General features: G+C 44.4%; 4 protein-coding genes and 5 long non-coding RNA genes across 11 annotated transcripts in view; 4 read left to right on the top strand and 5 right to left on the bottom strand.

Annotated features, from left to right (window-relative positions):
- ASPM (assembly factor for spindle microtubules) overlaps positions 1-18,284 on the top strand; it is a 26,929-nt gene extending 8,645 nt beyond the window's left edge. Inside the window, exons 11-29 of the mRNA XM_066324631.1 lie at positions 11-156; positions 235-320; positions 1,633-1,848; positions 2,778-2,988; positions 3,072-3,217; positions 3,318-3,446; positions 4,349-4,543; positions 5,485-10,110; positions 11,069-11,218; positions 11,512-11,678; positions 12,462-12,621; positions 13,139-13,348; positions 13,915-14,064; positions 15,287-15,478; positions 15,927-16,119; positions 16,608-16,762; positions 17,302-17,478; positions 17,709-17,881; positions 17,960-18,284. Of these exons, the coding sequence (XP_066180728.1) occupies positions 11-156; positions 235-320; positions 1,633-1,848; positions 2,778-2,988; positions 3,072-3,217; positions 3,318-3,446; positions 4,349-4,543; positions 5,485-10,110; positions 11,069-11,218; positions 11,512-11,678; positions 12,462-12,621; positions 13,139-13,348; positions 13,915-14,064; positions 15,287-15,478; positions 15,927-16,119; positions 16,608-16,762; positions 17,302-17,478; positions 17,709-17,881; positions 17,960-18,065 (7,588 nt within the window). The 3' untranslated portion in view covers positions 18,066-18,284. The remainder of the gene's footprint in view (positions 1-10; positions 157-234; positions 321-1,632; positions 1,849-2,777; positions 2,989-3,071; positions 3,218-3,317; positions 3,447-4,348; positions 4,544-5,484; positions 10,111-11,068; positions 11,219-11,511; positions 11,679-12,461; positions 12,622-13,138; positions 13,349-13,914; positions 14,065-15,286; positions 15,479-15,926; positions 16,120-16,607; positions 16,763-17,301; positions 17,479-17,708; positions 17,882-17,959) is intronic.
- Positions 18,285-19,268: 984 nt separating this feature from the next.
- LOC136364649 (complement factor H-like) lies at positions 19,269-58,075 on the top strand. Its single transcript, XM_066324616.1, is given in 26 exon segments — positions 19,269-19,547; positions 20,905-21,081; positions 21,537-21,719; positions 22,391-22,591; positions 40,449-40,649; positions 45,191-45,367; positions 45,712-45,807; positions 45,810-45,887; positions 46,720-46,896; positions 47,055-47,228; positions 47,679-47,861; positions 48,543-48,725; positions 49,235-49,417; positions 50,473-50,499; positions 50,502-50,548; positions 50,550-50,652; positions 52,150-52,356; positions 52,990-53,166; positions 53,798-53,974; positions 54,895-54,996; positions 54,999-55,070; positions 55,509-55,613; positions 55,616-55,690; positions 56,362-56,562; positions 56,842-57,036; positions 57,685-58,075. Coding segments are annotated over 26 exon segments (3,603 nt in total). The 5' UTR covers positions 19,269-19,465; the 3' UTR covers positions 57,705-58,075.
- Positions 34,888-35,548, bottom strand: LOC136365199 (uncharacterized). The gene is made up of 2 exons (XR_010744291.1): positions 35,485-35,548; positions 34,888-34,996 (listed from the first exon to the last, which is right to left on the bottom strand). It is a non-coding gene; the product is annotated as an uncharacterized lncRNA (long non-coding RNA).
- On the bottom strand, positions 35,821-37,278 carry LOC136364650 (uncharacterized). Its single transcript, XR_010744193.1, has 3 exons — positions 37,243-37,278; positions 36,699-36,881; positions 35,821-36,004 (listed from the first exon to the last, which is right to left on the bottom strand). It is a non-coding gene; the product is annotated as an uncharacterized lncRNA (long non-coding RNA).
- A 1,415-nt stretch (positions 58,076-59,490) lies between the features above and the next one.
- On the bottom strand, positions 59,491-60,151 carry LOC136364652 (uncharacterized). Its single transcript, XR_010744195.1, has 2 exons — positions 60,088-60,151; positions 59,491-59,599 (listed from the first exon to the last, which is right to left on the bottom strand). It is a non-coding gene; the product is annotated as an uncharacterized lncRNA (long non-coding RNA).
- A 232-nt stretch (positions 60,152-60,383) lies between these two features.
- Positions 60,384-61,880, bottom strand: LOC136364651 (uncharacterized). Its single transcript, XR_010744194.1, has 3 exons — positions 61,845-61,880; positions 61,301-61,483; positions 60,384-60,607 (listed from the first exon to the last, which is right to left on the bottom strand). It is a non-coding gene; the product is annotated as an uncharacterized lncRNA (long non-coding RNA).
- Positions 61,881-62,583: 703 nt separating this feature from the next.
- LOC136364654 (complement factor H-like) lies at positions 62,584-81,269 on the top strand. The gene is given in 19 exon segments (XM_066324621.1): positions 62,584-62,739; positions 65,050-65,250; positions 69,432-69,608; positions 69,952-69,984; positions 69,987-70,127; positions 70,957-71,133; positions 71,292-71,336; positions 71,339-71,464; positions 71,915-72,097; positions 72,768-72,950; positions 73,461-73,643; positions 74,703-74,882; positions 76,380-76,586; positions 77,219-77,395; positions 78,029-78,205; positions 79,128-79,304; positions 79,743-79,925; positions 80,553-80,753; positions 81,034-81,269. Coding segments are annotated over 19 exon segments (3,054 nt in total). The 5' UTR covers positions 62,584-62,657; the 3' UTR covers positions 81,255-81,269.
- A 3,014-nt stretch (positions 81,270-84,283) lies between these two features.
- LOC136364655 (uncharacterized) lies at positions 84,284-85,616 on the bottom strand. The gene is made up of 3 exons (XR_010744197.1): positions 85,559-85,616; positions 85,015-85,197; positions 84,284-84,320 (listed from the first exon to the last, which is right to left on the bottom strand). It is a non-coding gene; the product is annotated as an uncharacterized lncRNA (long non-coding RNA).
- Positions 85,617-86,300: 684 nt separating this feature from the next.
- On the top strand, positions 86,301-105,444 carry LOC136364653 (complement factor H-like). 3 transcript variants are annotated; one of them, XM_066324619.1, is made up of 18 exons: positions 86,303-86,453; positions 88,766-88,966; positions 93,108-93,284; positions 93,629-93,805; positions 94,636-94,812; positions 94,971-95,144; positions 95,591-95,773; positions 96,445-96,627; positions 97,138-97,320; positions 98,381-98,560; positions 100,059-100,265; positions 100,899-101,075; positions 101,710-101,886; positions 102,808-102,984; positions 103,423-103,605; positions 104,234-104,434; positions 104,715-104,822; positions 105,054-105,444. In XM_066324619.1, coding segments are annotated over exons 1-18 (2,949 nt in total). In that variant the 5' UTR covers positions 86,303-86,371; the 3' UTR covers positions 105,056-105,444. The 3 variants fall into 3 exon arrangements, with proteins under 3 accessions (XP_066180714.1, XP_066180716.1, XP_066180717.1); XM_066324617.1 differs by lacking the exon at positions 105,054-105,444 and having other exon boundaries at positions 86,301-86,453; positions 104,715-104,950; XM_066324620.1 differs by lacking the exon at positions 104,715-104,822.
- Positions 105,445-117,367: the final 11,923 nt, after the last annotated feature.

The raw sequence follows: 117,367 nt of genomic DNA on the forward strand, positions 1-117,367 counted from the left end.
CTTTTGTTAGGAGAACGGTGGAGCTTCTGACCAAAAACTGGAGCCTTTCAAAACAACTGAGAGTTCCTGCAATAAGTCGGCTACAGAAGATGCATAATGTTGATATTGTTCTCAGTGTCCTTAAAGAGCGAGGAGTGCACTTAAAAGATGAAACTGGTAAGGCCTAGAAATCATGGTTATTTTAAGTGCATCAGTTAACTACTGCACACTCTAATCCCTTGTTTTATTTGGTAGGTGCTTCAATTGACTCCAGGGATATTGTGGATAGACACAGGGAGCGAACCTTAGCACTGCTGTGGAAAATTGTCTTTGCCTTCCAGGTACTATTCAATTGTTTATTTTGTTTGGTTTTTACTAATCACAAAGGAGTAATAATGAAAATGACACTCTTTCAGGAATATTTGATGTTTGTGAAAGCTCTACTAATCAAATTTTAGACTGAAATTATTTGCTTTGTATATTAAAAGCTCCATGTAAACTTTACTAAACTGCTAATTGTTCCCTAACAATACAGCTTGGATAATGTTTTTATTGTGCTTTTTGTTACGTATTCATTCAAGTGTTTGGAAAAAAATAAACTTCTGCGTTTATTCTGTATAGTAGCAGAATTGATACTTTAAAGTAAAATAATGTTGATCTCAAACTGCAGGTAGACTCATAATAACTGAAAAGGGCATTTTGAGTTTACATTGATAGACAACCATAGAGTAAGCTCTGAAGCTATATAGCTCATCTACTTTTTCTTCCTTTTATCTGAAACAGTTGATGAAACATTCTTGAAATAAGAATGAAGATTTCTTAGGCATTACTGCAATTACATTTCAAAAGTTAGTAGAGGAAGTAAAAACAGTTTTCTTAGGACTGTTTTTAGAGTTAACTTGAGTCAGAGGGTATTTTAAAAATAAGTGTCCAACTGACAAATCCAGTTGGAAGGAACTTAATGTATGAAAGGCACAATAAGATAAAAGTTGAGGTGGAATTTCACCACTAAGTGGTGAGGCATGTAAGTGCAATTAAGTATATGTAAAGCAAGAGTATTAAAGACTTCAGTCACAGAACTATCGCTAAAATAAGACAATATAATAAAAATCAAATGAAATTATTTTCTTTCTTAAATATTGTTACACTATTATATAGTTAAATTCCTTCAGTTAGTTCTTCTGATGCATGTGTCACAGTTGCATTGCTTTTGATTAGAGAATAACTAGGGTGAGTAGTGGCTTTATCCAAGCCCTGTGGATATGCTGCTTGTTCTCCAACCAGCTCAAGTCCTTTTGGAATCCCTTCAAAGAGGATTAGTACATGGGATCAGTGCAACTGCAGGCAGAACTCTGAAATAGTTGTTTACTCTGAAAGCACATTGAAATTACACAGGGAATTTCTCTGTTTCTCCCAGCTATTAACTAATGCAGTAGCTCTTTTACACAGAACGTTGGGAAAGTTAGATTTAGGGGTTGTTATCTGCCATCTATGCTGGCAAGTCCAAATTATCTACTACTGATTGTGTGGCATGTATTGCTGAGACGTGAGTGTAGATTCTCTTTAAAATGCTGTGTCTAAAGCTCTGCATCCAGCAGCTGTAATACAGGACATGTTAGGCTGTTGACATTTTTTTGTTTTTCTTCCTAACAGGTGGATGTTTTTCTGAATGTGGAACACCTAAAAGAAGAAATTGAGTTTTTGAGAAACACATACAAGAGAAAAGCATTACTGGGTGCTGTCAAGACTTTTCCAGATTCTTTTAGAGTACAGGAAGACAACAATAACTTCTCATCTCTGGCTTACAGTGAAAATGTGAAACTGCTGATGGCATGGGTTAATGCTGTTTGCAGATTTTACAGTATCAAGGTAAATAGCTTTGTGTACACTTCCACAAGTGCACCTTGTGCTGTTGTAATTCTTTACAGAGCAGAGTTCTTCAAATATGTAGTAGAAGTCAGTGGTAATTATTTGTAAATATTCTTCTGGACTTTGTTTAATCTGATTTGAAATAACCATTGTTCTGTGAGTTTAGCTGCACCTCTCTTTTTAAACAAATGTGAGCAAAAAGTTTCCCCTTCCAGTTAGTGTTGTGCATAAAAATGCTTTTTAAAAATTGAACATTTTTTGCTGAACGGGAATTGTTTGTGGACTTTTACTGAGCCTCCATTTTTAAAGGTATTTGTGCCTTTTTATATATATATTCTATATTTATATAGAATTTCCAGTGTTTATAACAGCTGTTACTAATAGCCAATTAGTAATTAGTAAAAGCTGTTACTATAACTAATGTTTGGGATAAGGTCACTTCATCTCCTCAGAGATGTTTGCTTGGGAGGGATATGTTTGCTCGTTCCAAGAAGGGAAGCCCTGGTCAGAGACCTGACTCTGGTCATAATACAGTAGCAGCTGTCAATGTTTCTGAAGGTTAAAACAGCTCTGAAGACTGATGCAAATTCAGAACTTACTTCTGCACTGAAAAACTAGTGTAATGGTATCTATAGAAGTTTATTTGGGATCCTGCTCTAGATAGATTTGTTTCATAAATGTTTCCCTTGTAGATTTACTATATAATGACTCACACATCTTTTGTTTTCTGGGCTCTCACAGCTTTATGTCACTGTACAGTAAATGTTCAAAGGAAGCACTTGCTACCTAATTTTTTTTATTAAAGGTTTTTATTAAAAAAAACCTTTGCACTTGGTCACATTTAAAGGTACAAGACAAGAAATTCTATATCCAGTTTATACCAATTGACTAGTAACAAAAATTTAAGGAATTTGTATTTTATTTAACAGGTGGAAAACTTCACAGTGTGTTTCTCAGATGGCAGAGTATTATGTCATTTGATTCATCACTATCACCCCTGTTACGTGCCTTTGGAAGCTGTGTGCCAACGAACAACTCAAACTGTAGAATGTTCAAGAACTGTTACAGTGGGACTAAACTCTTCCTCCTCATCTGAGTCTGACACTTCTCTAAATCCTGTGGAAGAAATGTTTGATCAAAGTGAGTTATTTGATGTACGGAAGTTCATGTTAAATCTATTTCTTTGCACAATTTGATTTGATTAACATTTTGTCTTTACAAAGCTGTAGCTCCCTCAGTCCTGTACAAGGAACTCTTGGACAATGAAAAGCAAAACTTCCAGCTGATCAATGCTGCAGTTTCTGACCTAGGGGGGATACCAGCAATGATTAATCATGCAGACATGTCAAATACAATTCCTGATGAGAAGGTAAAGTGCCTTTAGAGTTGATATCATGTTCTGCCCTCGTGTAAACATGTTTCTGCTCTTTTGCACAGCCCTTACCCTGCTGTGTTCCGTGTTTCTGCAGGTTGTTATCACCTACCTGTCATTTCTGTGTTCACGGCTTCTCGATCTTCGCCAAGAAACTCGAGCTGCACGAGTAATTCAGGCTGCTTGGAGGAACTACAGGCTGAAAAGGGAACTGAAACTCTCTCAGGTACTCTCTTTGCTTGTGCAATAATCATAGCTGCTACATTAAGAAAAAATGTAAATTGAGTGGAAAATTCTGAAGGTTTGTTGGACTGATGTTGGCATTTAAACTAATGAGTGCCATTTCTATCATCAAAATATGTGGCCTTCTTGGTGGTGTAATCTACTAAACTCCACTTCTCTTTTAGACTTCTGAGGCAATTACAGGTATTTAGAGGCTACTGTCCTTTTTTGTGTGTCACTCTTCTCCAAATATTTAATATTTAAACTCATCTCCCAATATTTCAAATATTACATAGTTGCGCTGCTTCGTTAAAACTAAAGGAGTAGTTAATTCCTATTAATGTCTATAAGACAGGAGGAGTAATTAAACATTTGCATGGATTTACTGTTTTTGTTAAAGGAGCTAAGCTTCACCAGTCTTTTGAATTGAATTTCATGTGTTCAGATATTCTGTATCTTGATTTTCTGGTAGTTATATGCGATTTAGTGAAGGTTTTAAAACTGTGGCACCCTAAGGTTGATAAATACCACTACTGTGTCTTGCTGGGTTACATATTGATGTTGGAACAGTGTTCAAATGAAATATTCTAAGAATCTGTGGTGTAGAAAGGGACAAAGGTTCTACTTAGACTTTTTCGTCTCCAGTTTCTTTTACTGTATAAAATCTACACAACCTTAACAATGATGACAAAGCATTCCTTTTACAACTCTTGAAATAAAGATGCTGGTGGGTGAGAAGGAATCAAAACAAAACCCTTTAAATGTTACAGGCGTTATTTTTATTAATAAATCTTAGTGTGTGCAAGTGTACTGTAATTTTATGAAATTGCTGTAGATAGTTATTGAAATCAAAAATATCAGTGAAAATTCTATGGCTAATGCTCAGTGGAAATTTACTCTTTGTAGGAAAGACATAGAGCTGCTCGGATAATTCAAAAATCTGCAATGAACTTCTTGGCTCGCCGACGCATCCTGAGGAAGGAGAATGCAGCCATTTTCATCCAGAAGCACTGGAGAGGGCACTTGGCCAGGATGACTCTCTTCAATCTGAAAAAGGCCAAACTGGAAGAAGCCAGAAATAAATCTGCCACAGTCATTCAGGTAATACAATCTAAAAAGAGATAACACAGCAAGGCAAACCCCTGAAACCTCTAAGCATGAGCCTCACTAAGGGCCATTTGTGCTGCTTGCAGCGATTCATGCTTTCATGAAATGTAATACCTTTTTTATTTTTTTCCCCCTCTGCTCTTGAGAGGTTTAGTAAGTTTTTCTCTCCAGGGAATGATGGTAATGTGCTATTAAATTAACAATTATTTTTTCTTGGTAAATATTTTGGGGTACGATAAGCATTAAAACAAGGGGCCTTAAGCAGTTAATGTAAGGACTGTGAGATTATGTTGGTTTTCTTCTTTGCAGCTGCTGAACATTACTTTAAGAAGCTTTGAAAAAAATTGAAATTACTCTTCTAGTGTTATGTCACCTGCAGTGGACTCATTTGGAGTGGCAGACATAGCAATGGTAGTTTTGCAGTTAATTCAGTTTTTTAAGATATTTCACCACCATTACCCAAAGATAAATATTGCACTCCTAGGACTTTTTAGAATGCGTATTAAAGAACGGATGATTTATCAGATAGTTAAAAGGGAATCTGCTGCTGCCAGGGCAAACTGGGGCTTTTTACAGAATTTCAAATGCTTAAAAACCATTTAGCTTTTGCTTTTTTTTCTTATTTTAAATAGATTTCTGGATTTGACTTTCAATGGATTAAGATCCTGAGATGAGCTCAGTTGGTTAGAGCATGGTGTCAATAACACCGAAGTCATGAGTTTGATCCATGGGTATGGACCATGCAGTCAGGTGTAGGACTCTGTCTTTGTGGGTCCCTTTAAACTCAGAGTACTCTGTGTTCTGATAAGTACAGGAATAAAAAATCTTATGCAAGTCTGAAGATGACAGTCCGCATTCATGTTTAACATATCATGAAGAAAATACTAATTTTTTTTTCTTTTTTTTTTTTCTTTTTTTTTTTTTTTAACCTGCAGGCTTATTGGAGGAGATACTCTGCAAGGAAAAGATACTTACAGCTCAGACACTGTGTTATTTTTGTACAAGCAAGGATAAGGATGGTGAAGTCTGTTGCTGCTTATAAGCAAATTGTTTGGGCTACTGTTACAATTCAGAGACATCTGCGTGCAACTAAGTTGGCAAAAATAGATCAGCAAAAATATGAAATCCTAAAGTCTTCAGCACTTACTATTCAGCGTGCATTTAGAAGATGGAGAAAACATAAAATTCAACGGAAAATTAAAGCAGCTTTGGTGATTCAGAGTTATTTCCGAAAATGGCAATTTTCAAAACTGGCTAAGAGAAGGAGGGCTGCCCTTGTCATACAGTCTTGGTACAGGATGCACAGAGACCTGAAGCAGTATCTACATGTTAAGCAAAATGTTATCAAGATTCAGGCTTGGTACAGGTGTCAGCTGGCCAGACGTGTTTACCAGGAGCACAGGGCAAAAATTGTGACAATTCAGCAGTACTACAGAGCTTATAAACTGGGCAAGGCTGAGAGGCAGTCTTATTTGCAAAAGCATGCAGCAGTGATAGTTCTCCAAGCTGCTTTTAGAGGCATGAAGGCACGAGAACTTTACAGACAAGCAAAAGCAGCATGTGTTATTCAGTCACTGTGGAGAATGAAACGAGAGAAACAAAGATTTCTGCAGTTAAAAAAATCTGTTACTACGTTGCAGTCACACCTGAGAAAATACCAACAAGTAAAAAGATACAAAGAGATTAAAAGTGCAGTGTGTGTGATTCAAACCCGCTATCGGGCACACGTGGCCACTAAAAAAGCAGCTGCTGCTTTCCAGAGGGTGCGCCTGGCCACCATTGTTCTCCAGTCTGCCTACAGGGGGATGCAAGCCAGGAGACAGGCTCGTATCCTGAGGTCCGTGATCAAAATTCAGTCCAGTTTCCGTGCTTACGTTGCCCAGAAGAGATTTAAAAACTTGAGAGATGCCACAGTGAAGATTCAAGCTCTTGCAAAGATGAGGCAAGTCCGTAAGCATTACTGTGCACTGAGAGAAGCAACTGTTTATGTCCAGCGAAGGTATCGCTCTCAGAGACAGGCTCTTCAATTTAAAGAAGATTATAAGACATTGAAGAGAGGTTGCATAAGAATTCAGGCTCTAGTTCGAGGTTATCTTGTCAGGAAACAAATACAAAAGTGGAGAAAGGCTGCAGTATTACTTCAGGCTTGCTACAGAATGAAAAGGGAGCGTCAACGGTACTTCACCATCTACAGGGCTGCCATTGTCATTCAGCAACGTTATCGTGCCTGCAAAAAGACCCAGTATCACAGGCAGGAGTTCTTGCAAGTTAGGAAAGCAGCTGTGTGCTTACAGGCAGCCTACAGGGGTTATAAAACACGCAAAAAGCTCAAATTTGAATGCAGAGCTGCGATTAAAATTCAGACTGCTTTTAGAGCTCATGCTGCACGAGTGAAATACAAGGCAATGGTTCAGGCCTCCATTGTGATTCAGAGGTGGTACAGAAATTGTCAGGGTGGTAAGAGGCAAAGACTGAACTTCTTAATGACAAGAGCAGCAGTGCTTTCTTTACAAGCAGCTTTTCATGGCTGGAAGGTGCGAAAGCAGATTCAAAGACAGCATGTCGCTGCTACTAGGATACAGTCTACCTTCAGAAAATTCATAGCTGTGAAGAAATTCAGGCTTGTGAAGCATGCTGTGCTAACCATCCAAAGGCATTACAGAGCCAAGGTTCTAGGCCAGAGACAACGGCAAGAATATGTTCAGCTGCGAAATGCTGCAGTGCATCTTCAGGCACTATGGAGAGGGAAAGCTGTGAGAAAAGCAATTCAGAAGAAACATCATCTTGCAACGATTATTCAATCCTATTACAGAATGCATATAAATCAACTGAAATACAGGAAACTAAGACAAGCCACTTTGGTGATTCAGAAATACTACAGAGCCTACTGCCTGAAAAAAACCCAACGTGCAGTATATCTGAAAACCAAGGCAGCTGCGTTAGTCTTACAGTCTGCTTACCGTGGGATGACTGTGAGGAGACAACTGAACAAACTAAACAAAGCTGCTACAACCATACAAGCTGCCTTCAAATCTTACCTGGTCAAGAGGGAATATGAAAGACTTAGATCTGCAGCTATAGCCATTCAAAGGCGTTACCGTGCAGTTATTTGTGCCAAGTGTCAAAGACAGAGGTATTTGTCCTTAAAAAGGGTCACAGTCCAAATGCAGGCGATTTACAGAGGTGTGAGAGTGAGGCGACAGGTTCAGTGTATGCACCAAGCAGCTGTTTGCATCCAAGCCACGTTTAAGATGTATTGCATGAGAGTAAAATATCAGTCAATGAGAATGGCAGCAATAAGAATTCAAAGGCAATACAGAGCATTTTGTGTAGGTAAAGTACAACGCAAAAAGTATTTGGAACTAAGGAAGTCTGTTGTTATACTCCAGGCTGCTTGCAGAGGCATGAAAGTCCGGCAAGACTTAAGAACCATGCACCAGTCTGCAGCAGTAATCCAGTCCTATTATCGGATGCACAAGCAACAGAGGGATTTCAGAAAGGTGTTGCTTGCAACAAGGCAGATTCAGCAGTGGTTCCGTGCTTGTAAGGAGAGAGACACACAAGTTCACAACTACATGATTATGAAAAATGCTGTACTACACATCCAGGCTGCCTTCCGTGGTATGAAAACAAGAAGACTTATCAGAACCATGAATGAATCGGCTGTGATTATTCAAAGAAGGTTTAGAACTTTCCTTGAAAGAAAACGCTTTCTTTCCATCAAGTCAGCTGCTGTTGTAATTCAGAGAAAATACAGAGCAACAAAACTAGCAAATGTTCAGCGTCAGAAATATCTCTCTCTCCTTAATGCTGCTGTTATCATACAGTCTGCTTATAGAGGATTTGTGGTAAGGAAAAAAATGCAGCAAATGCATCAAGCTGCTACACGTATTCAAGCAATGTTAAGAATGCGTAAAAGTTACACTTCTTTTCAAGCACTCAGGCTGGCTTCAGTAATCATACAGCAACGTTACCGAGCTTACAGGGAAGGGAAGCGTGAGAGAGAAAAGTACTTAAAACTGTACAATTCTGTTTTAGTTCTTCAAGCTGTCTACAGAGGAATGAAAACAAGATGCTTCCTGAAGAGACAACGTGAAGCAGCTCTTATAATACAGAGAAACTACCGAATGTATAGGCAGTACTGTCATTACAGAAGAGTTCAGTGGGCAGCCCAAATAATACAGAGGAGGTACAGAGCCCACAGGCTCAGGAAAATTGCTGTAGAGCATTACACTTCATTAAAGAAAGCAGCAGCTTGTATCCAGAGGGCTTTTCGAGACATGCAGGCAAGAAAACAACAACAAAAAATGCACCGTGCTGCAACTGTGGTTCAGAAAAACTTTAAAGCCTACAGAGAACGTCGGACTTATCTCTCTCTCAGAGCAGCTACTCTTGTCTTTCAGAGAAGGTACCGAGCTTTGGCTCTGGCAAGGCAGCATGCTTTGGAGTATCACTCTCTCCGCAGAGCAGCTATTCACGTCCAGGCTGTGTACAGAGGTGTCAGGGTGAGGAGGAGTCTCAAGCACATGCATTCAGCTGCCAGTACAATACAGGCAGCCTACAGGATGCTCAGGGATAGAAGGGCCTATCAGAATATGAGAATCGCAGCTGTGATTATACAGAACTACTATCGATCCTATTTGAAAGGAAAGAACCAACGCCAGAAGTATCTGACAATGAAGAATTCTGTTCTTGTTATTCAAGCAGCATACAGAGGCATGAGGACACGGCAGGAACTGAAACTCCTGCATGTTTCAGCAGTTGTAATACAGTCCAGCTATCGCATGTATGTACAACGCAGGTGTTACAAACAGCTGTGCTGGGCGGCCACAGTCATACAGCAGAGGTTCAGAGCCAAAATGGCAACAGAAGCTGCCATGAGAAATTATGTAGAAATAAGAAAGGCTGTCATTTGCCTTCAAGCTGCTTTTCGTGGTAGGAAAGCCAGGCAGTTGTATAAAGCCAACGTTGCTGCACGGGACATTCAGTCATTCTTACGAATGTGTGTGGAGAGGAGACGCTTTCTTGCACAGAAATCAGCAGCAGTAACGATCCAGTCCGTGTTCCGAGGCCGAAGAGCACGGACTCGCTATGCACGGATCCAGAGCTCAGCAGTCACTGTTCAGAGGTGGTACAGATCGTGTCTCAGGGCTCGTTCACAGAGGGCACAGTACTTGGCTCAAAGACAAGCTATAGTGGTTATTCAGTCTGCCTTCCGAGCTATGAAAGCAAGGAAAACAGCAAGGCAACTACGAGCAGCAAGAAAGATTCAGTCTTTTCTTCAGATGGCTCTGCAGCGTAGAAAATACATCCAACTCAGAGCAGCAGCTGTCACGTTGCAATCCTATTACTTAATGCATAAATGTAAATCACAGTATATGAGCTATAAAAGAGCTGCAGTTGTCCTGCAGCGACACTACCGATCCCACCTGACTGTGAAGCACCAGAGAATGACTTACTTACAAACCCGGAGGAACATTATCCTTGTGCAGGCCACAGTCAGGGGATACATCGAAAGGAAGAGGTTTCGGCAAATGAAAGAAAGCACAATTAAAATTCAGGTACTTCTGAATGAATAGTACTGGGATTTGGGTGTTTAGTTTTTCATTTGTAGGTGTTTTAAAGATTTACTGCTCTTGCAAGCCGCAGTTTAAAGCTAAAGTAGAATCAATTTCTGAAGTGTACTACAGGGCAGATGTATAATGTGGTACTGTGCTACCACAGTACACAGAAATAAGGTTCTCTAAGACAACTGAATTTCACCTCTAAATATTAGTGGCATAATGAATGTTTTCTTTGATGGGAATATGAAAGAAAACTGTCTTGGTGTACTGTATGAGAGGGCACTGGTAGTGGGTATAAAGTGACATAAATGGCAAAAATCATGATTCCTACATTCTTAAGGACTCGTTTAGGAAGGTGTGAGTAAATCAATCATGTTAGTCCTCCTAGGTTTACTAATTGGCCCTAGACTAACTGAAGTGCCTAACATTTTGAAGAAGAATTTAAGGAGATAAATTCCCCCAAATGAAGAAAGAAAGGGAAATAAATCATATCTCATAATAATTTGTGGCCCTGAGAAGCCTGATCTGATGGGTATCCCTGCCCACGTTGGGTAGGTTGGAATTAGACCATCTTAAAAGTCCCTTCCAACCCAAACCATTCTAGGATTCTGTAAGAATTTCAGAGGTTGGTTTTACTCTCTTGTTGGAGACCATGTGCTCTACGTAACTGGTAGGAATCAGATGTGTTTTTCTCACCTCCTTGTTTTGGGGGGATTGGTAGATGCTTACTTATTTTCTGGATGTTTTAGTTATGCATCCTGAACAATATAGGGATGGCTACTTTCCTTAAAAGATAGAAATAAAGTATTATGTTTGACATTGGAAATATGTTTATTTATATTGTTGTTTTTAAGACAGACCGGTGAGTACAGCTGTACATAGAAGCAGGCAAACATTCCCAGCTGATATGATGCAAGTGGTGAAATATTCCAAGTTTATGTCTTTTTCTTTGAAGGCCTCTTTCCGTGGATTTATTCAGAGACAGAGATATCTTCTGTTCAAGTTTTCTGCTGTATTAATACAGCAGCACTACAGAGCCCATCGGATGCGAAATATTGATCAACACAGATTCCATCAAATGAGAAAAGCTGCCATTACGATTCAGGTAATCATAAAAGTGGTTTTTATTGAGTGTTTGTTTCGATTTTTAATCTCTTGCATTTGTTTCTTCACAATATAGTTATTTTTGCAATCTAATATTAAAGAATGGCATTTGTGATATTTCCTTGGATATGTTTCACTTACTTTGAAAAACATCTTCTAGTTGTGAAAAAATTAATATTTGTAGTATTTTAGAGGTAGAAATCCTAAAAAATGTTGCTGTTGACGTGATGTTTTTAATTTTGTTAATTCCATTAACAGTTCTGATTTTTTAAATTATTTTTATTTCTCTAATAGGCAGCATACAGAGGTTATAAAGCCAGGCAGTGGGTTGGCAAAGTGAGAGCAGCACAAGTCATCCAAGCCTGGTTCCGAGGTCACAAGGCACGAAAGGAATACGTGTCTGTGCTCAGAGCTACCCTTGTTATCCAGAGTCACTGCAGAGCCAGACAGCTTCGGACTCGGTAATACCCATCTGAGATACATCACTCTACTTTTCAAAGCTTTTCTTATGTAATTCTTTAGTGCTGCACTCTTTAGAACTCTTCAGGTTCTCAGGCTCTGCCCCTGCAGCATCCTTGTAACGTGTGGGAGTATAACCCTATTGGTGCAGGTGGGGTTATTCTTTTGCACAAGATTTTCATGGCATTTAATTGTTTTCCTGGAATGGAAGCTCTTTCACAAGGTTAAATTTAGGCTCTAGAAAGAATAGGCCTTGACCTTTTTTTCACTCTTCTTTTTTGCAAGAAAAATATTCTGGATATTCTTAAAATTCCCACATGTAGGTTGAAAAGCTTTTGCATTTTAATCCATGATGGAATAGTTAAAGTGGTTTATGTTTATTTTGCTATGATATCAGCCTGATAGCTCATCTCATTCTGAACTATGCCATGCCAATAGCAATAGGGGATGCTGTTCAGTGATACAAGGTCCTCCCTCAACATCCCTGCTTTTTAAACATCTCTGCCTATTCCTGTTATTATCCTTTTATGGACCTGTTGTATATCAGTCTGTCCAATGCCTTTCAAACTGCTGTGTCCTTTGGCAGTAAGTTAGGGAAATACCTCCTGTGGGAAACCAGAAAGTGTCCTCTGTTTAAAATCAGTCTTTCTGCCAGTGTTGCTGGCGATCCGCATTTTTTAGTATTCCAACATCTGGTTGAGAACAGCTCTGCTTTCTCTATATCTATCTTAGTGATTTCATAAACCATCACTGTTTTCTTACTTAAAATTGCATTTCCATGTTAGGTTTTTGAAAATGAAATCCTGTGCCCTTACCATCCAAAGAGTCTGGAGAGCGACCCGCGCTGCGCGAATGCTTCGGCAGCAGTTTCTGGCAACCAGGAGTGCTGCAGTTAAGATTCAGTTGGCATACAGGCAGTACAGGGCCAGGAGACTTCTAAGAGAGGTATGTTTTCATTGGCACTCTGATGTATCATGGTTACTTTAAAAGTTTTCAATATATTTGAGTGATTTTTGTCATCAATGTGCAGAAGCATAGAAAAGGTGGAACCACAGTGAAAATTGTTCAAGTCAAAGATATTCAAACTTCAAAAAATTAAATATCCTTTTTTGATTTAAGCAACAAGGTTTATTCTTGATTTTGAATGGTTCAAATTGTTGAATTACCCCTCTATATGCTGATACCAAAACAAAATGCCAAATTTTCTGCTGGCTTTATTGCTTGCAAAAGCTTTAAGAGCTCGTAGTTTGACCCTATTTAGGTAAGTAAAAAGATCTTCCAAACTGTGAGAGTGCATTTTATGTAAACTGGTACTGTATGAGTTTACTTGTATTTCTCATTCAGTTTTTGTTCTTCTGATGAGAAAAAAAAAAAAAACTGGAACTAAAAATAAATTTATATTGATCCTGGTATGAATGAACAAAAGTTGAATTATCAATGCATTCTTTAATATCTTTTTCAGAAGCACCAGGCTGCATGTCTCATCCAAAACGCATATAGAGGTTTCAAGGCAAGAAGGAAATTTGTTCAACAAAAAGCTGCTGCTGTAATTATCCAAAAACATCTGCGGGCTTGGCAGGAAGGCAGACTTCAATTTATGAAATACAATAAGACTAGAAGAGCTGTCATTAAACTGCAAGCATTTATCCGGGGTTATTTAGTCAGGAGAAAGGTTGGTAAAATTCAAATTAGAATTTCGCTTTGGATGCAAGGTATCTCTAGAGCTGTTTTAGCATTAATTCTGACTGGCAAGGAGAGGAAAACTTGATTTCTTGATGTTAAAACAAGTTCCTGTTGGCTGCTTTGAGGATTGGCCAGGTCAGAATAGATCAAGCACAATTTGAGCCTTTTCTTACAATCCTTTAGAACTAAAGTAGATTTTCACTGTTGGGTGTTGTTTTAGCTGCTGAGATCTTTGTGGCTTACCTGTAAGTGACAATTCCGCCTTCATAGGCTTGCAATGAAATTGTTCTCTGCTATGCATTGATGATGATCCTTACAATCACTTCTCTGTTACCATTTAGATTAGAGACCTAGTACTGCAGAGAGGTAGCTTACTTTAGTTCTGAGGTGATTTTCAGTATCTTGTTAGTATAGTATATTATATTAATATCAGTATATTAATATATAATATTAATATAATAGTATATTGCTGTGGACTATGTTTTTTGTGTGGACATCCAGCTACCTCAGAGTAGGAAAATTAATGGTGTTCTCTGTTTTGTTTTCCTTCTACAGATTTTAGAACAGAAACAAAAGAAGAGACTTCTTTATTTTACAGCAGCTGCATATCATCATATCTCTGCAATTAAAGTTCAAAGGGCCTACAGGAGACACCTCATCTTAAAGTTTGCACAAATCCAGCTCTCTTCTGTTCTTATAATACAGGTTAGTCTGATAAAGGCTGAATGATTTGTGTAACAGTCTTACTTGTTTTCTATGAGCTAATCTGTACCACTTAGACAGTGTAGTTCCTTCACATATGAAAATAAAGCTAAATTATGGAGACTATGATTTATTAAATAATGCTGCTTATACACAGCTAAGCAAGCTCTGGAGGTTTAAGGATTTTAAAGCTGAGGATGGATGGGAAAGTTTGTTTCTTTCAGACCCTCAAGCTTGCTGAAGAAATCTGAGTGCTGTCTTAGCCTATTTCTTTATATCCTACTGGAGGTAGAAAAGATTAGACACAACAGCCTGTAAGAGTTGTGAAATGCAGAGTATCTCCTTACATGAAAAATGCCTTGGGACACTGATTTATTTGGTTGGATGCTTCTGATCTGCCAGTGGTGTATCAGAGCCTTCTTAGGTTGCAACATTTTAATAAAACCAGGTTTTACTTACCTAAAAACAAGATCCAAATCAGGTCTGTATTGCAGCACTACCAATTGTAAAAATGGCTTTCAGGTCTCCATAGTTCCAGTATGGGAGCCCAGCACTGGATAAATGGAGAGGCTGAAATGGGATCTCTGAAATAGCTGTTCATTGATCAAGGATGTCCTGGCAAACTTTGCCCTACTACTTCTCCATATACAAAAATCTGGTGTTTCTCCCCCATAAGTTAGATTTTTCCTTTAAGGCAACAGAGAATGAATGGAAAAGGGGGGTTTTTGCTCTGATTTGGCACACAGTACCTTGTCTCCCTTCTTTGTTCATAGAAGGGAGGAAACAGAGCTGGGAAATGAGAAGAGTGGAGTGGTGGTTCACCTTAAAAGCCAGCCAAGAGAAAGAGAACTTTTAGGGCATAGTAATACTGGACACAGGTATAAATTGGGAGAGTTACATATTTTATCTTTTGGTCAGCCTGAAGTGGTCAGACAGTTGGGCTGGATGATTGTTGTAGATCCCTTCTAAGTGAAAACCATTCTATCTGTTCCCTTCTCTCCTCAGAGTGCTTCCCTAGTGGCTCCTAGTTAAGATTTCCGTTCTGCAGTCTTGCAGCTACCCAAGGCCAACCAGAGTCAGGGAGATTATTTGTGACTGGTGATGTTTATAATGCAGAGCTCGTGTGAAAACACTCAGTTTTGTATCACAGCTTGTTTAGGGTGGGAAAAGGGAATCTAGGGGGAAGAGTTTTAAATAAACAGACAAGTACTTTCCTTTTGAACAGAGATGGTTCCGAGCAAAAATGCAACGAAAGAGATTTTTAAGGAGTTATCAAAGACTGGTTGGGTTACAACGTGCGGTTCGAGGCTGGCTGAGCCGCAGGAATGAGGCGGCAACAGTAATCCAGAGGAACGTGCGGAGATTCCTCGCCTGCAGGCGCAGGAGGAGATTTGCAGTGGGAATAATTAAATTCCAGGTAAACACCTCTTGTAAGACAATGACAGGTTTGGGTTTGTTTGTTTTTATTATCTGCTTTTTTGTTTGTTTGTTTGTTTTCGGGGAGAGGGAAGATCTTTGCTTTGGTTGATGACTTTGTCAGTGAAATTGCAAGCCGAATCAGCTTTGGTTTAGCCACAAAACCTGGAGGCAAATGGATCATGAAGGAATGCTAAGCAGATAATGGTTGAGCTGACTTTGGTGGGAATATGTGTGCATTGAATATGCATGGATTTTTTTTGCCTTTTGTCTTGAAAGTCCAGTATTTGAAAGATAAACACTGAGTGTCAATGACGTAAAATTGAATACCCAGGGTCATTCAATACTTTGTAAGACTTGTGTGAAATTGATTTGGAATGGTGACGGAAGTTCTGTTGTCTTGTCTCTCCTTTACAACTTTTTGTCTTCGTGGAATTTCTTTTCTGTAGGCATTGTGGAGGGGATATTTGTGGAGAAGGATGACTGACACAGCAAAAACCAGAGCCTTAAGACGCAGTTTAGAAAAGGCCAATGAAAAGAGCAGAGAAGAAAACAAGCTGGGCAACAGAACTGCAGTTGCAATTGACCACCTTCTAAAATACAAACATCTCTCCTACATTCTTGCTGCACTAAAGCATCTTGGTCAGTATTTTGTTTTATTATAACCGATGAATTTTCAGAGCGATAAAAACTGGATTTTTTCAGCTGAGGAGAGTTCATAATGATATTTAGACTTCCTGCATGACCATAAAATGTGAGCGTTAGAGGGTATAATGGCGGGTTTTCCAGACTAAAATTAGATTATTGATTCAAGAACAATATTTAAATGGTTATGGAGAGAAAAGGAATCCTCTATGATTGCTCTAATTTCCTGTCAGTCCTAGTAGTGTTATATCTAATATAACTTTATAATTTTTACTATCAGTATATGTTCTTTGTGAATCATTTTGTCAGCTTAATTTTAAGTCTGGAATACTAAACCTGTTGCTTTAGAAATGCTTACTTTAATCAATAATTGCAATTTTTACTTTGCACTTTTACTTAAAAATCGAGAAAATCCTGCTTTGCAATTATTTTGCCTGAACTTCAGAGTTTTCTTTTCTCTATTTGTTTTTCTTTAATTGTTTTAGAGGTGGCTACCAGGCTGTCCCCACTGTGTTGTGAAAATATGGCCCAGAGCAGAGCAATCTTCAGTATTTTCGTTCTGATTCGAAGCTGCAACCGGAGTGTTCCATGCATGGATGTGATCAGATACTCAGTTCAGGTTCTACTCAATGTTTCAAAGGTAGCTTGAATAATTCCTTTTGCAGGTTTATAACCAGTAGGGTGCTTCATTGTAGTACTTGTTCATCCACAATATTTCTGAATAAATCTGGAACAACAGAAGTCGTAGTTTTGAATAAAAATAGGTTCTAATTTTTCACCGTTATTTTGAAACCAATTATTTATTTACCTTGTAATAGTTATAAGGAGGTTTTTGGTGAAAAAATTGTTTCATGGCCTTAAGACATTGCAAGGTATCACAAGTATTTTAAAATTTCTCTTAAATTATTCTAAATTATTTCTTTATTTTAAATATAAAATCAGATTCTATGGGTTTGCAAACAAGAGAGGAAGCACAAAAGGCACCTTTTTATAATCTTACAGTTGTGTAAATACAGAAGGGATTTTTATTGCTTGGATACCAGTTCAGCTACAAATTGATTGTAGGAGAGAATATGGGCTTTGCTTTTTCCTCTAACCTCTAAATAGTAACCTGTAAACTAAGGATATTTTAAAGATCTGTCTATCAAGAAGTTCTCTTGTCTCTTTCTTGTTTAACAGTATGAAAGAACTACTCGAGCAGTTTATGAAGCTGAAAATTCTATAGATACTTTATTAGACCTACTGCAAATGTACAGAGGCAAAGCTGGGGACAAAATTTCAGAGAAAGGAGGAAGCATTTTCACAAAGACCTGTTGTTTGTTGGCCATCCTCTCAAAGGACTCAAAAAGAGCTTTGGTAAGACCTAAATGTTTTGGGTTTTATGGTTTAACATACTTTTCTTGCATGTTTTCGTGGTGTTCATAATTTTTTCCTCTCCCATACCTGCTATGGCTGTAATATTAATTTCAACTAAACTGCTTTTAAAAAAATGCATTCCCAAGATGGTGAACACACTCATATTTTCTTGATTTAAGCTGCTTTTGAACTTGCAGTATTGACTGTGTGCTGTTTTCACTTTCCCTCAGGAAATCCGAGGCATGCCCAGGACTGTTTCATGCATCCAGAGCCTCTATAAACTCACAGTTCGGAAACACAGGATGGATGCAGAGAGAATACTTGTGAAGCACAAAACAAACACTGCCTTAGGTGGGAGCTCCTCTGTTCCCGTAACTCCTCTAAGAATAAAAACAGTTTCAAGGTAAGAGGTTAAAGATTTGCCTGCTATTTTTGCTGTGACCTTGAAATATTTTAATGCAAGCCACTAATCTTTTCACAGGATTAAACCAGACTGGGTCTTGAGGAAAGATAACATGCAAGAAGTTGTGGATCCTCTGCAAGCACTTGTGATGGTGATGGACACGCTTGATATTGCCTGCTACTGAAATGTAAATGATGTATAGGAAGTTGTATTTGTACAGTATGTATGTAGTAAATGGATAAATGATTTTGGAAACAAAGCAAATAAGTGTTTAACTACCATTGGAAATGTTTGCCATTAACATTTTGCTAACTTTTTGTATTGCATAGTTTTGAAAAGCTATTTTGTACTACTATCAACAGCAATTGTACAATAAAATCAATTCACTGGATTATACTGGAAATTTCACTGGTGCAAGTAATATATTGTCACACAACTGGGAATATTACAAATAGTGTGGGATTCTTCACTGATTAGATATTGTAGAGTTCTATTAAAAGCAGTTGTTTGTGGGGGACAGTAATGTCTGATCTAGAGAGGTATAGGAAGGGAGGCTTGGGCTGTGGATTTCAAAAACTGGCTGGTTTTGCAGACCTTGAGTCTACTTTAGTAATGTCTTGAGGGATCATGTGTGGCAGCAAGAAAAGAGTATATAATTTTTCTGTTTTTTATACATTGCAAGATAGTGATGGAGCAACAGGATGTTGTAGGGTGAATTCAGAAATTTTGACCTGACATTTTAAGAGAGGTGATCTGAGAGTTTTTTCTTCCTATCAAGTGAGCAATACATACAAGCATGAATCTCCTCTGGCTGAATGGATTTTGTTCATCCCAGCATCCCTGTTCAGTCTGATCTCTTCTGCATTCTTAGAATTGCATTTTCTTAGAGAAAGGCCAAGAAAATGCAAACTGTAAAATTATACCCTCCCATTTCCAAGTTTAAGCATTATATCTGTAATGCTGCTAAATCAACTGATAGCAATTAGTCAGGGAGGTGACAGTAAACAAGGTAGGGTTTTTTGGGGTTGTTGGTTTGGTTTGGGTTTCCAAGGTTTTTTCTCGTTTTTATTTAATTTTTGTTTTGTTTAAAACCACACATGGAAGAGGCTTACTACAACTCAGGCAGGTAGTAATAGTGGCTATGCTCTTCATGTAAGAAACTCCAAAATCATGAGCTAGGCTGGAGGATGGGGGAATTGTCTATTTTCCCTGATTTCAGCCAAGGTAAATAATCTGATAACAGAATACTCTTTAAACTTGGGACTCTGGAGGTTGTGAGGGGAGCAGTGATCAGCAAGTTGAAATTGTTCTATAAGCTCGTTGGTTGGTGTCACTGTAAAGTGATAAATTACAAGTGACAAAGTGTGTCAAATGGAATCCTGCCAGTCCAGTGCTAAGGCATTTGGAGAACTATCATAAATGAAAACAGTTTTTCCAGTAAATTAACCTGATACAAAATACAGTCGATATTAAGGTATTTGTTGAACACATTTGAAAATTCAGTTAATTATTTACAATGAAAATTCAGTTAATTATTTACAAAAGTAATACTTAGGGAGCTCTCACAGCTGGTAGACACTGTAGATGAAGACCGTAATGAAGATGAGGTTGAGAAGCTCTTTTATCTTCCTGGTTACGGTGTGTTCAGGCAAACTCTTTGCTGAAGGTAAATACACTGAATCCTATTGTAGATGGAATCTAGACTATGCAGTGTTGGTAACTTAAGTGCAATGCCTTTCCTCTCTCTACTGAGTAAACACAGCTTTTTAAATTAAATACAATTCTGTTGTGGCATGGCTGATGTTCACAATTCAGCTGTCGCGGATTCCTGTCTAAGCCTCCAAACTGTAATATTGAAAGGTTCAGACTTCAGTTCAGAAGAAATTACCTATGGAAATGTCTTTGAGCTGTTTTGGGGAGCTTACACAAACTGAATTTTGTACTATTAAAGCATTTTATATATTGAGGTGTCTTGGAGCTTGAAATATTTTCACTTTATTACGAAGCAAAGTAGTGGAGATTAAATGGGACCTGCAGGAGTTAATCTGGGATGGTCCTGCATTTTCTATCCCTATTTTCAGCACTGATTTCTTCTTTTGCTTCTTGTTTTTGGGATTGCTTGCTTATTCTGGTTTTGTTATTTTGGGGTTTCTTCAAGTAACCTAATGTCATATACAGCACTACTCTTTAAGAAGGTTTTCTCCTATTACTGGGGATTTTCATGTTTTTTGAGGCTTTATTCTCCTTGTTTTTTCTTTAATCTCCATTTCTTATTTCTTTTCCCTTGACTTCCTAAATTCCTCTTCCTAAGCAAGCCTAACTCCTCTATTTCCTCCTAGCAGCTTGACAACTGGATGTTACAGTTAGGCTTTGGTGTGTTTGTGCTTATGCTTCTGGGCAAAATGGAGTAAAATACAGGGGTCCTGCATCAGTTTTGCCCAGTTCACCTTAGGAGGTTTTATTCTACAGCTGATATTCTTGTGAACCCTAAGAGTAAAAGCTGATAAAATTGTTGTATGTCTTAGTTTCAGCAGGTCTCAAAAGGCCCTTCATGCTTGGAAGTAGTTGGAATTTTGTTCTAGATTGAACAAATCAGTCAAGTTGATATTAGATAAATGCCTACAAGGATCAATCTGGATGCTCTACAGTGTCATCTCACTGTACAGTGAATATGAACCTTTGGTCTCACAAATCACCTCAGGGTGATGCTGCCTAGGGAACTCACACAGCTCTAGGCACTGACAGATCCCAGGAGCAGAATGTGATTGTTCCTGCACTCTTTAGGATCGGCCAGGGTGTGCGATTTTTCTAGAAACTTCTGTGGACCCTGCCACCTCCTGGGAGTCCCAGCAGTGTTCTGTTGCCATTGCCACATCTCACTGCTTTCCCCATGGTGAAATCCTGTGACTCACCTGAGGCAGAAAAGCTGTACCAAAATTGGAACCAGGCTAATTCCTCTCCCTTCTGATTGTACAGATGAACATAACACCTGCAAAGGTGACCACAGCCGTGTCTTTTTTCAGATGTGACATGTGGACCTCCTCCAGAAATTGCTGGTGGTAGAATTGCTGGTACTAAAATGTCCCGGTATAACCCTGGGGAGAGTGCAAAGTATCAGTGCTGGAAAAGTTTTGAGATGACTGGAGATTCCACTGTAGTGTGCCAGAATGGGACCTGGACAGAGCTGCCAACATGCAAAGGTAATTTCTCTCTCTCTCCATCCATCCTGCTGTCAGTGAGAGCATCCTAAAGGTGCCTCATTGTCATTTGGCATCTCAGTGGCCTGACAGGGCCCAGCTGCCATGGCTCTGGCACACTCAGGACAAGGCCCTTTGCCCAGGTCTCTGTTCACATGGGCTGACTTTACCAAGCTGCGGGACCCAGGTGGCTTCACTCAAGAGGGCCAAGTGCCAGGCAGGACAAGATGAAATCCTGCAGGCAGCTGCAAGCACTGAAAGCTGTGCTCAGGTGGGGTGAGCTGGCACTTGTGAGCCTGAGCACTGGAGAAATGAGAAACTCTTGCTCCTGCCAGCTCTTGGGTGTTCTCTCTGCTTTCCTCCACTTCTCTGAGTAGGGCCAACACAGGGTGGGTGGTATTTCTGACCAGCCCTTCTCTGCAGTTGGACTTCCTCTCTGATTGGGAAATTTCTTTCAGGAAAAGCTGGAATATGTGGCAGACCTTCAGCTATTCAAAGCGGAGAGCTTCTTGTCTTCCCCTCACAAGAACATCAACATGGTGATACCCTGGAGTACCAATGCCCAGATTTCTATATCTTAGAAGGATCTGCAACAATCACCTGTCTCAATGGGCGGTGGACAGACCCTCCAGTTTGCCTGGGTAGGTCGAGGCATCTGCTGGCTGGCCAAAGGCTGTGTGACTGCTCCTCTTGTCTTCCTCTCAGGCCGTGAGGGCAGCACTGGTGCTGGAGGCACAGTGCTGGCAGGGCAGAATGGCAGTGAGTCCTCCTTTTGTCCCAAAGGAGTTTCTTCTTCAGTTCAGCTTGTGTAGTTCCCTCAGCTGCCAGCAGGTCCATAGGGAGGGGAGTTGGCTGAAGCCTCCTGTGAGGGGATCTCCATCACTTGTGCAGAGCTCCTGAGTGCTCATCCTGGGGGCACGGCTCCACCCAGCAGGCTGTGAGCCAGGAGGATGGGTCTGCAGGAGTGGCAGTGCTGGGGAAAGCCGGGGTGCCTCCGTGAGGAGACAACAAATTTAGAGAAGGACTGAGCACAAGGGAAGGAGGGATCTCAGAAAAGGTATGGGGAAATTCAGTGGTGCCTGGTGTGTTTCCCGCCTGTGTGACAGTCAGTGTGACGAGGCTTCCCCCAGGGCTTTTTTTTCGCCCTTCAGCTTGGAGGTGAATGTCTTTTCTTTTGCAAGTGACTGAGGGATAGAGCATATACTTGGAAGCCTTTTTAGATATGAGTAACTTCAGTAGGCTCTAGGGGCAAAACAGTCACATGTGCTGTGTCTGTGTGAAGTGCTGACACTCTTCTCTTGGCTTTTTAAAGCGGCCTGTACAGTGTCAGAAGAAGATATGGACAGAAACAATATTGAGCTGAAATGGGTTGTGAAAAGGAAGGTGTATATCACATCGGGTGACTACGCTGAATTTCGTTGTAAACAGGGTTATTTGGAAGACCCAAGCACTTCCAGCTTCAGAGTACAGTGTGTGGAGGGGACATTGACATACCCACGGTGCCCACTGAGAGGTAAGTCACCCCCTCCTCTGCTTTGCTGCTCTGTGTTTGCATTTTCAGTGCTGAGGGGAAGCAGAAAGCCCCTGCCTTTCCTGGCTGGGAGCCAGGGTGTGGGAGCCTCCTGGAAGCTGCAGGAATCGGGGGGCAGTGTTCCCAAGACATCAACAGAGGTTCTGTCCTTTTAAAAATGGGCCAGGAGACCTGCTCCTTTGAAAGGCCTTTATTAGTCAGCTCTTTCTAGGGGGAACTCGAGGGGTCGCCTGCGCTGTCACCGTTCCCGCTCGGGCCGCCGCTGAGGAGGAGGTGCCAGTGGAATCTGCTGCTCTCGCTGCAGAGTCGGGAGTTCCATCGTCGTTGGAATCCCCAGGAATTCCACTGGGCTCATGTGGTCTAGGGGTGTCACCTTTGCCCAGTCTTTTTGTGGTCATGGCGAGGCGGCAGAAGCAGAATCAGTCTCTAGGTAGCTGAGGGTCTTCTTGGTGTTTTAGTTTCTCTCTTTTAAGTGGATTTTGTGCTGGGTCGCGGCTTTTGGGTTCCTTTGCCAGCAACTGCACTTCTGCTTGGAGCGGAGCACCATGGGAGTCCTTGGATTTTCCTATTAGGCGGGGCCAGCATTTCGAGGAGCCGGCAGGGAACGGCGACAGCCTAACCCGACGGAAGGGGAGGGAACCCGGGGTTTTAGAGGGGCTATACAACCTGGGATAAGGTTTGGAGGGTACAAATTTTGGTACAAACAGCATAACTTTCTTAACAGACAGGGTACAACTGGCATAACATTTTAAACAGCATAATCTTCCTAATAAATGACGGACTGTGTCAAAAATGGGAGTTTCTTACATTTTATTCATTTCAGTCCCTCCTCTATTTCTTTGATCGGGCCTTTGCCCACATCAATTGGCAGGTTTTGATACATGGCAGTATATCTTTCACTTAGTTTTTCAGTTTGGGGTTCTAATTAATAGGTAAGTTTTTACCGAGGGGGTTCATATTAAATCTGCAACTCCCTCTGGATTGTCCAGCTTTTCAAAGCAAAACCATTCTCTTATAGGGAACTCTCCAGTTAGGCGCTGCTTAAATGTTGCAGCATTTCTTGCAATCCAATACTGCTTTATATCAAAACACATGGGATTCACATGAGTGTGAACTCTTATAAGGGACTGCAGATTCTCCCCGTTATAGATGGGATGGTGTGTTTGCTCATTAATGGGACTATGATTAGTCCTCCCAAGAGTCTAGTATGAACCATTGTCTTGATTTCACCTGGTCTTGCCTCTTGGGTTGGGGAAGTTATCTAGCTGGCCTTATGGAGTTCCTTTCAGTGTGTTCCCACTTCTTTTTCAGTTTTTGATCAGCCCTTCTGTGGTGTGCCCTATGAGAGATCTGTAATGATATTATTATTACAACTTTTTAAAACAGCTTAACACTTCATGATATCTTAGAACGACAACTTACAGAGAACATTTTTTATGACAACCTTTGATAACAACTTGGAAAGTTTTTAAACAATGGGTTTTCTTTCCTTCTTAATTGGGCTTTGGTTGTTTCTTGAAGGGTATTTTAAGTGTGTCTGGGTCTCTAATGGTAGTCCATTTGGAGGGAGTCCTTGCTGGGGTAACAGTCACTGGGAGGTGGCAATGGTCCTTTTACTCGGGATATGTGTGTCCAGCCCTTTCCTTGGGTCCTCACTGCAGTGTGGGTTGTGAGCAAGACCTGGAACGGGCCTTCGAATTTAGGGGTTAGTGGAGTGGTGTTCCAAGATTTAATTAGGACCCAGTCTCCTGGCTTTATTTGGTGTACATCTGCATCCAAGGCGGAGGTTTGAGGAAGATACCCTCTTCTTTTAAGATCGGCCAATGTTTTTCCAATTGTTTTTATATATTCTTGAGTGGCTGCCTCCCCTTCTAAATAATCTCCAGTGCTGTAAGGAGTTAGTAAGAAAGGGAGTCCAAACATCATCTCATATGGTGAAGCCCCTATGTCTGACCTTGGCCGAACTCGGATTCTCAAGAGTGCTAGGGGCAGACATTTTAGCCAATTCATTCCAGTTTCTGCTATTAATTTAGTTAATACATTCTTGAGGGTTTTATTCATCCTCTCAACTCTCCCTGAGCTTTGGGGATGCCAGGGTGTATGTAATCGCCACCTAATTCCCAAGGCTTTAACAACATCATGCAGGACTTGTGCTACAAAGTGAGGGCCTCTGTCTGAATCGATGTTATTTACCAGTCCATACCGGGGGATGATGTGTTCTAATAGTATCTTTATTACCACTTGTGCTGTTTCCCTTTTTGTAGAGAAGGCTTCCACCCAATGCGTTAAGTGATCAACTATAACCAAAAGATGCTTATGTCCTTGTACTGGAGGCATTTCTGTGAAGTCTATTTGTATACTCTGAAAGGGTCTTAATGCTATATGTCTTCCCCCTGGTGTGGGCTTTCTCATTACTTTTTGATTTACTTTCTGACAAATTAGGCATCCTTCAGTAATTGCTTTAGCCAGATTATAGACTCCAACACATAGGTGTTCTCTCAGGAAATGATCACACAACTCTTGGGTGCCCCAGTGAGTTAAGTTGTGTATTTCTGCCAGCATTTTTCGAGCTATTGCCTTATTTAGGAATTTCTTTTCGTCTGGGGTCAGCCATTCCTCTTGCTTCCCTTGGTGTAAACCTAACTTCTTTATTTCTTTTAATTCATTTTCATCATACATTGGTTCACTAACTTTGTCAGCCGGTATATCATTCAAGGTAAGAATTTTTATTGGTTCCCCCAGCTTTTGAGCTGCTAGTTTGGCTGCTTGATCAGCTACTTGGTTGCCCCTTCCTTCAAATGTGTCCCCTTTTTGATGTCCCTTGACATGTGCAATTGCTATTTCTTGGGGCTTCATAAGAGATTCTAATACCAGTTTAATTAATTCTTTATGTATCAGATCTTTCCGTTTTGAATTTAGGTAGCCTCTTTCTTTCCAGATCTTTCCAAATGTGTGTATGATTCCAAATGCATATCGCGAGTCTGTGTAGATTGTATCTCGGTCTTGTTCCAATAAATCTAATCCCCTCTTGAGGGCATAGACTTCACAACACTGGGTAGACCAGTTTGGGGGTAGTTTTTCTTTTTTTATAACCTTCAAATTGTCCCTTTTTGTACCTTCGACTATTGCATAGCTGGATATCCTTTTTCTCTTTGTCACCCTAGATGATCCATCAATAAATAGCACCCTCCCATATGGTAGAGGTGTATCTTCAAGATCCTCTCTTACTTTTGTTTGTAAATCTATGATTTCCGGGCAGTTGTGCTCTAAGTTTGGTGTGGGTTCCCCTGAGAGGAACTGGGCAGGATTTAGACTTTTTGATGTGGTTAGCTCCCAATCACTGGTGCCAGTTAAAATCACTTCATATTTTAAAATTCTAGAGTCAGTCAGCCATTGTTGAGCCTTTTGGCTCAACACTGTCCTGAGATCATGGGGTGTGTGTGCCATGATTTTTCTTTGCAGTGTCAGCTTTTGTGCTTCCTCCACAAGAACAGCTGCGGCTGCTACAGCCTGGAGGCAAGCCGGCCACCCTCTTGCAACTGGATCCAGAAGTTTGAAAAGATATGTGACAGGCTTTTTGTGTCCTCCCCATTCTTGGGTTAATACCCCATTAGCTATTTCCCCTTTGGTGTTAATGAATAGGTTAAACTTTTTCTTAAGGTCTGGGAGACTCAGGACAGGGGCTGAAGACAATTTTGTCTTTAGGTCTCTCAATTGTTCTTCATCTGTATCGGTCCATTTCACAGGTTCAGGTTGGACTAATTTTTCATATAAAAATTTACCACTTTGGGAATATTTCTCTATCCACAGTTTGCAATAACCAAATAGTCCTAATAATTTTCTTATATCTCTTTTTGTGGTTGGAGCTGGGATTGTGAGTATACCTGAGATTCTTTCAGGGCTTAATTTCTTACACCCTTCCCCAATGAGGTGTCCGAGGTAGGTGACTTGTGATTCTACAAACTGCAGTTTGTTCTTTGACACCTTGAGGCCCTTTTCCCTTAAGAAATTTAGGAGATCAATACTGGTTCTTTTCACTATTTTTTAAAGTTTCTTTTGATATCTGGCCAGGATTTTGTGACAAACTGCAATTTTAATAATATCTGTCCCTCTGGGCTATTTGGATACAAATTAGAATATTGCTGGAAATTCCGTCTGAGCCTGCTCAGCCAGGCTGCTGGGGTTTTATCTTTCTGTTGGGCTCTGTCAAAGGCTAATTTGGTGTTACTACTCCAGGGAACTGATTCTTTAATGACTCTTATTATCAGGTTTCTATAATCTTCCATAGTTCTCCTCCCTTCTCCTCTGTTTGGGTCCCACCCTGGGTCAGCTACTGGCAACTTCTGGTCACCGGGAGGGCCCATTCGGTTTTCTCTCTCCCAGATGTGCATCCCCGCTGTCCTGACCAGCCGAACCTCCTCTGGATTGAAGAGTATATTTAAGATGGAGTTTAGTTCCCCCCATGTATAAATATTTGGGCCTAAAAACTGGTCAATCTGGTTGGCAGTTCCCACTGGGTTTTCAACTAGATTCCCTAGCTCTTTTTTAAAATTTCTGACTTCTGACACTGTTAAAGGTGCATTGACAAATCCTATTCCTCCAACTGCCCCACCAATTGGGACCTCCCTTAGGGGAAAGAGTTTGGGTTTTCACCTGGTGTTACTGTAAGGTCCTTCTGGGTTTTTTATTGCCTGACAGGATGCACTGTTAGGTGCCAGACCCAGCTCCCAGCTGTGAGGGGGTGCAGGGATTGTGGATGGTGAAGGAGAGGAGGTTAGACCAGTGTTAGGAAACAGCAGAGGGTAAGAGGGGTTATAAGCTGGAGGGGGGCAAGCTGGGGAAGGAACAGGGATCACAGTTTGGGAAGGTGGGGTACGATTTTCAGGTGAGGTTGGAGGATTAGTAGGGATAGTTTGTGGTACTTCAGGATTAACTGGAGGAGGAGGCAAATGTTCTAAGGGGTCCCAATTATGGCTAGCTTACTCTTGGTTCTCCTTCTGCTTTTCATTCCTTTGTTTCCCTTGCTGGAGCTTACATATTTTTGCTGTCTCATTCTTGACTACTTGTGTCTGCCAACAGGCAGCATAAAGTGTTTGTTTGGTATTTGAATCTCCCTGGGCTTTAAAGTATTGAGTTAATTGTGAACACATCCAGGGGTCTCTAATTCCACACCATGGCCATTTCTCGGGTAAATTTAGGTTAGGCCAAGCCTCTATGCAATAATGGATCATCTTGACTCTGTCCAAGATTTTAGTGGCTTCATCAACCTCCCATAGTTCCAACATTTGTCCTAGTGGACTGTCTGGTGGAATATTTCTTATCTTTTTCTCTCCTTCCTCCTCAACTGGCTTGAGCTTACTCATGTACGCCCCCATTTTCACTGGGTCTCAAATAAAAACTATGGTGCTCTTACCCTAACGAAAATTTTACTTCTGGGCAACACAAAGCAAAATTATCTGACCTTGTTTTAACTAAACTTCCTTAAGGTGCCCCTACACGAACGTAAATCTAAAGACGGGCAACCCAAATTTTAAGTCTCACTCACTCTTTGAACACTTGTAAGTAGCCCCAGGGACCCTCTCTCAGGCTTTGGGCACTACCCCTGCCAGTGCTCGGAATGCCCCACAGGTAGCCTGGTGACCCGCCCTTAGGGCCTCAGCTACTACCCCTTAGCCAGCACTCCTTTTCTCTCCTGTATGTCAGGCAAATCCCCGTAAGCGGCCAGTCAACCAGGGCCCAGGGTTCCAGTCAGCACCTACTGCCAGGATTTGGATATACAGCGTGCGATGTACTCACTCACCCTACCTAAAAGTCCCTCGCACTTTGGGACTCCCCTAACTCTTACTCCTCTGCACCCGGACAGCGTCCTCCTGGGCACCCCTGACCAGTTCTACCTCTCCATACCCAGACAGCGTACCTCTCCCTTGGGTACCCCCGACCAATACGACACCCTCGAACCCGGAAAGCGTACCCAAGATACCCCTGACCAATGCAGACTCTTTTATCCCAGCACCCCGACAGCTACCCCAGCCAGTCTCCAAAGCACCCCGAAAGCAGCCTATCTTTGCTACCCCAGCCAGTACTCAGACGCCCCAGGCCGTAGCCTCAGCCAGTGCGCTCATTTTTCCCCACACCCCGGTAGTTACCCCAGTCAGTGTCCACTCACAAGCCCTGAAAGTAGCCTGGGCAACCCACCCTTAGGGTTCCAGCCGCTCCCCCAGCCAGCGCTAGTCTCCTGTGACACTCCCAGCTATAACCTCAGCCAGTGTGGTGCATGCCTCACACTGCTCGAGCCCTTTCGCACGCTTGAAATTGGCCCAAGCCTTTTCTTTGATGTGCCTCTCACTCTCTAAATTCCTCCACACGTCTGGAGGGGGCCCCTATGCCCCTGGAGACGCCTCAGTCTCTCCCAATCCACTCGCTTCCTGCTTTTCCCTGCCGGCCCCCTCGCAGGGGTGCGGAAACGCGGTACTCAGTCCAAACTCGCTTGGGGGGTCCGAGCTGCCGCCCCCCCTCTCATTCACTCCACACTCGCTCGTCTCCACTCCCGCCACCGGTTGTTCTTACCAATGCTGTTCAGTGGCGTCCCACGAGGCTGGTGAGCATCGTCCTCTGGTCTGGGATGTCCAGCTGTCCAGGAGGTCCGAGGCCGGGCTGCGCCTTCCTGTCCTGGTCCTCTTCTGGGCGTGGCTTATATCCCGGATGAGTCTGCAAATTGCTAAAAAATGGGCCAGGAGACCTGCTCCTTTGAAAAGCCTTTATTAGTCAGCTCTTTCAAGGGGGAACTCGAGGGGTCGCCTGCGCCGTTCTCGCTCCTGTCACCGTTCCCGCTCGGGCCACCACTGAAGAGGAGGTGCCAGTGGAATCTGCTGCTCTCGCCGCAGAGTCGGGAGGTCCAGCCTCTTGGGAATCCCCAGGAACTCACTGGGCTCGTGTAGTCTAGGGGTGTCATCTTTGCTCAGTCTTTTTGTGGTCATGGCGAGGCGGCAGAAGCAGAATTCAGTCCTTAGGTAGCTGAGGGTCTTCTCGGTGTTGTAGTGTCTCTCTTTTAACTGGATTTTGTGCTGGGTCGCGGCTTTTGGGTTCCTTTGCCAGCAACTGCACTTCTGCTTGGAGCGGAGCACCATGGGAGTCCTTGGATTTTCCTATTAGGCGGGGCCGGCATTTTGAGGAGCCAGCGCAAATGGCGACAGCCTAGCCCGACGGAAGGGGAGGGAACTCGGGGTTTTAGAGGGGCTATACAACTTGGGATAAGGTTTGGAGGGTACAAATTTTGGTACAAACAGCATAACTTTCTTAACGCACAGGGCACAACTGGCATAACGTTTTAAACAGCATAACCTTCCCAACAAATGATGGAATGTGCCAAAAATGGGAGTTTCTTACATTTTAGTCATTTCACTTCTTGTGCATAAGTACACAAACACTGGGTTTATTGAGAAACATCTGTGGACCCTGCCACCTCCTGGGAGTCCCAACAGTCTTCTGTTGCCATTGCCACATCTCACTGCTTTCCCCATGGTGAAATCCTGTGACTCACCTGAGGCACAAAAGCTGTACCAAAATTGGAACCAGGCTAATTCCTCTCCCTTCTGATTGTACAGATGAACATAACACCTGCAAAGGTGACCACAGCCGTGTCTCTTTTCAGATGTGACATGTGGACCTCCTCCAGAAATTGCTGGTGGTAGAATTGCTGGTACTAAAAAGTCCCGGTATAACCCTGGCGAGAGTGCAAAGTATCAGTGCTGGAAAAGTTTTGAGATGACTGGAGATTCCACTGTAGTGTGCCAGAATGGGACCTGGACAGAGCTGCCAACATGCAAAGGTAATTTCTCTCTCTCTCTCCATCCATCCTGCTGTCAGTGAGAGCATCCTAAAGGTGCCTCATTGTCATTTGGCATCTCAGTGGCCTGACAGGGCCCAGCTGCCATGGCTCTGGCACACTCAGGACAAGGCCCTTTGCCCAGGTCTCTGTTCACATGGGCTGACTTTACCAAGCTGCGGGACCCAGGTGGCTTCACTCAAGAAGGCCAAGTGCCAGGCAGGACAAGATGAAATCCTGCAGGCAGCTGCAAGCACTGAAAGCTGTGCTCAGGTGGGGTGAGCTGGCACTTGTGAGCCTGAACATTGGAGAAATGAGAAACTCTTGCTCCTGCCAGCTCTTGGGTGTTCTCTCTGCTTTCCTCCACTTCTCTGAGTAGGGCCAACACAGGGTGGGTGGTATTTCTGACCAGGCCTTCTCTGCAGTTGGACTCTCTCTCTGATTGGGAAATTTCTTTCAGGAAAAGCTGGAATATGTGGCACACCTCCGGCTATTCAAAATGGAGAGCTTCTTGTCTTCCCCTTGCCAGAATATCAACATGGTGATACCCTGGAGTACCAATGCCCAGATTTCTATACCTTAGAAGGGTCTCCAACAATCACCTGTCTGAATGGGCGGTGGACAGACCCTCCAGTTTGCCTGGGCAGGTCGAGGCATGTGCTGGCTGGCCAAAGGCTGTGTGACTGCTCCTCTTGTCTTCCTCTCAGGCCGTGAGGGCAGCACTGGTGCTGGAGGCACAGTGCTGGCAGGGCAGAATGGCAGTGAGTCCTCCTTTTGTCCCAAAGGAGTTTCTTCTTCAGTTCAGCTTGTGTAGTTCCTCAGCTGCCAGCAGGTCCATAGGGAGGGGAGTTGGCTGAAGCCTCCTGTGAGGGGATCTCCATCACTTGTGCAGAGCTCCTGAGTGCTCATCCTGGGGGCACGGCTCCACCCAGCAGGCTGTGAGCCAGGAGGATGGGTCTGCAGGAGTGGCAGTGCTGGGGAAAGCCGGGGTGCCTCCGTGAGGAGACAACAAATTTAGAGAAGGACTGAGCAAAAGGGAAGGAGGCATCTCAGAAAAGGTATGGGGAAGTTCAGTGGTGCCTAGTGTGTTTCCCCCCTGTGTGACAGTCAGTGTGACAAGGCTTCTCCCAGGGCTTTTTTTTCGCCCTTTAGCTTGGAGGTGAATGTCTTTTCTGTTGCAAGTGACTGAGGGATAGAGCATATACTTGGAAGCCTTTTTAGATATGAGTAACTTCAGTAGGCTCTAGGGGCAAAACAGTCACATGTGCTGTGTCTGTGTGAAGTGCTGACACTCTTCTCTTGGCTTTTTAAAGCGGCCTGTACAGTGTCAGAAGAAGATATGGACAGAAACAATATTGAGCTGAAATGGGTTGTGATAAGGAAGCTTTTGATCTCATCGGGTGACTACGCTGAATTTCGTTGTAAACTGGGATATTTGGTAGACCCAAGCACTTCCAACTTCAGAGTACAGTGTGTGGATGGGACATTGAAATACCCACGGTGCACACTGGGAAGTAAGTCACCCCCTCCTCTGCTTTGCTGCTCTGTGGTTGCATTTTCAGTGCTGAGGGGAAGCAGAAATCCCCTGCCTTTCCTGGCCGGGAGCCAGTATGTGGGAGCCTCCTGGAAGCTGCAGGAATGGAGGGGCAATGCCCCCAAGAAGTCATTGCCCAGCACACCTGAGCTGGGGAGACCTCTGGGGAAATGGCCCTCGGGGCACTCAGGGGGTGCCAACAGAGCCTCAGTTGTCCAGTGTGAGATCTACGGGCAAATAACAGAAGTATTTTCTTGCAGGGAGCTGTGCCCTGGATAGGATCACCATGGAAAGGAACCATATTCAGTTGCAGTCCTCCTGGCAGTTGAGCCATCACTATCACTCAGGAGAACCTGTTGTCTTTGTGTGTAAGCCTGGGTACCAACAGGTTGTCCCCAGGGATGACTTCATAGCACAGTGCCTGGATGGAGTGATTAAATATCCCAAGTGTGAAGGTAAGTGCTCGCTGCCACAGACATGAGTATTGTGGTTTGAAAACAAACCAAGTGAGAGCCTCTAAGTCAGAAAATACAATTTAATGAGAAGAAAAGCAAAATAAATAAATATAATAAATAAATAAAGTAAAATGAATAAAATAAATGCAAAAATACAAAAAGAAAATCTCCCAAAACCCCCGACAGACTCAGAATATAACCTGATCAGGGTGAGGAAAACAGTCCAGACGAGGCGGTCTTCCTGAAGCAGTGATCTCATAGAAAGATCTGGTAGCTCTGATTCCTCTGGGAATCCAGTGGATGAGGGCTGCTTCAACTGTCCCAAATCCCAGCTTATATCCTGGTGAGAATACTTGGCTCTTCCCCATGGGCGGAGTATCTCACAATGGGATGATGAGTCATGGAAGAGGGCCTTGATGGCCCATTAAAGAGAGGCATAACTACTTCCGGGAGTTATCTTTGAGTCATGCAAAAGGCATTGATGGGCCATTAACTGAAGATGGTGATGGAATACATCCTAAACTACAGCCCAGGAAACATGAGGAAGGGCTTGTAGGAGGCAGTTCTGCTGAAACTGCCTGCCCACTGCCCTGAGGAGCCCCTGGGGTCTGTCAGGATTGGTATTCATGCCTTTTGATCTTTTTTTTTCTTTACACAGATTCACCATGGTTTGGGTAAATGGAAATGGCATGAGGGAGCCCAGCTGTGGAAATAAAAGAACCATCAACCAACCTGGTGACTTGAGCTCAGCTTTTCCTGGTGTTGCCCATCTTGCTGTGCTTTGTTTGCAGCTTAACCAATGCTCTGTCTTGGAATTTGTTCTTGTTTTCACTATTGGATGGTTGTTTGCATATTATCCACATTAGATCTAGTTTTGTAAATGTATTTCCATTTTGTGCAGCCAAAGGGCTGCGCTTGCATTTTCTCCATGCTGTACTGATCTCTCACTGCTGTTTTATTGACAACTGTGTCCTGAAAGCAGGCTGGCTTTGGTGGCATACAGAGGCAAGAATTAAAGCTGACAGCTAATTTGATTATCAGCACACAAAGTGTGTTTGGCCTTGTGTATTCCTACCTTTTTCTCCATGCACTTGCTTGGAAATGAGCCTGAGCTGAGTGGCCTGAGGGCCTGAGCAGAAGGAGCAAGTAAGGGAAGTCTCGAGGCAGAGCCAGTTCTTCTGGGGGACTTGAGCCAGATCCTGCCTGCAAAGGCAAAATGTTGGCCTGCAAGTAGCTGGGATCCCTAGGTGAAGGTGAGGACTAGTTCCTGGTCCAGGTCCTGCATGGGCCAGTCTGTGCCAGCCCCAGCCCCATCTGCCCTTCACAAACAAGGAGAAAGTGCTTGTGGGAGTCACTGGTAGCCTGGCTGTGGCAGCCATGTGCTAACGCACTCCCTGATTCTGAAGGGAGAGAAAAAAGCAAGTACCAGAGTAGAAATCGTGCATCTTAGCAGAGCAGACTTCAACGATTTTAGCAAAACGGGAGATGGGATTGCTTGGGAGTCATAGGAGTCCCAAAAAGCTTATAGGTCTTGAAGCACAGAATCCTGCAAGCACAAGAGTATTCGGTTCTCATCTTCAGGAAGAAAACCACATCTCCCTGGACTGGCCTAGCTCATCAGAGACTTCACAGAGATCTCTGGAGCAGAAAAGAAATCCAGTACAGGGGATTGAGGCAAACAAGGGGCTCCAAGACGAGCTGTTCATGGCATTGATGTGCCATGTATGGATAATGTTAGAAAAGCTGAAGCTCAGAGTGGCCCTTAGGAGGGACAAAAAGGGTATTCTATTGCTACACTTGGATGAAAACAATCCGTAAGAAACTTTGATCTATCACTCAAACAGCTGGGTGGTTTAGTGGCAGCAGCCCCACGTGAAGCTTGAGTATTTGATGCCGTCTTGGCCTCAAAGTCCATCACAAAGATGCTGCCTTCATGTCTGCAATGCCCTCATCCTGTCTTGTGCTCACAGCCAGTGTTGTGTGTACATCCAGAGGGAGGGGTGAGAGGAGTGCCACTTCCAGCAGCTGTTCCAGCAAGGGCTTTTGAATCCCTTTCACTGCCAGTTTGCTCTGGAAGAGGAAGGCTATTGCTGTTATGTACACTCTGTAAAGTATTTCTATCAACTTTCTCCACCTCTTGGTTGACTGGGTTTTGACAAAATAAGCAGAGTTTGTCTTGCATTTCTTTTTCTGTTTTGTTCATTCTTGTAACTCTTGCAGATGCCTTGGTAACCCATAGAGAGCACCCTACATGCTATGATTTCTCAGATAGGTGACTTTAGACAGAAAAGACAGAAGGTACCCTTAGAGGGGCTTTTTAAATTAAAACAGACTAAAATGGATGCAAGGCAAACATTGTCTGTATTCCTGAATATCTTCGTGGCTCTAGTCACACTTGTTTTCAGACAGAACCTTAAGAGTATCAATATTTAAGTGTCACAGGAAATCATACAAAGGACTTGGATTTAATTATTTGAAAAATAGTTTTAATAATAATAATAAACTTCTCAGCAAATTTGTATACGCTTAGGTTTGAAGTAGTTTTACAGATCCCTTAAAAGCTCTTTTTTATACTGTTGTGGTTTGAAAACAGACCAAGTGCGAGGCTCTAAGTCAGAAAATACAATTTAATGAGAAGAAAAAGAAAAAAAATAAAATAAAATAAATGCAAAAATACAGAAAAGAAAAACTCCCAAAACCCCTGACAGAGTCAGAATACAACCTGATCAGGGTGATGGAAGCAGTGCAGACGAGGTGGTCTTCCTGAAGCAGTGATCTCATAGAAAGGTCTGGTGGCTCTGGTCCTCTAGGAATCCACTGGCTGAAAGCTGCATCTATTGTCCCAAACTCCAGCTTATATCCAGGTGAGAATGCTTGGCTCCTCCCCGTGGGTGGAGCATCCCACAATGGGATGATGAGTCATCCAGGAGGTCCTTGATGGCCCATTGCAGAGAGATAACACCCGGAGGGAGTTATCTATGAGCCATGCACTAGGCATTGATGGGCCATTAACTGAAGATGGTGATAGAATACATCCTAAACTACAACCCAGGACATATACTTGCTGTTTTATGTTGTTCCTCCAGCTCAGTCCTTTCCAGGCTCCTTACCTGTGAAGGGAGACATGAGTGCCGTGAAGGTGTACAGCTCCTTCCTCCAGCTTTTCCCATGTGTATGCCCATATTGCATCCCTGTGCTGCACTGCTCATCCTCATCCTGCAGAGGCCTTTCCCTTCCACACCCCTCCAGCTCAGACTCAGCACTCATTTCCCAAAGCTGAGTGCAGTCACCTGGAGAAGACGAGGCCACCCTAATTCACCTGGAAATAAGAGATGAAGAACATCTACCTACCTTTCCTCAAGTCCATACTTGCTTTCCTCTTTCAACACAGCTTGGATATGCCAGCTGTCCTCTCTTACACTGCACTTGAAATAGAGTTGTGCCAGATTCTGCTCCAAAATGGTTCTGTTTACAGTAAAAGCCAACGTAATCCCCGTGGTAAAAGTAAACCTGGTCTGCATAGAATGCTTGCAGCAGCACATTTTTTTTCTCCATTTCAGTGTTGGACAATTTACATGGCTCTAAAAAAAGAGAGACTTGATCAGTACGAATAAATTGATTCTTTTTGGAACAGAAGATTTTGGCCAGGCTACACTGAAACTATGAATTTTTTCTAATTGTCTTATTATACTGCAGGCAAACCATGGTTAAGGAAAAAAAAATACACCAGAGGAGCTTAGCTTGCCTTGATTAAAACTTTCCTATGTCACTGGAGACACTGAAATTGAGATTTAAAGGTTCTACCTGACAATACTCAACTTATACATTTGAGTATGTGATTTTAGAGACAATTGAGGTTGTTCAGCCTGGCAAAAAGAAGGATGCAGGGAGACCTCACTGCACCTTTCCAGAACCTAAGAGGGGCTTCTAAGAAAGATGAAGATAGACTTTTCAGTAGGGCCTGGAGCACAGGGCTTTATGGTTATGGTTTAAAACTCAGAGAGGGTCGATTCAGCCTAGACATAAGGAAGACATTACCACCAGGGAGAGTGGTAAAACACTGCAAGGGTTTTCCCTGTTTTCCCTTTTCCCAGAAAGGCAGTGGTTGCCCATTCCTGGGAACATCCAAGGCCAGGCTGGACAGGGCTCTGAGCAGCCCTGCTCCTTGCAGGGGCTTGGACTAGATGGCCCTTACAGGTCCCTACCAGGCTGCTCCTTGAGGCCATGAATTGTACAGAGAAACCACTGCATCTTGATCTTATTTATCACACCTACCTATACAAACTGGCGGCAAAGTCCATTGTCCTCCAGAGCAGTAGATTCTCTCAGAGCCTTGCAGAAAATGATAGTCAGAGCAAATGTACTGAACTGAGGAGCCATTCTCATACTGGGGCAGTGCTGGCAGAGTAAGAGCTCCATTTGCAACAGAGGGTGGAGAGCCACATTTTTCTGTAGCAGCTGCAATGGCCATAAAAACATTTAAGACTAAGAAAGGAACAAATTGTCAGCTTGATCATAAATTAGAGGAGCATGAAGGTTTTCTTTTTACAGCTCTCTTTCTACAGAGCTTTCAGTTTCCTGGGCTTGGAGAAGAGCTTCCCCCTCCCTTCTACAGCCTTGCCCAGCCAAGGAAGGTGCAGCACTTTTCCAAGCTTGGCCATGTTCAACAATATTGTTGCCTTGTGCATCTATATTATTGATGCTCAAGCATTGATTATTTACGACAGACTCCAGACCCACGCTAAAAGCAAAGCAAATAATTTCTAAATAGGTCTAAGACTGATTAATTTAAGATGGAACAAAAAAGTTATTGCTTTACCTTGAATAACACATTTTGGATATTTCAGTCTTCCATGGTCACACTGTGTCCTCCCAGGATATGGAATGGCAGACACTCTAGATCTTGACATGAATAGCTTTGGTTAAGCAACTTCCCTTTATTCAGAAGAAGAGCTTTTCTTAACGACTTCACTTCATTAAATTTAAGCATTATATCTCTAATGATGCTAAATCAACTAACAACTATTAGTCATAGAGGTGACTGTAAATGTGCTTAATTTATTTTTTTGGTTGTAGGGTTGTTTTATGCTTTTTTTTTTTTTGGTTTCTGGTGTTGTGGGTTTTGTTTGTTTGTTCGTTTTGTTTTTTGTTTTATTTTGTTTAAAAAAGGCTTGGAAGTGGCTTGTTGTATTCAAGACTACTCAGGCAGGTAGTAACAATGGCAATGTTGCTCATGTATGAAATCCAAAATTATGATTATCTAGAGCATGCAACTTCCTGGTTTACACAGGGGCGAGGCTGGAGGATGGGGGAATTGTCTATTTTCCCTGATTTCAGCCAAGGTAAATAATCTGATAACGGAATGCCCTTTAAACTTGGGACTCTGGAGGTTGTGAGGGGAGCAGTGATCAGCAAGCTGAAATTGTTCCATAAGCTCGTTGGTTGATTTCACTGTAAAGTGATAAATTGCAGATGACAAAGTGTGTCAAATGGAATCCTGCCAGTCCAGTGAATTAACTTGATAAAAACCACCATAGACAGACATAAGGTATTTGTTGAATACCTTTGAGAATTCAGTTAATTATTTACAAATGCAATACTTAGGGAGCTCTCACCGGTGGTAGACACTGTAGATGAAGACCGTAATGAAGATGAGGTTGAGAAGCTCTTTTATCTTCCTGGTTACGGTGTGTTCAGGCAAACTCTTTGCTGAAGGTAAATACACTGAATCCTATTGTAGATGGAATCTAGACTATGCAGTGTTGGTAACTTAAGTGCAATGCCTTTTCTCTCTCTACTGAGTAAACACAGCTTTTTAAATTAAATACAATTCTGTTGTGACATGGCTGATGTTCACAATTCAGCTGTCGCGGATTCCTGTCTAAGCCTCCAAACTTTAATATTGAAATGTTCAGACTTTAGTTCAGAAGAAATTACCTATGGAAATGTCTTTGAGCTGTTTTGGGGAGCTTACACAAACTGAATTTTGTACTTTTAAAGCATTTTATATATTGAAGTATCTTGGAGCTTAAAATATTTTCACTTTATTACAAAGCAAAGTAGTGGAAGTTAAATGGGACCTGCAGGAGTTAATCTGGGATGGTCCTGCATTTTCTATCCCTATTTTCAGCACTGATTTCTTCTTTTGCTTCTTGTTTTTGGGATTGCTTGCTTATTCTGGTTTTGTTATTTTGGGGTTTCTTCAAGTAACCTAATGTCTTATTCAGCACTACTCTTTAAGAAGGTTTTCTCCTATTACTGGGGATTTTAATGTTTTTTAAGGCTTTATTCTCCTTGTTTTTTCTTTAATCTCCATTTCTTATTTCTTTTCCCTTGACTTCCTAAATTCCTCTTTTTAAGCAAGCCTAACTCCTCTATTGCCTCCCAGCAACTTAACAACTGGATGTTACAGTTAGGCTTTGGTGTGTTTGTGCTTATGCTTCTGGGCAAAATGGAGTAAAATACAGGGGTCCTGCATCAGTTTTGCCCAGTTCACCTTAGGAGGTTTTATTCTACAGCTGATATTCTTGTGAACCCTAAGAGCAAAAGCTGATAAAATTGTAGTATGTCTTTGTTTCAGCAGGTCTCAAAAAGCCCTTCATGCTTGGAAGTAGTTGGAATTTTAGATTGATTCTAGATTGAACAAATTCATTCTAGATTGAACAAATCAGTCTAGTTGATATTAGATAAATGCCTACAAGGATCAATCTGGATGCTCTACAGTGTCATCTCACTGTACAGTGAATATGAACCTTTGGTCTCAAAAATCCCCTCAGGGTGATGCTGCCTAGGGAACTAACACAGCTCTAGGCACTGACAGACCCCAGGAGCTGTAGCATCTCAGTCTGGATTAGAGGACATGAAGAATTTAAAGTAGCCAAATCACCGATAAGTGATTGGAAGATAGCTTGTAGTATTTCCTTGTAGTATCACATCTCTAGATTTTTACTTGGCATTGTAATTTGGTGGTATGGACAGTCACAGGAATTTATCCATTTTCTAACTTGTCAGATAACAAAGCAAGGTATTCTTCATGGTTAGTGAGTTGTTTCTTGGATTAACTTCCCATAACTGCAATGATAGTTTAGCCCAGTAGGCACAGTATACAAAAATAAATATATATATTTAGCAGGTAGATTCATTATTTAACACTCTTTGATTTTTGCTCACTGAGAAAAAACCTTAAAATGTGAGAGAAGCCCTGATGAAATCAGTAAAGGAACCTTTGGATAAGATGATTTGAGCTATTTCTGAAACATTCTCCTTTAATATCTGAGTTAATGTTTTCTCTATGTCAGTTGGGCTCTAAAATTCAGTTGTCTTTCTGAGCCCACTTCACTCACTATTGAATGGTCTATCCAGTGGTGATCTGCTCTGCCCTGCCATGTAGGTTCTGGGTCAGAACGTTTTGGGAAGCACCTGAGTAAAGTTGAATGGAAGCTTCTGAGAATCTCCTTCGTCTATCCTGGACTTGTCCTGGAAAGTGTCAGTTTGTCTGTGGAAACAAGAGAAGAAAATTAAAATGCTGCAGCTTTAAAATAAAAATGAGAAGAGCCAGGAAGAGATTTTGGTGCAGGATCCTAAAGGTTATAAATGGAGGTGGAAGGAGTCATCTCAGTTTTAAGAGTTCACAGTACAGTTTCTATATCTGAACTGGATGACTGGGCTCCCTTTATGGTCAGAATAAGAAATTTAATCAAGGCCCTCTACAGTGTCATCTCACTGTGCAATGAAAACAAACCTTTGGACTCACAAATCCCCCTCAGGACTCTGCTGAGAATGCTGCCTAGATCTCGGTTGGCTGCAAATGGAATTCAGGGAAGTAACACAGCTCTGGACACTGACAGAGACCCCAGGAGCAGAATGTGATTGTTCCTGCACTCCTTAGGATCTGCCAGGGTGTGCAGTACTGGTTCTGTCCATTTCTGAAAACGCTCAGATGATGAAGCTGAAGCTGAATTGATTGTATTCTGAGCTTTCTGTCATGCATGTGTTGATATTGTTGCTCTTACATTCTCTTTCAAGGGAAACCGTGTGACTACCCAGCTATAGAAAATGGCAGGTTAACTGATTCTGAGGAGAGGAACAGAGACTCTAACTTTCCAAAACGTTTTGGACAGCGTGTATATTACACCTGCCGAGATGGCTATTTAACCCCCACTGCAGAATACTGGGCTGAAATTACTTGTTCTGAAAGGGGCTGGTTTCCAGAGCCAAAATGCCTGAGTAAGTACATTTCCACTATACTCCATTCTAGTTTAATTATGAAAGGTCTGTGCAGCAGACCTTGTTCTGATGGAATGCAAGACAAAACAATTTGTGGAAGTCAAACTGCTTTAGTTGACCTCTGGAACTGCAACCAGTCTGTCCCTTCCCATCTGCAGAGCACAACCTGTCAGCTGGGAACACTCTGAAATTATGCTATTGGATTTTGAAGATTGTTTACTTCTGAAAATATTCATTAGAGTAAGAAATGCATAGTAAGCCTTCCTCTTCTCTGGCTTCTGTGTAACATGCAAGCATATACTTTATCTGCTCCACAGCTGCACACACAGAGTTTCTACTCTATGGGAATAGATTCTCCCTTCTGTGGCTTGGGCACATTGGCACTGAAGTCTTCATCCTCTCTGAGGGGCATTGCTTGGTCCCTTTGGAAAACTTTTAGAGCTGAAAAGGTGTCACACTTTTGCACTAGGCTGAAATTGGTCATGGTAACAGCAAGAGAACCAGGTACACTGACTCAGATTTAAACTCAATTAGACTTCGAACTAATCTAAAGCAGTGAGACGAGTCCTCCCCTCACACATCCTCAGTCCCACCAAAGGTCCTACCTATTGGTAGGGCACAAAAGTGGATGACCAAAGGTTGCTCTTTTCCTTGTTGTCCTCAGTGGAGTAGTGCTCAGTGCAGGAAATGAGTGGAGCCCTGCCTGGAGGAAAGGAGCAGGCACTCAGATAACACAATAGAACATTCCTTCAGCCATCTGCCTGATGTCTGGGCTCTTGGGACAGGAGGCCTTAGAGCCTGTTGCTAAGCCGTTGCTCAAATCTCTAGAGCTGGTTTGAGAGGCTGCTACACTTCCCTAGAGTTGACAAAATCTCCTGGAGGCAAAGGCTGAGGTTCACTCTTGGCACACATCAACATTCTAGAGACATACCAGACCAAACTGCTGTGAGAAGCACTGAAGTGAGCCAAGCTGGCTTGTGCCCTGTTATGGTTTAGGTTTGCTTATCCGAGTCATGGCATCATTTATGTGATGGTTTTACATTTGCTGAATTTGTTTGCTAACTGGGAGATAGAGTTTTGGGAGAAAAGGCAAACGCAGGCTCAACTTAGAAGTAAAGCCAGATAGATTTTATTAACATGCACTAAGAGAAGAAAAGAAGAAAAAAAACCAATGCAAATTAATTTCTAAAACCAACCCTTTCTCTCACCACAAACTGTTCATTTTCTAAAAATAATGTAAAGAGGCAAAACTCAGAGCTCCAGGTCAGTATGACCTATAAAACAGTCTGTCATTCACTCTTTGAGAGAGAGAAGTCACTCCTGTTGTTTGGTAACTTTCCACAATAGAACTGTCTGCATGTGGCTTTTAACTCACAAAAAAGCAGCTCACAAAGGAGATTCTGCAGTGGTGGAACTTCCCATATCATGTCGTTTTTCCCATAACAACATCTGGGCTGTAGATTCACTGATTGGGGTGGTACCTTTTAAAAACTGAGCTGTTTTAAAAAGCAAAGGATCTTTTTCAACTCAGGGAACAGAAATGGTTGTCTCACTTCTTCACTGGATGATCGCTTCTTCTCATCTCTCTCTGTTCAACCTCTCATGGTGTCACAAAAATACTCAGTTCATCACAGATACATTTGCTCAAATCCACAAATAATCTCCCCAATTTTTGTTGTCTATGATTTAAAAGATTATCTTATTATGTTACTGTAGGAGATTTTCAGCCTACAACCAGGGCAACTCGTCATCTCTATCACTTAAAAAGTCACTCTTCCTTTACTGACTTTGAGATCTCCATATTGTCAGTTTACATATCTCCAATTCTGCCTTTTCTCTCATCTCTGAGAAGGGTTAGTTTAAGAAAGTCTCAATCTATGTCAGGAAACAGGTAAAGCCTGCCCAGGCCTGTGATGATCAGGTGATCTCTGCCACGGCACCTGCAAATGTTCCAAAGCCATGCTGGTGGGAGAGAGGATGATGGATGCCTTCTCTTCCACCCCTCGATCTGATGGCGCCAGCCACTGGCAGCTGCTCTGTAAGGCCCAGCATAGGGTGGGGGGAGATCCTTTCCTCCCCCTGGGCCAGGGGTGCTGGCAGTCAGAGGGCCTGGGACACGGTCCTGCCCCAACCGGCCCCAATCCCCACCGTGGCCCCAGACATGTGGCCGGCCCTGCCGGACTATAGCCCGACCTCCTCTGGGACAGCGGCTCCAGAGTCCTGGACACTGCCGGACTATAGCCCGGCCTCCTCTGGGACAGCGGCTCCAGAGTCCTGGACACTGCCGGACTATAGCCCGGCCTCCTCTGGGACAGCGGCTCCAGAGTCCTGGACACTGCCGGACTATAGCCCGGCCTCCTCTGGGACAGCGGCTCCAGAGTCCTGGACACTGCCGGACTATAGCCCGGCCTCCTCTGGGACAGCGGCTCCAGAGTCCTGGACACTGCCGGACTATAGCCCGGCCTCCTCTGGGACAGCGGCTCCAGAGTCCTGGACACTGCCGGACTATAGCCCGGCCTCCTCTGGGACAGCGGCTCCAGAGTCCTGGACACTGCCGGACTATAGCCCGGCCTCCTCTGGGACAGCGGCTCCAGAGTCCTGGACACTGCCGGACTATAGCCCGGCCTCCTCTGGGACAGCGGCTCCAGAGTCCTGGACACTGCCGGACTATAGCCCGGCCTCCTCTGGGACAGCGGCTCCAGAGTCCTGGACACTGCCGGACTATAGCCCGGCCTCCTCTGGGACAGCGGCTCCAGAGTCCTGGACACTGCCGGACTATAGCCCGGCCTCCTCTGGGACAGCGGCTCCAGAGTCCTGGACACTGCCGGACTATAGCCCGGCCTCCTCTGGGACAGCGGCTCCAGAGTCCTGGACACTGCCGGACTATAGCCCGGCCTCCTCTGGGACAGCGGCTCCAGAGTCCTGGACACTGCCGGACTATAGCCCGGCCTCCTCTGGGACAGCGGCTCCAGAGTCCTGGACACTGCCGGACTATAGCCCGGCCTCCTCTGGACAGCGGCTCCAGAGTCCTGGACACTGCCGGACTATAGCCCGGCCTCCTCTGGGACAGCGGCTCCAGAGTCCTGGACACTGCCGGACTATAGCCCGGCCTCCTCTGGACAGCGGCTCCAGATCCTGGACACTGCCGGCTATAAGCCCGGCCTCCTCTGGGACAGCGGCTCCAGAGTCCTGGACACTGCCGGACTATAGCCCGGCCTCCTCTGGGACAGCGGCTCCAGAGTCCTGGACACTGTGGACTGATAGCCCGGCCTCCTCTGGGACAGCGGCTCCGAGTCCTGGACCCTGCCGGACTAGCCGGCCTCCTCTGGCTACAGCGGCCCAGAGTCCTGGACACTGCCGGACTTATCCCGGCCTCCTGGGGACAGCGGCTCCAGAGTCCTGGACACTGCCGGACACTATAGCCGGCCTCTCTGGGGACAGCGGCTCCAGATCCTGGACACTGCCTGACTAGAGCCGGCTCCTCTGGGACAGCGGCTCCAGAGTCCTGGACACTGCCGGACTATAGCCCGGCCTCCTCTGGACACGCGCTCCAGAGTCTGGACACTGCCGGACTATAGCCCCGGCCTCCTCTGGTACAGCGCTCCAGAGTCCTGACACTGCCGGACTATAGCCCGGCCTCCTCGGGACATCGCTCCAGAGCTCCTGGACACTGCCGACTCTAGCCCGGCCTCCTCTGGGACAGCTGCTCCAGAGTCCTGGCACTGCCGGACTATAGCCCGCCTCCTCTGGACAGCAGGCCTCCGTCCTGGACACTGCCTGCGACTATAGCCCGGCCACCTATCCTCGGGACAGCGGCTCCAGAGTCCTGTCACACTGCCGACCTATACCCGGCCTCCTCTGGACAGCGGCTCCAGAGTCCTGGACACTGCCGACTATCGCCCGCCTCCTCTGGGACAATCTCTCCAGAGTCCTGGACACCTGCGGACTATAGCCCGGCCTCCTCTGGACAGCGGCTCCAGAGTCCTCACGACCTATAGCCCGCCTCCTCTGGGACGAGCGGCTCCAGAGTCCCGGTCAGCCTAAGCCGGCTCTCCTCAGCTGCCACGTGTTACCTGCTTGTGGATAGGAGGAAAGAGGAAGTCTCCAACTATGCTTCAGCTTTTCTATGGGAATTACCAAAAGTTGCCTTCTGTTTTCTGAGTGGTCAGAACTGCATGTCTATCCAAAACCTGGGTCCCCATACGTCCCTGTCCTTTCCAGTGAATTCTAAGGTCCTAACAGAGAGATACTGTTTCAACCCATGACATGCACACTAGGTCAGAGATTTTTTGGTTACTGGGCCACCTCATATCTATCACTTTATGTAGTGACTTCCACTTCTGTTCCTGTGGTCCATTAATCACAAGGCACTGAAACAAAGCATGCTTTCATTCAGGTTTGCACTCAAATGTCTTTTGCCATACAAGGCTATAAAAGGTGCTTGGAGGCCTGTTTGGTAGTAATGCTTCCTAAGGATTCATTTCCCTCAGTTCTTGCTGAAATTTTTTCTCTGGTTAAAAGTGTTTTCCTTCCTTCTTTAGAAAAATGTTTCTTCAATGGGCTGGAAAATGGTAATTTCATACACCACCGGTGGGAAACTTTTTACTTGCAAGGTAAAAAAGTCAGATATGTCTGCAACAAAGAATACCAAGCTGAGCATGAAGAAGTCACATGCACAGAGAATGGCTGGGCACCTCCTCCGAGATGTACCCATAAAAGTGAGTGTGTTTCTATTTTGGTGAGGTTTCTAGCTAAACGATTTGTTGTAGCAGTAATTTCTGGAAATGAAGACTGTCCTTCACAAAATGATTTAGCAGTGAAGAATTTAACATGCTACAAAAGTTTTCTCTCAGAATACAAGACTGAAGACTTCTATCCATTTAAATACCATATGAAACATTATGTATTAACAAGGTATGGAATTTAAAAAGTATTCAACTGACCATGTAAAAACCATTTTCAAAATCCTACTGCTGCCTCTGTTGTCATCCTTCTGCTGTGATTTTTATGCATGTAGTTTAGCAGTGCTTTACTTGCAAGGAATTTTGCCTCTCTCTTTCAGAATACTGCCAGAGGACCACTTTTGAGAATGGCTTTTGGAACCCGAGGAAGACAAGGTTTAATTTAAAAGAGAAGGGCTCCTATCAATGTCACCCTGGCTTGTGACTCCAGAAGGACAAGAGAGAGGGCACACACAGTGCCAAGAGAGTGGCTGGACTCCACCTCCAAAGTGCATCAGTGAGTGGCTAAAGGTTTCTGAGCTCCCTGTCATTGTCACCAGTGTATCCTGTGGACGTGGTGTCCTGTGGCCTCAGAGATTTGTTACCTGGATTTGTTGAGGTTTCTTACTGGGCAGAGAGAGACTCCGAGGGCAGATCCTCCAGAGATTAACCTTTCTCAGGCTCCAAGAAATAGAGAGAAAATGTCAAGGATCTTTTCAGCACTGAGTTAATGGTAATCACTGACCTCTTCAGTGGCTCTTACCTGATACAAGGTACATTTGCCCAAATTTACTCCCAATTTATGAGGCAACGTCTCTGAACTGAGGCATTCTGCCAAGAGCTTTATTGAAATGTGACCAATCTAGAGACAAATAGGATTCATCATTTCCAAGCTCCTTCCTCCCCTCAACTTAGTATAATAAGAGACTTAATCTTGTCTTGTTATCTATTGGGCATAATATTGACCAACTTTAGCTGCTCTTTTATCTTGTCCCTTCATTTTTTAGATTGCCTTTACCTAGGATTTTGTAGCTTTTTTCTGACTCTCAACTGACCATGGGAACATCAGTGCAAATCATTGGCTGTGACACCTAAATTAATAATAATGATGATAATATGTAGCAGAAGGAAATAATTTGATCTAGGGAAGAAATAGTTATCTGAGATATTACTTCTAGGCAAGTCTTGGAAGATCAACTCAATAGATAATACATGACTATGCTGCATATGTTACAATAATATTCTGACAATGCAGAATTATTGATGTTTCAAATGTACCTACAGGGATGATGCTTGCAAAGGGCAGTGTTTCTGGATAAGTAAATACACTGACTTTGTTTATTCTACAGAATCATGTAAAGCACCAGGGGACATTTTGATTCACCACACAAACAAAAATGTGTTCATGCCTGAAGACACAATGGAGTATTCATGTTTGGAGGGATATAAAACTACGAATAACATGCCAACTGATACCACAATGTGTGGAAAAAATGGAGAATGGAGTCCAGCACCCCAGTGTCATGGTGAATATTTTATCTGTTTGCTAATCAGCGTCACTCTCTGTGTACAGCCTGTGAACCTTTTTTCTTTAAGCCTTCCTTTGCTTTTGTTCTAACCAGGAGCATTTCCTGTACTTTCTGTAGGTTGTCTCCTCTACATTAAAATACTTTTTTCTCCATAGAAATCGAATGTGCGCTGCCATGGTTGAGCTATGGAGATTTCTCTCCCAAGGAGGGCAAATACCACAGTGGAGATGTAGTGAAATTCACCTGTGCAAAAAACTACATAAGGGTGGGACCTGCCTCTACTCAGTGCTACCACTTTGGATGGTCTCCATCACCACCAGTGTGCAAAGGTAATTCTTCTGCAGTATATATAGATAGATAGATAGATAGATAGATAGATAGATAGATAGATAGATAGATAGATATATTTTAGGACATAGGTTATTCCTTGTAGAATTCCCAATTTCCTTTTAAAATACTCAAGCTGCCATTCCTGTAGCACTTTTTTTTCTTCTCCCTTAAAACTGGGTTGATTTTATCAACCACTTTTCCCAGAGCAGGCATTGAAAGTGCATGGAAGTGGGAGACAAAAGTGAGCCTGGGTCACCTGTATCTGTGTGTGATCTCCAGCCCAGCACAAATCCAGATATTCAAAGGCATAAACCAATAACACCTTTAACCCATTCCACTGATTTTTCTTCACTTTAAATGATACATTCAGTTTGGTTTATGTTGTACTTAAGATATAACTGTGGTGAAAGTACTGAGTTCAGAGCATAGATTTGGTCTCTTGATTTCAGTGAGTGTCAGAGGCTGTGGACCTCCCCCTGAAATTACCAATGGAAGTATTGTTGATGGCTCTGTGGAACAGTACCAGCATGGGGAAAGAAAGCAATATGAATGTAACGGAGAACTGAAGTTGGTTGGATCAAAGGAAATAGAATGTATTGATGGACAGTGGTCACCTCCTCCCTCCTGCATTGGTAACCTACACAGCTCTTCCTTCCTTCTGAGAAGTCTGTCATTCCCTGCGGGCTATTACGTCCTAGATATTTTCACAATTAAAATGACATATTTGCAGATGTAACGTTGTGTTCAAAGTAATAAAATAATAAGATGAAATGGCATGACAAGCCATTGCTGACCTTGTGCTGGCACAACTGCTGCAACAGTGCCAGTCCCAAGCAGGAACTGCAGTTCCCACAGAGAGGTGATCGCTCTGCAATCCTCCCCGAGACCTTACAATGGGTTTCAGTTCTTGTAATAATTCCAACTGAAAGGGCACATTACAAATGTGCAGGTGGATGATCAATTATAATTTTGACTGATCCGAATCAGAGATTCAGGTGACTTGAATTAATTGAAGTTTTCCTTACTCAGTTATGGATTATGTACCAACCATTTGGGTGGTACAACCAGTGGATGTACCACTGAAACTACCTGTGGATGATGCCAGTGTTGGAAAAGAAGGGAAAAAACAGGAGAGCAATTTAGCCAGCTGACAAAAAGATACATACTCCAGCTGGGATGAAATTTAGTTGCTGCAAGTAGGGGGTGTAGGTTTGGTTCACCAAATGCAAATAGAGTTATTTTTGTTGAAGTTTTTTCAGTGATTGATGTGGGATTCCTGTATTATTGTGGAATATTTCTGCTCTTTTCAACAGAAGACAAAATGCCATGTGAATCACCTTCCTCTATCCCGAATGTTGTTCTGCATCAGGCAGAGCAGAGCCAGTATTCTCATGGGGATGAAGTCACTTGTGGATGTAAACCAGGCTCTGACAATACAGAGGAGATGAAAATAAAATGTCTAAATGGCGAATGGAAGCCTTCACCTCTTTGTGCTGGTAATCTGTTTCCATAAACTTTCAGATGTGAGCGTAACATAGTTGTATAGAAAATTTGAAGGACTTCAGCTATCAGAATGTAGCTAGATGTGGCAGAGTTCCATGCATCAAAAGAAAGTGGTTTTCATTGACTCCTTTTAAATGGAAGCATGTCCTGGAAAGGCTCTGCACCTACAGCTTTGAAAAGGGAAGGAAATAGACACTTGCCCAGTGGTTAAAGTCAATCATTAAAAGAATTAATTAAGTTAGTAAGGAATGGTGCCAGAATGTGTTAGGCTTATCCCACCGTAACCACTTTTAGGTGGGTTAGGCCTTCTCACAGTCACAGAATGAGTGAGGTTGGAAGGGACCAGAGTGGGTCTTCTGGTCCAACCTCCTTGCTCAAGCACCCACCCAGTAAAGTTCTTCCTCAAATTCACGTGGACCTTTCTGTACACCTGATGGCATCTTCATCAGTGCATATTGTCAGATCTAAATCTAGTTTTTAAGCTCTTTTTATTGTTTTTCAGATGCATCCCCTCAATGTGTAGTTCCACAGGATGTTGAGCTGGTACACTCTGGCCAGTCTCGCACGTCAAGGAGGAACACTGGGTTCCCTAAAGTTATACACTACACATGTACATTGACTGACAGAAATGTTAAACAGGCAACTTGTGTGTCTGGGAGATGGACACCAGAGATTGCATGCCCAGGTGTGTTTTTACTTTTGCTGCATATTTTTTGATGTAGGCAAGATAAGTGATCATTGTAAAGGATTCTTAGCATTGCTGTATCACTAGGCTGAAGTAGAAATGTTTACTTGACCATATGTAAAGGGTAGTGGTGGCCATCATTTGAGCAGTAAACTAGCTTTAGAAATGCACCACTTTAGTAAGGCATGCTCTCTGCTCTGACAATTGGAATGGTTGTCACTGGCACTTCTGATGTGAGAAAAGATGCAATGATCAGTTTGAGCTCAGTTCTTCAAAAGGGCTTTACCCTGATGCAAAACAGAGAGCACACCGCTCAAGCTCCAGTCAAAGTTCCTTTATTTCCTCTAAACCTTCATAATTTTCCTATTCTTTCTTTTCCTCCATCTTTCCAATGCTTCCTAGTGAAATGCTGAGAAAAAAGCTGAGTTGGCCAGTGAAAAAGCCCAGACCCAGAGGAGGCTGTGCAGATGTAACACACACCAGAGGTCAATGTCTTCAGGGCTGCCTTTATGCATGGCAGAGCAGGATATTGTCTGTAGAAAGTGTGGTTATAAAACAACCATTGCCTCATTCCTCGCTTTGCTTGCCTCATTCCTCGCTTTGCTTATACCGGATTTATGGAGATGGTGCTCCCCTGCAAGAGGGAGAAATATGTCACTCACTGTCCATACCTTACTTTCTGGAACCACTGAAAGCAAGAAACTATGCTCTGGAAGACTCCTCAGATCTCTGTCCTAGATCTACCTCATTCTCTCCTTTTTCTGTGTAGCTGTATGAGAAAGAAAGGAGAGACTGCAAGAAACTCCATCTTATCTTGGTGTAGAACAGCGTGACTGTCTTTTGTGTGACTCTGAAAGCATATGAGCACCTGAAGGCAGCTCTGCTGTTTCTGAAGCAGAACAAACTAATCCTAGTATTAATTATTTAGTTAATTGAAGCTTGAGATATCTATTGGAGTTATCTAGCACCAGTGTTGTCTTGGTTGTTTGTGTTGTAATCTCTGCTGAACTGCTACACTGTCTTTGTTCTATTGTAACATGAATGTGTGTCCTCAGCTGAGGAGAGCGTGTGCCCACCTCCACCCAGGTGCCTGGTGCTCAGCAGACAACAGTAGCAAGAAACTACAGGAATGGGAGGTAAAGCAGCTTTTTCATGTCCTGACGGTTTCCAGCTCGTTGGTACAAAGGAAATAATCTGTACAGAAGGGAAATGGCAATCACCACCTTACTGTGTGGGTCAGTACTGGCAGAGTTCTTTTCCAACATTTTGTTATATCTGTCCTCCTAATTTGCAGTCGTCATGAGCAGGAGGCTGCTGTTATTTATCGAAGATTACCATGAATGGGGAACGGCAGGAAAGCAGTAGAACATAAGTGGCTGAAAAGGGTGCAAACCATTGCAGTCTCTTCATTTACACAGACTTACCTGAGATTGTGTACACAACTTTTAGGTTGTTCCTCAAGAGCTGTGTGCTTATTTCTTGTTTAGTATATTGCATAAGAGAGTCTCATTTTTGACTTGGGGCCTTTAATAGTGTCCTCTATTCTGCAAATTATTTATTACCTAGTTACAGTTGCAATAGTGATTGAATGTTGTCTGTTTGGACTCCAGCAAGGCCTTTGACACTGTCTCCCACAGCACACTCCTGGAAAAGCTGGCAGCCCACAGGAATTGGACAGGAACTCTCTGCTGGGTTAGGAACTGGCTGGGCCCAGAGAGTGGTGGTGGACTGTGCTGCATCCAGCTGGGGACAGTCACCAGTGGTGTCCCTCAGGGGTCTGTGCTGGGGCCAACTCTGTTGAATATTTTCATTGATGACACGGATGAGGCTATTGAATCTTTCAGTGGTAAATTTGCAGGTGACACTAAGCTGGGAGCATGTGTTGATCGTTGAAAGGGATGATGGCTCTGCAGAGAGATCTGGAATGGTGGATGGATGGGTGGAGTCCAGTAACATGAACTCCAACAAGTCCAAGTGCCAGGTCCTGCACTTTGGCCAGAACAACCCCTGCAGTGCTACAGGCTGGGGACAGTGCCCTGGAGGAAAGGGACCTGGGGGTGCTGGTGGCAGCAGCTGGACATGAGCCAGCAGTGTGCCCTGGTGGCCACGGGCACCTGCCCTGGAATCAGGAATGGTGTGGGCAGCAGCAGCAGCAGGGAGGTCACTCTTGCCTGGGCACAAGTGAGGCCACACCTCGAGTGCTGTGTCCAGCTCTGGGCCCCTCAGTTTAGGAAGGACACTGAGACGTGTGAGGGTGTCCAGAGGAGGCAATGAGGCTGGTGGTGTTTGGAGCACAAACCCTGTGAGGAACGACTGAAGAAGCTGGGGCTGTTTAGCCTGAAGAAGAGGAGACCAAGAGGTGACCTTATCACTCTCTACAACTCCCTGAAAGGTGACTGTGGTCAGGTGGGGTTGGTCTCTTTCTCCAGACAACAACTGACAGAATGAGAGGACCCAGATTTAAAACTGAGCCAAGGGAAATATAGACTGGATATTTGGAAAAATGTTTTTTACAAAAGGATAATAAAGTGTTGGAATGGTCTACCTAGGGAGATGGTGGATTCACCACCTCTGGATGTGTTTAAGAAAAAACTAGACGTGGCACTTGGTGCCATAGTTTAGTTGAGGTTAGGTTTGGGTGGGACTTGATGATCTTGGGAATCTCCTCCAACCTAATGATTCGGTGATTCTGTCTCGCATTATTGTTTATCTGTGTTGTCTGTGTTTTGCAGAAGCGCCATGTTTGCACCCACCATCCGTAGAATGTGCTGATGCTCCCAGGCTGGAAAACCCAAACTTTAAAAGGGAAAGAGAAGGGGAAACAATTTATCTGGCTGGTGCTAGATTAAAGTATGTTTCTCATTCTGGATACATGTTAGATGGACCAACAGAGACAAGTTGCTCTATGGGAAAATGGTCTGCAGCTCCGTCATGCTTGGGTAATACCAAAAATCACTTATTTTGAAGTTCATTTAGCAATGAAATGGAAAGCATTTGAAACTGGAGATTGGTCAGTAAAAGCCAGTTTTTCCACTCCATATTTTGTTGTGGAATCCTATCTTCCATCATGGATGGTCTTCAGAGCAATCCTGATGGGATGAACAACTGACTTTCTGAATGCAGCCTAGTTTTTAAACATTCCTTCATATCCTTGCAGTCTTTGTTCAGTTCATATCTCTGCCAGGTGGGTCCCAGGCATATCCTCCTGATCCAAGGATCTCTTCTCTACAGAGTCCACTGGTGACTAAAAGCTGCCGTGGTGCCTCAGGGATGGAAATCACAGCAGTGTAGCAAGGGACAAAAGCTTTGAGTAAAACCTTCTGGCAAGCTTAGAAACAGATTTGAAGTATTTCAGTAGCTGAAGTTCTGTATTTGGGGGAATGACTTATTTAATCTTCTGCTTTTTATACAATAATTAACTAACTGTAATTATATAATTATGTAATCCACTGTCAGCAGATGACTGTGCTGATGTTAGAAATAGCTCTCCAAAGCCTCTGTTTGATGGAAAGAGTACACTTCTTCAATGTGTAACCAGCAGCACAAGCATCAGATTTCTGTTATCTTTTCAGAAATGCCGTGTGGAAGTGTTCCAAAAGTTGCCAATGCTCAATTTGAAGGCAGAAAGACGGAATCTTATGTGCCTGGTGAAACAATTAGCTACCAGTGTGATTCAGGGTTCCAGATTGTTGGTTCCCCTGAAATTGTCTGCAGAAAGGGAAACTGGACAGCCCTGCCCTGGTGTGAAGGTATAGGTTCTACTTCTAAGTAATCCATGATCCTTCTGAGCGTTTCATGTTGTGAATAAAATCATTTTTGCTTGGGCATGCCGGTAAGTCAGGCCAGTAGAGCCAACAGGTGACTTTGAATGAGCTGTTACCACATCTACTTTTCTGGCTTCTGGGAAACAAGAAGCAGGGCAGATCAGCAAAGCAATCATCTCCCTGTGGGCTGGAGCTGGTAGCTGAATCCTGGCTCTGTTGAAATCAAGCAGGCAGACACTATGGAGGAATGCACGCTGGCTGCAAAGGAGCAGATAGCTGTTGGATGATGGATCTTCTTTTCACATCCCTAAACATGTCAGTTGCTTTCAGGCACCTTCAATTAGTAAATAAAGCGTGCCACTCTCCAAAGTGATGGCACACCATGCTGTGCAGCACAGCTGGTGGTCTCTGTGACTTCTCTCTTTTTAGTAACTTCAGGCAGACAATAGTGGGTGCTGAAGTATTGCAGAATAAACCATAATGTATCAGAAGAAACCTTTCTTTTCTACCTGGAGAAAACGATGTGCATTAGTCAAGTGCTTTTGCTCCCCGGGAGCTCTGGAATGCCGTGTTGTGTGTCTCTTCTGGTGCTCACTCCACACTCCTCTCTTTGCAGATGTCAGCTGTGGAGCTGCACCTGATATCCCCAATGCACACATTGCAGACACTCCTCAGGAGAGGTATCTGCCTGGTGCCAGAGTGCACTATCAATGTGAAAGCAATTTTCAGATGACAGGTGCAAATTATGTCTTCTGTTCAAATGGTCAGTGGTCACGAAGACCAGATTGCAGAGGTAGGAATCTGTGCTTTCCCCTTGACTGTTAGCACAGAGGCAACCAGTTCTCTTCCTAAATACTCTAAAGACTTTGCCTTTTTTACTTCTTTCCTTTGGCTACTCCAAATTTGAACCTGCTATTGCTTCCTTGCACAACACTTGAATTAAATCTTTCCACCTATAGCAAAGATGTTCCTGAAGCAGCAGGGCCTGGAACAGGTTCTGCTCTGTCAGTCTCCTGTATGCTGTTGGTATTTCCCCAGCGTCCACCACTTCAGTGACTTTCAGTGGACAGAGATGTAAGGGCTTCTCTCTTGGGCTCGAAGCAGCAGTGGAAGCAGCAGTAGGACGGGGAAGCAGCTCTTCTTCTGCAGTGCTGCACTCTGACCAATGCAGACCCCAGCAGAGACCCAGATCTAAACCATGTGAGATCTGCTAGGGCCATGGAAGTGGAAAGGAACATTCAGGAGCTGTGCTCCAGAGTCCCCTGTCCCAGTCTGTGGCTGCAGGGTGAGCACAGCCCCTGTGGGGCTGGCTGTGCTCACCAAGGCCTGGGCAGCACAGGCTGACAAGCTCCTCCAGCATGACCAGCCCTCCAGAGCTCTGCACTTCAGCAGGGAATCAGGCCGGCTGCTGCCCCTGTGGTTTCCAGAATGCCAGTGTCCCTGGGGAGAGACAAGGCTGGTGTGCTTCTTGTGCATAGTACACAAACACTGGTTTATTCAAGAAACGTCTGTGGATCCTGCCACCTCCTGGGAGTCCCAACAGTGTTCCTTTGCCATTGCCACATCTCACTGCTTCCCCCCTGGTGAATTCCTGTGACTCACCTGAGGCAGAAAAGCTGTACCAAATCTGGAACCAGGCTAATTCCTCTCCCTTCTGATTGTACAGATGAACATAACACCTGCAAAGGTGACCACAGCCGTGTCTCTTTTCAGATGTGACATGTGGACCTCCTCCAGAAATTGCTGGTGGTAGAATTGCTGGTACTAAAAAGTCCCGGTATAACCCTGGAGAGAGTGCAAAGTATCATTGCTGGAAAAGTTTAAGATGACTGGAGATTCCACTGTAGTGTGCCAGAATGGGACCTGGACAGAGCTGCCAACATGCAAAGGTACTTTCTCTCTCTCTCCATCCATCCTGCTGTCAGTGAGAGCATCCTAAAGGTGCCTCATTGTCATTTGGCATCTCAGTGGCCTGACAGGGCCCAGCTGCCATGGCTCTGGCACACTCAGGACAAGGCCCCTTTGCCCAGGTCTCTGTTCACATGGGCTGACTTTACCAAGCTTCACTCAAGAGGGCCAAGTGCCAGGAGGACAAGATGAATCCTGCAGGCAGCTGCAAGCACTGAAAGCTGTGCTCAGGTGGGGTGAGCTGGCACTTGTGAGCCTGAACATTGGAGAAATGAGAAACTCTTGCTCCTGCCAGCTCCTTGGGTGTTCTCTCTGCTTTCCTCCACTTCTCTGAGTAGTGGCAACACAGGGTGGGTGGTATTTCTGACCAGCCCTTCTCTGCAGTTGGACTTCCTCTCTGATTGGGAAATTTCTTTCAGGAAAAGCTGGAATATGTGGCACACCTCCGGCTATTCAAAATGGAGAGCTTCTTGTCTTCCCCTTGCCAGAATATCAACATGGTGATACCCTGGAGTACCAATGCCCAGATTCTATACCATAGAAGGGTCTCCAACAATCACCTGTCTGAATGGGCGGTGGACAGACCCTCCAGTTTGCCTGGGTAGGTCGAGGCATGTGCTGGCTGGCCAAAGGCTGTGTGACTGCTCCTCTTGTCTTCCTCTCAGGCCCGTGAGGGCAGCACTGGTGCTGGAGGCACATGCTGGCAGGGCAGAATGGCAGTGAGTCCTCCTTTTGTCCCAAAGGAGTTTCTTCTTCAGTTCAGCTTGTGTAGTTCCCTCAGCTGCCAGCAGGTCCATAGGGAGGGGAGTTGGCTGAAGCCTCCTGTGAGGGGATCTCCATCACTTGTGCAGAGCTCCTGAGTGCTCATCCTGGGGGCACGGCTCCACCCAGCAGGCTGTGAGCCAGGAGGATGGGTCTGCAGGAGTGGCAGTGCTGGGGAAAGCCGGGGTGCCTCCATGAGGAGACAACAAATTTAGAGAAGGACTGAGCACAAGGGAAGGAGGGATCTCAGAAAAGGTATGGGGAAGTTCAGTGGTGCCTAGTGTGTTTCCCCCCTGTGTGACAGTCAGTGTGACAAGGCTTCTCCCAGGGCTTTTTTTTCGCCCTTTAGCTTGGAGGTGAATGTCTTTTCTGTTGCAAGTGACTGAGGGATAGAGCATATACTTGGAAGCCTTTTTAGATATGAGTAACTTCAGTAGGCTCTAGGGGCAAAACAGTCACATGTGCTGTGTCTGTGTGAAGTGCTGACACTCTTCTCTTGGCTTTTTAAAGCGGCCTGTACAGTGTCAGAAGAAGATATGGACAGAAACAATATTGAGCTGAAATGGATTGTGATAAGGAAGCTTTTGATCTCATCGGGTGACTACATTGAATTTCGTTGTAAACTGGGATATTTGGTAGACCCAAGCACTTCCAACTTCAGAGTACAGTGTGTGGATGGGACATTGAAATACCCACGGTGCACACTGGGAAGTAAGTCACCCCCTCCTCTGCTTTGCTGCTCTGTGGTTGCATTTTCAGTGCTGAGGGGAAGCAGAAATCCCCTGCTTTCCTGGCCGGGAGCCAGTATGTGGGAGCCTCCTGGAAGCTGCAGGAATGGAGGGGTAATGCCCCCAAGAAGTCATTGCCCAGCACACCTGAGCTGGGGAGACCTCTGGGGAAATGGCCCTCGGGGCACTCAGGGGGTGCCAACAGAGCCTCAGTTGTCCAGTGTGAGATCTACGGGCAAATAACAGAAGTATTTTCTTGCAGGGAGCTGTGCCCTGGATAGGATCACCATGGAAAGGAACCATATTCAGTTGCAGTCCTCCTGGCAGTTGAGCCATCACTATCACTCAGGAGAACCTGTTGTCTTTGTGTGTAAGCCTGGGTACCAACCGGTTGTCCCCAGGGATGACTTCATAGCACAGTGCCTGGATGGAGTGATTAAATATCCCAAGTGTGAAGGTAAGTGCTCGCTGCCACAGACATGAGTATTGTGGTTTGAAAACAAACCAAGTGAGAGGCTCTAAGTCAGAAAATACAATTTAATGAGAAGAAAAGCAAAATAAAATAAAATAAAGTAAAATGAATAAAATAAATGCAAAAATACAAAAAGAAAATCTCCCAAAACCCCCGACAGAGTCAGAATATAACCTGATCAGGGTGAGGAAAACAGTCCAGACGAGGCGGTCTTCCTGAAGCAGTGATCTCATAGAAAGATCTGGTAGCTCTGATTCCTCTGGGAATCCAGTGGATGAGGGCTGCTTCAACTGTCCCAAATCCCAGCTTATATCCTGGTGAGAATACTTGGCTCTTCCCCATGGGCGGAGTATCTCACAATGGGATGATGAGTCATGGAAGAGGGCCTTGATGGCCCATTAAAGAGAGGCATAACTACTTCCGGGAGTTATCTTTGAGTCATGCAAAAGGCATTGATGGGCCATTAACTGAAGATGGTGATGGAATACATCCTAAACTACAGCCCAGGAAACATGAGGAAGGGCTTGTAGGAGGCAGTTCTGCTGAAACTGCCTGCCCACTGCCCTGAGGAGCCCCTGGGGTCTGTCAGGATTGGTATTCATGCCTTTTGATCCTTTTTTTTTCTTTACACAGATTCACCATGGTTTGGGTAAATGGAAATGGCATGAGGGAGCCCAGCTGTGGAAATAAAAGAACCATCAACCAACCTGGTGACTTGAGCTCAGCTTTTCCTGGTGTTGCCCATCTTGCTGTGCTTTGTTTGCAGCTTAACCAATGCTCTGTCTTGGAATTTGTTCTTGTTTTCACTATTGGATGGTTGTTTGCATATTATCCACATTAGATCTAGTTTTGTAAATGTATTTCCATTTTGTGCAACCAAAGGGCTGCGCTTGCATTTTCTCCATGCTGTACTGATCTCTCACTGCTGTTTTATTGACAACTGTGTCCTGAAAGCAGGCTGGCTTTGGTGGCATACAGAGGCAAGAATTAAAGCTGACAGCTAATTTGATTATCAGCACACAAAGTGTGTTTGGCCTTGTGTATTCCTACCTTTTCTCCATGCACTTGCTTGGAAATGAGCCTGAGCTGAGTGGCCTGAGGGCCTGAGCAGAAGGAGCAAGTAAGGGAAGTCTCGAGGCAGAGCCAGTTCTTCTGGGGGACTTGAGCCAGATCCTGCCTGCAAAGGCAAAATGTTGGCCTGCAAGTAGCTGGGATCCCTAGGTGAAGGTGAGGGACTAGTTCCTGGTCCAGGTCCTGCATGGGCCAGTCTGTGCCAGCCCCAGCCCCATCTGCCCTTCACAAACAAGGAGAAAGTGCTTGTGGGAGTCACTGGTAGCCTGGCTGTGGTCAGCCATGTGCTAACGCACTCCCTGATTCTGAAGGGAGAGAAAAAAGCAAGTACCAGAGTAGAAATCGTGCACCTTAGCAGAGCAGACTTCAACGATTTTAGCAAAACGGGAGATGGGATTGCTTGGGAGTCATAGGAGTCCCAAAAAGCTTATAGGTCTTGAAGCACAGAATCCTGCAAGCACAAGAGTATTCGGTTCTCATCTTCAGGAAGAAAACCACATCTCCCTGGACTGGCCTAGCTCATCAGAGACTTCACAGAGATCTCTGGAGCAGAAAAGAAATCCAGTACAGGGGATTGAGGCAAACAAGGGGCTCCAAGACGAGCTGTTCATGGCATTGATGTGCCATGTATGGATAATGTTAGAAAAGCTGAAGCTCAGAGTGGCCCTTAGGAGGGACAAAAGGGTATTCTATTGCTACACTTGGATGAAAACAATCCGTAAGAAACTTTGATCTATCACTCAAACAGCTGGGTGATTTAGTGGCAGCAGCCCCACGTGAAGCTTGAGTATTTGATGCCGTCTTGGCCTCAAAGTCCATCAACAAGATGCTGCCTTCATGTCTGCAATGCCCTCATCCTGTCTTGTGCTCACAGCCAGTGTTGTGTGTACATCCAGAGGGAGGGGTGAGAGGAGTGCCACTTCCAGCAGCTGTTCCAGCAAGGGCTTTTGAATCCCTTTCACTGCCAGTTTGCTCTGGAAGAGGAAGGCTATTGCTGTTATGTACACTCTGTAAAGTATTTCTATCAACTTTCTCCACCTCTTGGTTGACTGGGTTTTGACAAAATAAGCAGAGTTTGTCTTGCATTTCTTTTTCTGTTTTGTTCATTCTTGTAACTCTTGCAGAAGCCTTGGTAACCCATAGAGAGCACCCTACATGCTATGATTTCACAGATAGGTGACTTTAGACAGAAAAGACAGAAGGTACCCTTAGAGGGGCTTTTTAAATTAAAACAGACTAAAATGGATGCAAGGCAAACATTGTCTGTATTCCTGAATATCTTCGTGGCTCTAGTCACACTTGTTTTCAGACAGAACCTTAAGAGTATCAATATTTAAGTGTCATAGGAAATCATACAAAGGACTTGGATTTAATTATTTGAAAAATAGTTTTAATAATAATAATAAACTTCTCAGCAAATTTGTATACGCTTAGGTTTGAAGTAGTTTTACAGATCCCTTAAAAGCTCTTTTTTATACTGTTGTGGTTTGAAAACAGACCAAGTGCGAGGCTCTAAGTCAGAAAATACAATTTAATGAGAAGAAAAAGAAAAAAAATAAAATAAAATAAATGCAAAAATACAGAAAAGAAAAACTCCCAAAACCCCTGACAGAGTCAGAATACAACCTGATCAGGGTGATGGAAGCAGTGCAGACGAGGTGGTCTTCCTGAAGCAGTGATCTCATAGAAAGGTCTGGTGGCTCTGGTCCTCTAGGAATCCACTGGCTGAAAGCTGCATCTATTGTCCCAAACTCCAGCTTATATCCAGGTGAGAATGCTTGGCTCCTCCCCATGGGCGGAGCATTTCACAATGGGATGATGAGTCATCCAGGAGGTCCTTGATGGCCCATTGCAGAGAGATAACACCTGGAGGGAGTTATCTATGAGCCATGCACTAGGCATTGATGGGCCATTAACTGAAGATGGTGATAGAATACATCCTAAACTACAACCCAGGACATATACTTGCTGTTTTATGTTGTTCCTCCAGCTCAGTCCTTTCCAGGCTCCTTACCTGTGAAGGGAGACATGAGTGCCGTGAAGGTGTACAGCTCCTTCCTCCAGCTTTTCCCATGTGTATGCCCATATTGCATCCCTGTGCTGCACTGCTCATCCTCAACCCGCAGAGGCCTTTCCCTTCCATGCCCCTCCAGCTCAGACTCAGCACTCATTTCCCAAAGCTGAGTGCAGTCACCTGGAGAAGACGAGGCCACCCTAATTCACCTGGAAATAAGAGATGAAGAACATCTACCTACCTTTCCTCAAGTCCATACTTGCTTTCCTCTTTCAACACACCTTGGATATGCCAGCTGTCCTCTCTTACACTGCACTTGAAATAGAGTTGTGCCAGATTCTGCTCCAAAATGGTTCTGTTTACAGTAAAAGCCAACGTAATCCCCGTGGTAAAAGTAAACCTGGTCTGCATAGAATGCTTGCAGCAGCACATTTTTTTTCTCCATTTCAGTGTTGGACAATTTACATGGCTCTAAAAAAGAGAGACTTGATCAGTACGAATAAATTGATTCTTTTTGGAACAGAAGATTTTGGCCAGGCTACACTGAAACTATGAATTTTTTCTAATTGTCTTATTATACTGCAGGCAAACCATGGTTAAGGAAAAAAAAATACACCAGAGGAGCTTAGCTTGCCTTGATTAAAACTTTCCTATGTCACTGGAGACACTGAAATTGAGATTTAAAGGTTCTACCTGACAATACTCAACTTATACATTTGAGTATGTGATTTTAGAGACAATTGAGGTTGTTCAGCCTGGCAAAAAGAAGGATGCAGGGAGACCTCACTGCACCTTTCCAGAACCTAAGAGGGGCTTCTAAGAAAGATGAAGATAGACTTTTCAGTAGGGCCTGGAGCACAGGGCTTTATGGTTATGGTTTAAAACTCAGAGAGGGTCGATTCAGCCTAGACATAAGGAAGACATTACCACCAGGGAGAGTGGTAAAACACTGCAAGGGTTTTCCCTGTTTTCCCTTTTCCCAGAAAGGCAGTGGTTGCCCATTCCTGGGAACATCCAAGGCCAGGCTGGACAGGGCTCTGAGCAGCCCTGCTCCTTGCAGGGGCTTGGACTAGATGGCCCTTACAGGTCCCTACCAGGCTGCTCCTTGAGGCCATGAATTGTACAGAGAAACCACTGCATCTTGATCTTATTTATCACACCTACCTATACAAACTGGCGGCAAAGTCCATTGTCCTCCAGAGCAGTAGATTCTCTCAGAGCCTTGCAGAAAATGATAGTCAGAGCAAATGTACTGAACTGAGGAGCCATTCTCATACTGGGGCAGTGCTGGCAGAGTAAGAGCTCCATTTGCAACAGAGGGTGGAGAGCCACATTTTTCTGTAGCAGCTGCAATGGCCATAAAAACATTTAAGACTAAGAAAGGAACAAATTGTCAGCTTGATCATAAATTAGAGGAGCATGAAGGTTTTCTTTTTACAGCTCTCTTTCTACAGAGCTTTCAGTTTCCTGGGCTTGGAGAAGAGCTTCCCCCTCCCTTCTACAGCCTTGCCCAGCCAAGGAAGGTGCAGCACTTTTCCAAGCTTGGCCATGTTCAACAATATTGTTGCCTTGTGCATCTATATTATTGATGCTCAAGCATTGATTATTTACGACAGACTCCAGACCCACGCTAAAAGCAAAGCAAATAATTTCTAAATAGGTCTAAGACTGATTAATTTAAGATGGAACAAAAAAGTTATTGCTTTACCTTGAATAACACATTTTGGATATTTCACTCTGCCATGGTCACACTGTGTCCTCCCAGGAGATGAAATGGCAGACACTCTAGATCTTGACATGAATAGCTTTGGTTAAGCAACTTCCCTTTATTCAGAAGAAGAGCTTTTCTTAACGACTTCACTTCATTAAATTTAAGCATTATATCTCTAATGATGCTAAATCAACTAACAACTATTAGTCATAGAGGTGACTGTAAATGTGCTTAATTTATTTTTTTGGTTGTAGGGTTGTTTTATGCTTTTTTTTTTTTTGGTTTCTGGTGTTGTGGGTTTTGTTTGTTTGTTCGTTTTGTTTTTGTTTTATTTTGTTTAAAAAAGGCTTGGAAGTGGCTTGTTGTATTCAAGACTACTCAGGCAGGTAGTAACAATGGCAATGTTGCTCATGTATGAAATCCAAAATTATGATTATCTAGAGCATGCAACTTCCTGGTTTACACAGGGGCGAGGCTGGAGGATGGGGGAATTGTCTATTTTCCCTGATTTCAGCCAAGGTAAATAATCTGATAACGGAATGCCCTTTAAACTTGGGACTCTGGAGGTTGTGAGGGGAGCAGTGATCAGCAAGCTGAAATTGTTCCATAAGCTCGTTGGTTGATTTCACTGTAAAGTGATAAATTGCAGATGACAAAGTGTGTCAAATGGAATCCTGCCAGTCCAGTGAATTAACTTGATAAAAACCACCATAGACAGACATAAGGTATTTGTTGAATACCTTTGAGAATTCAGTTAATTATTTACAAATGCAATACTTAGGGAGCTCTCACCGGTGGTAGACACTGTAGATGAAGACCGTAATGAAGATGAGGTTGAGAAGCTCTTTTATCTTCCTGGTTACGGTGTGTTCAGGCAAACTCTTTGCTGAAGGTAAATACACTGAATCCTATTGTAGATGGAATCTAGACTATGCAGTGTTGGTAACTTAAGTGCAATGCCTTTTCCTCTCTCTACTGAGTAAACACAGCTTTTTAAATTAAATACAATTCTGTTGTGACATGGCTGATGTTCACAATTCAGCTGTCGCGGATTCCTGTCTAAGCCTCCAAACTTTAATATTGAAATGTTCAGACTTTAGTTCAGAAGAAATTACCTATGGAAATGTCTTTGAGCTGTTTTGGGGAGCTTACAGAAACTGAATTTTGTACTTTTAAAGCATTTTATATATTGAAGTATCTTGGAAGCTTAAAATATTTTCACTTTATTACAAAGCAAAGTAGTGGAAGTTAAATGGGACCTGCAGGAGTTAATCTGGGATGGTCCTGCATTTTCTATCCCTATTTTCAGCACTGATTTCTTCTTTTGCTTCTTGTTTTTGGGATTGCTTGCTTATTCTGGTTTTGTTATTTTGGGGTTTCTTCAAGTAACCTAATGTCTTATTCAGCACTACTCTTTAAGAAGGTTTTCTCCTATTACTGGGGATTTTAATGTTTTTTAAGGCTTTATTCTCCTTGTTTTTTCTTTAATCTCCATTTCTTATTTCTTTTCCCTTGACTTCCTAAATTCCTCTTCCTAAGCAAGCCTAACTCCTCTATTGCCTCCCAGCAACTTAACAACTGGATGTTACAGTTAGGCTTTGGTGTGTTTGTGCTTATGCTTCTGGGCAAAATGGAGTAAAATACAGGGGTCCTGCATCAGTTTTGCCCAGTTCACCTTAGGAGGTTTTATTCTACAGCTGATATTCTTGTGAACCCTAAGAGCAAAAGCTGATAAAATTGTAGTATGTCTTTGTTTCAGCAGGTCTCAAAAAGCCCTTCATGCTTGGAAGTAGTTGGAATTTTAGATTGATTCTAGATTGAACAAATTCATTCTAGATTGAACAAATCAGTCTAGTTGATATTAGATAAATGCCTACAAGGATCAATCTGGATGCTCTACAGTGTCATCTCACTGTACAGTGAATATGAACCTTTGGTCTCAAAAATCCCTCAGGGTGATGCTGCCTAGGGAACTAACACAGCTCTAGGCACTGACAGACCCCAGGAGCTGTAGCATCTCAGTCTGGATTAGAGGACATGAAGAATTTAAAGTAGCCAAATCACCGATAAGTGATTGGAAGATAGCTTGTAGTATTTCCTTGTAGTATCACATCTCTAGATTTTTACTTGGCATTGTAATTGGTGGTATGGACAGTCACAGGAATTTATCCATTTTCTAACTTGTCAGATAACAAAGCAAGGTATTCTTCATGGTTAGTGAGTTGTTTCTTGGATTAAACTTCCCATAACTGCAATGATAGTTTAGCCCAGTAGGGACAGTATACAAAAATAAATATATATATTTAGCAGGTAGATTCATTATTTAACACTCTTTGATTTTTGCTCACTGAGAAAAAACCTTAAATGTGAGAGAAGCCCTGATGAAATCAGTAAAGGAACCTTTGGATAAGATGATTTGAGCTATTTCTGAAACATTCTCCTTTAATATCTGAGTTAATGTTTTCTCTATGTCAGTTGGGCTCTAAAATTCAGTTGTCTTTCTGAGCCCACTTCACTCACTATTGAATGGTCTATCCAGTGGGTGATCTGCTCTGCCCTGCCATGTAGGTTCTGGGTCAGAACGTTTTGGGAAGCACCTGAGTAAAGTTGAATGGAAGCTTCTGAGAATCTCCTTCGTCTATCCTGGACTTGTCCTGGAAAGTGTCAGTTTGTCTGTGGAAACAAGAGAAGAAAATTAAAATGCTGCAGCTTTAAAATAAAAATGAGAAGAGCCAGGAAGAGATTTTGGTGCAGGATCCTAAAGGTTATAAATGGAGGTGGAAGGAGTCATCTCAGTTTTAAGAGTTCACAGTACAGTTTCTATATCTGAACTGGATGACTGGCTCCCTTTATGGTCAGAATAAGAAATTTAATCAAGGCCCTCTACAGTGTCATCTCACTGTGCAATGAAAACAAACCTTTGGACTCACAAATCCCCCTCAGGACTCTGCTGAGAATGCTGCCTAGATCTCGGTTGGCTGCAAATGGAATTCAGGGAAGTAACACAGCTCTGGACACTGACAGAGACCCCAGGAGCAGAATGTGATTGTTCCTGCACTCCTTAGGATCTGCCAGGGTGTGCAGTACTGGTTCTGTCCATTTCTGAAAACGCTCAGATGATGAAGCTGAAGCTGAATTGATTGTATTCTGAGCTTTCTGTCATGCATGTGTTGATATTGTTGCTCTTACATTCTCTTTCAAGGGAAACCGTGTGACTACCCAGCTATAGAAAATGGCAGGTTAACTGATTCTGAGGAGAGGAACAGAGACTCTAACTTTCCAAAACGTTTTGGACAGCGTGTATATTACACCTGCCGAGATGGCTATTTAACCCCCACTGCAGAATACTGGGCTGAAATTACTTGTTCTGAAAGGGGCTGGTTTCCAGAGCCAAAATGCCTGAGTAAGTACATTTCCACTATACTCCATTCTAGTTTAATTATGAAAGGTCTGTGCAGCAGACCTTGTTCTGATGGAATGCAAGACAAAACAATTTGTGGAAGTCAAACTGCTTTAGTTGACCTCTGGAACTGCAACCAGTCTGTCCCTTCCCATCTGCAGAGCACAACCTGTCAGCTGGGAACACTCTGAAATTATGCTATTGGATTTTGAAGATTGTTTACTTCTGAAAATATTCATTAGAGTAAGAAATGCATAGTAAGCCTTCCTCTTCTCTGGCTTCTGTGTAACATGCAAGCATATACTTTATCTGCTCCACAGCTGCACACACAGAGTTTCTACTCTATGGGAATAGATTCTCCCTTCTGTGGCTTGGGCACATTGGCACTGAAGTCTTCATCCTCTCTGAGGGGCATTGCTTGGTCCCTTTGGAAAACTTTTAGAGCTGAAAAGGTGTCACACTTTGCACTAGGCTGAAATTGGTCATGGTAACAGCAAGAGAACCAGGTACACTGACTCAGATTTAAACTCAATTAGACTTCGAACTAATCTAAAGCAGTGAGACGAGTCCTCCCCTCACACATCCTCAGTCCCACCAAAGGTCCTACCTATTGGTAGGGCACAAAAGTGGATGACCAAAGGTTGCTCTTTTCCTTGTTGTCCTCAGTGGAGTAGTGCTCAGTGCAGGAAATGAGTGGAGCCCTGCCTGGAGGAAAGGAGCAGGCACTCAGATAACACAATAGAACATTCCTTCAGCCATCTGCCTGATGTCTGGGCTCTTGGGGACAGGAGGCCTTAGAGCCAGCATGCTAAGCCGTTGCTCAAATCTCTAGAGCTGGTTTGAGAGGCTGCTACACTTCCCTAGAGTTGACAAAATCTCCTGGAGGCAAAGGCTGAGGTTCACTCTTGGCACACATCAACATTCTAGAGACATACCAGACCAAACTGCTGTGAGAAGCACTGAAGTGAGCCAAGCTGGCTTGTGCCCTGTTATGGTTTAGGTTTGCTTATCCGAGTCATGGCATCATTTATTGATGGTTTTACATTTGCTGAATTTGTTTGCTAACTGGGAGATAGAGTTTTGGGAGAAAAGGCAAACGCAGGCTCAACTTAGAAGTAAAGCCAGATAGATTTTATTAACATGCACTAAGAGAAGAAAAGAAGAAAAAAAACCAATGCAAATTAATTTCTAAAACCAACCCTTTCTCTCACCACAACTGTTCATTTTCTAAAAATAATGTAAAGAGGCAAAACTCAGAGCTCCAGGTCAGTATGACCTATAAAACAGTCTGTCATTCACTCTTTGAGAGAGAGAAGTCACTCCTGTTGTTTGGTAACTTTCCACAATAGAACTGTCTGCATGTGGCTTTTAACTCACAAAAAAGCAGCTCACAAAGGAGATTCTGCAGTGGTGGAACTTCCCATATCATGTCGTTTTTCCCATAACAACATCTGGGCTGTAGATTCACAGATTGGGGTGGTACCTTTTAAAAACTGAGCTGTTTTAAAAAGCAAAGGATCTTTTTCAACTCAGGGAACAGAAATGGTTGTCTCACTTCTTCACTGGATGATCGCTTCTTCTCATCTCTCTCTGTTCAACCTCTCATGGTGTCACAAAAATACTCAGTTCATCACAGATACATTTGCTCAAATCCACAAATAATCTCCCAATTTTTGTTGTCTATGATTTAAAAGATTATCTTATTATGTTACTGTAGGAGATTTTCAGCCTACAACCAGGGCAACTCGTCATCTCTATCACTTAAAAAGTCACTCTTCCTTTACTGACTTTGAGATCTCCATATTGTCAGTTTACATATCTCCAATTCTGCCTTTTCTCTCATCTCTGAGAAGGGTTAGTTTAAGAAAGTCTCAATCTATGTCAGGAAAGAGGTAAAGCCTGCCCAGGCCTGTGATGATCAGGTGATCTCTGCCACGGCACCTGCAAATGTTCCAAAGCCATGCTGGTGGGAGAGAGGATGATGGATGCCTTCTCTTCCACCCCTCGATCTGATGGCGCCAGCCACTGGCAGCTGCTCTGTAAGGCCCAGCATAGGGTGGGGGGAGATCCTTTCCTCCCCCTGGGCCAGGGGTGCTGGCAGTCAGAGGGCCTGGGACACGGTCCTGCCCCAACCGGCCCCAATCCCCACCGTGGCCCCAGACATGTGGCCGGCCCTGCCGGACTATAGCCCGACCTCCTCTGGGACAGCGGCTCCAGAGTCCTGGACACTGCCGGACTATAGCCCGGCCTCCTCTGGGACAGCGGCTCCAGAGTCCTGGACACTGCCGGACTATAGCCCGGCCTCCTCTGGGACAGCAGCTCCAGAGTCCTGGACACTGCCGGACTATAGCCCGGCCTCCTCTGGGACAGCGGCTCCAGAGTCCTGGACACTGCCGGACTATAGCCCGGCCTCCTCTGGGACAGCGGCTCCAGAGTCCTGGACACTGCCGGACTATAGCCCGGCCTCCTCTGGGACAGCGGCTCCAGAGTCCTGGACACTGCCGGACTATAGCCCGGCCTCCTCTGGACAGCGGCTCCAGAGTCCTGGACACTGCCGGACTATAGCCCGGCCTCCTCTGGGACAGCGCTCCAGAGTCCTGGACACTGCCGACTATAGCCCGGCCTCCTCTGGGACAGCGGCTCCAGAGTCCTGGACACTGCCGGACTATAGCCCGGCCTCCTCTGGGACAGCGGCTCCAGAGTCCTGGACACTGCCGGACTATAGCCCGGCCTCCTCTGGGACAGCGGCTCCGAGTCCTGGACACTGCCGGACTATAGCCCGGCCTCCTCTGGGACAGCGGCTCCGAGTCCTGGACACTGCCGGACTATAGCCCGGCCTCCTCTGGGACAGCGGCTCCGGAGTCCTGGACACTGCCGGACTATAGCCCGGCCTCCTCTGGACAGCGCTCCGAGTCCTGGACACTGCCGGACTATAGCCAGGCCTCCTCTGGGACAGCGGCTCCAGAGTCCTGGACACTGCCGGACTATAGCCCGGCCTCCTCTGGGACAGCGGCTCCAGAGTCCTGGACACTGCCGGACTATAGCCCGGCTCCTCTGGGACAGCGGCTCCAGGAGTCCTGGACACTGCCGGACTATAGCCCGGCCTCCTCTGGGACAGCGGCTCCAGAGTCCTGGACACTGCCGGACTATAGCCCGGCCTCCTCTGGGACAGCGGCTCCAGAGTCCTGGACACTGCCGGACTATAGCCCGGCCTCCTCTGGGACAGCGGCTCCAGAGTCCTGGACACTGCCGGACTATAGCCCGGCCTCCTCTGGGACAGCGGCTCCAGAGTCCTGGACACTGCCGGACTATAGCCCGGCCTCCTCTGGGACAGCGGCTCCAGGAGTCCTGGACACTGCCGGACTATAGCCGGCCTCCTCTGGGACAGCGGCTCCAGAGTCCTGGACACTGCCGGACTATAGCCCGGCCTCCTCTGGGACAAGCGGCTCCAGAGTCCTGGACACTGCCGGAACTATAGCCCGCCTCCTCTGGGACAGCGGTCTCCAGAGTCCTGGACACTGCCGGACTATAGCCCGGCTCCTCTGGGACAGCGGCTCCAGAGTCCTGGACACTGCCGGACTATAGCCCGGCCTCCTCTGGGACAGCGGCTCCAGAGTCCTGGACACTGCCGGACTATAGCCCGGCCTCCTCTGGGACAGCGGCTCCAGAGTCCCGGTCAGGCCTAAGCCGGGCTCTCCTCAGCTTGCCCACGTGTTACCTGCTTGTGGATAGGAGGGAAAGAGGAAGTCTCCAACTATGCTTCAGCTTTCTATGGGAATTACCAAAAGTTGCCTTCTGTTTTCTGAGTGGTCAGAACTGCATGTCTATCCAAACCTGGGTCCCCATACGTCCCGTCCTTTCCAGTGAATTCTAAGGTCCTAACAGAGAGATACTGTTTCAACCCATGACATGCACACTAGGTCAGAGATTTTTTGGTTACTGGGCCACCTCATATCTATCACTTTATGTAGTGACTTCCACTTCTGTTCCTGTGGTCCATTAATCACAAGGCACTGAAACAAAGCATGCTTTCATTCAGGTTTGCACTCAAATGTCTTTTTGCCATACAAGGCTATAAAAGGTGCTTGGAGGCCTGTTTGGTAGTAATGCTTCCTAAGGATTCATTTCCCTCAGTTCTTGCTGAAATTTTTCTCTGGTTAAAAGTGTTTTCCTTCCTTCTTTAGAAAAATGTTTCTTCAATGGGCTGGAAAATGGTATTTTCATACACCACCGGTGGGAAACTTTTTACTTGCAAGGTAAAAAAGTCAGATATGTCTGCAACAAAGAATACCAAGCTGAGCATGAAGAAGTCACATGCACAGAGAATGGCTGGGCACCTCCTCCGAGATGTACCCATAAAAGTGAGTGTGTTTCTATTTTGGTGAGGTTTCTAGCTAAACGATTTGTTGTAGCAGTAATTTCTGGAAATGAAGACTGTCCTTCACAAAATGATTTAGCAGTGAAGAATTAACATGCTACAAAAGTTTTCTCTCAGAATACAAGACTGAAGACTTCTATCCATTTAAATACCATATGAAACATTATGTATTAACAAGGTATGGAATTTAAAAAGTATTCAACTGACCATGTAAAAACCATTTTCAAAATCCTACTGCTGCCTCTGTTGTCATCCTTCTGCTGTGATTTTTATGCATGTAGTTTAGCAGTGCTTTACTTGCAAGGAATTTTGCCTCTCTCTTTCAGAATACTGCCAGAGGACCACTTTTGAGAATGGCTTTGGAACCCGAGGAAGACAAGGTTTAATTTAAAAGAGAAGGGCTCCTATCAATGTCACCCTGGCTTTGTGACTCCAGAAGGACAAGAGAGAGGGCACACACAGTGCCAAGAGAGTGGCTGGACTCCACCTCCAAAGTGCATCAGTGAGTGGCTAAAGGTTTCTGAGCTCCCTGTCATTGTCACCAGTGTATCCTGTGGACGTGGTGTCCTGTGGCCTCAGAGATTTGTTACCTGGATTTGTTGAGGTTTCTTACTGGGCAGAGAGAGACTCCGAGGGCAGATCCTCCAGAGATTAACCTTTCTCAGGCTCCAAGAAATAGAGAGAAAATGTCAAGGATCTTTTCAGCACTGAGTTAATGGTAATCACTGACTCTTTCAGTGGTTCTTACCTGATACAAGGTACATTTGCCCAAATTTACTCCCAATTATGAGGCAACGTCTCTGAACTGAGGCATTCTGCCAAGAGCTTTATTGAAATGTGACCAATCTAGAGACAAATAGGATTCATATTTCCAAGCTCCTTCCTCCCCTCAACTTAGTACACTAAGAGACTTAATCTTGTCTTGTTATCTATTGGGCATAATATTGACCAACTTTAGCTGCTCTTTTATCTTGTCCCTTCATTTTTAGATTGCCTTTACCTAGGATTTTGTAGCTTTTTTCTGACTCTCAACTGACCATGGGAACATCAGTGCAAATCATCGGCTGTGACACCTAAATTAATAATAATGATGATAATATGTAGCAGAAGGAAATAATTTGATCTAGGGAAGAAATAGTTATGTGAGATATTACTTCTAGGCAAGTCTTGGAAGATCAACTCAATAGATAGTACATGACTATGCTGCATATGTTACAATAATATTCTGACAATGCAGAATTATTGATGTTTCAAATGTACCTACAGGGATGATGCTTGCAAAGGGCAGTGTTTCTGGATAAGTAAATACACAGACTTTGTTTATTCTACAGAATCATGTAAAGCACCAGGGGACATTTTGATTCACCACACAAACAAAAATGTGTTCATGCCTGAAGACACAATGGAGTATTCATGTTTGGAGGGATATAAAACTACGAATAACATGCCAACTGATACCACAATGTGTGGCAAAAATGGAGAATGGAGTCCAGCACCCCAGTGTCATGGTGAATATTTTATCTGTTTGCTAATCAGCGTCACTCTCTGTGTACAGCCTGTGAACCTTTTTTCTTTAAGCCTTCCTTTGCTTTTGTTCTAACCAGGAGCATTTCCTGTACTTTCTGTAGGTTGTCTCCTCTACATTAAAATACTTTTTTCTCCATAGAAATTGAATGTGCGCTGCCATGGTTGAGCTATGGAGATTTCTCTCCCAGGAGGGCAAATACCACAGTGGAGATGTAGTGAAATTCACCTGTGCAAAAAACTACATAAGGGTGGGACCTGCCTCTACTCAGTGCTACCACTTTGGATGGTCTCCATCACCACCAGTGTGCAAAGGTAATTCTTCTGCAGTATATATAGATAGATAGATAGATAGATAGATAGATAGATAGATAGATAGATAGATAGATATATTTTAGGACATAGGTTATTCCTTGTAGAATTCCCAATTTCCTTTTAAAATACTCAAGCTGCCATTCCTGTAGCACTTTTTTTTCTTCTCCCTTAAAACTGGGTTGATTTTATCAACCACTTTTCCCAGAGCAGGCATTGAAAGTGCATGGAAGTGGGAGACAAAAGTGAGCCTGGGTCACCTGTATCTGTGTGTGATCTCCAGCCCAGCACAAATCCAGATATTCAAAGGCATAAACCAATAACACCTTTAACCCATTCCACTGATTTTTCTTCACTTTAAATGATACATTCAGTTTGGTTTATGTTGTACTTAAGATATAACTGTGGTGAAAGTACTGAGTTCAGAGCATAGATTTGGTCTCTTGATTTCAGTGAGTGTCAGAGGCTGTGGACCTCCCCCTGAAATTACCAATGGAAGTATTGTTGATGGCTCTGTGGAACAGTACCAGCATGGGGAAAGAAAGCAATATGAATGTAACGGAGAACTGAAGTTGGTTGGATCAAAGGAAATAGAATGTATTGATGGACAGTGGTCACCTCCTCCCTCCTGCATTGGTAACCTACACAGCTCTTCCTTCCTTCTGAGAAGTCTGTCATTCCCTGCGGGCTATTACGTCCTAGATATTTTCACAATTAAAATGACATATTTGCAGATGTAACGTTGTGTTCAAAGTAATAAATAATAAGATGAAATGGCATGACAAGCCATTGCTGACGTTGTGCTGGCACAACTGCTGCAACAGTGCCAGTCCCAAGCAGGAACTGCATCTCCCACAGAGAGGTGATCGCTCTGCAATCCTCTCCGAGACCTTACAATGGGTTTTCAGTTCTTGTAATAATTCCAACTGAAAGGGCACATTACAAATGTGCAGGTGGATGATCAATTATAATTTGACTGATCCGAATCAGAGATTCAGGTGACTTGAATTAATTGAAGTTTTCCTTAGTCAGTTATGGATTATGTACCAACTGTTTAGGAAAATGCCGTCCACTGAAACTACCCATGGATGATGCCAGTGTTGGAAAAGAAGGGAAAAAACAGGAGAGCAATTTAGCCAGCTGACAAAAAGATACATACTCCAGCTGGGATGAAATTTAGTTGCTGCAAGTAGGGGGTGTAGGTTTGGTTCACCAAATGCAAATAGAGTTATTTTTGTTGAAGTTTTTTCAGTGATTGATGTGGGATTCCTGTATTATTGTGGAATATTTCTGCCCTTTTCAACAGAAGACAAAATGCCATGTGAATCACCTTCCTCTATCCCGAATGTTGTTCTGCATCAGGCAGAGCAGAGCCAGTATTCTCATGGGGATGAAGTCACTTGTGGATGTAAACCAGGCTCTGACAATACAGAGGAGATGAAAATAAAATGTCTAAATGGCGAATGGAAGCCTTCACCTCTTTGTGCTGGTAATCTGTTTCCATAAACTTTCAGATGTGAGCGTAACATAGTTGTATAGAAAATTTGAAGGACTTCAGCTATCAGAATGTAGCTAGATGTGGCAGAGTTCCATGCATCAAAAGAAAGTGGTTTTAATTGACTCCTTTTAAATGGAAGCATGTCCTGGAAAGGCTCTGCACCTACAGCTTTGAAAAGGGAAGGAAATAGACACTTGCCCAGTGGTTAAAGTCAATCATTAAAAAGAATTAATTAAGTTAGTAAGGAATTGTGCCAGAATGTGTTAGGCTTATCCCACCATAACCACTTTTAGGTGGGTTAGGCCTTCTCACAGTCACAGAATGAGTGAGGTTGGAAGGGACCAGAGTGGGTCATCTGGTCCAGCCTCCCTGCTCAAGCACCCACCCAGTAAAGTTCTTCCTCAAATTCACGTGGACCTTTCTGTACACCTGATGGCATCTTCATCAGTGCATATTGTCAGATCTAAATCTAGTTTTTAAGCTCTTTTTATTGTTTTTCAGATGCATCCCCTCAATGTGTAGTTCCACAGGATGTTGAGCTGGTACACTCTGGCCAGTCTCGCACGTCAAGGAGGAACACTGGGTTCCCTAAAGTTATACACTACACATGTACATTGACTGACAGAAATGTTAAACAGGCAACTTGTGTGTCTGGGAGATGGACACCAGAGATTGCATGCCCAGGTGTGTTTTTACTTTTGCTGCATATTTTTTGATGTAGGCACAATAAGTGATCATTGTAAAGGATTCTTAGCATTGCTGTATCACTAGGCTGAAGTAGAAATGTTTACTTGACCATATGTAAAGGGTAGTGGTGGCCATCATTTGAGCAGTAAACTAGGTTTAGAAATGCACCACTTTAGTAAGGCATGCTCTCTGCTCTGACAATTGGAATGGTTGTCACTGGCACTTCTGATGTGAGAAAAGATTCAATGATCAGTTTGAGCTCAGGTCTTCAAAAGGGCTTTACCCTGATGCAAAACAGAGAGCACACTGCTCAAGCTCCAGTCAAAGTTCCTTTATTTCCTCTAAACCTTCATAATTTTCCTATTCTATTCTTTTCCTCCATCTTTCCAATTGCTTCCTAGTGAAATGCTGAGAAAAAAGCTGAGTTGGCCAGTGAAAAAGCCCAGACCCAGAGGAGGCTGTCCAGATGTAACACACACCAGAGGTCAATGTCTTCAGGGCTGCCTTTATGCATGGCAGAGCAGGATATTGTCTGTAGAAAGTGTGGTTATAAAACAACCATTGCCTCATTCCTCGCTTTGCTTGCCTCATTCCTCGCTTTGCTTATACCAGATTTATGGAGATGGTGCTCCCCTGCAAGAGGGAGAAATATGTCACTCACTGTCCCTACCTTACTTTTCTGGAACCACTGAAAGCAAGAAACTATGCTCTGGAAGACTCCTCAGATCTCTGTCCTAGATCTACCTCATTCTCTCCCTTTTTCTGTGTAGCTGTATGAGAAAGAAAGGAGAGACTACAAGAAACTCCATCTTAGCTTGGTGTAGAACAGCTGTGACTGTCTTTTGTGTGACTCTGAAAGCATATGAGCACCTGAAGGCAGCTCTGCTGTTTCTGAAGCAGAACAACTAATCCTAGTATTAATTATTTAGTTAATTGAAGCTTGAGATATCTATTGGAGTTATCTAGCACCAGTGTTGTCTTGGTTGTTTGTGTTGTAATCTCTGCTGAACTGCTACACTGTCTTTGTTCTATTGTAACATGAATGTGTGTCCTCAGCTGAGGAGAGCGTGTGCCCACCTCCACCCCAGGTGCCTGGTGCTCAGCAGACAACAGTAGCAAGAAACTACAGGAATGGGAGTAAAGCAGCTTTTTCATGTCCTGACGGTTTCCAGCTCGTTGGTACAAAGGAAATAATCTGTACAGAAGGGAAATGGCAATCACCACCTTACTGTGTGGGTCAGTACTGGCAGAGTTCTTTTCCAACATTTTGTTAAATCTGTCCTCCTAATTTGCAGTCGTCATGAGCAGGAGGCTGCTGTTATTTATCGAAGATTACCATGAATGGGGAACGGCAGGAAAGCAGTAGAACATAAGTGGCTGAAAAGGCTGCAAACCATTGCAGTCTCTTCATTTACACAGACTTACCTGAGATTGTGTACACAACTTTTAGGTTGTTCCTCAAGAGCTGTGTGCTTATTTCTTGTTTAGTATATTGCATAAGAGAGTCTCATTTTTGACTTGGGGCCTTTAATAGTGTCCTCTATTCTGCAAATTATTTATTACCTAGTTACAGTTGCAATAGTGATTGAATGTTGTCTGTTTGGACTCCAGCAAGGCCTTTGATACTGTCTCCCACAGCACACTCCTGGAAAAGCTGGCAGCCCACAGGAATTGGACAGGAGCTCTCTGCTGGGTTAGGAACAGGCTGGGCCCAGAGAGTGGTGGTGGACTGTGCTGCATCCAGCTGGGGACAGTCACCAGTGGTGTCCCTCAGGGGTCTGTGCTGGGGCCAACTCTGTTGAATATTTTCATTGATGACACGGATGAGGCTATTGAATCTTTCAGTGGTAAATTTGCAGGTGACACTAAGCTGGGAGCATGTGTCGATCGTTGAAAGGGATGATGGCTCTGCAGAGAGATCTGGAATGGTTGGATGGATGGGTGGAGTCCAGTAACATGAACTCCAACAAGTCCAAGTGCCAGGTCCTGCACTTTGGCCAGAACAACCCCTGCAGTGCTACAGGCTGGGGACAGTGCCCTGGAGGAAAGGGACCTGGGGGTGCTGGTGGCAGCAGCTGGACATGAGCCAGCAGTGTGCCCTGGTGGCCACGGGCACCTGCCCTGGAATCAGGAATGGTGTGGGCAGCAGCAGCAGCAGGGAGGTCATTCTTGCCTGGGCACAAGTGAGGCCACACCTCGAGTGCTGTGTCCAGCTCTGGGCCCCTCAGTTTAGGAAGGACACTGAGACGTGTGAGGGTGTCCAGAGGAGGCAATGAGGCTGGTGGTGTTTGGAGCACAAACCCTGTGAGGAACGACTGAAGAAGCTGGGGCTGTTTAGCCTGAAGAAGAGGAGACCAAGAGGTGACCTTATCACTCTCTACAACTCCCTGAAAGGTGACTGTGGTCAGGTGGGGCTGGTCTCTTTCTCCAGACAGCAACTGACAAAATGAGAGGACCCAGATTTAAACTGAGCCAAGGGAAATATAGACTGGATATTTGGAAAATGTTTTTTACAAAAAGGATAATAGAGTGTTGGAATGGTCTACCTAGGGAGATGGTGGATTCACCACCTCTGGATGTGTTTAAGAAAAAACTAGACGTGGCACTTGGTGCCATAGTTTAGTTGAGGTTAGGTTTGGGTGGGACTTGATGATCTTGGGAATCTCCTCCAACCTAATGATTCGGTGATTCTGTCTCGCATTATTGTTTATCTGTGTTGTCTGTGTTTTGCAGAAGCGCCATGTTTGCACCCACCATCCGTAGAATGTGCTGATGCTCCCAGGCTGGAAAACCCAAACTTTAAAAGGGAAAGAGAAGGGGAAACAATTTATCTGGCTGGTGCTAGATTAAAGTATGTTTCTCATTCTGGATACATGTTAGATGGACCAACAGAGACAAGTTGCTCTATGGGAAAATGGTCTGCAGCTCCGTCATGCTTGGGTAATACCAAAAATCACTTATTTTGAAGTTCATTTAGCAATGAAATGGAAAGCATTTGAAACTGGAGATTGGTCAGTAAAAGCCAGTTTTTCCACTCCATATTTTGTTGTGGAATCCTATCTTCCATCATGGATGTCTTCAGAGCAATCCTGATGGGATGAACAACTGACTTTCTGAATGCAGCCTAGTTTTTAAACATTCCTTCATATCCTTGCAGTCTTTGTTCAGTTCATATCTCTGCCAGGTGGGTCCCAGGCATATCCTCCTGATCCAAGGATCTCTTCTCTACAGAGTCCACTGGTGACTAAAAGCTGCCGTGGTGCCTCAGGGATGGAAATCACAGCAGTGTAGCAAGGGACAAAAGCTTTGAGTAAAACCTTCTGGCAAGCTTAGAAACAGATTTGAAGTATTTCAGTAGCTGAAGTTTCTGTATTTGGGGGAATGACTTATTTAATCTTCTGCTTTTTATACAATAATTAACTAACTGTAATTATATAATTATGTAATCCACTGTCAGCAGATGACTGTGCTGATGTTAGAAATAGCTCTCCAAAGCCTCTGTTTGATGGAAAGAGTACACTTCTTCAATGTGTAACCAGCAGCACAAGCATCAGATTTCTGTTATCTTTCAGAAATGCCGTGTGGAAGTGTTCCAAAAGTTGCCAATGCTCAATTTGAAGGCAGAAAGACGGAATCTTATGTGCCTGGTGAAACAATTAGCTACCAGTGTGATTCAGGGTTCCAGATTGTTGGTTCCCCTGAAATTGTCTGCAGAAAGGGAAACTGGACAGCCCTGCCCTGGTGTGAAGGTATAGGTTCTACTTCTAAGTAATCCATGATCCTTCTGAGCGTTTCATGTTGTGAATAAAAATCATTTTTGCTTGGGCATGCCGGTAAGTCAGGCCAGTAGAGCCAACAGGTGACTTTGAATGAGCTGTTACCACATCTACTTTTCTGGCTTCTGGGAAACAAGAAGCAGGGCAGATCAGCAAAGCAATCATCTCCCTGTGGGCTGGAGCTGGTAGCTGAATCCTGGCTCTGTTGAAATCAAGCAGGCAGACACTATGGAGGAATGCACGCTGGCTGCAAAGGAGCAGATAGCTGTTGGATGATGGATCTTCTTTTCACATCCCTAAACATGTCAGTTGCTTTCAGGCACCTTCAATTAGTAAATAAAGCGTGCCACTCTCCAAAGTGATGGCACACCATGCTGTGCAGCACAGCTGGTGGTCTCTGTGACTTCTCTCTTTTAGTAACTTCAGGCAGACAATAGTGGGTGCTGAAGTATTGCAGAATAAACCATATAATGTATCAGAAGAAACCTTTCTTTTCTACCTGGAGAAAACGATGTGCATTAGTCAAGTGCTTTTGCTCCCCGGGAGCTCTGGAATGCCGTGTTGTGTGTCTCTTCTGGTGCTCACTCCACACTCCTCTCTTTGCAGATGTCAGCTGTGGAGCTGCACCTGATATCCCCAATGCACACATTGCAGACACTCCTCAGGAGAGGTATCTGCCTGGTGCCAGAGTGCACTATCAATGTGAAAGCAATTTTCAGATGACAGGTGCAAATTATGTCTTCTGTTCAAATGGTCAGTGGTCACGAAGACCAGATTGCAGAGGTAGGAATCTGTGCTTTCCCCTTGACTGTTAGCACAGAGGCAACCAGTTCTCTTCCTAAATACTCTAAAGACTTTGCCTTTTTTACTTCTTTCCTTTGGCTACTCCAAATTTGAACCTGCTATTGCTTCCTTGCACAGCACTTGAATTAAATCTTTCCACCTATAGCAAAGATGTTCCTGAAGCAGCAGGGCCTGGAACAGGTTCTGCTCTGTCAGTCTCCTGTATGCTGTTGGTATTTCCCCAGCGTCCACCACTTCAGTGACTTTCAGTGGACAGAGACGTAAGGGCTTCTCTCTTGGGCTCGAAGCAGCAGTGGAAGCAGCAGTAGGACGGGGAAGCAGCTCTTCTTCTGCAGTGCTGCACTGTGACCAATGCAGACCCCAGCAGAGACCCAGATCTAAACCATGTGAGATCTGCTAGGGCCATGGAAGTGGAAAGGAACATTCAGGAGCTGTGCTCCAGAGTCCCCTGTCCCAGTCTGTGGCTGCAGGGTGAGCACAGCCCCTGTGGGGCTGGCTGTGCTCACCAAGGCCTGGGCAGCACAGGCTGACAAGCTCCTCCAGCATGACCAGCCCTCCAGAGCTCTGCACTTCAGCAGGGAATCAGGCTGGCTGCTGCCCCTGTGGTTTCCAGAATGCCAGTGTCCCTGGGGAGAGACAAGGCTGGTGTGCTTCTTGTGCATAAGTACACAAACACTGGTTTATTCAAGAAACGTCTGTGGATCCTGCCACCGTCCTGGGAGTCCCAACAGTGTTCTGTTGCCATTGCCACATCTCACTGCTTCCCCCCTGGTGAATTCCTGTGACTCACCTGAGGCAGAAAAGCTGTACCAAAATTGGAACCAGGCTAATTCCTCTCCCTTCTGATTGTACAGATGAACATAACACCTGCAAAGGTGACCACAGCCGTGTCTCTTTTCAGATGTGACATGTGGACCTCCTCCAGAAATTGCTGGTGGTAGAATTGCTGGTACTAAAAAGTCCCGGTATAACCCTGGAGAGAGTGCAAAGTATCAGTGCTGGAAAAGTTTTAAGATGACTGGAGATTCCACTGTAGTGTGCCAGAATGGGACCTGGACAGAGCTGCCAACATGCAAAGGTAATTTCTCTCTCTCTCCATCCATCCTGCTGTCAGTGAGAGCATCCTAAAGGTGCCTCATTGTCATTTGGCATCTCAGTGGCCTGACAGGGCCCAGCTGCCATGGCTCTGGCACACTCAGGACAAGGCCCTTTGCCCAGGTCTCTGTTCACATGGGCTGACTTTACCAAGCTTCACTCAAGAGGGCCAAGTGCCAGGCAGGACAAGATGAAATCCTGCAGGCAGCTGCAAGCACTTAAAGCTGTGCTCAGGTGGGGTGAGCTGGCACTTGTGAGCCTGAGCACTGGAGAAATGAGAAACTCTTGCTCCTGCCAGCTCTTGGGTGTTCTCTCTGCTTTCCTCCACTTCTCTGAGTAGGGCCAACACAGGGTGGGTGGTATTTCTGACCAGCCCTTCTCTGCAGTTAGACTTCCTCTCTGATTGGGAAATTTCTTTCAGGAAAAGCTGGAATATGTGGCACACCTCCGGCTATTCAAAGTGGAGAGCTTCTTGTCTTCCCCTTGCCAGAATATCAACATGGTGATACCCTGGAGTACCAATGCCCAAATTTCTATACCATAAAAGGGTCTCCAACAATCACCTGTCTGAATGGGCGGTGGACAGACCCTCCAGTTTGCCTGGGTAGGTCGAGGCATGTGCTGGCTGGCCAAAGGCTGTGTGACTGCTCCTCTTGTCTTCCCCTCAGGCCCTGAGGGCAGCACTGGTGCTGGAGGCACAGTGCTGGCAGGGCAGAATGGCAGTGAGTCCTCCTTTTGTCCCAAAGGAGTTTCTTCTTCAGTTCAGCTTGTGTAGTTCCCTCAGCTGCCAGCAGGTCCATAGGGAGGGGAGTTGGCTGAAGCCTCCTGTGAGGGGATCTCCATCACTTGTGCAGAGCTCCTGAGTGCTCATCCTGGGGGCACGGCTCCACCCAGCAGGCTGTGAGCCAGGAGGATGGGTCTGCAGGAGTGGCAGTGCTGGGGAAAGCCGGGGTGCCTCCGTGAGGAGACAACAAATTTAGAGAAGGACTGAGCACAAGGGAAGGAGGGATCTCAGAAAAGGTATGGGGAAGTTCAGTGGTGCCTGGTGTGTTTCCCGCCTGTGTGACAGTCAGTGTGACAAGGCTTCTCCCAGGGCTTTTTTTTTCCCTTATTTTTTCTCCCCTTGGAAGCGTTTTTTGTTATGAGGAACTTCAGTAGGCTCTAGGGGCAAAACAGTTGCGTGTGCTGTGTCTGTGTGAAGTGCTGACACTCTTGTCTTGGCGTTTTAAAGTGGCCTGTACACCATCAGAAGAAGATATGGACAGAAACAATATTGAGCTGAAATGGAAAGCACCAAAGAAGCTGTACTCCACATCGGGTGACTACATTGAATTTCGTTGTAAACACGGATATTTGGAAGACCCAAGCACTTCCAGCTTCAGAGTACAGTGTGTGGATGGGACATTGAAATACCCACGGTGCACACTGGGAAGTAAGTCACCCCCTCCTCTGCTTTGCTGCTCTGTGGTTGCATTTTCAGTGCTGAGGGGAAGCAGAAATCCCCTGCCTTTCCTGGCCGGGAGCCAGTATGTGGGAGCCTCCTGGAAGCTGCAGGAATGGAGGGGCAGTGCCCCCAAGAAGTCATTGCCCAGCACACCTGAGCTGGGGAGACCTCTGGGGAAATGGCCCTCGGGGCACTCAGGGGGTGCCAACAGAGCCTCAGTTGTCCAGTGTGAGATCTACAGGAAAAAAACAGAAGTATTTTCTTGCAGGGAGCTGTGCCCTGGATAGGATCACCATGGAAAGGAACCATATTCAGTTGCAGTCCTCCAGGCAGTCGAGCCATCACTATCACTCAGGGGAACCTGTTGTCTTTGTGTGTAAGCCTGGGTACCAACTGGTTGTCCCCAGGGATGAATTCATAGCACAGTGCCTGGATGGAGTGATTAAATATCCCAAGTGTGAAGCTAAGTGCTCGCTGCCACAGAAATGAGGCAGGGCTTGTAGGAGGCAGTTCTGCTGAAACTGCCTGCCCACTGCCTGAGGAGCCCCTGGGGTCTGTCAGGATTGGTATTCATGCCTTTTGACCTTTTATTTTTTCCTTTACACAGGATGATCGTTGTTTGGGTAAATGGAAATGGCATGAGGGAGCCCAGCTGTGGAAATAAAAGAGCCATCAATCAACCTGGTGACTTGAGCTCAGCTTTTCCTGGTGTTGCCCATCTTGCTGTGCTTTGTTTGCAGCTTAACCTATGCTCTGTCTTGGAATTTGTTCTTGTTTTCACTATTGGATGGTTGTTTGCATATTATCCACATTAGATCTAGTTTTGTAAATGTATTTCCATTTTGTGCAGCCAAAGGGCTGCGCTTGCATTTTCTCCATGCTGTACTGATCTCTCACTGCTGTTTTATTGACAACTGTGTCCTGAAAGCAGGCTGGCTTTGGTGGCATACAGAGGCAAGAATTAAAGCTGACAGCTAATTTGATTATCAGCACACAAAGTGTGTTTGGCCTTGTGTATTCCTACCTTCTTCTCCATGCACTTGCATGGAAATGAACCTGGGCTGAGTGTCCTGAGGGCCTGAGCAGAAGGAGCAAGTAAGGGAAGTCTCAAGGCAGAGCCAGTTCTTCTGGGGACTTGAGCCAGATCCTGCCTGCAAAGGCAAAATGTTGGCCTGCAAGTAGCTGGGATCCCTAGGTGAAGGTGGGGACTAGTTCCTGGTCCAGGTCCTGCATGGGCCAGTCTGTGCCAGCCCCAGCCCCATCTGCCCTTCACAAACAAGGAGAAAGTGCTTGTGGGAGTCACTGGTAGCCTGGCTGTGGTAGCCATGTGCTAACGCACTCCCTGATTCTGAAGGGAGAGAAAAAAAGCAAGTACCAGAGTAGAAATTGTGCACCTTAGCAGAGCAGACTTCAACGATTTTAGCAAAACGGGAGATGGGATTGCTTGGGAGTCATAGGAGTCCCAAAAAGCTTATAGGTCTTGAAGCACAGAATCCTGCAAGCACAAGAGTATTCGGTTCTCATCTTCAGGAAGAAAACCACATCTCCCTGGACTGGTCTAGCTCATCAGAGACTTCACAGAAATCTCTGGAGCAGAAAAGAAATCCACATACTGGGGATTGAGGCAAACAAGGGGCTCCAAGACGAGCTGTTCATGGCATTGATGTGCCATGTATGGATAATGTTAGAAAAGCTGAAGCTCAGAGTGGCCCTTAGGAGGGACAAAAAGGCTCACAGGCAGGTATTCTATTGCTACACTTGGATGAAAACAATCCGTAAGAAACTTTGATCTATCACTCAAACAGCTGGGTGATTTAGTGGCAGCAGCCCCATGTGAAGCTTGAGTATTTGATGCCGTCTTGGCCTCAAAGTCCATCACCAAGATGCTGCCTTCATGTCTGCAATGCCTTCATCCTGTCTTGTGCTCACAGCCAGTGTTCTGTGTACATCCAGAGGGAGGGGTGGGAGGAGTGCCACTTCCAGCAGCTGTTCCAGCAAGGGCTTTTGAATCCCTTTCACTGCCAGTTTGCTCTGGAAGAGGAAGGCTATTGCTGTTATGTACACTTTGTAAAGTATTTCTATCAACCTTTCTTCTCCATCTCTTGGTTGACTGGGTTTTGACAAAATAAGCAGAGTTTGTCTTGCATTTCTTTTTCTGTTTTGTTCATTCTTGTAACTCTTGCAGAAGCCTTGGTAACCCATAGAGAGCACCCTACATGCTATGATTTCTCAGATAGGTGACTTTAGACAGAAAAGACAGAAGGTACCCTTAGAGGGGCTTTTTAAATTAAAACAGACTAAAATGGATGCAAGGCAAACATTGTCAGTATCCCTGAATATCTTCGTGGCTCTAGTCACACTTGTTTTCAGACAGAACCTTAAGAGTATCAATATTTAAGTGTCATAGGAAATCATACAAAGGACTTGGATTTAATTATTTGAAAAATAGTTTTAATAATAATAATAAACTTCTCAGCAAATTTGTATACGCTTAGGTTTGAAGTAGTTTTACAGATCCCTTAAAAGCTCTTTTTTATACTGTTGTGGTTTGAAAACAGACCAAGTGCGAGGCTCTAAGTCAGAAAATACAATTTAATGAGAAGAAAAAGAAAAAAATAAAATAAAATAAATGCAAAAATACAGAAAAGAAAAACTCCCAAAACCCCTGACAGAGTCAGAATACAACCTGATCAGGGTGATGGAAGCAGTGCAGACGAGGTGGTCTTCCTGAAGCAGTGATCTCATAGAAAGGTCTGGTGGCTCTGGTCCTCTAGGAATCCACTGGCTGAAAGCTGCATCTATTGTCCCAAACTCCAGCTTATATCCAGGTGAGAATGCTTGGCTCCTCCCCGTGGGCGGAGCATTTCACAATGGGATGATGAGTCATCCAGGAGGTCCTTGATGGCCCATTGCAGAGAGATAACACCCGGAGGGAGTTATCTATGAGCCATGCACTAGGCATTGATGGGCCATTAACTGAAGATGGTGATAGAATACATCCTAAACTACAACCCAGGACATATACTTGCTGTTTTATGTTGTTCCTCCAGCTCAGTCCTTTCCAGGCTCCTTACCTGTGAAGGGAGACATGAGTGCTGTTAAGATGTACAGCTCCTTCCTCCAGCTTTTCCCATGTGTATGCCCATATTGCATCCCTGTGCTGCACTGCTCATCCTCATCCTGCAGAGGCCTTTCCCTTCCACGCCCCTCCAGCTCAGACTCAGCACTCATTTCCCAAAGCTGAGTGCAGTCACCTGGAGAAGACGAGGCCACCCTAATTCACCTGGAAATAAGAGATGAAGAACATCTACCTACCTTTCCTAGAGGCTTTCCTCAAGTCCATACTTGCTTTCCTCTTTCAACACACCTTGGATATGCCAGCTGTCCTCTCTTACACTGCACTTGAAATAGAGTTGTGCCAGATTCTGCTCCAAAATGGTTCTGTTTACAGTAAAAGCCAACGTAATCCCCGTGGTAAAAGTAAACCTGGTCTGCATAGAATGCTTGCAGCAGCACATTTTTTCTCCATTTCAGTGTTGGACAATTTACATGGCTCTAAAAAAAGAGAGACTTGATCAGTACGAATAAATTGATTCTTTTTGGAACAGAAGATTTTGGCCAGGCTACACTGAAACTATAAATTTTTCTAATTGTCTTATTATACTGCAGGCAAACCATGGTTAAGGAAAAAAAAATTACACCAGGGGAGCTTAGCTTGCCTTGATTAAAACTTTCCTATGTCACTGGAGACACTGAAATTGAGATTTAAAGGTTCTACCTGGCAATACTCAACTTATACATTTGAGTATGTGATTTTAGAGACAATTGAGGTTGTTCAGCCTGGCAAAAAGAAGGATGCAGGGAGACCTCACTGCACCTTTCCAGAACCTAAGAGGGGCTTCTAAGAAAGATGAAGATAGACTTTTCAGTAGGGCCTGGAGCACAGGGCTTTATGGTTATGGTTTAAAACTCAGAGAGGGTCGATTCAGCCTAGACATAAGGAAGACATTACCACCAGGGAGCGTGGTAAAACACTGCAAGGGTTTTCCCTGTTTTCCCTTTTCCCAGAAAGGCAGTGGTTGCCCATTCCTGGGAACATCCAAGGCCAGGCTGGACAGGGCTCTGAGCAGCCCTGCTCCTTGCAGGGGCTTGGACTAGATGGCCCTTACAGGTCCCTGCCAGGCTGCTCCTTGAGGCCATGAATTGTACAGAGAAACCACTGCATCTTGATCTTATTTATCACACCTACCTATACAAACTGGTGGCCAAGTCCATTGTCCTCCAGAGCAGTAGATTCTCTCAGAGCCTTGCAGAAAATGATAGTCAGAGCAAATGTACTGAACTGAGGAGCCATTCTCATACTGGGGCAGTGCTGGCAGAGTAAGAGCTCCATTTGCAACAGAGGGTGGAGAGCCACATTTTTCTGTAGCAGCTGCAATGGCCATAAAAACATTTAAGACTAAGAAAGGAACAAATTGTCAGCTTGATCATAAATTAGAGGAGCATGAAGGTTTTCTTTTTACAGCTCTCTTTCTACAGAGCTTTCAGTTTCCTGGGCTTGGAGAAGAGCTTCCCCCTCCCTTCTACAGCCTTGCCCAGCCAAGGAAGGTGCAGCACTTTTCCAAGCTTGGCCATGTTCAACAATATTGTTGCCTTGTGCATCTATATTATTGATGCTCAAGCATTGATTATTTACGACAGACTCCAGACCCACGCTAAAAGCAAAGCAAATAATTTCTAAATAGGTCTAAGACTGATTAATTTAAGATGGAACAAAAAAGTTATTGCTTTACCTTGAATAACACATTTTGGATATTTCAGTCTGCCATGGTCACACTGTGTCCTCCCAGGATATGGAATGGCAGACACTCTAGATCTTGACATGAATAGCTTTGGTTAAGCAACTTCCCTTTATTCAGAAGAAGAGCTTTTCTTAACGACTTCACTTCATTAAATTTAAGCATTATATCTCTAATGATGCTAAATCAACTAACAACTATTAGTCATAGAGGTGACTGTAAATGTGCTTAATTTATTTTTTTGGTTGTAGGGTTGTTTTATGCTTTTTTTTTTTTGGTTTCTGGTGTTGTGGGTTTTGTTTGTTTGTTCGTTTTGTTTTTTGTTTTATTTTGTTTAAAAAAGGCTTGGAAGTGGCTTGTTGTATTCAAGACTACTCAGGCAGGTAGTAACAATGGCAATGTTGCTCATGTATGAAATCCAAAATTATGATTATCTAGAGCATGCAACTTCCTGGTTTACACAGGGGCGAGGCTGGAGGATGGGGGAATTGTCTATTTTCCCTGATTTCAGCCAAGGTAAATAATCTGATAACGGAATGCCCTTTAAACTTGGGACTCTGGAGGTTGTGAGGGGAGCAGTGATCAGCAAGCTGAAATTGTTCCATAAGCTCGTTGGTTGATTTCACTGTAAAGTGATAAATTGCAGATGACAAAGTGTGTCAAATGGAATCCTGCCAGTCCAGTGAATTAACTTGATAAAAACCACCATAGACAGACATAAGGTATTTGTTGAATACCTTTGAGAATTCAGTTAATTATTTACAAATGCAATACTTAGGGAGCTCTCACCGGTGGTAGACACTGTAGATGAAGACCGTAATGAAGATGAGGTTGAGAAGCTCTTTTATCTTCCTGGTTACGGTGTGTTCAGGCAAACTCTTTGCTGAAGGTAAATACACTGAATCCTATTGTAGATGGAATCTAGACTATGCAGTGTTGGTAACTTAAGTGCAATGCCTTTCCTCTCTCTACTGAGTAAACACGGCTTTTTAAATTAAATACAATTCTGTTGTGACATGGCTGATGTTCACAATTCAGCTGTCGCGGATTCCTGTCTAAGCCTCCAAACTTTAATATTGAAATGTTCAGACTTTAGTTCAGAAGAAATTACCTATGGAAATGTCTTTGAGCTGTTTTGGGGAGCTTACAGAAACTGAATTTTGTACTTTTAAAGCATTTTATATATTGAAGTATCTTGAAGCTTAAAATATTTTCACTTTATTACAAAGCAAAGTAGTGGAAGTTAAATGGGACCTGCAGGAGTTAATCTGGGATGGTCCTGCATTTTCTATCCCTATTTTCAGCACTGATTTCTTCTTTTGCTTCTTGTTTTTGGGATTGCTTGCTTATTCTGGTTTTGTTATTTTGGGGTTTCTTCAAGTAACCTAATGTCTTATTCAGCACTACTCTTTAAGAAGGTTTTCTCCTATTACTGGGGATTTTAATGTTTTTTAAGGCTTTATTCTCCTTGTTTTTTCTTTAATCTCCATTTCTTATTTCTTTTCCCTTGACTTCCTAAATTCCTCTTCCTAAGCAAGCCTAACTCCTCTATTGCCTCCCAGCAACTTAACAACTGGATGTTACAGTTAGGCTTTGGTGTGTTTGTGCTTATGCTTCTGGGCAAAATGGAGTAAAATACAGGGGTCCTGCATCAGTTTTGCCCAGTTCACCTTAGGAGGTTTTATTCTACAGCTGATATTCTTGTGAACCCTAAGAGCAAAAGCTGATAAAATTGTAGTATGTCTTTGTTTCAGCAGGTCTCAAAAAGCCCTTCATGCTTGGAAGTAGTTGGAATTTTAGATTGATTCTAGATTGAACAAATTCATTCTAGATTGAACAAATCAGTCTAGTTGATATTAGATAAATGCCTACAAGGATCAATCTGGATGCTCTACAGTGTCATCTCACTGTACAGTGAATATGAACCTTTGGTCTCAAAAATCCCCTCAGGGTGATGCTGCCTAGGGAACTAACACAGCTCTAGGCACTGACAGACCCCAGGAGCTGTAGCATCTCAGTCTGGATTAGAGGACATGAAGAATTTAAAGTAGCCAAATCACCGATAAGTGATTGGAAGATAGCTTGTAGTATTTCCTTGTAGTATCACATCTCTAGATTTTTACTTGGCATTGTAATTTGGTGGTATGGACAGTCACAGGAATTTATCCATTTTCTAACTTGTCAGATAACAAAGCAAGGTATTCTTCATGGTTAGTGAGTTGTTTCTTGGATTAAACTTCCCATAACTGCAATGATAGTTTAGCCCAGTAGGGACAGTATACAAAAATAAATATATATATTTAGCAGGTAGATTCATTATTTAACACTCTTTGATTTTTGCTCACTGAGAAAAAACCTTAAAATGTGAGAGAAGCCCTGATGAAATCAGTAAAGGAACCTTTGGATAAGATGATTTGAGCTATTTCTGAAACATTCTCCTTTAATATCTGAGTTAATGTTTTCTCTATGTCAGTTGGGCTCTAAAATTCAGTTGTCTTTCTGAGCCCACTTCACTCACTATTGAATGGTCTATCCAGTGGGTGATCTGCTCTGCCCTGCCATGTAGGTTCTGGGTCAGAACGTTTTGGGAAGCACCTGAGTAAAGTTGAATGGAAGCTTCTGAGAATCTCCTTCGTCTATCCTGGACTTGTCCTGGAAAGTGTCAGTTTGTCTGTGGAAACAAGAGAAGAAAATTAAAATGCTGCAGCTTTAAAATAAAAATGAGAAGAGCCAGGAAGAGATTTTGGTGCAGGATCCTAAAGGTTATAAATGGAGGTGGAAGGAGTCATCTCAGTTTTAAGAGTTCACAGTACAGTTTCTATATCTGAACTGGATGACTGGGCTCCCTTTATGGTCAGAATAAGAAATTTAATCAAGGCCCTCTACAGTGTCATCTCACTGTGCAATGAAAACAAACCTTTGGACTCACAAATCCCCCTCAGGACTCTGCTGAGAATGCTGCCTAGATCTCGGTTGGCTGCAAATGGAATTCAGGGAAGTAACACAGCTCTGGACACTGACAGAGACCCCAGGAGCAGAATGTGATTGTTCCTGCACTCCTTAGGATCTGCCAGGGTGTGCAGTACTGGTTCTGTCCATTTCTGAAAACGCTCAGATGATGAAGCTGAAGCTGAATTGATTGTATTCTGAGCTTTCTGTCATGCATGTGTTGATATTGTTGCTCTTACATTCTCTTTCAAGGGAAACCGTGTGACTACCCAGCTATAGAAAATGGCAGGTTAACTGATTCTGAGGAGAGGAACAGAGACTCTAACTTTCCAAAACGTTTTGGACAGCGTGTATATTACACCTGCCGAGATGGCTATTTAACCCCCACTGCAGAATACTGGGCTGAAATTACTTGTTCTGAAAGGGGCTGGTTTCCAGAGCCAAAATGCCTGAGTAAGTACATTTCCACTATACTCCATTCTAGTTTAATTATGAAAGGTCTGTGCAGCAGACCTTGTTCTGATGGAATGCAAGACAAAACAATTTGTGGAAGTCAAACTGCTTTAGTTGACCTCTGGAACTGCAACCAGTCTGTCCCTTCCCATCTGCAGAGCACAACCTGTCAGCTGGGAACACTCTGAAATTATGCTATTGGATTTTGAAGATTGTTTACTTCTGAAAATATTCATTAGAGTAAGAAATGCATAGTAAGCCTTCCTCTTCTCTGGCTTCTGTGTAACATGCAAGCATATACTTTATCTGCTCCACAGCTGCACACACAGAGTTTCTACTCTATGGGAATAGATTCTCCCTTCTGTGGCTTGGGCACATTGGCACTGAAGTCTTCATCCTCTCTGAGGGGCATTGCTTGGTCCCTTTGGAAAACTTTTAGAGCTGAAAAGGTGTCACACTTTTGCACTAGGCTGAAATTGGTCATGGTAACAGCAAGAGAACCAGGTACACTGACTCAGATTTAAACTCAATTAGACTTCGAACTAATCTAAAGCAGTGAGACGAGTCCTCCCCTCACACATCCTCAGTCCCACCAAAGGTCCTACCTATTGGTAGGGCACAAAAGTGGATGACCAAAGGTTGCTCTTTTCCTTGTTGTCCTCAGTGGAGTAGTGCTCAGTGCAGGAAATGAGTGGAGCCCTGCCTGGAGGAAAGGAGCAGGCACTCAGATAACACAATAGAACATTCCTTCAGCCATCTGCCTGATGTCTGGGCTCTTGGGGACAGGAGGCCTTAGAGCCAGCATGCTAAGCCGTTGCTCAAATCTCTAGAGCTGGTTTGAGAGGCTGCTACACTTCCCTAGAGTTGACAAAATCTCCTGGAGGCAAAGGCTGAGGTTCACTCTTGGCACACATCAACATTCTAGAGACATACCAGACCAAACTGCTGTGAGAAGCACTGAAGTGAGCCAAGCTGGCTTGTGCCCTGTTATGGTTTAGGTTTGCTTATCCGAGTCATGGCATCATTTATGTGATGGTTTTACATTTGCTGAATTTGTTTGCTAACTGGGAGATAGAGTTTTGGGAGAAAAGGCAAACGCAGGCTCAACTTAGAAGTAAAGCCAGATAGATTTTATTAACATGCACTAAGAGAAGAAAAGAAGAAAAAAAACCAATGCAAATTAATTTCTAAAACCAACCCTTTCTCTCACCACAAACTGTTCATTTTCTAAAAATAATGTAAAGAGGCAAAACTCAGAGCTCCAGGTCAGTATGACCTATAAAACAGTCTGTCATGCACTCTTTGAGAGAGAGAAGTCACTCCTGTTGTTTGGTAACTTTCCACAATAGAACTGTCTGCATGTGGCTTTTAACTCACAAAAAAGCAGCTCACAAAGGAGATTCTGCAGTGGTGGAACTTCCCATATCATGTCGTTTTTCCCATAACAACATCTGGGCTGTAGATTCACAGATTGGGGTGGTACCTTTTAAAAACTGAGCTGTTTTAAAAAGCAAAGGATCTTTTTCAACTCAGGGAACAGAAATGGTTGTCTCACTTCTTCACTGGATGATCGCTTCTTCTCATCTCTCTCTGTTCAACCTCTCATAGTGTCACAAAAATACTCAGTTCATCACAGATACATTTGCTCAAATCCACAAATAATCTCCCCAATTTTTGTTGTCTATGATTTAAAAGATTATCTTATTATGTTACTGTAGGAGATTTTCAGCCTACAACCAGGGCAACTCGTCATCTCTATCACTTAAAAAGTCACTCTTCCTTTACTGACTTTGAGATCTCCATATTGTCAGTTTACATATCTCCAATTCTGCCTTTTCTCTCATCTCTGAGAAGGGTTAGTTTAAGAAAGTCTCAATCTATGTCAGGAAAGAGGTAAAGCCTGCCCAGGCCTGTGATGATCAGGTGATCTCTGCCACGGCACCTGCAAATGTTCCAAAGCCATGCTGGTGGGAGAGAGGATGATGGATGCCTTCTCTTCCACCCCTCGATCTGATGGCGCCAGCCACTGGCAGCTGCTCTGTAAGGCCCAGCATAGGGTGGGGGGAGATCCTTTCCTCCCCCTGGGCCAGGGGTGCTGGCAGTCAGAGGGCCTGGGACACGGTCCTGCCCCAACCGGCCCCAATCCCCACCGTGGCCCCAGACATGTGGCCGGCCCTGCCGGACTATAGCCCGGCCTCCTCTGGGACAGCGGCTCCAGAGTCCTGGACACTGCCGGACTATAGCCCGGCCTCCTCTGGGACAGCGGCTCCAGAGTCCTGGACACTGCCGGACTATAGCCCGGCCTCCTCTGGGACAGCGGCTCCAGAGTCCTGGACACTGCCGGACTATAGCCCGGCCTCCTCTGGGACAGCGGCTCCAGAGTCCTGGACACTGCCGGACTATAGCCCGGCCTCCTCTGGGACAGCGGCTCCAGAGTCCTGGACACTGCCGGATTATAGCCCGGCCTCCTCTGGGACAGCGGCTCCAGAGTCCTGGACACTGCCGGACTATAGCCCGGCCTCCTCTGGGACAGCGGCTCCAGAGTCCTGGACACTGCCGGACTATAGCCCGGCCTCCTCTGGGACAGCGGCTCCAGAGTCCTGGACACTGCCGGACTATAGCCCGGCCTCCTCTGGGACAGCGGCTCCAGAGTCCTGGACACTGCCGGACTATAGCCCGGCCTCCTCTGGGACAGCGGCTCCAGAGTCCTGGACACTGCCGGACTATAGCCCGGCCTCCTCTGGGACAGCGGCTCCAGAGTCCTGGACACTGCCGGACTATAGCCCGGCCTCCTCTGGGACAGCGGCTCCGGAGTCCTGGACACTGCCGGACTATAGCCCGGCCTCCTCTGGGACAGCGGCTCCGGAGTCCTGGACACTGCCGGATTATAGCCCGGCCTCCTCTGGGACAGCGGCTCCAGAGTCCTGGACACTGCCGGACTATAGCCCGGCCTCCTCTGGGACAGCGGCTCCGGAGTCCTGGACACTGCCGGACTATAGCCCGGCCTCCTCTGGGACAGCGGCTCCGGAGTCCTGGACACTGCCGGATTATAGCCCGGCCTCCTCTGGGACAGCGGCTCCAGAGTCCTGGACACTGCCGGACTATAGCCCGGCCTCCTCTGGGACAGCGGCTCCGGAGTCCTGGACACTGCCGGACTATAGCCCGGCCTCCTCTGGGACAGCGGCTCCAGAGTCCTGGACACTGCCGGACTATAGCCCGGCCTCCTCTGGGACAGCGGCTCCAGAGTCCTGGACACTGCCGGACTATAGCCCGGCCTCCTCTGGGACAGCGGCTCCAGAGTCCTGGACACTGCCGGACTATAGCCCGGCCTCCTCTGGGACAGCGGCTCCAGAGTCCTGGACACTGCCGGACTATAGCCCGGCCTCCTCTGGGACAGCGGCTCCAGAGTCCTGGACACTGCCGGACTATAGCCCGGCCTCCTCTGGGACAGCGGCTCCAGAGTCCTGGACACTGCCGGACTATAGCCCGGCCTCCTCTGGGACAGCGGCTCCAGAGTCCTGGACACTGCCGGACTATAGCCCGGCCTCCTCTGGGACAGCGGCTCCAGAGTCCTGGACACTGCCGGATTATAGCCCGGCCTCCTCTGGGACAGCGGCTCCAGAGTCCCGGTCAGGCCTAAGCCGGGCTCTCCTCAGCTGCCCACGTGTTACCTGCTTGTGGATAGGAGGGAAAGAGGAAGTCTCCAACTATGCTTCAGCTTTTCTATGGGAATTACCAAAAGTTGCCTTCTGTTTTCTGAGTGGTCAGAACTGCATGTCTATCCAAAACCTGGGTCCCCATACGTCCCTGTCCTTTCCAGTGAATTCTAAGGTCCTAACAGAGAGATACTGTTTCAACCCATGACATGCACACTAGGTCAGAGATTTTTTGGTTACTGGGCCACCTCATATCTATCACTTTATGTAGTGACTTCCACTTCTGTTCCTGTGGTCCATTAATCACAAGGCACTGAAACAAAGCATGCTTTCATTCAGGTTTGCACTCAAATGTCTTTTTGCCATACAAGGCTATAAAAGGTGCTTGGAGGCCTGTTTGGTAGTAATGCTTCCTAAGGATTCATTTCCCTCAGTTCTTGCTGAAATTTTTTCTCTGGTTAAAAGTGTTTTCCTTCCTTCTTTAGAAAAATGTTTCTTCAATGGGCTGGAAAATGGTTATTTCATACACCACCGGTGGGAAACTTTTTACTTGCAAGGTAAAAAAGTCAGATATGTCTGCAACAAAGAATACCAAGCTGAGCATGAAGAAGTCACATGCACAGAGAATGGCTGGGCACCTCCTCCGAGATGTACCCGTAAAAGTGAGTGTGTTTCTATTTTGGTGAGGTTTCTAGCTAAACGATTTGTTGTAGCAGTAATTTCTGGAAATGAAGACTGTCCTTCACAAAATGATTTAGCAGTGAAGAATTTAACATGCTACAAAAGTTTTCTCTCAGAATACAAGACTGAAGACTTCTATCCATTTAAATACCATATGAAACATTATGTATTAACAAGGTATGGAATTTAAAAAGTATTCAACTGACCATGTAAAAACCATTTTCAAAATCCTACTGCTGCCTCTGTTGTCATCCTTCTGCTGTGATTTTTATGCATGTAGTTTAGCAGTGCTTTACTTGCAAGGAATTTTGCCTCTCTCTTTCAGAATACTGCCAGAGGACCACTTTTGAGAATGGCTTTTGGAACCCGAGGAAGACAAGGTTTAATTTAAAAGAGAAGGGCTCCTATCAATGTCACCCTGGCTTTGTGACTCCAGAAGGACAAGAGAGAGGGCACACACAGTGCCAAGAGAGTGGCTGGACTCCACCTCCAAAGTGCATCAGTGAGTGGCTAAAGGTTTCTGAGCTCCCTGTCATTGTCACCAGTGTATCCTGTGGACGTGGTGTCCTGTGGCCTCAGAGATTTGTTACCTGGATTTGTTGAGGTTTCTTACTGGGCAGAGAGAGACTCCGAGGGCAGATCCTCCAGAGATTAACCTTTCTCAGGCTCCAAGAAATAGAGAGAAAATGTCAAGGATCTTTTCAGCACTGAGTTAATGGTAATCACTGATCTTTTCAGTGGTTCTTACCTGATACAAGGTACATTTGCCCAAATTTACTCCCAATTTATGAGGCAACGTCTCTGAACTGAGGCATTCTGCCAAGAGCTTTATTGAAATGTGACCAATCTAGAGACAAATAGGATTCATTATTTCCAAGCTCCTTCCTCCCCTCAACTTAGTACACTAAGAGACTTAATCTTGTCTTGTTTTCTGTTGGGCATAATATTGACCAACTTTAGCTGCTCTTTTATCTTGTCCCTTCATTTTTAGATTGCCTTTACCTAGGATTTTGTAGCTTTTTTCTGACTCTCAACTGACCATGGGAACATCAGTGCAAATCATCGGCTGTGACACCTAAATTAATAATAATGATGATAATATGTAGCAGAAGGAAATAATTTGATCTAGGGAAGAAATAGTTATGTGAGATATTACTTCTAGGCAAGTGTTGGAAGATCAACTCAATAGATAGTACATGACTATGCTGCATATGTTACAATAATATTCTGACAATGCAGAATTATTGATGTTTCAAATGTACCTACAGGGATGATGCTTGCAAAGTCAGTGTTTCTGGATAAGTAAATACACAGACTTTGTTTATTCTACAGAATCATGTAAAGCACCAGGGGACATTTTGATTCACCACACAAACAAAAATGTGTTCATGCCTGAAGACACAATGGAGTATTCATGTTTGGAGGGATATAAAACTACGAATAACATGCCAACTGATACCACAATGTGTGGCAAAAATGGAGAATGGAGTCCAGCACCCCAGTGTCATGGTGAATATTTTATCTGTTTGCTAATCAGCGTCACTCTCTGTGTACAGCCTGTGAACCTTTTTTCTTTAAGCCTTCCTTTGCTTTTGTTCTAACCAGGAGCATTTCCTGTACTTTCTGTAGGTTGTCTCCTCTACATTAAAATACTTTTTTCTCCATAGAAATTGAATGTGCGCTGCCATGGTTGAGCAATGTATATTACTCTCCCAAGGAGGGCAAATACCACAGTGGAGATGTAGTGAAATTCACCTGTGCAAAAAACTACATAAGGGTGGGACCTGCCTCTACTCAGTGCTACCACTTTGGATGGTCTCCATCACCACCAGTGTGCAAAGGTAATTCTTCTGCAGGATAGATAGATAGATAGATAGATAGATAGATAGATAGATAGATAGATAGATAGATATATTTTAGGACATAGGTTATTCCTTGTAGAATTCCCAATTTCCTTTTAAAATACTCAAGCTGCCATTCCTGTAGCACTTTTTTTTCTTCTCCCTTAAAACTGGGTTGATTTTATCAACCACTTTTCCCAGAGCAGGCATTGAAAGTGCATGGAAGTGGGAGACAAAAGTGAGCCTGGGTCACCTGTATCTGTGTGTGATCTCCAGCCCAGCACAAATCCAGATATTCAAAGGCATAAACCAATAACACCTTTAACCCATTCCACTGATTTTTCTTCACTTTAAATGATACATTCAGTTTGGTTTATGTTGTACTTAAGATATAACTGTGGTGAAAGTACTGAGTTCAGAGCATAGATTTGGTCTCTTGATTTCAGTGAGTGTCAGAGGCTGTGGACCTCCCCCTGAAATTACCAATGGAAGTATTGTTGATGGCTCTGTGGAACAGTACCAGCATGGGGAAAGAAAGCAATATGAATGTAACGGAGAACTGAAGTTGGTTGGATCAAAGGAAATAGAATGTATTGATGGACAGTGGTCACCTCCTCCCTCCTGCATTGGTAACCTACACAGCTCTTCCTTCCTTCTGAGAAGTCTGTCATTCCCTGCGGGCTATTACGTCCTAGATATTTTCACAATTAAAATGACATATTTGCAGATGTAACGTTGTGTTCAAAGTAATAAAATAATAAGATGAAATGGCATGACAAGCCATTGCTGACGTTGTGCTGGCACAACTGCTGCAACAGTGCCAGTCCCAAGCAGGAACTGCATCTCCCACAGAGAGGTGATCGCTCTGCAATCCTCTCCGAGACCTTACAATGGGTTTCAGTTCTTGTAATAATTCCAACTGAAAGGGCACATTACAAATGTGCAGGTGGATGATCAATTATAATTTTGACTGATCCGAATCAGAGATTCAGGTGACTTGAATTAATTGAAGTTTTCCTTAGTCAGTTATGGATTATGTACCAACTGTTTAGGAAAATGCCGTCCACTGAAACTACCCATGGATGATGCCAGTGTTGGAAAAGAAGGGAAAAAACAGGAGAGCAATTTAGCCAGCTGACAAAAAGATACATACTCCAGCTGGGATGAAATTTAGTTGCTGCAAGTAGGGGGTGTAGGTTTGGTTCACCAAATGCAAATAGAGTTATTTTTGTTGAAGTTTTTTCAGTGATTGATGTGGGATTCCTGTATTATTGTGGAATATTTCTGCCCTTTTCAACAGAAGACAAAATGCCATGTGAATCACCTTCCTCTATCCCGAATGTTGTTCTGCATCAGGCAGAGCAGAGCCAGTATTCCCATGGGGATGAAGTCACTTGTGGATGTAAACCAGGCTCTGACAATACAGAGGAGATGAAAATAAAATGTCTAAATGGCGAATGGAAGCCTTCACCTGTTTGTGCTGGTAATCTGTTTCCATAAACTTTCAGATGTGAGCGTAACATAGTTGTATAGAAAATTTGAAGGACTTCAGCTATCAGAATGTAGCTAGATGTGGCAGAGTTCCATGCATCAAAAGAAAGTGGTTTTAATTGACTCCTTTTAAATGGAAGCATGTCCTGGAAAGGCTCTGCACCTACAGCTTTGAAAAGGGAAGGAAATAGACACTTGCCCAGTGGTTAAAGTCAATCATTAAAAAGAATTAATTAAGTTAGTAAGGAATTGTGCCACAATGTGTTAGGCTTATCCCACCATAACCACTTTTAGGTGGGTTAGGCCTTCTCACAGTCACAGAATGAGTGAGGTTGGAAGGGACCAGAGTGGGTCATCTGGTCCAGCCTCCCTGCTCAAGCACCCACCCAGTAAAGTTCTTCCTCAAATTCACGTGGACCTTTCTGTACACCTGATGGCATCTTCATCAGTGCATATTGTCAGATCTAAATCTAGTTTTTAAGCTCTTTTTATTGTTTTTCAGATGCATCCCCTCAATGTGTAGTTCCACAGGATGTTGAGCTGGTACACTCTGGCCAGTCTCGCACGTCAAGGAGGAACACTGGGTTCCCTAAAGTTATACACTACACATGTACATTGACTGACAGAAATGTTAAACAGGCAACTTGTGTGTCTGGGAGATGGACACCAGAGATTGCATGCCCAGGTGTGTTTTTACTTTTGCTGCATATTTTTTGATGTAGGCACAATAAGTGATCATTGTAAAGGATTCTTAGCATTGCTGTATCACTAGGCTGAAGTAGAAATGTTTACTTGACCATATGTAAAGGGTAGTGGTGGCCATCATTTGAGCAGTAAACTAGGTTTAGAAATGCACCACTTTAGTAAGGCATGCTCTCTGCTCTGACAATTGGAATGGTTGTCACTGGCACTTCTGATGTGAGAAAAGATTCAATGATCAGTTTGAGCTCAGGTCTTCAAAAGGGCTTTACCCTGATGCAAAACAGAGAGCACACTGCTCAAGCTCCAGTCAAAGTTCCTTTATTTCCTCTAAACCTTCATAATTTTCCTATTCTATTCTTTTCCTCCATCTTTCCAATTGCTTCCTAGTGAAATGCTGAGAAAAAAGCTGAGTTGGCCAGTGAAAAAGCCCAGACCCAGAGGAGGCTGTCCAGATGTAACACACACCAGAGGTCAATGTCTTCAGGGCTGCCTTTATGCATGGCAGAGCAGGATATTGTCTGTAGAAAGTGTGGTTATAAAACAACCATTGCCTCATTCCTCGCTTTGCTTGCCTCATTCCTCGCTTTGCTTATACCAGATTTATGGAGATGGTGCTCCCCTGCAAGAGGGAGAAATATGCCAATCACTGTCCCTACCTTACTTTTCTGGAACCACTGAAAGCAAGAAACTATGCTCTGGAAGACTCCTCAGATCTCTGTCCTAGATCTACCTCATTCTCTCCCTTTTTCTGTGTAGCTGTATGAGAAAGAAAGGAGAGACTACAAGAAACTCCATCTTAGCTTGGTGTAGAACAGCCGTGACTGTCTTTTGTGTGACTCTGAAAGCATATGAGCACCTGAAGGCAGCTCTGCTGTTTCTGAAGCAGAACAAACTAATCCTAGTATTAATTATTTAGTTAATTGAAGCTTGAGATATCTATTGGAGTTATCTAGCACCAGTGTTGTCTTGGTTGTTTGTGTTGTAATCTCTGCTGAACTGCTACACTGTCTTTGTTCTATTGTAACATGAATGTGTGTCCTCAGCTGAGGAGAGCGTGTGCCCACCTCCACCCCAGGTGCCTGGTGCTCAGCAGACAACAGTAGCAAGAAACTACAGGAATGGGAGTAAAGCAGCTTTTTCATGTCCTGACGGTTTCCAGCTCGTTGGTACAAAGGAAATAATCTGTACAGAAGGGAAATGGCAATCACCACCTTACTGTGTGGGTCAGTACTGGCAGAGTTCTTTTCCAACATTTTGTTATATCTGTCCTCCTAATTTGCAGTCGTCATGAGCAGGAGGCTGCTGTTATTTATCGAAGATTACCATGAATGGGGAACGGCAGGAAAGCAGTAGAACATAAGTGGCTGAAAAGGCTGCAAACCATTGCAGTCTCTTCATTTACACAGACTTACCTGAGATTGTGTACACAACTTTTAGGTTGTTCCTCAAGAGCTGTGTGCTTATTTTCTTGTTTAGTATATTGCATAAGAGAGTCTCATTTTTGACTTGGGGCCTTTAATAGTGTCCTCTATTCTGCAAATTATTTATTACCTAGTTACAGTTGCAATAGTGATTGAATGTTGTCGGTTTGGACTCCAGCAAGGCCTTTGATACTGTCTCCCACAGCACACTCCTGGAAAAGCTGGCAGCCCACAGGAATTGGACAGGAGCTCTCTGCTGGGTTAGGAACAGGCTGGGCCCAGAGAGTGGTGGTGGACTGTGCTGCATCCAGCTGGGGACAGTCACCAGTGGTGTCCCTCAGGGGTCTGTGCTGGGGCCAACTCTGTTGAATATTTTCATTGATGACACGGATGAGGCTATTGAATCTTTCAGTGGTAAATTTGCAGGTGACACTAAGCTGGGAGCATGTGTTGATCGTTGAAAGGGATGATGGCTCTGCAGAGAGATCTGGAATGGTTGGATGGATGGGTGGAGTCCAGTAACATGAACTCCAACAAGTCCAAGTGCCAGGTCCTGCACTTTGGCCAGAACAACCCCTGCAGTGCTACAGGCTGGGGACAGTGCCCTGGAGGAAAGGGACCTGGGGGTGCTGGTGGCAGCAGCTGGACATGAGCCAGCAGTGTGCCCTGGTGGCCACGGGCACCTGCCCTGGAATCAGGAATGGTGTGGGCAGCAGCAGCAGCAGGGAGGTCATTCTTGCCTGGGCACAAGTGAGGCCACACCTCGAGTGCTGTGTCCAGCTCTGGGCCCCTCAGTTTAGGAAGGACACTGAGACGTGTGAGGGTGTCCAGAGGAGGCAATGAGGCTGGTGGTGTTTGGAGCACAAACCCTGTGAGGAACGACTGAAGAAGCTGGGGCTGTTTAGCCTGAAGAAGAGGAGACCAAGAGGTGACCTTATCACTCTCTACAACTCCCTGAAAGGTGACTGTGGTCAGGTGGGGCTGGTCTCTTTCTCCAGACAGCAACTGACAAAATGAGAGGACCCAGATTTAAACTGAGCCAAGGGAAATATAGACTGGATATTTGGAAAATGTTTTTTACAAAAAGGATAATAAAGTGTTGGAATGGTCTACCTAGGGAGATGGTGGATTCACCACCTCTGGATGTGTTTAAGAAAAAACTAGACGTGGCACTTGGTGCCATAGTTTAGTTGAGGTTAGGTTTGGGTGGGACTTGATGATCTTGGGAATCTCCTCCAACCTAATGATTCGGTGATTCTGTCTCGCATTATTGTTTATCTGTGTTGTCTGTGTTTTGCAGAAGCGCCATGTTTGCACCCACCATCCGTAGAATGTGCTGATGCTCCCAGGCTGGAAAACCCAAACTTTAAAAGGGAAAGAGAAGGGGAAACAATTTATCTGGCTGGTGCTAGATTAAAGTATGTTTCTCATTCTGGATACATGTTAGATGGACCAACAGAGACAAGTTGCTCTATGGGAAAATGGTCTGCAGCTCCGTCATGCTTGGGTAATACCAAAAATCACTTATTTTGAAGTTCATTTAGCAATGAAATGGAAAGCATTTGAAACTGGAGATTGGTCAGTAAAAGCCAGTTTTTCCACTCCATATTTTGTTGTGGAATCCTATCTTCCATCATGGATGTCTTCAGAGCAATCCTGATGGGATGAACAACTGACTTTCTGAATGCAGCCTAGTTTTTAAACATTCCTTCATATCCTTGCAGTCTTTGTTCAGTTCATATCTCTGCCAGGTGGGTCCCAGGCATATCCTCCTGATCCAAGGATCTCTTCTCTACAGAGTCCACTGGTGACTAAAAGCTGCCGTGGTGCCTCAGGGATGGAAATCACAGCAGTGTAGCAAGGGACAAAAGCTTTGAGTAAAACCTTCTGGCAAGCTTAGAAACAGATTTGAAGTATTTCAGTAGCTGAAGTTTCTGTATTTGGGGGAATGACTTATTTAATCTTCTGCTTTTTATACAATAATTAACTAACTGTAATTATATAATTATGTAATCCACTGTCAGCAGATGACTGTGCTGATGTTAGAAATAGCTCTCCAAAGCCTCTGTTTGATGGAAAGAGTACACTTCTTCAATGTGTAACCAGCAGCACAAGCATCAGATTTCTGTTATCTTTTCAGAAATGCCGTGTGGAAGTGTTCCAAAAGTTGCCAATGCTCAATTTGAAGGCAGAAAGACGGAATCTTATGTGCCTGGTGAAACAATTAGCTACCAGTGTGATTCAGGGTTCCAGATTGTTGGTTCCCCTGAAATTGTCTGCAGAAAGGGAAACTGGACAGCCCTGCCCTGGTGTGAAGGTATAGGTTCTACTTCTAAGTAATCCATGATCCTTCTGAGCGTTTCATGTTGTGAATAAAAATCATTTTTGCTTGGGCATGCCGGTAAGTCAGGCCAGTAGAGCCAACAGGTGACTTTGAATGAGCTGTTACCACATCTACTTTTCTGGCTTCTGGGAAACAAGAAGCAGGGCAGATCAGCAAAGCAATCATCTCCCTGTGGGCTGGAGCTGGTAGCTGAATCCTGGCTCTGTTGAAATCAAGCAGGCAGACACTATGGAGGAATGCACGCTGGCTGCAAAGGAGCAGATAGCTGTTGGATGATGGATCTTCTTTTCACATCCCTAAACATGTCAGTTGCTTTCAGGCACCTTCAATTAGTAAATAAAGCGTGCCACTCTCCAAAGTGATGGCACACCATGCTGTGCAGCACAGCTGGTGGTCTCTGTGACTTCTCTCTTTTTAGTAACTTCAGGCAGACAATAGCGGGTGCTGAAGTATTGCAGAATAAACCATATAATGTATCAGAAGAAACCTTTCTTTTCTACCTGGAGAAAACGATGTGCATTAGTCAAGTGCTTTTGCTCCCCGGGAGCTCTGGAATGCCGTGTTGTGTGTCTCTTCTGGTGCTCACTCCACACTCCTCTCTTTGCAGATGTCAGCTGTGGAGCTGCACCTGATATCCCCAATGCACACATTGCAGACACTCCTCAGGAGAGGTATCTGCCTGGTGCCAGAGTGCACTATCAATGTGAAAGCAATTTTCAGATGACAGGTGCAAATTATGTCTTCTGTTCAAATGGTCAGTGGTCACGAAGACCAGATTGCAGAGGTAGGAATCTGTGCTTTCCCCTTGACTGTTAGCACAGAGGCAACCAGTTCTCTTCCTAAATACTCTAAAGACTTTGCCTTTTTTACTTCTTTCCTTTGGCTACTCCAAATTTGAACCTGCTATTGCTTCCTTGCACAGCACTTGAATTAAATCTTTCCACCTATAGCAAAGATGTTCCTGAAGCAGCAGGGCCTGGAACAGGTTCTGCTCTGTCAGTCTCCTGTATGCTGTTGGTATTTCCCCAGCGTCCACCACTTCAGTGACTTTCAGTGGACAGAGACGTAAGGGCTTCTCTCTTGGGCTCGAAGCAGCAGTGGAAGCAGCAGTAGGACGGGGAAGCAGCTCTTCTTCTGCAGTGCTGCACTGTGACCAATGCAGACCCCAGCAGAGACCCAGATCTAAACCATGTGAGATCTGCTAGGGCCATGGAAGTGGAAAGGAACATTCAGGAGCTGTGCTCCAGAGTCCCCTGTCCCAGTCTGTGGCTGCAGGGTGAGCACAGCCCCTGTGGGGCTGGCTGTGCTCACCAAGGCCTGGGCAGCACAGGCTGACAAGCTCCTCCAGCATGACCAGCCCTCCAGAGCTCTGCACTTCAGCAGGGAATCAGGCTGGCTGCTGCCCCTGTGGTTTCCAGAATGCCAGTGTCCCTGGGGAGAGACAAGGCTGGTGTGCTTCTTGTGCATAAGTACACAAACACTGGTTTATTCAAGAAACGTCTGTGGATCCTGCCACCTCCTGGGAGTCCCAACAGTGTTCTGTTGCCATTGCCACATCTCACTGCTTCCCCCCTGGTGAATTCCTGTGACTCACCTGAGGCAGAAAAGCTGTACCAAAATTGGAACCAGGCTAATTCCTCTCCCTTCTGATTGTACAGATGAACATAACACCTGCAAAGGTGACCACAGCTGTGTCTCTTTTCAGATGTGACATGTGGACCTCCTCCAGAAATTGCTGGTGGTAGAATTGCTGGTACTAAAAAGTCCCGGTATAACCCTGGGGAGAGTGCAAAGTATCAGTGCTGGAAAAGTTTTAAGATGACTGGAGATTCCACAGTAGTGTGCCAGAATGGGACCTGGACAGAGCTGCCAACATGCAAAGGTAATTTCTCTCTCTCTCCATCCATCCTGCTGTCAGTGAGAGCATCCTAAAGGTGCCTCATTGTCATTTGGCATCTCAGTGGCCTGACAGGGCCCAGCTGCCATGGCTCTGGCACACTCAGGACAAGGCCCTTTGCCCAGGTCTCTGTTCACATGGGCTGACTTTACCAAGCTTCACTCAAGAGGGCCAAGTGCCAGGCAGGACAAGATGAAATCCTGCAGGCAGCTGCAAGCACTTAAAGCTGTGCTCAGGTGGGGTGAGCTGGCACTTGTGAGCCTGAGCACTGGAGAAATGAGAAACTCTTGCTCCTGCCAGCTCTTGGGTGTTCTCTCTGCTTTCCTCCACTTCTCTGAGTAGTGCCAACACAGGGTGGGTGGTATTTCTGACCAGCCCTTCTCTGCAGTTAGACTTCCTCTCTGATTGGGAAATTTCTTTCAGGAAAAGCTGGAATATGTGGCACACCTCCGGCTATTCAAAGTGGAGAGCTTCTTGTCTTCCCCTTGCCAGAATATCAACATGGTGATACCCTGGAGTACCAATGCCCAAATTTCTATACCATAAAAGGGTCTCCAACAATCACCTGTCTGAATGGGCGGTGGACAGACCCTCCAGTTTGCCTGGGTAGGTCGAGGCATGTGCTGGCTGGCCAAAGGCTGTGTGACTGCTCCTCTTGTCTTCCCCTCAGGCCCTGAGGGCAGCACTGGTGCTGGAGGCACAGTGCTGGCAGGGCAGAATGGCAGTGAGTCCTCCTTTTGTCCCAAAGGAGTTTCTTCTTCAGTTCAGCTTGTGTAGTTCCCTCAGCTGCCAGCAGGTCCATAGGGAGGGGAGTTGGCTGAAGCCTCCTGTGAGGGGATCTCCATCACTTGTGCAGAGCTCCTGAGTGCTCATCCTGGGGGCACGGCTCCACCCAGCAGGCTGTGAGCCAGGAGGATGGGTCTGCAGGAGTGGCAGTGCTGGGGAAAGCCGGGGTGCCTCCGTGAGGAGACAACAAATTTAGAGAAGGACTGAGCACAAGGGAAGGAGGGATCTCAGAAAAGGTATGGGGAAGTTCAGTGGTGCCTAGTGTGTTTCCCGCCTGTGTGACAGTCAGTGTGACAAGGCTTCTCCCAGGGCTTTTTTTTTTCCCTTATTTTTTCTCCCCTTGGAAGCGTTTTTTGTTATGAGGAACTTCAGTAGGCTCTAGGGGCAAAACAGTTGCGTGTGCTGTGTCTGTGTGAAGTGCTGACACTCTTGTCTTGGCGTTTTAAAGTGGCCTGTACACCATCAGAAGAAGATATGGACAGAAACAATATTGAGCTGAAATGGAAAGCACCAAAGAAGCTGTACTCCACATCGGGTGACTACATTGAATTTCGTTGTAAACACGGATATTTGGAAGACCCAAGCACTTCCAGCTTCAGAGTACAGTGTGTGGATGGGACATTGAAATACCCACGGTGCACACTGGGAAGTAAGTCACCCCCTCCTCTGCTTTGCTGCTCTGTGTTTGCATTTTCAGTGCTGAGGGGAAGCAGAAATCCCCTGCCTTTCCTGGCCGGGAGCCAGTATGTGGGAGCCTCCTGGAAGCTGCAGGAACGGAGGGGCAGTGCCCCCAAGAAGTCATTGCCCAGCACACCTGAGCTGGGGAGACCTCTGGGGAAATGGCCCTCGGGGCACTCAGGGGGTGCCAACAGAGCCTCAGTTGTCCAGTGTGAGATCTACAGGAAAAAAACAGAAGTATTTTCTTGCAGGGAGCTGTGCCCTGGATAGGATCACCATGGAAAGGAACCATATTCAGTTGCAGTCCTCCAGGCAGTCGAGCCATCACTATCACTCAGGGGAACCTGTTGTCTTTGTGTGTAAGCCTGGGTACCAACTGGTTGTCCCCAGGGATGAATTCATAGCACAGTGCCTGGATGGAGTGATTAAATATCCCAAGTGTGAAGCTAAGTGCTCGCTGCCACAGAAATGAGGCAGGGCTTGTAGGAGGCAGTTCTGCTGAAACTGCCTGCCCACTGCCTGAGGAGCCCCTGGGGTCTGTCAGGATTGGTATTCATGCCTTTTGACCTTTTATTTTTTCCTTTACACAGGATGATCGTTGTTTGGGTAAATGGAAATGGCATGAGGGAGCCCAGCTGTGGAAATAAAAGAGCCATCAATCAACCTGGTGACTTGAGCTCAGCTTTTCCTGGTGTTGCCCATCTTGCTGTGCTTTGTTTGCAGCTTAACCTATGCTCTGTCTTGGAATTTGTTCTTGTTTTCACTATTGGATGGTTGTTTGCATATTATCCACATTAGATCTAGTTTTGTAAATGTATTTCCATTTTGTGCAGCCAAAGGGCTGCGCTTGCATTTTCTCCATGCTGTACTGATCTCTCACTGCTGTTTTATTGACAACTGTGTCCTGAAAGCAGGCTGGCTTTGGTGGCATACAGAGGCAAGAATTAAAGCTGACAGCTAATTTGATTATCAGCACACAAAGTGTGTTTGGCCTTGTGTATTCCTACCTTCTTCTCCATGCACTTGCATGGAAATGAACCTGGGCTGAGTGTCCTGAGGGCCTGAGCAGAAGGAGCAAGTAAGGGAAGTCTCAAGGCAGAGCCAGTTCTTCTGGGGGACTTGAGCCAGATCCTGCCTGCAAAGGCAAAATGTTGGCCTGCAAGTAGCTGGGATCCCTAGGTGAAGGTGGGGACTAGTTCCTGGTCCAGGTCCTGCATGGGCCAGTCTGTGCCAGCCCCAGCCCCATCTGCCCTTCACAAACAAGGAGAAAGTGCTTGTGGGAGTCACTGGTAGCCTGGCTGTGGTAGCCATGTGCTAACGCACTCCCTGATTCTGAAGGGAGAGAAAAAAAGCAAGTACCAGAGTAGAAATTGTGCACCTTAGCAGAGCAGACTTCAACGATTTTAGCAAAACGGGAGATGGGATTGCTTGGGAGTCATAGGAGTCCCAAAAAGCTTATAGGTCTTGAAGCACAGAATCCTGCAAGCACAAGAGTATTCGGTTCTCATCTTCAGGAAGAAAACCACATCTCCCTGGACTGGTCTAGCTCATCAGAGACTTCACAGAAATCTCTGGAGCAGAAAAGAAATCCAGATACTGGGGATTGAGGCAAACAAGGGGCTCCAAGACGAGCTGTTCATGGCATTGATGTGCCATGTATGGATAATGTTAGAAAAGCTGAAGCTCAGAGTGGCCCTTAGGAGGGACAAAAGGCTCACAGGCAGGTATTCTATTGCTACACTTGGATGAAAACAATCCGTAAGAAACTTTGATCTATCACTCAAACAGCTGGGTGATTTAGTGGCAGCAGCCCCATGTGAAGCTTGAGTATTTGATGCCGTCTTGGCCTCAAAGTCCATCACCAAGATGCTGCCTTCATGTCTGCAATGCCTTCATCCTGTCTTGTGCTCACAGCCAGTGTTCTGTGTACATCCAGAGGGAGGGGTGGGAGGAGTGCCACTTCCAGCAGCTGTTCCAGCAAGGGCTTTTGAATCCCTTTCACTGCCAGTTTGCTCTGGAAGAGGAAGGCTATTGCTGTTATGTACACTTTGTAAAGTATTTCTATCAACCTTTCTTCTCCATCTCTTGGTTGACTGGGTTTTGACAAAATAAGCAGAGTTTGTCTTGCATTTCTTTTTCTGTTTTGTTCATTCTTGTAACTCTTGCAGATGCCTTGGTAACCCATAGAGAGCACCCTACATGCTATGATTTCTCAGATAGGTGACTTTAGACAGAAAAGACAGAAGGTACCCTTAGAGGGGCTTTTTAAATTAAAACAGACTAAAATGGATGCAAGGCAAACATTGTCAGTATCCCTGAATATCTTCGTGGCTCTAGTCACACTTGTTTTCAGACAGAACCTTAAGAGTATCAATATTTAAGTGTCATAGGAAATCATACAAAGGACTTGGATTTAATTATTTGAAAAATAGTTTTAATAATAATAATAAACTTCTCAGCAAATTTGTATACGCTTAGGTTTGAAGTAGTTTTACAGATCCCTTAAAAGCTCTTTTTTATACTGTTGTGGTTTGAAAACAGACCAAGTGCGAGGCTCTAAGTCAGAAAATACAATTTAATGAGAAGAAAAAGAAAAAAATAAAATAAAATAAATGCAAAAATACAGAAAAGAAAAACTCCCAAAACCCCTGACAGAGTCAGAATACAACCTGATCAGGGTGATGGAAGCAGTGCAGACGAGGTGGTCTTCCTGAAGCAGTGATCTCATAGAAAGGTCTGGTGGCTCTGGTCCTCTAGGAATCCACTGGCTGAAAGCTGCATCTATTGTCCCAAACTCCAGCTTATATCCAGGTGAGAATGCTTGGCTCCTCCCCGTGGGCGGAGCATTTCACAATGGGATGATGAGTCATCCAGGAGGTCCTTGATGGCCCATTGCAGAGAGATAACACCCGGAGGGAGTTATCTATGAGCCATGCACTAGGCATTGATGGGCCATTAACTGAAGATGGTGATAGAATACATCCTAAACTACAACCCAGGACATATACTTGCTGTTTTATGTTGTTCCTCCAGCTCAGTCCTTTCCAGGCTCCTTACCTGTGAAGGGAGACATGAGTGCTGTTTAAGATGTACAGCTCCTTCCTCCAGCTTTTCCCATGTGTATGCCCATATTGCATCCCTGTGCTGCACTGCTCATCCTCATCCTGCAGAGGCCTTTCCCTTCCACGCCCCTCCAGCTCAGACTCAGCACTCATTTCCCAAAGCTGAGTGCAGTCACCTGGAGAAGACGAGGCCACCCTAATTCACCTGGAAATAAGAGATGAAGAACATCTACCTACCTTTCCTAGAGGCTTTCCTCAAGTCCATACTTGCTTTCCTCTTTCAACACACCTTGGATATGCCAGCTGTCCTCTCTTACACTGCACTTGAAATAGAGTTGTGCCAGATTCTGCTCCAAAATGGTTCTGTTTACAGTAAAAGCCAACGTAATCCCCGTGGTAAAAGTAAACCTGGTCTGCATAGAATGCTTGCAGCAGCACATTTTTTTCTCCATTTCAGTGTTGGACAATTTACATGGCTCTAAAAAAAGAGAGACTTGATCAGTACGAATAAATTGATTCTTTTTGGAACAGAAGATTTTGGCCAGGCTACACTGAAACTATAAATTTTTTCTAATTGTCTTATTATACTGCAGGCAAACCATGGTTAAGGAAAAAAAAATTACACCAGGGGAGCTTAGCTTGCCTTGATTAAAACTTTCCTATGTCACTGGAGACACTGAAATTGAGATTTAAAGGTTCTACCTGGCAATACTCAACTTATACATTTGAGTATGTGATTTTAGAGACAATTGAGGTTGTTCAGCCTGGCAAAAAGAAGGATGCAGGGAGACCTCACTGCACCTTTCCAGAACCTAAGAGGGGCTTCTAAGAAAGATGAAGATAGACTTTTCAGTAGGGCCTGGAGCACAGGGCTTTATGGTTATGGTTTAAAACTCAGAGAGGGTCGATTCAGCCTAGACATAAGGAAGACATTACCACCAGGGAGCGTGGTAAACACTGCAAGGGTTTTCCCTGTTTTCCCTTTTCCCAGAAAGGCAGTGGTTGCCCATTCCTGGGAACATCCAAGGCCAGGCTGGACAGGGCTCTGAGCAGCCCTGCTCCTTGCAGGGGCTTGGACTAGATGGCCCTTACAGGTCCCTGCCAGGCTGCTCCTTGAGGCCATGAATTGTACAGAGAAACCACTGCATCTTGATCTTATTTATCACACCTACCTATACAAACTGGTGGCCAAGTCCATTGTCCTCCAAAGCAGTAGATTCTCTCAGAGCCTTGCAGAAAATGATAGTCAGAGCAAATGTACTGAACTGAGGAGCCATTCTCATACTGGGGCAGTGCTGGCAGAGTAAGAGCTCCATTTACAACAGAGGGTGGAGAGCCACATTTTTCTGTAGCAGCTGCAATGGCCATAAAAACATTTAAGACTAAGAAAGGAACAAATTGTCAGCTTGATCATAAATTAGAGGAGCATGAAGGTTTTCTTTTTACAGCTCTCTTTCTACAGAGCTTTCAGTTTCCTGGGCTTGGAGAAGAGCTTCCCCCTCCCTTCTACAGCCTTGCCCAGCCAAGGAAGGTGCAGCACTTTTCCAAGCTTGGCCATGTTCAACAATATTGTTGCCTTGCGCATCTGTATTGTTGATGCTCAAGCATTGATTATTTACAACAGACTCCAGACCCACGCTAAAAGCAAAGCAAATAATTTCTAAATAGGTCTAAGACTGATTAATTTAAGATGGAACAAAAAAGTTATTGCTTTACCTTGAATAACACATTTTGGATATTTCAGTCTGCCATGGTCACACTGTGTCCTCCCAGGATATGGAATGGCAGACACTCTAGATCTTGACATGAATAGCTTTGGTTAAGCAACTTCCCTTTATTCAGAAGAAGAGCTTTTGTTAACGACTTCATTAAATTTAGGCATTATATCTCTAATGATGCTAAATCAACTAACAGCTATTAGTCAGTGAGGCGACTGTAAATGAGCTTAATTTATTTTTTTGGTTGTAGGGTTGTTTTATGCTTTTTGTTTGTTTGGTTTTTGGTGTGGGGTGGTTTTTTTGTTTATTTGTTTTTTGTTTTGTTTTGTTTAAAAAAGGCTTGGAAGTGGCTTACTGTATTCAACACTACTCAGACATGTAGTAATCGTGGCAATGTTGTTCATGCAAGAAACTCCAAAATTATGATTATCTAGAGCATTCAACTTCCTGGTTTACACAGGGGCGAGGCTGGAGGATGGGGGAATTGTCTATTTTCCCTGATTTCAGCCAAGGTAAATAATCTGATAACGGAATGCCCTTTAAACTTGGGACTCTGGAGGTGGTGAGGGGAGCAGTGATCAGCAAGCTTGAAATTGTTCCATAAGCTCGTTGGTTGATTTCACTGTAAAGTGATAAATTGCAGATGACAAAGTGTGTCAAATGGAATCCTGCCAGTCCAGTGAATTAACTTGATAAAAACCACCATAGACAGACATAAGGTATTTGTTGAATACCTTTGAGAATTCAGTTAATTATTTACAAAAGTAATACTTAGTGAGCTCTCACAGGTGGTAGACACTGTAGATGAAGACCGTAATGAAGATGAGGTTGAGAAGCTCTTTTATCTTCCTGGTTACGGTGTGTTCAGGCAAACTCTTTGCTGAAGGTAAATACACTGAATCCTATTGTAGATGGAATCTAGACTATGCAGTGTTGGTAACTTAAGTGCAATGCCTTTCCTCTCTCTACTGAGTAAACACAGCTTTTTAAATTAAATACAGTTCTGTTGTGACATGGCTGATGTTCACAATTCAGCTGTCGCGGATTCCTGTCTAAGCCTCCAAACTGTAATATTGAAATGTTCAGACTTTAGTTCAGAAGAAATTACCTATGGAAATGTCTTTGAGCTGTTTTGGGGAGCTTACACAAACTGAATTTGGTACTATTAAAGCATTTTATATATTGAAGTGTCTTGGAGCTTGAAATAATTTCACTTTATTACGAAGCAAAGTAGTGGAGGTTAAATGGGACCTGCAGGAGTTAATCTGGGATGGTCCTGCATTTTCTATCCCTATTTTCAGCACTGATTTCTTCTTTTGCTTCTTGTTTTTGGGATTGCTTGCTTATTCTGGTTTTGTTATTTTGGGGTTTCTTCAAGTAACCTAATGTCTTATTCAGCACTACTCTTTAAGAAGGTTTTCTCCTATTACTGGGGATTTTCATGGGTTTTTTTTATTCTCCTTGTTTTTTCTTTAATCTCCATTTCTTATTTCTTTTCCCTTGACTTCCTAAATTCCTCTTCCTAAGCAAGCCTAACTCCTCTATTGTCTCCTAGTAGCTTGACAACTGGATGTTACAGTTAGGCTTTGGTGTGTTTGTGCTTATGCTTCTGGGCAAAATGGAGTAAAATACAGGGGTCCTGCATCAGTTTTGCCCAGTTCACCTTAGGAGGTTTTATTCTACAGCTGATATTCTTGTGAACCCTAAGAGCAAAAGCTGATAAAATTGTAGCATGTCTTTGTTTCAGCAGGTCTCAAAAAGGCCTTCATGCTTGGAAGTAGTTGGAATTTTGTTCTAGATTAAACAAATCAGTCAAGTTGATATTAGATAAATGCCTACAAGGATCAATCTGGATGCTCTACAGTGTCATCTCACTGTACAGTGAATATGAACCTTTGGTCTCACAAATCACCTCAGGGTGATGCTGCCTAGGGAACTAACACAGCTCTAGGCACTGACAGAGACCCCAGGAGCAGAATGTGATTGTTCCTGCACTCCTTAGGATCGGCCAGGGTGTGCGATTTTTCTAGAAACTTCTGTGGACCCTGCCACCTCCTGGGAGTCCCAACAGTGTTCTGTTGCCATTGCCACATCTCACTGCTTTTCCCATGGTGAGATCCTGTGACTCACCTGAGGCAGAAAAGCTGTACCAAAATTGGAACCAGGCTAATTCCTCTCCCTTCTGATTGTACAGATGAACATAACACCTGCAAAGGTGACCACAGCCGTGTCTCTTTTCAGATGTGACATGTGGACCTCCTCCAGAAATTGCTGGTGGTAGAATTGCTGGTACTAAAAAGTCCCGGTATAACCCTGGGGAGAGTGCAAAGTATCAGTGCTGGAAAAGTTTTAAGATGACTGGAGATTCCACTGTAGTGTGCCAGAATGGGACCTGGACAGAGCTGCCAACATGCAAAGGTAATTTCTCTCTCTCTCCATCCATCCTGCTGTCAGTGAGAGCATCCTAAAGGTGCCTCATTGTCATTTGGCATCTCAGTGGCCTGACAGGGCCCAGCTGCCATGGCTCTGGCACACTCAGGACAAGGCCCTTTGCCCAGGTCTCTGTTCACATGGGCTGACTTTACCAAGCTGCGGGACCCAGGTGGCTTCACTCAAGAGGGCCAAGTGCCAGGCAGGACAAGATGAAATCCTGCAGGCAGCTGCAAGCACTGAAAGCTGTGCTCAGGTGGGGTGAGCTGGCACTTGTGAGCCTGAACATTGGAGAAATGAGAAACTCTTGCTCCTGCCAGCTCTTGGGTGTTCTCTCTGCTTTCCTCCACTTCTCTGAGTAGGGCCAACACAGGGTGGGTGGTATTTCTGACCAGGCCTTCTCTGCAGTTGGACTTTCTCTCTGATTGGGAAATTTCTTTCAGGAAAAGCTGGAATATGTGGCACACCTCCGGCTATTCAAAATGGAGAGCTTCTTGTCTTCCCCTTGCCAGAATATCAACATGGTGATACCCTGGAGTACCAATGCCCAGATTTCTATGTCTTAGAAGGGTCTCCAACAATCACCTGTCTGAATGGGCGGTGGACAGACCCTCCAGTTTGCCTGGGTAGGTCGAGGCATGTGCTGGCTGGCCAAAGGCTGTGTGACTGCTCCTCTTGTCTTCCCCTCAGGCCCTGAGGGCAGCACTGGTGCTGGAGGCACAGTGCTGGCAGGGCAGAATGGCAGTGAGTCCTCCTTTTGTCCCAAAGGAGTTTCTTCTTCAGTTCAGCTTGTGTAGTTCCCTCAGCTGCCAGCAGGTCCATAGGGAGGGGAGTTGGCTGAAGCCTCCTGTGAGGGGATCTCCATCACTTGTGCAGAGCTCCTGAGTGCTCATCCTGGGGGCACGGCTCCACCCAGCAGGCTGTGAGCCAGGAGGATGGGTCTGCAGGAGTGGCAGTGCTGGGGAAAGCCGGGGTGCCTCCGTGAGGAGACAACAAATTTAGAGAAGGACTGAGCACAAGGGAAGGAGGGATCTCAGAAAAGGTATGGGGAAGTTCAGTGGTGCCTGGTGTTTCCCCCCTGTGTGACAGTCAGTGTGACAAGGCTTCTCCCAGGGCTTTTTTTTTTCCCCTTTAGCTTGGAGGTGAATGTCTTTTCTTTTGCAAGTGACTGAGGGATAGAGCACATCCTTGGAAGCCTTTTTTGATGTGAGGAACTTCAGTAGGCTCTAGGGGCAAAACAGTTACATGTGCTGTGTCTGTGTGAAGTGCTGACTCTCTTCTCTTGGCTTTTTAAAGCGGCCTGTACAGTGTCAGAAGAAGATATGGACAGAAACAATATTGAGCTGAAATGGGTTGTGAAAAGGAAGGTGTACATCACATCGGGTGACTACGCTGAATTTCGTTGTAAACAGGGTTTTTTGGAAGACCCAAGCACTTCCAACTTCAGAGTACAGTGTTTGGAGGGGACATTGAAATACCCACGGTGCCCACTGAGAGGTAAGTCACCCCCTCCTCTGCTTTGCTGCTCTGTGTTTGCATTTTCAGTGCTGAGGGGAAGCAGAAAGACCCTGCCTTTCCTGGCTGGGAGCCAGGGTGTGGGAGCCTCCTGGAAGCTGCAGGAATCGGGGGGCAGTGTTCCCAAGACATCAACAGAGGTTCTGTCCTTTTAAAAATGGGCCAGGAGACCTGCTCCTTTGAAAGGCCTTTATTAGTCAGCTCTTTCAAGGGGGAACTCGAGGGGTCGCCTGCGCTGTCACCGTTCCCGCTCGGGCCGCCGCCGAGGAGGAGGTGCCAGTGGAATCTGCTGCTCTCGCTGCAGAGTCGGGAGTTCCATCGTCATTGGAATCCCCAGGAACTCCACTGGGCTCATGTGGTCTAGGGGTGTCACCTTTGCCCAGTCTTTTTGTGGTCATGGCGAGGCGGCAGAAGCAGAATCAGTCTCTAGGTAGCTGAGGGTCTTCTCGGTGTTTTAGTTTCTCTCTTTTAAGTGGATTTTGTGCTGGGTCCCGGATTTTGGGTCCATTTGCCAGCAACTGCACTTCTGCTTGGAGCAGAGCACCATGGGAGTCCTGGGATTTTCCTATTAGGCGGGGCCGGCATTTCGAGGAGCCGGCGGGGAGCGGCGACAGCCTAGCCCGACGGAAGGGGAGGGAACCCGGGGTTTTAGAGGGGGTATACAACCTGGGATAAGGTTTGGAGGGTACAAATTTTGGTACAAACAGCATAACTTTCTTAACAGACAGGGTACAACTGGCATAACATTTTAAACAGCATAATCTTCCTAATAAATGACGGACTGTGTCAAAAATGGGAGTTTCTTACATTTTATTCATTTCAGTCCCCCCTCTATTTCTTTGATCGGGCCTTTGCCCACATCAATTGGCAGGTTTTGATACATGGCAGTATATCTTTCACTTAGTTTTTCAGTTTGGGGTTCTAATTAATAGGTAAGTTTTTACCGAGGGGGTTCATATTAAATCTGCAACTCCCTCTGGATTGTCCAGCTTTTCAAAGCAAAACCATTCTCTTATAGGGAACTCTCCAGTTAGGCGCTGCTTAAATGTTGCAGCATTTCTTGCAATCCAATACTGCTTTATATCAAAACACATGGGATTCACATGAGTGTGAACTCTTATAAGGGACTGCAGATTCTCCCCGTTATAGATGGGATGGTGTGTTTGCTCATTAATGGGACTATGATTAGTCCTCCCAAGAGTCTAGTATGAACCATTGTCTTGATTTCACCTGGTCTTGCCTCTTGGCTTGGGGAAGGTATTTAGCTGGCCTTATGGAGTTCCTTTCAGTGTGTTCCCACTTCTTTTCCAGTTTTTGATCAGCCCTTCTGTGGTGTGCCCTATGAGAGATCTGTAATGATATTATTATTACAACTTTTTAAAACAGCTTAACACTTCATGATAACTTAGAACGACAACTTACAGAGAACATTTTTTATGACAACCTTTGATAACAACTTGGAAAGTTTTTAAACAATGGGTTTTCTTTCCTTCTTAATTGGCCTTTGGTTGTTTCTTGAAGGTTATTTTAAGTGTGTCTGGGTCCCTAATGGTAGTCCATTTGGAGGGAGTCCTTGCTGGGGTAACAGTCACTGGGAGGTGGCAATGGTCCTTTTACTCGGGATATGTGTGTCCAGCCCTTTCCTTGGGTCCTCACTGCAGTGTGGGTTGTGAGCAAGACCTGGAACGGGCCTTCGAATTTGGGGGTTAGTGGAGTGGTGTTCCAAGATTTAATTAGGACCCAGTCTCCTGGCTTTATTTGGTGTACGTCTGCATCCAAGGCGGAGGTTTGAGGAAGATACCCTCTTCTTTTAAGATCGGCCAATGTTTTTCCAATTGTTTTTATATATTCTTGAGTGGCTGCCTCCCCTTCTAAATAATCTCCAGTGCTGTAAGGAGTTAGTAAGAAAGGGAGTCCAAACATCATCTCATATGGTGAAGCCCCTATGTCTGACCTTGGCCGAACTTGGATTCTCAAGACTGCTAGGGGCAGACATTTTAGCCAATTCATTCCAGTTTCTGCTATTAATTTAGTTAATACATTCTTGAGGGTTTTATTCATCCTCTCAACTCTCCCTGATCTTTGGGGATGCCAGGGTGTATGTAATCGCCACCTAATTCCCAAGGCTTTAACAACATCATGCAGGACTTGTGCTACAAAGTGGGGGCCTCTGTCTGAATCGATGTTATTTACCAGTCTATACAGGGGGATGATGTGTTCTAATAGTATCTTTATTACCACTTGTGCTGTTTCCCTTTTTGTAGAGAAGGCTTCCACCCAATGCGTTAAGTGATCAACTATAACCAAAAGATGCTTATGTCCTTGTACTGGAGGCATTTTGTGAAGTCTATTTGTATACTCTGAAAGGGTCTTAATGCTATATGTCTTCCCCCTGGTGTGGGCTTTCTCATTACTTTTTGATTTACTTTCTGACAAATTAGGCATCCTTCAGTAACTGCTTTAGCCAGGTTATAGACTCCAACACATAGGTGTTCTTTCAGGAAATGATCACACAACCCTTGGGTGCCCCAGTGAGTTAAGTTGTGTATTTCTGCCAGCATTTTTCGAGCTATTGCCTTATTTAGGAATTCTTTTCGTCTGGGGTCAGCCATTCCTCTTGCTTCCCTTGGTGTAAACCTAACTTCTTTATTTCTTTTAATTCATTTTCATCATACATTGGTTCACTAACTTTGTCAGCCGGTATATCATTCAAGGTAAGAATTTTTATTGGTTCCCCCAGCTTTTGAGTTGCTAGTTTGGCTGCTTGATCAGCTACTTGGTTGCCCCTTCCTTCAAATGTGTCCCCTTTTTGATGTCCCTTGACATGTACAATTGCTATTTCTTGGGGCTTCATAAGAGATTCTAATACCAATTTAATTAATTCTTTATGTATCAGATCTTTCCGTTTTGAATTTAGGTAGCCTCTTTCTTTCCAGATCTTTCCAAATGTGTGTATGATTCCAAATGCATATCGCGAGTCTGTGTAGATTGTATCTCGGTCTTGTTCCAATAAATCTAATCCCCTCTTGAGGGCATAGACTTCACAACACTGGGTAGACCAGTTTGGGGGTAGTTTTTCTTTTTTTATAACCTTCAAATTGTCCCTTTTTGTACCTTCGACTATTGCATAGCTGGATATCCTTTTTCTCTTCGTCACCCTAGATGATCCATCAATAAATAGCAACCTCCCATATGGTAGAGGTGTATCTTCAAGATCCTCTCTTACTTTTGTTTGTAAATCTATGATTTCCAGGCAATTGTGTACTAAGTTTGGTGTGGGTTCCCCTGAGAGGAACTGGGCAGGATTTAGACTTTTTGATGTGGTTAGCTCCCAATCACTGGTGCCAGTTAAAAATCACTTCATATTTTAAAATTCTAGAGTCAGTCAGCCATTGTTGAGCCTTTTGGCTCAACACTGTCCTGAGATCATGGGGTGTGTGTGCCATGATTTTTCTTTGCAGTGTCAGCTTTTGTGCTTCCTCCACAAGAACAGCTGTGGCTGCTACAGCCTGGAGGCAAGCCGGCCACCCTCTTGCAACTGGATCCAGAAGTTTGAAAAGATATGCGACAGGCTTTTTGTGTCCTCCCCATTCTTGGGTTAATACCCCATTGGCTATTTCCCCTTTGGTGTTAATGAATAGGTTGAACTTTTTCTTAAGGTCTGGGAGACTCAGGACAGGGGCTGAAGACAATTTTGTCTTTAGGTCTCTCAATTGTTCTTCATCTGTATCGGTCCATTTCACAGGTTCAGGTTGGACTAATTTTTCATATAAAAATTTAACACTTTGGGAATATTTCTCTATCCACAGTTTGCAATAACCAAATAGTCCTAATAATTTTCTTATATCTCTTTTTGTGGTTGGAGCTGGGATTGTGAGTATACCTGAGATTCTTTCAGGGCTTAATTTCTTACACCCTTCCCCAATGAGGTGTCCGAGGTAGGTGACTTGTGATTCTACAAACTGCAGTTTGTTCTTTGACACCTTGAGGCCCTTTTCCCTTAAGAAATTTAGGAGATCAATACTGGTTCTTTTCACTATTTTTTAAAGTTTTCTTTTGCTATCTGGCCAGGATTTTGTGACAAACTGCAATTTTAATAATATCTGTCCCTCTGGGCTATTTGGATACAAATTAGAATATTGCTGGAAATTCCGTCTGAGCCTGCTCAGCCAGGCTGCT

The sequence above is a fragment of the Sylvia atricapilla genome, chromosome 9 (genome assembly GCF_009819655.1).
Source record: "Sylvia atricapilla isolate bSylAtr1 chromosome 9, bSylAtr1.pri, whole genome shotgun sequence".
Taxonomy (NCBI): Eukaryota; Metazoa; Chordata; class Aves; order Passeriformes; family Sylviidae; genus Sylvia; species Sylvia atricapilla.

Coding starts and splice junctions, on each gene's coding strand:
- LOC136364653 (XM_066324617.1), top strand. CDS start 86,372: ATGAAGACCGTAATGAAGATGAGGTTGAGAAGCTCTTTTATCTTCCTG. Junction 93,806..94,635: donor TCCACCTCCAAAGTGCATCA/GTGAGTGGCTAA, acceptor TTTATTCTACAG/AATCATGTAAAGCACCAGGG. Junction 101,887..102,807: donor ACGAAGACCAGATTGCAGAG/GTAGGAATCTGT, acceptor GTCTCTTTTCAG/ATGTGACATGTGGACCTCCT.